General features: G+C 39.9%; 1 protein-coding gene across 1 annotated transcript; it reads left to right on the top strand.

Moving 5' to 3' along the window:
- The first annotated feature begins 67800 nt into the window (after window positions 1-67800).
- Window positions 67801-139040, top strand: LOC126483986 (cellular tumor antigen p53-like). Its single transcript, XM_050107287.1, has 9 exons — window positions 67801-67820; window positions 68541-68599; window positions 71473-71506; window positions 76603-76851; window positions 112373-112571; window positions 112651-112882; window positions 112982-113216; window positions 114801-115033; window positions 138610-139040. Exons 2-8 carry the CDS (start codon window positions 68550-68552, stop codon window positions 115017-115019), a joined length of 1218 nt encoding a protein of 405 aa, XP_049963244.1. The 5' UTR covers window positions 67801-67820; window positions 68541-68549; the 3' UTR covers window positions 115020-115033; window positions 138610-139040.
- Window positions 139041-144179: the final 5139 nt, after the last annotated feature.

Below are 144179 nucleotides of genomic sequence, written 5' to 3'. Positions count from 1 at the left end.
TACCATACTGGTGTTTCACCCAATTTACCAGCTAACTTTTCTGTTTAGTTGTTGAATATTCCTATGTCCTGTAACTCAGTTCAGTTTTCTTCCTCAGTCTGAAAGCCATTGTTTCTGAAAACATTTGCTCATGAGTATTAGTCTGCTGCCACTCAGTAAGTAGCATATTTTTTAAATCTGTTAGTGAAATTTCACAGAAAAAATGGTAGTACTATTTCAAAATCTACAAAAGCTATCAATAAATGAGAGGAAAATGATCCAAAAATTTGACCTGAAAGGCATTATTGTTTAATTATGTGTTAGCTTATGGAAATGTGTACTGAAAGATAAGTGATAAGTTTGTAATATATGCCTGCAGAATACAGGCAAGCAAATATTGCAAGAATAGTTTTCAGGGTTGCCACAGGTTCGGGAAATCAGGGAATTTCAAACATGTCAGGGAAATTTGAAAAAAAAAGGAAAAATCTCTTTTTTGTATCAGTAAATGAGATGATTTGTTTACTGAGGTTTCTTGCATTGTTACTGGGAGGGTGCAGCTGAGTACATGCGCTGCTTCCCTACTGCCTCACTCCTACAGCTTCTCCCCTTCCTACCACTCCTCTCAGCTTGCAGTCACTGCTGTCACCACTTCTTGCTGCTAGCCTAACAACTGCCGACAAGAGGCAAGGAGAGATGAAGAGTGGTTTGTTTGGATCTGATTCTCAGAGACTGTAGAAGTAGTGTTTCAAAAGCTCCATATCATACCAAGTTTGAGAATTAAAAAAGAAAGACTTCTTCCACTTAGACTGCTGCCATACCATCGAGATCTAAATCCTACTGAAAGTGTCTAGAATCTTGCAAAGAATAAGGTCTGTAATTGTAATCAATCGAGCATCTTGATCTTGGAGTTGCAGAAAATAATAGCTAATGCTTTTGTTATTGTGACTTGGAAGAAGTGTCATCTCACATGAAAAAGTGTGTGATGACTATTGGGGATGATATTTCTTGATGGACGAGGAAACTGAGACTATAACAACATCAGTTGGTGTGGATTGAAGCAAAAACTCGTACTGACGTAGCAGCTGGAGGCGGCGCTCGTGTGTGCACGGGCTGTGTGTGAGTGAGTGTGTGAATGTATGTGTGCGCTCCCATTTTCTAATAAAAGCTATGGCTGAAAATTTAGCTGTGAGTGTGATTGTCTTTTCTACTTGCCTGTCTGCAGCTCAGCAATCACCTTTATAGTGAGTTGCTACCTATCCTCATTATTGTTGATTCTCAGAGTATTTGAACAAGTTATTTGTTGCATGGATTGATCACTGTGGTCTCATTTCATTAACATGCTGCCTGGGGCTCTTGAATACGTGGCCACGCAAGTGGATTTCCACGACGGCAGGTCGTTTCTGTGGGTATCTGTAATGGATCAGGCCTGTTGATCTGAAGGCATTCAGTTCCTGCTAATGTGGAGGCTCTGCCCATCGGATCTAGTCTCACCGATGTGCCCACAGACCAGGGCTGTTTGTGTGTGGCATAATACAGCAGAGTTTCATGGTTTATCCATGAACCCTCGGACTGCAGTGCTCCTCAGCAGGCTAGAGACCATGGGCGATGGATTTCAGGAATTGCAACTATCTCACCGCAAGCATGTTGTGCAGTGTGGCATTTTATAGACAGTTTATTTGTTTTAGTACATTTTGTCACTTCAAAAGTAGTTTGTGTTAGAAAGGATAGAAAGACAGGAAGAAGAAAATTGTCAGTCGCTGGCAGTTTGTACGCTATGTACTCGTATATTTCTCAAAAGAAAAATTTGCACAATACCTGTAAAATAATAGATACAACACAGTAGGTAATAACCGACAATAACAAACATAGTAAAACCAACGTTTTATTAGCGGTCACCTACTGTGTTGGTTTACACAATTCTTCCCCATCTTATACACTTCTTTCATGAGGCCTACTTTTTTCTGAGGTTATTTCTGAAATCAGTGAAGGTATTTTAAATCCATCTTGTAACTCCAAGGAAATATGTATTTTTGTCATCAAATGTGTTTCGTTTTATTGAAATAAAATAATTTCATTGGTCTTAATGGAACACACATGCCATTTGGCTTGCTTTCTCCATCTAAAAACAGTTCATTACAAAAGATGCTGATGTTAGTACTTAAGATTTTTGCCAAAATCAGAAAAACGCCCTCTACTTGCAACTTTATTTTAGATTCTTATTTGCACTATTGTTTCTTGTACCTTAGCTGGAAAAACAGGTTGGCAGCTTACGTCTTAACTGACCTGATATCTCAAAATTCAGGGGAAAATATTAAAATTTTCTGGAAAGCAGGGAAATAGGGAATTTCACCTGGGGGAACTTGTGGCAACCCTGGTTTTGGAATTAAAGCCCCACCAAACAACTTATGTGCTTTTTAGAGCATCAGTGTACTTTGTAATTACTTGGTGCACAGTATCTCAGTAATTGTTCCTTCCTCATCTGCATTCTTTCCTAGAAAAGTAGAGTAATAAATATTGCAAAATCTTACCCTGGTGCAGTTGCATCTGTCCTGTATACACAAATCTCTCTCTACATTACCTACAGATGTAACTTTTTTTGTGATATTATGCATTGACAAATACAAAACCAAAATACATTTTTTAAATGTTTCGTAAACTGCTAAGGAATGTTATGAAAGCATGATTATTTTGTTTCATTTACTCTGTGTCATATATGTTATCAGATTAAGAGACATCATAAAATTTAAGCAGCTCTCATAAGAGGAAACTGTTAAATATCCTGTATGGCGGATTTATGAAATAGACGTAAAGTTTTTTCATACCACAGATTGTAATACTTTATTACATTTGAGATGTACATTTCATTATTTTGTAATAAAATTTAAACATATCATATGACTTATTTAATTAGCGAACATATCCATCTGCTTGGTTTGAAATTCTGTTTGCGAGTGATGCTAATTTTTGAGTGAGCGTACCTGTTCCTTCTGTATTATGAGGAAAGTAAAACTCCTTCCTTTATTTATCGCTTGCGGGTGAAATAGACATTCTGAGGAAAAGCATAGAATTCAGTCCCCTTCCTCACCCCTCTTGTTCCTCGTGTCTTCCTCCCTTGATGTAAAATGTATAGAACCATTTGTTGAATGTGACTTCTGAATGTTGAATGTATATACATATTAGAGTTGTGCAAAATGTATATCATCCTCAATTGATTGTGTGCACTAATATCTATTATTTTAGTGTGTAAAATGTGGTGGGTACTAACATCTGTACTTTTTTATAATTTTTTTATTTTTTTGTAGGTAAACTATGGCCATGTGGCCATATTTACAAATGAATTTGTGATGTGAATATAAAATGGCTCATTCTACATCACGATTTATTGTGTAAAATAACAGCATGAAACTAAGGGAACTGTACAAGTTACTGCAAGCTTGAAAAACATATATGTGCAAGCATTTTGCAGAAATCGTTGTCACCCATATACAATTCAAACATGTTTGTACAATTTGTATAATGATTGTGTAGATCACAGAATATTTCACAATCACTTTGGCAACATTTGCATCTGAAAAAGAAAAGAAAATGTGAGATGTTATCTAAAGAGCAGTAAATGAAATGAAAAAATTATTTCCTCATTAACTTGCTCAGTTAACTGAAGATATATATGTATGATAATTGCCTATATGAATGAAGAGGAATTTGTTAGTTTTATCCCAGGTTTTTTTTCTCATTATTTACACAAATCATTTATTTGTGTGATACAACTTCAGATCTCAGAGAAAACTTGTAAATTTTGTAGGGTAACATATCCTAAACTTATAATAATATCAATGAGGCAAATATAAAATTATTTGTTTAATGTTCAGATGAAAATTGCTCCAGTCGGTATGTAGACCCACTCTGAATGTTGTTTTTGCACATGAGAGGAGTTCCTGTTGTTTTGTACTGCAATTCATCCTGACTGCTTCAAGTGATTGGAAACTACTCCAAATGGGTGTGCTGTGAAGGCTACTGAGATACCTATACGAGGGATATCGACGGTATCTCAAGTAGTGTCTTCGCCCACAGATAATGATTCTGCTACAATAAGTTCAGGATCTGTCAGCACTCATTCATTTGACTGTAAGTGGCATGTCAGTGGCGGGTGTACGGCCCCTGTAAAAGAGAGGCTGGGGCCGGGGAGGACCCACGGTATGACACCCATCCTGCTAATGCTCAATAGCAATTTTATCATTTTGATAATATTGCTGGTACAGAGAGTATAGAAGAGGAGCAGAGGTGAATAGGAAATCATTCTAGTGACAATATGAACCTCAAATGGGGAAACCCACTGATGTGAGTGACTTCGACAAAGAACAGATTGGCATGACCCATCACCTGGGAATGAGCATCTAAAAACAGTGAAGCTGGTCATCTGTTTGTGTATTACTGTTGCAAGCATCTATGGAAAGTGGTTGAAAGACAGTGAATCTGTGAGTATGTGACATAATGTTGAATAATTTTAGATAACATGCATGGAGATAAAACAGTAGTTGATAAAAAAATTGCAATGCCCGCATTTGATACGGAGTCTTGCTCAGATAACCTCACATGCAGCTTAAATTTTTATTTTAATGGATTTTATTTTATTGCATAATGCGACAAATACACCAACTCCATTTCCCAGCGGCCTATTATTTCTTGCACCAAAAATCAGGTTTTAGTCAGCTTTCTGTAGCTATTGTGGTATGATGTCTGCTGCTTATATGGACTGCTTCAAACTTTATAATAAATACTTAGACAGTTGATCACTAGCATTTTAATCATGCATATGTGGAGACCATTTCTTTGAATCTTTCACTAATACCTTGGGGTATCGTACAACTACTTCATTTGGAATGGATGGAGAGTTGCCCAAGCTAAAAACCATGCCTTTCAGCTCTCAGCACAATACAACAGATTGTGAACTTTGTTGAAACTCGGTGAGTAAGGCTGGTATTCCCAGTCACCTGCCAGTCACTGTAATGATCACAGTATGACCTCAGAGCCCGGACAACAGGTATCATTCACTCCAATGTGCACCACAAGCTTCAGTTGACTGCTCCTTATTCCTTCAGTGGCTGCCATAACAGCCTCTTCACCATGTTGAATGAAGCCTGCAGGCATACACACTCAGTGCACAACATGAGCCTTCCCATCTGTTGCTGCCATTTTCTTGAGGGATATCATCATTCACTGTGCATTTGAATTGCTAGCAATTAACAGACCCTTATCCTTTTGTGCTAGCCTTCATCTGACACTGGTCACAGCAGGTAAAATGTGTTTCACTGACTCGATGGCATTTTCAGTTGAAAACAGCACATTGAACTTGGTTTGGAGGATGGGTGTAGTACTTTGTTTTTCCTGGTCACTGCCCACTCTGTAATGGCACCTAGAGTACACGGACTTGCCCATTACAGAAGTGGACAAGCAGTGATGGCCTCTGTACTTCCCGCAGACAGTGTCCATTGGAGAGGACAGTGCTTCAGATACCTTTGATATTCTGGTCCACGAATCTTAGGATTTCACCCAGAACACCTGTTCAAAGCAGCTTCCAGTTGTGTGACAGTAATGGGAGCTATTTCTGTCTGCTTACAAGCAGCAAGTAATTCAACCCGTACCCAAGTACAGCATTTTCATTGGGGCTGCATTCCGATTAGTGCTATGTTTATCTGCACTATAAACAAATAACTTTAAATTAGCCTTGCTAACAATGCTTTAATTTCAGGAACTATTATGCTACAAAGATATCATGTTCCCTTTAAGATCTGAAGCTACAACATCCAAGAAGGTGGTTTGGGTAAGTAATTATAAAATTTGATGAATTCCTAAAAAAAACTTAATATCATCAATTTTTATCCTCACAGATAGACTCGTGTAACAGCGTCTGAAACAGTGTAATGTACGACAAAATGTCAGTGGTATCCACTGATGTAGCAGGAAAGTAAATGAAACTCAATGTGACAACTGTAATATTCATATAACAGAATATTACAATACTGCAGTTGAATTCAAAAGTGGTACATTTACATCACAGTTGTAAAATTTAAAACACTGACTTCAATGAAACTAGTCAGAGAGAGGAAGAAAGGTGGAACTACTTCACTGAACACACAGTACTTACATTGCAATAAGGGAGTGATGTTAAGATGCTGTTGCAGCAACTAATGGGGAAAAGGTGCAACCACCTGCAGATTGTGGCCCACTTTGTAACGAGTGATGTGAGAAGACCAATCTTGTTCATGGGGTTTCAACAAAGTGCTCAATCTTGCAACATTGTCCGTAGAACTAATCAGGTATCTCTGGGTCTTAACCGAGTAAAAGTTTGGAACTAGGGACGTGAAGGTTCAGTGACAAGCTGGGCTGTAACTTCCTGGAGTTACACCATAAGGCTGAGAATTGTGGGATACTCCTAAATGGGACAGGGATGCATTACACATCAGTTTACTTCCCAGGTGGCTGACTCTGTGTGAATTGCACACAAGAGAAATTCTCCACTTAGGTAGTGATACCTATAAGAGACCCCAAAGAATCAAAAATGTTCCTCGCAGGCGAGAGTATTAAATTCCTAGCGATCAATTGTCAAAAAATTTGCAACAAAATCCCAGTGTTTGAAACAGTCCTAAAAAGCAGTGGTGTTCATATAATATTAGTTACAGAAAGTTAGCTAGCTAAAACCCAAAACTGATAGCAGTGAGATTTTGAAAATATATATAATTTTGAAAGGATAGGCTAATGGGAAATGGAGGTGATGTATTTGTTGCAATGAACAAGAAACTCAAATCCACTGGGATATGAATTGAGACTGCACCCTTACTTTCATTTGATAAATTTTTGTGCCGGTAAGTAATTGTTTGGTTTAGAAGGATCAGAATCCATTAAGCACCTTTGTTTGGCATAGGAGTAAAATATTATAGTGCAGCATTTACTTTGACCTATGTGCTACAGAATTGGTTGTTTGAGACAAGGTCTAAAGAAAATATTAGGAAGTTGTTACTTGATGTGCTTCCATAACATAGCATGCCATCAGCAGCAAAAGCACTTTTCATTACTGTAAAATGTGCTATTGGTAGTAATGAACTTGAGCATTATTTTAAATCTGAATTTACCTACTTTATCAGTAGACAACATTTGGAGGTACTGTAGTTGTATTGTAAGATGAATATTAAAACAGCTACCTTCCAGTAAATTGATGACGTAATGTTTTGAGTAGATCACCACTTGCACATGAACACTCTTATGCTAACCCCTTAAAATACTGATTTTGTTTTACAAATTATATTCCCAAAAGTAATATTTTTTATTAATGAAAAATGCCCTTTAATGGCCAACATTACATATAGGTATATAAAGATAGCTTTTAAAGCTCAAAATGAATTAAAAGTTTTGAAGATCACCAATAATAAAATCGTGACTATACATGTGCACTGTACTTTGACTGAAGTATCCTGAAACTTAGTCATTTATAGTATCTATGTAAACGTGAAGTTGAACCATGTGTTTCTGTGAATGGAATCTTCAAGGAGCTGGCTGGAGCACAGTAGACATATTTATCTTGCACAACGGGCAAACTGTATTCACTGTCAGTCTCCAATGAAATAACATCACATTCCTCATCACTTTCTGAGCCACTAAATTCAAGTTCACTGTAGCCATCCATTTTTCGAAGCACTCCTTGAATAACAGTACAGTATGGAGGCTAAAAGCCCGTGTTTTGCTGTAGAGCATCCAAAGCTGCACACAGTAAAGGCGATATCTAGTGGCAATCATTTCAGCCAAAACTCGACAGCTAGGCTACAAATGTAGGACCAGATGCCCTCTAAGGGCTGAATACTCAACAGTCAGCACTGAAGAAAATAAAACCTACCTCTCTCTCTCTCTCTCTCTCTCTCTCTCTCTCTCTCTCTTTTTTTAAGAGTTGTTAATAAGTTACTTGAGTATACTCAGGATTTTAAGCTTCTGCCAAAATAATAAAAATGAGAACTCTGGATTTTATGTTAAGGGGTTAAACATGTGAAGATAAGTGATGTCGTCAGGTTGCCCAAATACAAATTGTGATCCACTTCTAAACTCAAGATATTTTTAATTTTGGTGGGAGAGGTACGCAATACTGTGGTATGTTTATCAAGTCCATATTCTGTGCAACACATAAAAGTAAAAACGTTGGTTGGAATTGGGACACTTTCATAAACACCATGGCACTCTTAAGAGTCAACAACTGATTAAGAGTTCACTATGTAAAGGTAAGGCGTCCATGTAATGATGAATAAAATGCTAGAAACTGATAGTAGTAAGAAACAATAAAATGAAAAGCTCTTTCACTCTGCAGTGAAATGTCACCTGTTTTGAATTTTCTGCAAGGTTAAAATTTTTTCAGATCAGAACTTGAACTCACGGAGTCTTGGTTTTCACAGCTAAAATTATCATCATTAACCGAGCTATCCAGGCACAACTCAAGACCCACCTTGACAGCTTCAGTTCTAAAAGTACATCTGTCCTAACTCACAACAACTGTCTCACATATTTGCCAGGAAGTTTCCACAGTACAATGTTTCAAAAATATGCCATTTAGTGAATGGCAGTTGTTTTAAAACACCAGTTGAGATGGTAGGGTGGCAAGACACTGGATTCGCATTTGAGAGGACAGTAATTTAAATCCATGTTGCACCATCACTATTCAAAGTTTGTGCTCATTAATCTGATTTAAGAAATACAATAGCACCAAATACAAAACTTTGATCCATATCTGTAGACTATGGCCATGTGAGCATGAAAATGAGAGGGGGAGGTGGGGCATGGGGGTGTCTTCCTGTAATTTCATCTTCTGTTTGGGAAGCCAGTCTTCGGATAAAAAAGTTCTCAGTAACTTGGCACAACAAATTCAGATAAAATCCCAGGCGCTCAAAGATTAATTCCATCATTACTATCAGGTGCAAAGTCTGGCATGAAACTGATGATGCTCCTACTTTTGTGCCCAGAGGATGGCATCTGACTGGTGAAATTGTGTCACAGAAATTATGCGTTGTAAGGTGGCACCCACTGCATCCACAGATTACATTCTAGCTACCTGTACAGCATTGTCTGCAGCACCATCACTTACATCAAATGATAAACTGTGAGGAGTCTTCCTATGTGCTCTTTCTTTATGAAGTGCATAGTTAGTGTCTCTGTGAAAGTTGTCACATAGTCTAATTTCAATTTCATCCATAAACAGAGTCCCAATAGTTCAATGCCTCAGCCATAATTCTTGTAAGCTGGAATGTAATCATGTGTTTATGTAACAGGCATTATGTGGACACCACAGAATTATTTCAAAATTCTTGTATTTAAGGTGACACTGATATTCAACACAACAATTGGCAATAGCCTGTGCAAACTGCTGCCACACTCGCAAGGAGTGTGATGTGTACCTGGCAGACTCAAGCTGATATCATCTGTGATTTTCCTGGGTGGCTGAAGACGTGTCTGGTTCCTTCATGATTAATACTCTGTCTATCTCACTGGTTGTTAAAGTTTGGTATGCCAGTGGAGTTGCAGTGGAAATGATGCCCAGGTAAACACTGTGGAATAGTTTTATTAGAATTTAAAGAACATAAACAAATGCTCCTTCTTAGAGTAAGTTATTTGCAAGAGAAACCAATATGAATTAATGACCGAGGGCCAAGATGAGTGTCAAAAGACTAAACTATAAATTCACTAAGTTGTTTTTTATTTTTTTTAATTCGGTGCAGATTATCACTTGGAAATGTTCAGAAGTTAGGCACACAACTGATGCGTAGTTGGCCTAAGGCTAAAGTCTAACAATTAGAGTCACTGCCCTATGCTCAGAAGGGATTTGAAGATAAGCACAGCTTGGCAACTGTCCAATGATGATTCCTCATTGAGCTTTTGATTGACGGACTGTGGATCAGCTGACACCTGGACCAGAGAGCTCAATGAAATAACTGGCTCAGAAGCTGAACTCAAGCTGTCGATCTGCAGATTATAGGAAAATAGTGCCCACAATTGCAGTGCTGTGGTCTTAAAGCACATTCTGCTGGCAGCAGACTAGGTGGCTGCCAGAAACTCCGAGGACAACAAATGAGCATGTTGTTGTTGTCTGGTATCTCTACAAACATGCAATATGAGCGTGGCTCATTGTTTGGCTTGCAGGTGCGTGTACCTGTCACACAGATGATGCCTGAAGCGTGACCACCTGCAAGTTACTCACTTGTAGCATCCCTTTCCCCAGAGAAGAGATGACTGTCATCTGTGACTACTGGGCTGCCATCTCCCCTCCGGAAAAATGATGGCAACACCGTCAGGAGACATAGGGTGAGAAGCCATTGCAGCATTGGCACTGAGGAAGTGGAGTAAGATGTGTCCTGCAGCTTGTGTAGAGATTAGGATCCTAGATCCACCGCAAAGCTGGAATAGGCAGAACTTAAGTGGGTCTGCAAGGAGACCAAATGTAGTAACAGACACTCTGTATGTAGAAGGCTCATAGAGGTCAGAGAGCACTATGGAATGGATATGTTTGTGTTTGTAGAGCATAGATGTGGGCAGAAGCACACGAGAAGTAATTTTGTTGTACTCAGAGTGCATAAATGGGTGCCGATGCACATGAGAGGGAGGGAGTGCATAAATGGGTGCCGATGCACATGAGAGGGAGGGAGAAGCATGCGTGTATTAGGCACAAAAAAGATAGTCGTGTCACTTATGCATGGATTAGGCACAAGAAAACTGAACACAATGTGTAAGTGGATTTGGCATAGAAAGAAACATAATTTGCATGTGTGGATTAGGCACAGGTGGGACATGTGGAATATGTGTGCATGAAATTGGGCACAAAAAGGTTATTGGATATTGCGTTTGTGGATTAGGCAAATGCTAGATATTCAAAACATGTGACTGCAGTAGACACACGAAAATAGAAGGAAATTTGCATGCATGGACTATGCCAGGTGGGAGGGAATAGGTACGACTAAGGAGGTGTGCATTTGGGGGTTGCTGTGACATCCATCTGAGGAGGAGATCTGCCCAAAGCATCTGGAGTATGCAAGAAGGGAAGCAGGCTGTGGTGGTGCTGTCTAGAGGCAGTTGACCCTGGAGGTGCATTGTGGATGGCAGTTGGTTATCTCCAGTGTCACGTTGAAATCAGCCAGCTTCTCTAATATGAGGCACTGCATCTGCTACAAGTGATTCATGAGTATTAAGACTTCAGGAGTTATGTGTCAATGGTGAATGTACTCGTCAGCAGTGGAGAGGATGAGTGTTACAGGAGGCACCGGAGCCCCTGGTGGTGCTGGGGGTGACTGGTGGCACTGGAGCCAAATGGAAAAAAATCTTGGCCCCTATTACCAAATGGTGGGACAAAGCGGAGAAGCTGATGCCAGTGACGGGATGAAAATGTTGATGCTATCACCAGTTGTGGGACGAAAATGGTGAAGTGTTCACCAGTAATGGGATGAAAATGGTAAAGCCATCAACAGTGGTGGTAAGAAAATTTTAAGTGCTGGACTCAAGAAGACACTGTTTGCCTGGGATGAATGAGAAACTGGGGTCAGAAGAAAATAGTGCATTGCCAAATGGTGGAGCGAAATATAGAAGCTGTCCCCAGTGATTGGACAAAAGTTAGAAGCAGCACTGGAGCCAATGGAAAATGTTTACTCACCACCAAATGATGTTGGGAAAAAAACTGGGAGAGACAGCACTGGAATTCAAAAAGATATTTATTCAATGCCAAATAGTGGGACTAAAACTGAGTGGGGGAGGGGGGGGGCGTCGGCGGCGGTGGCGCTAGAGTCGAAAAATCCTTGTCGTCAATGTTAAGTAGAGGAGATATGAATACATTGCACTGTGGGATGAAAGAATCAGCAACATTAAGATACTGTGGTATGCCACTGAAGACACAATGAAAATGATGTCCAGGTAAACAATGTAGAATAGTTTTAGTTAGAATATTAAAGAACATAAACAAAGCTGCTTCATGGAGTAGTTATTTACAAGGAAAGCCAGTACTGAATAGTGACTTTGCAGATTTTGACCTGGAATTTAAGCACACAATTGTTACATAGTAGGGATTTGAAGATAAACACAGCACAGCAATTGTCTGATGATGAGTCCTTAGCGAGCTACTGATTGATGGGCTGTGGAGGAGCCAACGCCTGGCCCAGAGAGTTCAAAGGAGTTATTTGAATGTCAGCTGCCAATTCATGATTTAGTGCTGGCCTAAATACTTTGACTGCACATGGATATGGTGTGAGCTGCTGGTGAGAATGTGACGTCGTAAGAAAATAGTGTGTGCGATCACAGCACCTGACAGAAATGCCAAGGCCAACAAATTGGTGCATTCCTGTTTGTTGTTGTCAGGAACATTTACAAACATGAAGAATGAGCATGGCTCATTTGTCTTGCAGGCATGTGTACCTGTCATGGTGTATAATGCCTGAAACAAGACCACCCATGGGACATGAGTGTGTTACAGGTTGCTGTCTTGTAAGAGGTACTGGAGTATAAAGGGTTGGGGTTTGATTGTGAAGTGTTTCACTCCGTACATGATCTCTCAACCTGCTGATATTATGCCAACTTTTATACCTTACAAATATCTTGCAGTTGCCATTGTTGAAGTTATTTTATTGTTGTGAACCTGCTATGCAGAGCCACTAGTGCATGACATGTGACTTCTTCACCTTTTGTAGTGGGTGGGTGCTGAAAGAGAGCTACTAAATTAATGTACTCAGTTCTGCGATAACCCTTCTGTATTGTATTCACAATGTTTCCTCTGTACAATTTCATTTACAACTGTGGGCGATAAAGACCTCGTATAACTTGTAGCTCACAATAGATCATAATATGTACTGCTGTACTCATTTGAGATTTCAGAATGAGTGTTCTTATGTATGTCTTCAATTTTTTTGGTTTTGGCATTATTGTCCACTCCCTTTGCTCCATGGGTTTGAAGGCACCACTAAGCCATGACACCAAAGCATAATTGGGCCTACACAGCGTGTGAAGATGCACACTCCCCATCGCGCCTTGTTCATGTTCTGAGCTGACACCTATGACACCGTATCTGCATATATGGCAAACCAGAGCATGCACACTAGGCTGTTAACAACTACCTAAACAATATTTACAGTTTCCACAAACATCTTTCGCCAGCCTATGTGGTTAGAAATGGAATCTGTTATTCGGCAGAGTCGACATATGCCACAGATATCCTCCACTAAGACAAATGGTGTTGTATAAACCAACTTACTTGACTAATTACAAACATTACATAACAAAAAATTGTTCATCAAATAACAACAGTTGTAATTTTCATTCAGTTATTATTATTTATTTGTGCTTAAGGTCCCTTAAAACTCCTTATTTCCTCAAACAACAAAGACGTGGGTAAACATCTTTCATTTATTTAAGTCCTTTTTAATTAATGTATATTTGGTTTCCCAGGGTAAACATGACAGTTATCGTCCACAGTATCTCTACTTACTTATCTGTACATATTACAAAAATTACCATCACATTAACCATTCCTTTTATTTGTAACCTATGCCCTGAGACATCATTTCATGTACACGATTCTTTTTAATTCATGAGAGCTTAGCTCATCCCTTTGCATTTCCACTCTTGAAAAGTATGTCGCATATTTCAGCTTGTGTAGTTAAAAGGTACAATGTTCTTTAATAGCCTCATTTTATGCTTAACTCGCTTCCTTCAAAATACAGATGTATGTCTATTCAACCATACAGTTGTGCTTTGCATTCAGTAATCTAGTAAATGTATTTCTCATTTTGCAGTTTATTGCCCTATTCGTATTTGATTCCCTTTGCACTATCATGCAATTATTTTATACATACTTTGTTTCCTTTTCGTAGGTAAGAATATGAGAGATATTTGTGCTGTTTGATCAAGCTATACCATTATTACAGTACTCTTACTCAAAGGCAACTGCATTTACTTGCTTTTATTTGTTGATCACAACAGCATAAGTGTGTGAAATTTTTTTAAGACAAAAAATGTTTAGGTTCATCTTTACTATAAGGTGTTACATGCTGACATTTTAATGTACACTACTCTCTACAGCTCTCTGGTAAGTCAAATGTGCGGAAATGTATTTGTGAAATTGTGAAGAATCATCAGTGCCCAGGTAAGTGTATTTTGGAGAACACTTCAATTGTGTGATTAGCAGTCACTGTACTGCTTCCTACCTCTGTAAGAGCTGCACTTACACCTCCTTATATGAGGAGATCATGTGTAAATATCTATTCATCTTTTCAACGGAAATGTCCCTTTAGTAACCTCTCCAAAAAAAGGAAAAAGGCAGTTCAGGTCATTCCATCTATGAATTTACCTGACCGAGGAGTAGACCATCCCTTCTGTGGGTTCACCTATGTTTCTCTCCAGTACCTACTAATACACTCATCTTACGTCTTTACCTATATGCACAGCCTGTGACCTTTATCTTTATACATCCTAATGATGAAGTGTTTCCTGATTCCTTCTTTTTGTATGTCTTTACCTACGCTATTTGCAATGCCATAAATATATTCTATTAAATCATCTGATAATAAACTTTGTCTCATGGTACTCTCCCTATTTTCATTGTACCACTTGTTACTGATAACATTAATGCACGCTTCTCCAGGTAGTCTTCACCTTCCAACAAATACTTGCTGACCATGACGGTCTGCCAGGGACCTATTCATTGCAACTAGATTATAAAGTTTATCTTTAATCTTCATTATCAAAGTGCTCACATTCCACCCACATCAAAAACCACGCAAAAGTACTGTTCAAAGTATTTACCTATGTGAAACATAGTCTTAGCCACAACGGAAAAACAATTGACTCAGCAAGTTATCGCTTTCTTGCTTGCACGTTAGAACACCATGCTCCACTTAGGAAATGGTTCCTTTCCCGTCCTCTTCGCCATTTACTTGAAGTGCCTCACATGTATTTTGACATGCTAAGGTCATAAGTAACATACTTTTATAATTACCTAACACCTTCTAGGGCTGTATAGAACTGTCGTGACTCTTATTTATCTCTAGGACAGGACAGTAAGAGATGGATTTATGTTAAGGTAACAGAGTAAAGCTGATCCAGGGAAAACAAAATGTGGAACACTGAAGCAGGTAACTCGGACACCCGACAGCCATCAACCTGCCGAACCTGAAAAGATCACAGTTTCTCCTGGGTATATGAATTTCATTAATATATAAATATTGTATAATCCCTTTTCTTGACCAGTATCTGGTCTAATTAGAATACCACTTTTGGATAAGGTATGGTTAGCACCTTGAAGGGTGCCATATAGTGTGGAAAAAATTTGTATGTTTCCTTATTCAAATTAGAACTAAGCTTGAAATCCTGAACTAATACAAAGTCACTAATCTAGAATGCAGATGTAATTGCTTTTTTAATTCATTTTCATAATCTACTTTCCGTTTGTTTTTGTAAAATTTCTTTCACAGTATTCAAAGTTGTTCTACTTTAATTTTTACTGAAGGTGGCCACATAAACAACATTATTAGTGGTTCACCAATGAAAGTTTTAATCTTAACTTCTACCAGTGATAAACCTGTAGACATATGAGGTAATTCATTCAAAATAGTTCAGAACTCAGTAATCAACTTAGTCCGTGTGCTATGCTTGTTAGAACAGTATATTCGACACAGACATCCCATGTCCTTCATTACTCATTCACAGGGGTTAGATATTTTGAAATAGCTGCATGTTTTATTCCTGCCCACATCAGAAATTCTTTGAAGTTGTTGCTTGTAATTGTGATCCATTATCCAAAAAGAATAAGCAAGGCTTACTTCTATTTTTTAAACAGTCTCTCAAAAATATGTTATTACTGTATCTGTGTTAGTTTGCTTTATAGGATAAAGTTTTACGTACTTTGACCAACATTCTATCAATACAAAGATGTGACTACTTCTCCATCTGTGCTTAACTGTCCAAAAAATTCAAAGCGATTAAATCATGTTACTCTTGCAGTATTACTTGATATACTGTAGGTGGCTATTAACATCTTTAACTTTCTGGTATACTTTCCAAGATCACAGTAGTTTTACTATTTTCTGGCTTAAATCTTTAAAATAATAATATTCATTCAAATGCATTATGCAGGAGTGAATACCGAAATGTCCATATCCTTTATGGATAAACTGTATTATATCTTCTTCAGCACATCGTCGTATGCATAATTTCCAACTGGATACGTTATTATTTAATCTTTAGGCCAAAGTACCATCACTTACTGTTCATAATGTTGGCTCAGCTGCTAACAACAATGCTTGTTCCCACTGCTGAAATTCAATGCTAAAATATTCATCTGTTTTTATTCCCTGCTGTATTCTTAAGGCTAGGGTTCTAACTTCGTTATTGATATAATCTGAGATTAGAACACTTGACTGCAAAAATGACACCAGGTCCGTATGTCAGTCTGAATTCATTCATACCAGAAGGTAATCAAACAATGGAAGCTCCAGATAGGAATATCAACAATGTGAGGAAAATACAGATTCCTACTTACTATAAAAAAGACACATCAAATTGCAGACAGCCACAATTAAAAGTATATGTAAGTGCCTTTTAATTATAACTGTAGCTAATCTTCACAACACATCAGGAACTGGAACCCTTTAAGTAATTAATTTCTATTTGGAATTCCTCTGAAACCAAGATCCACCTCATTAAATACTTGTGTAATGATCTACTCTCCATCAAGAATGCTAACTCCTGATGGTCGTTGTAAATGATTATTCTCAATCCCCAAATCGGAGTTAGGAATTTTCAAATACTCCACATGGTATCCAGTAGCTCCTTTTCCGTAGCTGGGTAATTTTATTAAGGCTTCTACTTATGAAAACAACAGTTTTATGCACCCAAACTTCAGGATTACATTCCCCTTGAAATAATTCTGAAATGCTGCCACATTCTGACACATTCATTGCTAATTTAAATTGCTCATACATCACAGGGTGGTTCAGTTTATGTGCATTCACTAATGCTTCTGTAATATTCTTAAGAGCTTCCAATGGTCCTTTGTCCCACATCCATTTAGCTCTTTGTTTCAATAATGTTAACAGTCTAGGATCATTCATTACCTGACCATGCACACATATATGATAAAATCCTGCTAGTCCAAGGAAAGAGCATAATTGTTTTATGTTCTAGGAATCTGGACAATTTTTATAGCCCTTATTCTCTCAGGGTCTGGTATGATTCCATATATCCATAAAACATGTCCTAAGGACTTTAATTCCTCTCTGCCGAAATGAGATTTGGACAGTTTATTGGTAGTACCTTTCTTATAAGACTTTGGCAGAGTTTTTGTTAATAGAGTACCATGCTCTTCCCATATCTTGGACACTATTAAAATATCATCTGCATAGGTAATCAGTTCTTGTAGCAACTATTTCCCGAAAGTGTTATCTAGAGCACGAATAAATAACGAAACAAATCTGGAACCTAAAAGACACTACTTTCACCTGATATGAATTACTCTCAAAGAAGAAAGCTGTATAGTGTTTCAAATTTTTGTGTAACCTTGCTCTCTAATATCCATCTGTCAAATCCACTGGACTGAAACATCTGGCTTGTTAAAACATAGCTAGCAATTCATCAATTCACATAAGTCTCTCTCTTTCAGTCTCTATATACTTGTTGAGAGTATGTATGTCCAAGACCAGGTGCACTCCATCTGTAGCTTTCTTAATGACCAACAATGCACCCTTGTAAACACTTACATTGTATTCAGTGATTTGATTGTCTATCGTCTTATTTATTTCCTTGTGTACTGCCGATATTGAAGGTATAGAATAAGAATTACAAAAGAACAGGTTTTCATATTTTATTTTAAACTGGCAAATGTAATCTCGTAATATTTTCACTTTGTCTGAAAATACTGATCTACACTTAACCATGAAATATTGTTTAATTCTTTTTTCTGCTTATCCTGTAAGAGGTTAGATTGATAAACTATACTATATACTTGATTGTAACCAATCTGAATAGCTACGCCAGATTCATTGTTGCTTAGCGATTGTGCATTAGCAACTAAGCATATGCTGTTTACCAATGTACTTTTATCAAATTATGGACTCATTTTAATAGGTGCTACTTCCCAAAGAAAGTTAGTTTTCCTGAACAGTAATTCTGCGTCACTTTATATTTTGATAACCAATCTACACCAAATAATACTCGTAGATCAACGTTAGGTACTATTAATGAAGTTTACATAAAATGGAAATTTCCTATCCTTACAGATATATGCAATTCTTGTTTGATTAACTTACTTTTACCTCCCTTAATCCCTACAGTATATACACTGGTAACAGGTCGTATGGGACATCTGTCTTTATTTTTCATTGTTTGTAATAAATCATGTGAGATCTGGGCTTTTTTACTACCAGAATCTACATAAATATCCACTTTCCTGCTATGTATACCAACTACTGGCTTTCTTTTTTTTTCCTCATCCCAACAATCACTCTGGTGTAGGTATCTTGCATGTAAAAGCAATAAACTTTTCTATGTATGGGTCTATGATTGTATTATCACATACTGTATCATGGCCCCTGAGACAGGACATTCCACATTTTCTGCTGTAATTACAGGTAATTCTCTTTAATAACCCTGTTATTTCATAAAGCTGTATTTTTAGTTTTTGTGTTATCCAGACCATTGCTGACTGTGTTTGGCACAAACTTTTTTGACTGCATATTATTTTTTTCTCTGGGCTTTTTATTAGTGGATTGACACCTCGGTTATGAACATGACATAAACTAGTTTATCTTTTTTTCCAAAGTTTTTGTGAAAATGCTTTCCTCCAGCTTATTGCTGCCCCTGTTTTCTCCATTGACATTTTCACTGTGTTCTTTATTGAAAGTGACTAGCCCTTCAATGAAGGTCAGCAAATGACTTACAGTTGTCCACCCTCTATACTAAATTTCCTTTCTTGGCTAGTGCGGCAATCTGCATATTGATACATGCACAAGTATGATTCTTCTATTGGGTTACACAAATATTTGGATTAAGTTAGATGCCACTCAATGTTTTTTTTTTTTTTTTTTTTTTTTAGAATTGTCCCATGATCCAAAGTCTTCCAAATGAGCAGTTCCCCATTCTGCCACTTCTCCTACCAATCAACTAAGTGCAAAATCTATTTTCTTATGATGTTCCCTTCTCTTGGGTAAGGAGATAGTTGCAGTCCTCTTATTGAATGACTTGCTACCCCACTATTATTCATAGTCATTTTCCTACTAAGTTCTTGTGGATATTTCTAAAGACTTCCATAACTTCTGAAATCCCTTCTGGTTTCCACAGTATCATCCAAAGTATTAGTGATAGCGCCAGTAGACTCAACTTTCCCTTGTACTTTTTGGTCAACTATCTCCTGTAGATACTCCTCCAAACTATGCAAAGTGTTTGAAGCACAAATTACTCACCAAATTCTCTGATTTGTTCTAACACCTATACTTGGCCTCGGGCATCTGAGATTTAACTATGTATACTTTTGAATTCATGATGTGACAATTCCTCTATTTGTTTTATCTTATCATTTGCATCTTTAAACTGTTGTTTAACTTCATTTCTGACTGTTTAGTTATCTCCATTTATAACTCCTTAGGTAACTTTAATAAGGTCTCTTCTGTGGTTTCCCTTGAGTTTCAGTACTACTTGACAGTATTTCCTGTTGGGTTTTAATACTATTAAACAACTCTTCTTTCGTGGATTTAACACTATTAGATAATACTTCTAATTTATTTAAATATGTCTGGTAAACCATCTTCCATACCACTTGTAAAGACTGTCATACAGTATAGAGGACAATATACTCACTTAACAGCACTTAAATAATATTACTGCAATTTAGTTGTGGAATGCACACTATTGGATTCCATTAGAGGATGTACTTTAATTAAATATTTTTGAATGACCATCATATCACTTGCTATGCTGCGATGTCATAAGGATTTGAAGGAAGTACATTATGGTCCTGAGCACAACACCCGTAAAAGACCTATAAAATGTTTTAGTTTTACTATTGTCAGGGTCTTTCCCGTATGTGTCTAAAAAACTGTAACAATAGTTGCAACACATAAGCATCCAACCCTCCTTACTCTGACAGCTTCCACATCTCCAGAAGTTTTCTGTAACTGATCTCAGACTGTCTATTGAAATTAATCTCCCTATCCACATTCATCCAGAACCTCAACAATTTCTCCCCCATTTGATTCACCTGGTCCTACGCAACCCAACCCACCATCCTAGATGTTGGTCTCCACTTCAAAGATGGCTACATCAGTACCTCCGTCCATATCGAACCTACTAACCACCAGCATTAACTCCAGTTCGACAGCTGCCACCCGTTCCACACCAAGAAGTCCCTTCCATATAGCCTAGCCACCCATGGCCATTGCATCTACAGTGATGAGCGGTCCCTCTTGAAATATACCAAGGGTCTCACTGAAGCCTTCACAGACCATAATTATCCTCCCACCCTTGAACAAAAACAAATCTCCCATGCCTTATCTTTCCAGTCTGCCACCACCTCCCAAAGTCCCACTGTCCAACCACAGAGGAGTATTCCCCTCATAACTTAGTACCACCCCGGACTAGAGCAACTGAATTAATTCTCCGCTAGGGTTTCAATTACCTCTCATCATGCCCTGAAATAAGAAATGTCCTGCCCACTATCTTTCCCACCCCTCTCACAGCGATATTGCACTCTCCACTGAACCTACACAATTTACTCGTCCATCCCTACCTCACCTATCCCTTCAATGGCAGAGACACTTGTGAAACCAGTCATGTGATCTACAAGCTAAGCTGCAACCACTGTGCTTCACTCTATATGGGCACGACAACCAACGAGCTGTCTGTCCGCATGTATGGCAACCGATAAACTGTGGCCAAGAAACAATTGGATTACCCTGTTGCTGAGCACGCTGCCAAACATGACATGCTTTATTTCAATGACTGCTTCACAGCCTGTGCCATATGGATCCTTCCCACCAACACCAGATTTTCTGAACTGCGCAAGTAGGAACTTTCCCTGCAATAAAGCCTACGTTCCTGTAACTCTCCTGGCCACAATCTTCATTAGTCATTGTCCTCACCCATCCAGCCCCTTCCCTGTTTCAACTACCCACCCCACCCCACCCTACCATCCCTCCACCTCCCCACTCTAGCCTCCTCCTTACCCCCACCTAGGCACCATCCTGTCATGCACTGGTGCTCTGCTCGCATTGTGGCATCAGCTGCCTGAGATTGTGTGTGTGTGTGTGTGTGTGTGTGTGTGTGTGTGTGTGTGTGTGTGTTCCCAAACTTTTGCTATCCTCCATTAATTATACTTTGGTAATGAAATTTTTTCCCATCAGTGTAGATCAAAAATTTTTGATATTTATGGTTACAATCATCATGTACTCTACTGTTCTTGCTAGGATACAGATATTCTTTTTGGTTTCTTGCCACTTCATTCATGGAAGTAGGTGTAGCACTAGTAGACTCAACCTTCTCTTGTAGTTTCTATTCAACTAGTTCCTGCAGACATTCCTCCAAACTAGTCAAAGTGTTTGGATCACTAATTACTTCACCAAATTCTCTACTTCATTTTAATGCCCCTATTCAGCCTTGTGTGTCTGCTATTTGACAGTTCCTCTATTTTTTGTATCTTTTTGTTTACTTCTTTAAACTGTTCTTGAACCTGATTCCTAAGTCACATTGCTTAATTATCTCCATTTGTAAATCCCTGGGTAACTTATTTCCTATATTAGAAATTTTATCTACTTTTGTAGCTGCTTCCTCCCCCTTTCTTTTTAAATTTGAGAAGTGCATATTTAAGTTTTTTAATTCATCCCCTTGGGTTGTGATAGACAATTCTTCTTTGGTGGCTTTAACACTATTTGTTAAATCTTCTAATTTTTTTCAGTATTTCTGGTAAAATGCCTTCTGTCTTGTGGGTAGTAACTGGCATACAGTATACACAACAAAAGTTCACTTAATAGCGCTTAAAAATAATGTTACTACATTTTGACACCATCACTCAGTCAGTGAAATGTGTTTTTGCAGTTCTTCACAGAATGAATTACTAATAAAAATAAATCTCAGGCTGGGGCTATTTACAGCTCACCTTATCAGCTGGCTCCACTGCACTGCTGATGTGCCATGCATGGACTAAGTGATACAGTGATGAGCTGCTGCATAGTCATTGTGTGTCCAGCTGACTGACTGCTGCACTGCAAAGCGAAGTGGAGCTGCAATGTTTTTGTGCTGGTCAGCTGCTGCAGGGATGTTGTCAGAGATTGCTGCTGCAGTTTTAGTCTCATATCACCATGTGGAATTCTTCCATGCTGTTGATGAAATTCTTTTCTACTCATGACCTCGTTGCTGTGGTCAACACACATCCTTTGTCCTACTCTTTATAATAACTAACTCTTCTTCAGTCTTAGTCCAACTCAAATTATTTCTTCTCAAATATTCAAATTAATTCAGACAACACCATTGTGTGTGCTTGATTATTTTCTAAGCTGTTGGCTTGATGGTCTCGACAATATTGTATCTTGTTCCAATATTTTTGTCAAAATTCTTAAAAAACCTTTTTATTGTTATTAAAGCTTTCTTCTTTTAGCATCTCTAATTTGTTCCATGCACAAGGATGCCAAATGAAGTGTGATAGATGTCCTTTTGTGGTACGATGTGTTCCATTTCTTGCACGATCTGTCATCCGGTTATGTGTGCAACAGTCACATATATGAACAAAAATAAGGCCCAACTACAGGGAAGTGCATATCAAGAATACTCACGATTATATTTTTAGATCATATCAAGAATAATTTTTTTGAAAAGCCCAATGACCTGACTAAAAAGTAGTATACAGTCACCATTATGTAGATGGTACACTAATCTTATTTGATGGCACTCTAGCCAAAGGTAATAGATATTGCCAAAGATTTAATCAGTTACATAAGAACATCACCTTCACTGTAGAACTTGAAGACAATTGGAGTATTAGCTTCCTAGACCTAACTGCTAAAATAGAAGGAGATACTCACCTTTTCAAAATATTTCAGAAACCCAGTACATCTGACTGTATAATTCACAGCAGTTCTCACCCTCCATGATATCATATTTCCACTCAGTGATTGACAGGTTAATCAAATACCCTTTAAATGAGGTGAATATTAATGCTGAATTCACACACTGGAGAAGGCAGCATCTAACAATGGCTATGACCTAGAACTAGTTACGAAATTATACAAAAAAATTTGAGATGTATATAAATATGATTTTAGAAATGACAAAAGACAGATAATGTAACACTTTGGCCTGTTGGTTCCATATTTACACTATATGACAGTTATGCCATAAATGATCAAGAATTGTCACTGCCTAAGATTTGACTGCAGTAACATATTCAATTAACTGTTTACTATGTGATAGGATGGACTTCATATTGTCTGACATAAACTGACATGTATGTCATTGCTATAGAGATACATAATGTGCGTGGACTTATATTTCTGCTGTTATATAGACAGTTATCATGTTGTAGAAATCGATGTACATACAATTGTTTGTTCTTCTGTATCAGATGCTCCTGACAATGGGGTGTACTCTCAAATACTGATTTGGCAAATAAACCTTTAAAGTGCGGCTCATGGCATTTGGATGACATCCTATAATAAACACGCTTACCATTTACATGATTATCTTCACCACACATTCAGAAATTCTTCTATCAAGTAGGAGTTGTCAAGCATATATGATTTTGTTCATTTGCCAAAAGACAATGGTGAATGAAAACAGGAAAACTATGTAAACTTTTTCACATATTTATCTCCAAAATCTGTATTATCTATAAAACAAAAGTTGCACAGATTAGATGTTTAAGATTATAATATAATAACATGTGACTTCAATTTCAGGTTCTTACTGATACAAACTGCTATGAACTAACAACATTCCATTTAATTTATTGATTTAAGGCTTGCATTATTTTTACTGGAATGGTCAGGCCTTGTGCAGTACAGAATTTATACTTAATGCTTGATCTGAGTTCAAAGGAGGGAAACAATGATCAATTTTCAGGAAAATGTTTTGTAAATTTTCAAGTGTCAAAGGTTCCGTATCAGGCTTGATTATAATTCTTACATCATCAGCAAAGAGAACTATTTTATGCTTGTTTGGTATATGCTAGTAGATTGTTTATGTGTAATAATAACAAGAGAAAACGTAATGCCGATCCCTTTGGTACACTGTAGCAATTATTACCCATTCTAAAAATGTAGTTTTATTATATACATTTCCCAAGTTTCTTAATGCACACACCACATCATTTTAGTTGAATAGAATGAAAACCAATTACCAATAAGGTTTTCGATACCAAATAAAAATGCCTTTTACAAGTTACAGAAAAAAGCGTTTAGCAACATTTTGGCATTTAAATTTTTCATAATCTGATTTGTCAATTAAAAACTGTATTCTGTGGAGAAGCCTTTTGAAATTCAAACTGAGACTGTTTCTTGTTCTAAGAGTGGTGTGTTACAATTGCTTCAAACATTCTTTTCCAGTGCCTTCAAGGAGGAGGTAAGTCATGAGACTGGGTTGTAATTGATATTGTGTGTTTTATTACTTTTCTTGTAAAGGATTCTGTTGGAAGATATCCCCTTTGATAGTGATCTAGTGTGTTGTTGTTGTTGTTGTGGTCTTCAGTCCTGAGACTGGTTTGATGCAGCTCTCCATGCTACTCTATCCTGTGCAAGCTTTTTCATCTCCCAGTACCTACTGCAACCTACATCCTTCTGAATCTGCTTAGTGTATTCATCTCTTGGTCTCCCTCTACGATTTTTACCCTCCACGCTGCCCTCCAATACTAAATTGGTGTGTGTGTATGTGACTCAATACATTGCATATATGTGAAGAATGCGTTTTTAGTATTTTACTTGAGATAGCATCAACTATGTGAGAATTTTTCGTGTTTGAGGGATTTCATTACATGCTTAACTTCTTTGGGAGAGCACAGAGTAATTCTTGTGATTTATCTATATGTACGTGGCACTGATTCTAGCATTTATTTTGCTGATTTATACGTTGAACTGTCCATACTGATATACTTCTGGTAAGTGAGAAATGACTGACTATTTGACTGCTTTGATTTATTTGGCTGCATTCTGTAATAACAAAATCCTGACATTTGAAAACTTATTCCTCGGTATCTCCTTTGGTTATTGCTCACAGCGGCTTTATTTTTATTAACTGAACTATTAATTTCAGATGTTGTACATATTTTAATCAATTTCCTTAATACATACTTAATGCAGCACATTATTTCTTTTAATAGAAATCGGTCCAACTTCTCTGCTTGTCCCAAACATTTCATACAGTTTCCTTTTTCTGTAAAAGGTCCTTTTTCTGTAAAAGGTCCTTTTTCTGTAAAAGGTCCTTTTTCGGTAAATGTCCTTTTTCTGTAAATGTCCTTTTGCTGTAAATGAAACCTTGATTCCTTTTTTGATCCCTAGTCTGTTTTGACTTCTTATAAGTGTTATTTTTTCCCTTAGAAAAACAGCTGTTAAGGATTGGTAGAAATTCATTTATAAATATAATATATTTGTGATTGACATGTCACATTATACACATCCCAACTGGTTCTATTACAGTATATTTTAAGAAGGTAGTACTCAACAGCTCATAAATATTTGAAGAACATTATTGTTACTACCAACTGTTGCTGATAAAATTTCTTTATTTGACAAACCAGTTTCGGCCCACAAACCTTCATCAGGTTCATAAAACATTTACATCGTGATACCAGACGACACAAAATCAGTGGGGTCAAATAAAAAAATCCGTGAATTCATCACTGTTGTCAAATTTTAATATAAATTACATTGTTAATCATAAATTTTTTGTGGTTGACAATACAATTTGGATTTTATTACTTGATCCCTTCAAATTTATACGATGATGTAAATGTTTATGATGGCCCACGGACTGAAACTAATGGTTCAATAAAGAAATTTTATCAGCAGCTTTTGGGAGTAATCAAGACATTCTTCAGATGGTTCTGCTACTTCACAGCACCTCTAAAAGTTAATCAAAATACTCAGTTCTGCCTGCTTTGCACTTAGAAATATCTCTCACTGTGTTGACCTGCATACAGGATTGCTAGCACACTGTCCTGTGGTGTAATCTTCTGGAGCAATGCAGCTAAGATAAGAAAGGTATTTACCTGACAGAATGTGCAGTAGAAGTACTGCGTAAAACTGATAACTGAGCATCTTCCAGAAACTTCTTCAGAGGATCTTGTGATTCTTACAGTCACACACCAGTATGTTTTAATTTAACTATTGAAAGGCAAATACCAATATGGTTCCATAGGAAAGTATGTGGTCAATCTGCTTCCCCTTTATCGATCAATTCAGGCTTGTGTTCCATTCCTAACGAGCGTGTAGTCCATGAGGACATTAACCCTTCTTTTTTCCAAGATTTCTTTACTTTGTTCATATGCTTCGAATAATTGCCTTTGATATTGTTGTGTTTGAAAGCTACAGTCTAATTTTTAGCAAAGATTTTATTTCATCAGTTTTTACCAATATGACTGTGCCTTCTTTCTTCTCACAGTCATCTACATCTGCATGTATATATATAATCTGCAAACCTCTGCAAGGAGCATGGCAGAAGGCATATCCCACTCTACCAGTTATTAGGGTTTCTTCCTGTTCCATTCACATATGGAGCATGGGAAGAATGATTGTGTGAAATTTCTCTTATCCTCAAGATCTCTTTGCGGGCTACACATAGGAGACTGGAGTATATTCCTAGAGTCGTCATTTAAAGCCAGTTCTTGAAACTTTGTAAGTAGACTTTCTCTGGATAGTTAACATATATCTTCAAGAGTCTTCCACTTCAGTTCCTTCAGTACCTCTGCGACACCATACCGTGGATCAAACAAATCTCTGACTGTTCGTGCTGATCTTCACTGTATACATTCACTATCCCCTGATAGTCCTGTTTAGCATAGGTTTCACACACTTGAGCAATATTCTAGAATCGTTCATGTGAGTGATTTGTAAGCAATTTTCTTTGTGGACTGATTGCACTTTCCCAGTGTTCTACCAATAAACTGATATCTACCACCTTCTTAATCCACAACTGGGCCTTTGTTATCATTCCATTTCATATCCCTACAAAGTGTTACATCCAGGTATTTTTATGAGTTGGCAAATTCCAACAGTGCCTCATTGATATTATAGTCATAGGATACTACATTTTTTCGTTTTGTGAAGTGCACAATTTTATACTTCTGAAATTTTAAAGCAAGTTGCCGATCTTTGCACCACTTTGAAATCTTATTGAGAACTGACTGAATATTTATGCAGCTTCTTTCAGATGTTGTTGTTGTTGTGGTCTTCAGTCCTGAGACTGGTTTGATGCAGCTCTCCATGCTACTCTATCCTGTGCAAGCTTTTTCATCTCCCAGTACCTATTGCAACCTACATCCTTCTGAATCTGCTTAGTGTATTCATCTCTTGGTCTCCCTCTACGATTTTTACCCTCCACGCTGCCCTCCAACACTAAATTGGTGATCCCTTGATGCCTCAGAACATGTCCTACCAACCGATCCCTTCTTCTGGTCAAGTTGTGCCACAATCTTCTCTTCTCCCCAATCCTATTCAATACTTCCTCATTACTTATGTGATCTACCCATCTAATCTTCAGCATTCTTCTGTAGCACCACACTTCGAAAGCTTCTATTCTCTTCTTGTCCAAACTATTTATCGTCCATGTTTCACTTCCATACATGGCTACACTCCATACGAATACTTTCAGAAATGACTTCCTGACACTTTAAATCAATACTGGATGTTAACAAATTTCTCTTCTTCAGAAACGCTTTCCTTGCCATTGCCAGCCTACATTTTATATCCTCTCTACTTCGACCATCATCAGTTATTTTGCTCCCCAAATAGCAAAACTCCTTTACTACTTTAAGTGCCTCATTTCCTAATCTAATTCCCTCAGCATCACCCGACTTAATTAGACTACATTCCATTATCCTTGTTTTGCTTTTGTTGATGTTCATCTTATATCCTCCTTTCAAGACACTGTCCATTCCATTCAACTGCTCTTCCAAGTCCTTTGCTGTCTCTGACAGAATTACAATGTCATCGGCGAACCTCAAAGTTTTTATTTCTTCTCCATGAATTTTAATACCTACCCCGAATTTTTCTTTTGTTTCCTTTACTGCTTGCTCAATATACAGATTGAACAACATCGGGGAGAGGCTACAACCCTGTCTTACTCCCTTCCCAACCACTGCTTCCCTTTCATGTCCCTCGACTCTTATAACTGCCATCTGGTTTCTGTACAAATTGTAAATAGCCTTTCGCTCCCTGTATTTTACCCCTGCCACCTTCAGAATTTGAAAGAGAGTATTCCAGTCAACATTGTCAAAAGCTTTCTCTAAGTCTACAAATGCTAGAAACGTAGGTTTGCCTTTCCTTAATCTTTCTTCTAAGATAAGTCGTAAGGTCAGTATTGCCTCACGTGTTCCAGTGTTTCTACGGAATCCAAACTGATCTTCCCCGAGGTTGGCTTCTACTAGTTTTTCCATTCGTCTGTAAAGAATTCGTGTTAGTATTTTGCAGCTGTGGCTTATTAAACTGATTGTTCGGTAATTTTCACATCTGTCAACACCTGCTTTCTTTGGGATTGGAATTATTATATTCTTCTTGAAGTCTGAGGGTATTTCGCCTGTTTCATACATCTTGCTCACCAGATGGTAGAGTTTTGTCAGGACTGGCTCTCCCACGGCCGTCAGTAGTTCCAATGGAATATTGTCTACTCCGGGGGCCTTGTTTCGACTCAGGTCTTTCAGTGCTCTGTCAAACTCTTCACGCAGTATCGTATCTCCCATTTCATCTTCATCTACATCCTCTTCCATTTCCATAATATTGTCCTCAAGTACATCGCCCTTGTATAGACCCTCTATATACTCCTTCCACCTTTCTGCTTTCCCTTCTTTGCTTAGAACTGGGTTTCCATCTGAGCTCTTGATATTCATACAAGTCGTTCTCTTATCTCCAAAGGTCTCTTTAATTTTCCTGTAGGCGGTATCTATCTTACCCCTAGTGAGATAGGCCTCTACATCCTTACATTTGTCCTCTAGCCATCCCTGTTTAGCCATTTTGCACTTCCTGTCGATCTCGTTTTTGAGACGTTTGTATTCCTTTTTGCCTGTTTCACTTACCGCATTTTTATATTTTCTCCTTTCATCAATTAAATTCAATATTTCTTCTGTTACCCAAGGATTTCTACTAGCCCTCGTCTTTTTACCTACTTGATCCTCTGCTGCCTTCACTACTTCATCCCTCAAAGCTACCCATTCTTCTTCTACTGTATTTATTTCCCCTATTCCTGTCAATTGCTCCCTTATGCTCTCCCTGAATCTCTGTACAACCTCTGGTTCTTTCAGTTTATCCAGGTCCCATCTCCTTAAATTCCCACCTTTTTGCAGTTCTTTCAGATAGTACTTCATTATAGATAACTGTGTCATCTGAAAAAAGTCTGAGACAGATATTACTATTGTCTGCAAGGCCATTAATATACAACATGAACAGCAAGGGTCCCAGCACACTCCCCTGGGACACACCGGAAGTCACTTCTACATCTGACGGAGACTCTCCATCTGGGATAACATGCTGCATCTCCCTACCAAAAATTCCACAATTAAGTCACAAATTTCAGCTGACACCCTATATGATCGTACTTTTGGCAATAAACATTATACTGAGTCAAATGCTTTTCGGAAATCAAGAAATACTGCATCTACCTGAATGCATTCATCCAAAGCTTTCAGTACGTCGTGCAAGAAAAGTGAGAGTTGTGTTTCACATGACCAATGTTTTCGGAATCCATGCTGGTTGTCAGTGAGGAGGTCATTCTGTTCAAGATACTCCATTACATTTGAGCTCAGACTATGTTCTTAGATTCTACAACAAATTGATGTCAGGGACATTGTATGGTACTTTTGTGGGTCACTTCTAGTGCACTCCTCGTAGACAGGTATGACCTGTGACTTTTTCCAAGAACTGGGCACGGATTTTTGTTCAAGGGATCTATGACAGACTATAATTAAAAGAGTGGCTAAGTCTGCCACATATCCGGTATGGAATCACAGTGATTTCATTGGGCCATGGAGCTTCGTTCAATTTTAATGATTTCAGCTGTTTCTCAACACCGCTGACTCTAATACTTATTTCATTCATCTTTTCAGTGGTATTAGTGTTAAACTGTGGCAATCATGATAATCTTTGCAGTTATTTTTCTACAGGCAATGCTCATCCAAAAGAACATTATTCTCAAAATGCCAAGTTTTGGGCATACTGTTACAGAAGCAATAGTTGGTTTAAAACAAATACAGTTGAAACTCACATAGTGAACGTAATTCATTCCAGAATCTTAATCGTAGTGCAAAACAGTCGCTAATTGAAACAATTTATCCTGTGTAAATTAATGTAAAATACTACAATACGTACCATACAGAAAAAGTACTAAAAGTTTTATCTTATTCATGCCATTTATTCAAAGAAAACTATACATACAGTATTATGTACTTTATTATTCATAATATATAACTAAATCTTTGTTACTAGGAAGCTATGTTTCTTGTTTCTGCTGATACTTCAACAGGTGGCAATAATGCGACACAGAATTATCATCAAAAAAATTTGTAGTGCACATACACATAGCCACTGCATTATTGGAGTGATGATTTTCAATGTACAATGCAACTGATTCTCATGATTTCAGCATTTCTCTTATTATTCCAAAAGATTGCTACTTTGCTGTTACTGCCTCCTCCTCCTCCTCCTCTGCAGAACTCCTTTCCACAGCTTCCCACTGTGAAACACACTGCAACTTCATAATCTCTTCAATGGTCATTTCTTGACTGTGATCTTTCACAAGCTCACCCATATCACTGTTACCCACTTTTAGTCCCATGCTTTTGGCCAAAGACACAATCTCGTTGACTACAGGCTCCACAGGTACTGACTCAAATGCCTCAGAGTCACATTTGACAATGCGCTCCAGCCAAAACTTCTTACAAGTAGAAGTGAGAGTTCTCTTGGTAACCCCTTCCCTTGTAGCCAATGATATTGAAGTGATATTTCCAAAACTCTCTGATGATGAAATTGGTAGCTTCCGTCAACTCAAAGCAACGCTCAAAGAGTGCTGTAGTGTAGAGCTTCTTAAAGTTAGAAATAAATTGCTGGTCCATAGGCCGGAATAATGGAGTGGTGTTGGGAGGCAAAAATTGGATCTCGATGAATTTAAATTCTTCATAGAGGTTGTCTTGTTGGCCTGGAAAATGGGCAGGAGCATTTTCCACAACATGCAAGATATGGAGTGGCAGATTCGTCTCAAGGAAATATTTCTTCACCAAGGGACCAAACACTTCATTGATCCAATCACTAGCCTTGTTGTTGGACCTCCACATCACATTTAACACTTCATTGATCCAATCACAAAAAGATCATGCACCCAAACCTTGTTGTTGGACCTCAACATCTTATTTAATCTGCTCCTCTGGACTTAACACGTCTTGAAGGTTTGTGGGGTTTGTGAATGGTAAACAAGCAGCGGTTTAATTTTCAAATCTCCTCTTGCATTGGCACAGAACAGCAGTGTGAGACGATTTTTCATTGGCTCGTGACTGGGCGATGCATTCTCCTGTGCTGTTAAAAAGCTATGCTTTGGCATCCTTTTCCAGACTAGACCTGCCTCGTCACAATTAAGAACCTGTTGTAGCAGTAACCTCAGAATATATGAGTATCTTGAAGTTGCTGATGAAGTTCTCTGCTGCCTTTGTGTCAGAGCTGGCTGCTTCGCCGTGCCTCACAACACTGTGGATGCTGATTCTTCTCTTAAACTTCTCGAACCATGACGGCTTCCCTTAAACACTTCTTTGACCGCTGATTACCTTGGCATCTTCTTAACGACGTTGGCAAAATTCTCACCTTCTCACACATTATGTTCTCGTTAATATTGTCGCCTTGCAATTGCTTTTCATTTATCCATGCACTGAGCAACCTTTTGACGTCATCCAGAATACGAAACAGTTGTTTGGCTACTCTTTCACTCCCTTTGAAGGATCTATCTCCTCCACCTTGTCCTTTTTCTTGAGGATAGTGCAAATAGTTGATGTAGACCGATTGTTTGTGGGTGCTAAACCAGCAATACTCACACCACATTCGCGTTTTTGAATGAATTTACATTTGGCTTTTAAGGTCATTTTCTTTCTGTTATGTTCATCTTGCGGCTTTGTCTTCGGGGACATTTCTATGAAGGTTATTAAAATGTGCACACACAAAAGTGCAACGTAAGTTTACAAAAACGTGTAATCACAAGTTGCATGAAGAGACTAGCAGAAAGAGCTCAAAGCCCCAGACTGCAGTAAGTTCTGAAGACATTGTTGATATGCCGCTGCCAACAGTGAAAGGTGTTCATATTGTTGAACGTTTCCCACACCGCGCGTGAATGGCTGGTGACGTCTCACTAAATCGTCACTCGTTATACGAAACATCTCTCGCTAAGTGAGTCATTCTTGTACAATTTTTATGATCCTTATGCGAGTTGCGCGTTATGGGAGGTGCTCATTAAGTGAGGTTCTACTGTATACATATAGAACGAATGTATCAAACAATGACATTTATATGGAAAAATGTGAAACTTATCGACAAAGCCATCCAGCCATTAATAAGTTTCACCTGCCGCTGTGGCCGAGTGGTTCTAGGCACTTCAGTCCAGAAACGCGCTGCTGCTACGGTTGCAGGTTTGAATCCTGCCTCGGGCATGGGTGTGTGTGATGTCGTTAGGTTCAGTTAGGTTTAAGTAGTTCTAAGTCTAGGGGACTGATGATCTCAGATGTAAAGTCCCATAGTGCTTAGAGCCATTTGAACCATGAATAAGTTTCAGCCAGCCGTGAATAAGTTTCAGCAGAGACAACTTATTTGACAGGCTCATTTTCTAACAAAGGGGAAAATGATAAGTTACACTGAAGAGCCAAAGAAAGTGGTACACCTGCCTAATATCGTGTAGGGCTCTCGCGAGCACGCAGAAGTGCCGTAACAAGACGTGGCATGGACTCGACTAATATCTGAAGTAGTGCTGTAGGGAATTGACACCATGAATCCTGCAGGGCTGTCCATAAATCCATAAAAGTACGAGGGGATGGAGATCTCTTCTGAGCAGCACGTTGCAAGGCATCCCGGATATGCTCAATAATGTTCATGTCTGGGGATTTCGGTGGCCAGCGGAAGTGTTCAAACTCGGAAGAGTGTACTTGGAGGCACACTGTAGCAATACTAGACGTGTGGGGAGTCGCATTGTTCTGTTAGAACTGCCCAAGTCCGTCGGAATGCACAATGGGCATGAATGGATGCAGGTAATCAGACAGGATGCTTATGTACATGTCACATATCAGAGTCGTATCTAGACGTATGAAGAGTCCCATATCACTCAACTGCACATGCCCCACGCCATTAAGAGCCTCCACAAGCTTGTACAGTCCCCTGCTCACATGCGGGGTCCATGGATTCATGAGACTGTCACCATACCCATACATGTCCATCCGCTAGATACAATTTGAAAAGAGAGTCGTCCGAGCAGGCAACAGGTTTCCAGTCAACAGTCCAATGTCGCTGTTGATGGGCCGCGCGAGGCTTTGTGTGGTGCAGTCATAAAGGGTACAGGAATGGGCCTTCGGTTCCGGAAGTCCATATCGATTATGTTTCGTTGAATGGTTCGCACGCTGACACTTGTTGATTGCCCAGCATTGAAATTCGCAGCAATTTGCGGAAGGGTTGCACTTCTGTCATGTCGAACAATTCTCTTCAGTCGTCGTCGGTCCCATTCTTGCACGATCTTTTTCCGGTCGCAGCGATATCGGAGATCTGTTTTACCGGGATTCCTGCTATTCACGGTGCATTCGCGAAATGGTCATACGGGAAAATTCCCACTTCAAGATCCTATCGCTATTTCGGATATGCTGTATCCCTTCGCTGGTGATATGCTTTATCCCTTCGCTGGTGCGCCAACTATAACACCACGTTTAAATTCACTTAAATCTTGATAACCTGCCCTTATGGCAGCAGTAATAGATCTAACAACTGCGCCAGACACTTATTGTATTATGTAGACGTTGCAGACGGCAGTGTCGTCTTCTGCCTGTTTGCATCTCTCTATATTTGAATACGCATGCCTATATCAGTTTCTTTGGCGCTTAGTGTATATACCAGGATATTTACAGGAAGCATGTAAGCGCCTATTACACGAAGCGCCTCACAGAACACCAATATAGTAGAAGTGCAAAGACCACGTTATTATACGGAAACACAGAACGACACCAGCGCTACTTGTGGCCTGGCTGTGAACTTCAATACGAAAAAATATGGCGCGAAAATCTCTTATGTTTATTTCTAAATACGCGAATTAGATGACAATATTTTTCATTTAATCTTTGAATGTGGGCCGCATAGTGCAGTAATAAAGGTTTTTGAGATCTTGCAAAGTAATATATAAAAGAAATCTCAATCAAAGACAAACATTAACTACTCGTAGCTGCAGTTTACATTGTGAAAATTTTCGTGAATTACGACGTCACCTTTTGACTGCGAAATTTTTTTGTAAAACTCAATATTGCGATTTTGGCCGTGTGGTCATTATCATGTGGAAATAAACGAGCCTTAGCACATGTCAGACTAAAAAATCATCTGACATTGCATGCATATATAAATGATTTTTATGTTTCCACATATCCTAAAGCACATTATGTCCACTCGCATGATCGAAAGTGGAATATTAGGTTACACAAATAAATAACTACACAGCTAATGGATAACCAAGAGGTCATTTACAAAAAAATCTGTGCTACAAACCAAGGATGTACTGTAAAGTCTACAAAATCCGATTTATTATTTTTTCTGTTGATTGTTATTTATGGATATTCAGTCATCTGAAATTGAACTTCTACACAGTTTGAAACACACAAAATACTACTTTACATCAACTGAAAAACAAATTGGGAGCAGAGCAGGTAGACACTCCATGAATGTAGCCAAAATGTTTTTGCCAATGAGACATACAAAAAAAATGAACTGCAACACATAACTTTTTTTTTCCCCCCAACTTGGCTGTTATTTTGGCAACACCCATCATGTTTAAATAATGAAAGAAGACGCTGGTACAACATTTATTTTTAACAATTTTATTTACTTACTTCCTCTTTGAAAACTTTGTTTGGTACACTACTGAAAATTAACACAAATTCCCCTTGACAGCACTTTATTCATTATACTTTTAGAATCCAATCATCACATCTAGAAAGTGTTAAGTTATATTCCTGCTGAATTACCAGATTTTGTCATAACAAATCAAAGGCATGATTTTGATACAAGAACATGTAATTCTCTGCTTTTAACACAACATTTTTATATGTATAGGGAGCTTACACTCATTGTACACATAATAAACAAAATATAAAGTCTTTTAACATGATTTGAACTTCTTTTTAAGTTGTTGCATACACAATTTCCTCTTGTCTTTAAATTTCTTTTCTTTCACATACTTGTATATTATAAATGGAATACTTGTCTTCAGAAGTCTCTCTTCAATGTCATGTTTATTACAAATTGTTGTATGAGACAGAACAAAAGGTTTTTTTTTTTTTTTTAATTATCATGTACTCTTGTTGTGTGACCATGACTATTTAGATACTCATACAGCTGATCATGGAGTGCCCTTAGGAAAATCATGACTCTCACTTGCATATTTCAAATGAGAATGCTCCTCACTATTCTCTTTAAATGAGGTAAACAAATGATTTTCAGTCACAACAGAGGAGTAGAGACTGGTATTACATGTTTCACAATCATCTGGTACATCTATGGCTTTTAGTACATAGCCTGCTACATAGGCTAAGGATTGTTGATCTTCTACAGACTCGATGATACCATCTGAGTAAGAATAAATTTGCTCAGGTGTATCAGTGTCATTCATCTTACATTCACTTAAATGTTCACTCCTACCGCTAGCTGCCAAAAAGTGACACAAACTGCTCAAGGGAGTGTAATCATCATTTTCACAGTTACTTACACTCATGGCTTTGAAAGGCAAAGTCATATGATTGACAACACAAGTCTTCAGAGCTTGTACAAACTGAAAACAAGTTGGGTTTGTATTAGCAATACCATGTTGTCTTATACAACAAAAGAAATATTCTAAAGCATCTTGATTGAATGCCTTTAAATTTAAGTACTTAAAGCCAACCACTTTCAAGGTCTTACACAAGAAAATAATAGACTGTAATGTAATCTGCCAACCTTTTATGAAGCTAAACATATTAGTCTTGTTTCTTCCCATTTTTAAATCTATTATTTGCCAGCTGCCTATTTCCCTCAATATGCTATACCACATTTCTAAATGTGGCGAATTTTCTGATAAAGCACACCTAAATTGTTTTCCATCCTTGGGATATTGCTCATTACTGTTGAGTGAATCAAAGAGATTATCTACATTTTCCACAAACTCAGCTGTGTGTATAGCTTCAGATGGTAATGTGTGAGTAGAAACATATGTTTCAATTGCAGCTGCAACAGTATGGCTCATTTGTGCAGCAGCAACTTTTACCTTCATTTAGACATGGGAATCAGAAAAGTTAAAGTGGTGTGCTTTTAATTTGGGTAGAGTTTTGAACCGGTTCTCCCCCCCCCCCCCCCCCCCCCAAGAAGAACACTGTACTGATGCACTCAAACTTTGCTGCTTTGTGAGGTTCAAATTGAATTTTATTATCTATCAAAGCAGTGTTTTTGAGCAGATGCGATACATCATAAATGGTAACAATTGGTTGATTGTTGACGACAAAATGAAATATACTGGGCTTCAACAAATTTGCTTCACACAGTTGCTTAAGGGCCTTTTGATTTGTTACATTCTGGTCACATACAGTACAAACCACTTTGAACCCAATATTCTGTAGTTCACTTGTGATGTGAACAATGAGTGATTTCAAATGGGTGTAGTGGAAAGTGGGTGCGGTAAAGTAATATGCTAGAACTTGTTTCCAAGTTCTGTGAATGCCTTTCAGCATAAAAACCAATGCTTGACTAGCAGCTACAGGTGAACGTCCTAAATGACCCAAGTCCTGATACCCATAATTAGCTGTCTGTGTGCATCATAGTACATACCATATTACAGAGACATTTCATCAAAAAGTAGAGCACAATACTTGTCATTTTCATGCATATTGCTTACTTCCGTTGCTAAAAAGTTTAATAAAGCTGGATTAAGTCCTGTATCAAATGGTATGTGGGAAAGCACTCCCTTGAGCAGCCTGACAGATGGAAGGGAGAAGTTTGTGGCCAAATATCTGTACAACTGGGGACTACGCTTATAAATAGATAAAGCAAATGCCTTATCTTGTATAAACCACCGTACTGCTGTGGGCTGCATATTGGCATTTCTTAACTGACTATTAATAAAAGTTTTCGTCACATCATTCAACTCTTCTTCAATTAACTGAAATTTCCTGTCATCATACAACTCTTTTAGAATTTTCAATTTATTCCTCTCATTCTGTAGCTGTTTTTTCAATTTACACACTCTGGAAACTGTAATTCTATGCAGTTTATACATTTTGTGTTTTCTTGGAGTTAAATCACGTTTAAAAACGTCAGATCCCATTACACCTGGACTACTTTCAACATCATAAATAGGTGAGGATAAAAAGCTGTACTCACCATCATCTGTGCTCTGTAAAGGGGGACTGCTTCGTTGTATTACTGTAGATTTCGCATTGTGACCTGTCTCATGCACACTTATATTTGCACCCGATGTGGTGAAACCACCACCAACACCACCACCACCACCTGGTGTAACACAGATGGGTGGGGGGAGGATGATACAACACCAATTCCATGTGTTTTGGTATAACACCAGGATTTAGCCTGTGTCTGGTAAAGTTCACAAAATCTGCTTCATAAAAATGATCCTCACATACATAATAATTACAGTTTGACACCTTCATCTATATTACAGATCAATTTCCACTTCTTTAAAATCTCACTTTTTGATGCAGCTGGAAATTTATAGAAATGTTTATTCTTGTGTTTGGAATTTGTTTTTACATAATAACTACTCCTGCATCTGGGAAACTTGCACGAGTATTTCAATTTGAATCTCAAACGGGATTCTTCTCTTCCTGTATGATCCATCCTCATGTGTCTGAAATGTCATTCAAACCAAAAATTAGGAACGAGAAAAAAGATCAGGTATGGTTTACATTGATTAATGTTAAGGAAAACTCAATGTGAAAGTAATTTCACTATCAAAAATCATATTAGCTTATGTCTAAATGCAGCTATCCTGTACTGAAGTATTGATAACTGTTGTCATGGCTTGTAATCTGATGTGATATTGCTACAGAAGAGTGAAAAAACGAAACAAATTCTCATTTTTACTACGGATATGCACATCAATCTATATATAACTGCGTGAGCGTAGTTGCACTACATTCTATATTCAACACTACTTCGTTAAACAGTGCTATCAGGCAGTAGAAACACTGCTTATTGTACCATTTCTGTATATTTCGGCGTCTAGATACCATGGTAGATACCAAATTCAACTGTACATTATCAGTAACAGTTACAGCTGTAAATCTGTATTACATTGTGTTGGGCATTAAAGTGCGAGAAGATTTCTACTGCATTGGATATTGCCACAATAATACGTGTAAATGTCCAACTGCTTGAAGGACCTGCTTTGTGTGACTTCCAAACAAATGTCTTATTATGTGAGAACACAACTTTTGTCGATACAACAGCAACAAACACTTTTTACCTGGATAGAGTGTTATGTACTGCACAGAATATTTACTGTCGAAAACGGGAAATAGAACACACTCGAGGCATTACGAATCAATTGTAACACGTCCAATATTTGGTACTTATTACGTCACTAAGAGTACTTCGTGGCAAAAAGGAAGATGAATCAAAGCCAGAATTATACTCCATTACAGAATTCGGAAAGTTGAATACCAACTATGTCAAAAGCTGCTAGCATGGGATTCTCTATGAAATACAAGGAAATATGAACAGAAATAAGAAATATACTTACCCTTTAAGTAAACTGAGCAACGGAAACTGTATTTCTTTGCAGGAACAAATATACAAGAGTCCACAGAACGTAATGTGATGATACAACCTCGTGTTCTATATGAAACAAAAGTAAAAAAGTAAATACTGAATCATCACACCATCAAATATTACGAATGCATCCAAAAATTAAGCAGAATAATAGCAACATACTTACACTGCAATTTAAACGAATAATCACGATCACGTTGCCACGGTACCAAAACAATTATGGAAGACTGCGTCATCCAATAGGAACACGAGACTATAAATTTCCAAACTTGCAGCGCTCCAAGTGGCCTGGGACCAAACCAACGTCGTGTTACCGGAAGTCCCTATATGAGTTTCACCCCCCTGGAAGCGCCTAATGCGTACACCTACCTGGAGAGCCTGTACAGCAGGCTGTTCCAGCTCGTGGGCTCCGCTGTGAGCCGCGGAGCGCTCCCTGTTCCAGGGAGCCGCGTCGCTCGCTGTGACCAGTCAAGTGGCACGGCTGGCTGAGGCAGGCGGCAAGGCAAGGGTTTTGATGTGCCAGCTGCGTCTTACAAGATCGAAAACCTCACACTCTTAGCTGCTAAGACGTGGTGACGTGCTACGCCAGGAAATACGATCTTCAGGAAATAAATAAGAAACAAATGTTTTTCAAGAAATTGCATACTAAATTTATTGGGCCTCTGTAGTTTGAAATTTTCTTTTCATTGCAAGATCGGAAATATCAGGCGTCAAAGTGTTCGCAGCGTTAATGCGGAGGATGGCTTTCATTGTTGGATCCTGAAGAAGCGATCGTTCCTTACTTTATAACTGTTTTCATTGCTCAGAAAAGCTGCTCACATCAGAACGTAAATCCAAACTTGCCCATGATCTGAGCGGCATTGTTGTGAAGTTTGGGAAATGTTTTTTCTGTAATGAACACTACCATCGTGACAAATACAACGTGATGTAGTACCTCTCTTTCAACAAAGTTGAATTTTGCAAATCAATAACCTCCAATTGAAGCGACGATGACAAGTCATCGGTGGACACTGAAAAAGGAGTGCTGAATACCTTAAGTTCCATTTCCAAACTAGTGAGGTCTCGGAATCGTGTTTCAAACGACGTGATGAGCTGTTTTAACTTTGCTTGGTAATCGCCGAAAGTAGTACCATCAGGTAGTTTTAAAGAAGCAAGACGATTGAAGAACGTTAGATGTCCATTACTCATCTGCCTCTCAAATAAACGTGACTTTTCCATGAACGCTTGATCTGGTTGTGCATGTCAACGATTAGCTGCCCTTTGCCCTGCAATGACAGATTTAAATTATTCAGATGCATAGTTATGTCAGTTAGGAACGCCAGGTCTGATATCCATTTTATATCTTTCAGACAACGCATTTCTTCCCCTTTCATTTCGAGAAAATGGGTATTTCCTCACTAATGGCAAAGAAAACATCAAGAACTTTTCCCCAGCTCAGCCAACGAACTGTACTGTGGTAAGATATATCCCCATACTCCGCTTCCACATCTTTCAGGAATCCTTTGACGACGCACAAAATTCACACAGTTCACGACATCTTTCATTACGCCACCTAGCTCTACTGTTTCAGCACACAGTGCCTCTTGGTGCATTACAGAACACGAACTATGTTGATACCCTCCGTATTACGAATCCGTTTTTAAACATACGTCTACTGGTATGTCGTTCTTAAGCCTGGCTACCAGTTCTCTGCGTGCAACGCCTTCTACATGACTGTATTTAATTCTGTATATTGTACCTCTTCGCAGAATTAAATACTTTATGACATACAAAACACTGCGGTCGACCATCCCTCTAAATGAATAGAAAGGTAACAAATTATCCTGGTCTGGTTGTTCCAGACTAAAGACTTCCTAGCAATACAAATCCGTCTCTGAGGGAGACGAAGAAGGATCGCCATACAATCACTGACGGTGCAGTGATTGATTTTAACAAGCGAAGTCCCACAGTAACTCCGATACAGTCAACTTTAGCCAAAACTGCTCAAGACAGACAACATAGGCCACTTGTACGAAAGGACGCTCAATTGCCAACTGTACTCGGAAAGTTACGTTGAAGTCGAAACTTCAACAGCTTCGTCAAACAGTTACAATTAAATAAAAGTATATTAGACAGCCAACAGAAGGCAGGCTGTCCAGAGCAGCGAGAGCTCAGTCTTGTAACCTACTCCGACCGAAAGGCGAGAGCTGACTCTGTTCAAGAGGACCCGTATAAGCCGAACACAGAACTTTCCCGCCCCCACCACAGTGGCCGTGGTTAAACGTTTCAATCAGCAACTCGAAAACCGGCGGAAAATTCCACTCTATTGCCGAAGCACTACCATTCCACCAATGGAGATTCTTGGCGCCAATTTCTGTGCAGATTTTGCTACGTCACGGAGCTATGCCCTGAGCAAGCCAATCACAGTTACGATTTTGTAGAAAACGCGGGAATTTGCCCGCCAAGACTGCCTGGGAACACAAGTCATTCCCACGCCTCGCTGGTAGCCCGCCAGAAACGGTTTTCACTAAGTTTCTGCGAAGTAACGGAATCTCTAGCCCAGCCGCCCCTTCTGGCCCATCTGAGCGTGTCACCGCCGCTCTTAATGACAATGTCGGCGTCTGGAAAGCATTCACTCGACTCCCTCACACCCGTCGCCTTAACCCTTTCAAAATCAGCAGAACCCGCCTGTCACCGGACCACCCGGGTGACTAGAGACGCTTCGTGGGAAGTCCGCATGTGAAGGTTCAAAAATGGCTCTGAGCACTATGGGACTCAACTGCTGAGGTCATTAGTCCCCTAGAACTTAGAACTAGTTAAACCTAACTAACCTAAGGACATCACAAACATCCATGCCCGAGGCAGGATTCGAACCTGCGACCGTAGCGGTCTTGCGGTTCCAGACTGCAGCGCCTTTAACCGCACGGCCACTTCGGCCGGCTGCATGTGAAGGAATAGCAACTTTTCACTGCATGCAATTGGAGAGGAAAATCGAATTACTCAGTGTAAGATAGAAATATGAGAGAGGGCTCATGCCATCTCTCAAGCTTGTATAGATATTACGCCAGTGAGCGTATATATGAGCTTCTATCTGACCAGGGATCTTGTGGACTGGCCCTGTTCCTCTTTATTGTTGTTGTTGTTGTTGTGGTCTTCAGTCCTCAGACTGGTTTGATGCAGCTCCCCATGCTACTCTATCCTGTGCAAGCTGCTTCATCTCCCAGTTCCTACTGCAACCTACATCCTTCTGAATCTGTTTAGTGTATTCATCTCTTGGTCTCCCGCTACGCTTTTTACCCTCCACACTGCCCTCCAATACTAAATTGGTGATCCCTCGATGTCTCAGAACATGTCCTACCAACCGATCCCTTCTTCTTGTCAAGTTGTGCCACAAACTCCTCTCCTCCCCAGTTCTATTCAATACCTCCTCATTAGTTACGTGATCTACCTATCTAATCTTCAGCATTCTTCTGTAGCACCACATTTCGAAAGCTTCTATTCTCTTCTTGTTCACACTATTTATCGTCCATGTTTCACTTCCATACATGGCTACACTCCATACAAATGCTTTCAGAAACGACTTCCTGACACTTAAATCTATACTCGATGTTAACAAATTTCTCTTCTTCAGAAACGCTTTCCTTGCCATTGCCAGTTACATTTTATATCCTCTCTACTTCGACCATCATCTGTTATTCTGCTCCCCAAATAGCAAAACTCCTTCACTACTTTAAGTGTCTCATTTCCTAATCTAATTCCCTCAGCATCACCCGACTTAATTCGACTACATTCCATTATCCTCGTTTTGCTTTTGTTGGTGTTCATCTTATATCCTCCTTTCAACACACTGTTCATTCCGTTCAACTGCTCTTCCACGTCCTTCGCTGTCTCTGACAGAATTACAATGTCATCGGTGAACCTCAAAGTTTTTATTTCTTCTCCATGGATTTTAAAACCTACTCCGAATTTTTCTTTTGTTTCCTTTACTGCTTGCTCAATATACAGATTGAATAACATCGGGGAGAGGCTGCAACCCTGCCTCACTCCCTTCCCAATCACTGCTTCCCTTTCATGTCCCTCGACTCTTATAACTGCCGTCGGGTTTCTGTACAAATTGTAAATAGCCTTTCGCTCCCTGTATTTTACCCCTGCCACCTTCAGAATTTGAAAGAGAATATTCCAGTCAACATTGTCAAAAGCTTTCTCTAAGTCTACAAATGCTAGAAACGTAGGTTTGCCTTTCCTTAATCTATTTTCTAATATAAATAGTAAGGGTGGGGGGGGGGGGGGGCAACGGGGGCCGAACCGCACAATAACCTTGGGTTCGGTGTGGAGTGGCGGAAGGGTGAAGTGGACTGCGGTAGTCGTCGTGGGGTTGTCGACAGCGGCTGCAGCTGGGATGGAGCCTCTCCGACGTTTCTGGATCACCGATTACCATACAACACAATACAATACAATGGTTATGATTCATAACTATATTTTTCAAAATTTTGTTAGTTTCGTAAATGTTTAGTATCTTTTATCTAGCCATAATAAATGTAAAAATCTTGTTTGTTTTAGAAAATACTTTTCCGAATTTATAATATGTCTGAAAGCTACAATATGTCATAACTTCTTCTCTGTCTTCATAAATTCAATAGCTAATTTTAAGGTTTTCGTTTCTTAGTTAATTTTAAGTTCATAAGTATGTAAAGCTGCACTATCATTAATCCTTTTTAAAAATAAGAAATAATTAAGTATCATAGTCTGTACATGTACGATTTCGTATTGTGAAAGTACAACCTGTCTTAGTAACAAGGCGGCAAGTCATTTGTAAATGGCAGCAAATAAATAAATAGTGTGTATATTCGTGGCTGCGAATACATTTCATGAAATTTAAATTTGTGGTAAGATCTTATGGAATCAAATCGCTGAGGTCATCGGTCCCTAAGCTTACACACTACTTAATCTAACTTACGCTAAGGAGACCACACACACCCATGCCCGAGGGAGGGCTCGAACCTCCGATGGGGGGAGCCGCCCGATCCATGCAGGACGGCCTAGACCACGCGGCTACACAGCACGGCTACATTTTAGGTATGAATAAGAAATTAGTGGATATTAGCCATAAATAGAGGTGATATGGAATACCCAAGGTAAATGCATTTACAGTTGACCAGCGGATGTTTCTGTAATACAGTCCAGCCTTCTGAATTTTTACGTACTAGAATCTACTAGCTGACTAGTGATGGGGATGCCGTTCATGATATTTAAAAGTATGCTTCTTCGCCTTACTCACAGAGGCTTTCAAAGTTTTGACTGTACTAGTTCGTTTTTTGTAAACATAATTCATTCTACCAAGTATGGAAAAGTATTAATATTTTGATGGACTATATTTCTTTAAATTCCGTGAATACGACCATCAGACATCTCCCAGTACTTGATAACGTGAAGTTTCGACTCAGTTTTATCACGATCCAGAACACTAGAATCGGTTTTGCTTTCGGTATTGCCGTTGACAATCGGTGCAGGTACAACTGTGGGGACACTCATTGTTTTTTAACATTTGTAGTTCGTTGTTGTAGAATAAGCGTCCGTTTGAAGACATTTTGCTGAACAATACTTGTGAAATGTACCATAACACAAGTGCAGATTCACTATGTAAATTAAGACAATATTTATTGTGGGGTTTCATCTCCTTGGCCTAATGTGTACTTCATTTATTTATTTATGTAGTTAGTTAGTTATTCTTTGCCCATTGACTCTAGCTGATAATGTTCACCCGAGAGTATAAGGTGCGTCGTACAATTTTATATGTACAAGAAATGTACAGTAAAGAAAACAGGATTACCTTTTAAAGGGGCATGTGAGATTACTACTTATCTGCTATTACAGTACAACAGCTAATATTTAATTTAAAATTTAATACTTATACTGTATATACATTTATCTGTAAGATACACTTTTAAACGTTTCTTAAATAAATTTAATGCCTTTACTTTTTTAATTGATTTTGGAAGTTTGTTGAAAAACCTTTTGCCTACTCCATAGGGAGCACTCGTTTTCAGTTTCACATTATCTTGTGTACTAACTTTCCTTTCCTCTTGTCGCGTGGTCATTTACGACTTTATGTAGGAGGTATTTATTATTTATTCTCTACATCTACCTCTACATGGATACTCTGTAAATCACATATAAGTGCCTGGCAGAGGGTTCATCGAAACATCTTCACAATTCTGTATTATTCCAATCACGCATAGCACGCGGAAAAAACGAACACATATATCTTTCCGTGCGAGCTCTGATTTCCCTTATTTTATCTTGGTGATCGTTTCTCTCTACGTAGATCTGTGTCAAAAAAATATTTTCGCATTCGGGGGAGAAAGTTGGTGATTGGAATTTCGTGAGAAGATTCCTCCGCAACGAAAAAAGCCGTTGTTTTAATGATGTCCACCTCAAATACTGTATCATTTCAGTGACACTCTCTCCCCTACTTCACAGTAATATGAAATGTGCTGCCTTTTTTGAACTTTTTCGATGTACTTTGTCAGTCCCATCTGGTAAGGATCCCAGGCCGCGCAGCAGTACTCCAAAAGAGGAAGGACAAGCGTAGTGTACGCAGTCTCTTTAGTAGGTCTGTTACATTTTCTAAGTGTCCTGCCAATAAAAAGTAGTGTTTGTTTTTCCTTCCCCACAACATTTTCTGTGTGTTCCTTCCAATTTAACTTGTTCATAATTGTAATCCCTAGGTATTTAGTTGAATTTACAGCTTTTAGATTTGACTGATTTATCGTGTATCCGAAGTTTAATGGATTCCTTTTAGCACTCATGTAGATGACCTCACACTTTTCGTTATTTTTTGTCAATTGCCAATTTTCGCAACATACAGATATCTTTTCTAAATCGTTTTGTAATTTGTTTTGATCTTCTGGTGACGTTACTAGTCAATAAACGACAGCGTCATCTGCAAACAACCTAAGACGGCTATAATATTCTGATTATATATGTACAGTGAGTAGACTGCTTTAATATTATAGTGATGAAAAGCTTGTCAACAAGTTTACCAGGGTGGTATTTTGGCTATGCATCTCACTGCTCTCTTTTGAATTTTAAATATTCTTTTTAAGCAGCTATCTTGTACACTTCCCCATTTACGAATTGAGCAGGACAGATGTGGGCATCCAAGTCAATAGTATTTGTCCTGAGTACTTTATCATCCACAACTTTCGTCGTTTTGAGCATGAAAAAAATCTCAGTGTTTAGCTTTTTACACAGAACTTCTTTGTGCTTCCCCCATTTCTAATGCTATAATAGTTCCTAAGAATCTTGCGCTGCTTACTTCTTTAATTGCCTCACTACTTACTTTAATATTTAAATTATACATTTTATGATTAACTTCTTTTACTTGACATGAAAAACAAATCTTAAAACACCTAACTTTATAGTCTACATTCTTGCTAATTCAGTGATTTGTCTCCTGAAGAAGATTCAGAGCAGAAATATGTAGCTGCATTAATATTTTTATCATTCACTGATCCCAATGAAAGCAGGTGTTCACAGATGTGAAAATTACCGAACTATCAGTTTAATAAGTCACAGCTGCAAAATACTAACGCGAATTCTTTACAGACGAATGGAAAAACTGATAGAAGCCGACCTCGGGGAAGATCAGTTTGGATTCCGTAGAAATGTTGGAACACGTGAGGCAATACTGACCCTATGACTTATCTTAGAAGAAATATTAAGAAAAGGCAAACCTGCATTTGTAGACTTAGAGAAAGTTTTTGGCAATGTTGACAAGAATACACTCTTTCAAATTCTGAAGGTGGCAGGGGTAAAATACAGGGAGCGAAAGGCTATTTACAATTTGTACAGAAACCTGACGGCAGTTATAAGAGTCGAGGGACATGAAAGGGAAGCAGTGGTTGGGAAGGGAGCCAGGCAGGCTTGTAGCCTCTCCCCGATGTTATTCAATCTGTATATTGAGCAAGCAGTAAAGGAAACAAAAGAAAAATTCGGAGTAGGTTTTAAAATCCATGGAGAAAAAATAAAAACTTTGAGGTTCACCGATGACATTGTAATTCTGTCAGAGACAGCGAAGGACGTGGAAGAGCAGTTGAACGGAATGGACAGTGTGTTGAAAGGAGGATATAAGATGAACATCAACAAAAGCAAAACGAGGATAATGGAATGTAGTCGAATTAAGTCGGGTGATGCTGAGGGAATTAGATTAGGAAATGAGACACTTAAAGTAGTAAAGGAGTTTTGCCATTTGGGGAGCAAAATAACTGATGATGGTCGAAGTAGAGAGGATATAAAATGTAACTGGCAATGGCAAGAAAAGCATTTCTGATGAAGAGAAATTTGTTAACATCGAGTGTAGATTTAAGTGTCAGGAAGCTGTTTCTGAAAGTATTTGTATGGAGTGTAGCCATCTATGGAAGTGAAACGTGGACGATAAATAGTTTGGACAAGAAGAGGATAGAAGCTTTCGAAATGTGGTGCTACAGAAGAATGCTGAAGATTAGATGGGTAGATCACATAACTAATGAGGAGGTATTGAATAGAATTGGGGAGGAGAGGAGTTTGTGGCACAACTTGACAAGAAGAAGGGATCGGTTGGTAGGACATGTTCTGAGACATCGAGGGATCACCAATTTAGTATTGGAGGGCAGTGTGGAGGGTAAAAAGCGTAGCGGGAGACCAAGAGATGAATACACTTAGCAGATTCAGAAGGATGTAGGCTGCAGTAAGTACTGGGAGATGAAGAAGCTTGCACAGGATAGAGTAGCATCGAGAGCTGCATCAAACCAGTCTCAGGACTGAAGACCAGAACAACAACATTTTGAATTGCACATAATGTTAGCGTAAATAGCGCTAGGGAGATGTGTTATTGGTCGAATGAGCATACTATAGTTCAAAAGACGTTTAGTAGCCTATTTTCCGCAATTTCATCTGATGCTTTTGCACCAGTGCCAAAGGTATGACAGCGGAGTTTGCACTCAGCTAACGTCTGTTCGTACGTGCCGCCGCCGAGATGTAGCTGCCTAGGCGTTGGCCACTCACTGAGTGTGACATCTAGTGGCAGCATGAGGTAGCCGTGGCGTGACGTCATGAGCCGTGACCTAAGGAAGCTCAGGGTCGAGCCGCGGGAGGAAACGTTTGGCGCTGGCGTCGTCTGCTGTAACACTAGAAAGTAAACACGTATTCCCGCCGCGCTCACTCACGTTGTTGCAGTGGATTCCGTCTTGTTTTGACTGTATTGTATTGCTTTCTTTGTTTTCGTGTTGCATTTTGAAGGCTCCATGAGGACTTGGATATTTTTTTGGGTATTTTCTTATACAATAGAGGCATAACGAAAAGTAATTCCGGTTTTGCAATACCTGGGCAAAGGAAAAACCTGTCCTTTGCCCAAATAAGAACATAAATTGATAAAACGATTTTCAAAGATAACCTATATTCAGTGAAGTCAGCTTTATCGAAGGAGAAAAATAGTTTTTCTGACGTTATTGGGTGCTTATAAAGGTAATAAGCAATGAGCGAGGTAAGAAAACTCTGTGTGTCATATTAGGGATGTTCTTAGCTGCGTTCGTATGTATGTTCTGAAATGTCTGGGCGGCACTGTTCCTGTATTTCACTTCTCAGTAGTTAACCGTACAAGCTCTGTAAACAAAATCTGTTGTTAATTTTGCTCTGGCCTTCAATAATCTTTAACATTGCTAGTCCCTTAATTCTAAGTTTCGACTGTTTTGTGTTGTGGTTGGCATCTCGTAAAATCTTATTTTCACTGTTTGGTACATGGCTAAACGAAGCGACGTTTTGACATTCCGTCTGATATGAAAACGCGACGATTAGGCTGAAAAATTCTTAGGCCCCGCCATAGCTCGGCCCTCTTTGTAGGCCTGGAACCGCTTTTTGGTCAAAAGGGCCTACACGCAAGTTTCAATGTACCTGTAAAATACAGAATCACTTCGAGAGGGAAATCGTAAGGCGCGTGGAAGTTGTTCAAATTTGTGTCAGGTCTGAGCAGTAGTAAGTCAGCGAGCGCGCTGTCGCCCTGTCGCGTTCACATGTGGTCTGCAGGTGCATGGTACCCCTCCCGTCCCCACCACCTGCACCAAGTTGCGCATTCGCTGAGAGATACAGTCGTCGGCACATCAGAGCCAGGGTAACGCAAGTACAACAAGCTCTTCATTATCCGGGCCCAGAGGTGTTTGCAAGGACGAGCAGGAGGAGGAGGAGGAGGGGGAAGAGAGGGGTACCCCCCCCCCCTTCCACGGAACCTGAAGTTTTCTCGCATCACCTGCTTTCAGCTCACTTTCGGGAATTAACCTATTAATATTATTATGTTTTTCATTCAGTGTTTTTTTTTCCTGACAACGGTTCTCTTTCTTTGTATAAGTAGTAATTTTTTAACGAATTTTGTCCTGCATCTCTAACGACAGATCAACTCGTTTCACTGCCTTAATGTGCATGATAACGGATTCCTCGATCACCTGGTCTTCTCTTTTTTTTCTACCAAACACACTTACTTCACTCTATCCGCGTCTCTTCGACGCTAACATTCCAAACCCCAGTTTATAGGGATCTTCTAAAAGGGCGACAAAATGCGTAGTTCAGTAAACGAACATCTCATTGAGCTTAAACCTTTTCTCCCCGAATGTGTAGGCGCAGAAGGAACAAACATAGAACGGAACCAGTCTTTGAAGATAGCATCGCCGAGCCCAGCTCATTTCTGATGCAAGTAGTACACTGGCAAGTTCGCTACTCCTTTGAACAAGCGCGGTTTTTCTTCGATTTGTCGCTAACTTTTCGCAGAAAAGAACAATTAAGTCTTTCTTTATTAGTAGCACGCTCTTCTATCCGAGATGCAAGTTCATCCGGGTATAACCTACTCAAAATGGTTCAAATGGCTCTGAGAAGTATGGGACTTAAGATCTGAGGTCATCAGTCCCCTAGAACTTACAACTACTTAAACCTAACTAACTTAAGGACATCACATACATCCATGCCCGAGGCAGGATTCGAACCTGTGATCGTAGCGTATGACCTACTCCGAACCAGTTTCACTGGCGTTGAAAATTTATTACGGGAGGAAATTATTCTGTTCATTGTGATAGAAAAATACGAAGCAAAAAGCATCAGCTTCGTCTTTGTTCTGTGTTAGCACCAATTTTCTCTCCCTGAAAAGCAATTTCTAGAATACCGTAGCGATGTTTAAATTCAGCCAGCCATTCTGATGAAGTGTTAAACATTCTTCCAGTTTTCATGGAACTCTGCTGCTTTCTATGTTAATACCCTTCTCGTGCTCTCTTCCGCTGGAACCGCAAGTTACAGTGGTTCATTCAGTTTCGGAAAAAAAGATGGTTTCATGCATTTAAGCCTTGACGGTTCGGCTTAGCTGTTAGCTATGTATACAATAATTCTGAGAATGTTTTGCTGCAGATTCTCGCTTTTCTAACTTACCAATGCTTCTAATCTACCGTTATTACAACATTGCGTTTACCTGTCAATTCTGATGTAAGCAATCCTCCTGACGATGTCCAACAGTATGCTTTCATTTCGTATAAACACTGCTTGTGAGTAAAAATCCTGGCTGAATCGCCCCAGAAGGAAACCTAAATCATTGTCTTTTACCATTGGCTGTAAGTGAGGAGGGAATTGTCGACTTTTAACTCATAAGAAAAGGACTTGGCAAACATTAGCCTCAGACACGTTACGAGAGTAAAATCCAATCATTTGCTTTAAGATGAAACAGGAAACAGAAACATATTTCAGGAATGTCCGACGTTGGGATATTGATTCGTGTTGTTTTATGGCAGAAAAACACGGGTCGGAACGAAAATATTCGTTCTAATTACAGCAGAATACTTCAGGCTTCGATTTCTATTGTTTCAAAAATCGTCGAACTGTGTATGAATAATCATCAATCCGAATAATACTCACCTGGATAATCAGAAAGCTAGTAATTAAGTGGAATTCGCTGCGGACGCAGCCTCTCTAATTATTGCATCATGTCGGCCACACGCGGGAGCGTCTGACGTGGCAAGTGGCAAATTGTCACTAACAGATTCACCGCCGCAACGGCGACTGCTGGCGCACTTCAAAGTGATCCGCTATTCAATTTTTCTTACGCGATTTTAGGGAAACTATTCGATTAAAAAGTAATATTTTGCATATCATAACCTCGTATTATACTGTATTTCGGAGGCTCAGTGATGAAGTGACATACGGCGCCAAAGACCTCGCGTTCGATTCGCGGTCAATCCTAAGATTTATGTCTGTTACTTTTCTTCCTTTCACCTCATCCAATGTTTTCTAATGTCAAAAATGTCGAACTGAACTATGGTTCGCACTGCACGTTAAACTGTAGGCCCCTTTGTAACTGGCTCGGTAAATTAATTCAAAGGTCGGAGGATAACAATGACATACGAATGCCATAGGATGGCTTCTAGTAAAGCAGTGATCGCCGAACCAACCTTCGGGCTGATGACAGCCTTATCTTTAATCTTATATTACGGCTTGATTAAAACCTTCGTTATTCACTGTAGTTATATGATGCTTCAAAATCAAGTTACTGTTGCACGTATTAAAAAAAAAAAAAAAAAAAAAAAAATTGCTGTGAATTTTGCTGTCACTGTCTACTTTGCGTCGAGCACACTTTAGATCATGCGTTACTGCCTATGCCATGTTAGTAATTATTCCAATGTTTTAACCTTTCTCACTCTTCTGTGTACTTCCGCGGAAAGCTATGGAAGAGGGATCAAGGCTCTGAAATTGCCATTTTTGATATAACTGATTTGGTAGGTCTGATGCTGTATCGTGCCTCAAGCAATAAAATTGACTGGAATTCCACCAAACTTATTGTGTCTCAGACGACAGATACGTATCCATTCCATGTTTTTAAGGTAAATTACTTTTGATACCTAAATGGTAACCATATTTGTTCAGTATACGTTATACTATTTTCATCTTTTTGTAATGTGAATGTCATCGCTTTGATCCAACGACCTGAAACTACATCCTTAAGTCCAGCCTATCGCATACCAACAATGTTAGGTCAGCATTGTAAATTAAAAATTCGAAACAGAAAAACATCATAATGATGGAGAAAATGGTGGTAAAGAGTAACAAAATAATCAGTAACAAATGCCAAACTGGAGTAACAGGATACAAAGTTTAGAAAAACACTTATTCGACGAAGATACGGTCTATGTCATTTTGTTTGCCTATAAAGGTCACATTTGACCATGTTAATCGGCTAATTGCATTAATTCCGTGCCTTCTGTTATCTAATGTTGACGCGGATCGTTAAAGTTGAACAAAATGTATAGCTGATTTTACGGGCTCTTTGAGTAAAGTGTAAGCCATGGCCAGAATCCGACAAGATCAATGTAGGGAAACTCCGAAAACCGCCTAAAATCAGACCGTAGAGTAGACTATAGTGTAGGATCGAACCAAGGCAGACCACGTCTTGCCAGTTTAATACATTATCGTGCAGCCATGTCAGGTGTACAGTGTTGCCAGTTTAGCTGCTAGATCAGATCACTGGCGTATTTGAGGGGAAAAAAATATAATTCTAGTTTATTAGTTTCTCATGACGGGCTAATTATCATAATATGAAGTGCGTCACAAATTTCTGGCCGCATCTGACGTGTGCGTAATCAATAAAGAGAAGAATAAAACTTGAAACTACCCGGCAGATTAAAACCAGCGCACACTCTGCTGTAGAGTGAAAATTCATTCTGGAAGAATTAAACCTACTACTAAGCGAAAATGATCACAATGCGCTCATTGTCATCTGCCCTTGTAGCTTCAAAACGCATTTGTACAGGCACCACAGCGAACTTCCCCAATCCAAGAAGTGATGCAACCAGATAGTACTGCCTGAACAGGGTATTCCCTACCGTGCCTCGCTGAAGGTCTCGTAGTATCATGTCCCCAGCAACGAGTTTCCTACTCGGTAGCCGTACCGATTCACATATCACAATCCCTGTGAATTTATTTAGTTTTCTTCGCAGTATTTATAAACAAGCAGAAAATACCTCTTTGTTAATTTAAGATGCCTCCACAACTCCAGTAGAGATTTTGCGATGTGTGGTTAAATGATGATTTGTTTAAGTACTAGTTAACTAAGGTTCCGAAAGAGAGTAGTAAGGCGAAGTGTAAATTTTGTAAATCCTATATTCACGCTAAACGCAGCGACCTTGTGCATTACACCAAAATATCATCCAACATAATTCCTCATGGAGCTGGTTGGACGAATTTGTTACATCATCTAAGGAAACCGAAGCAGTCTATCTGAAGCTTCCCTGGTCCTTTTTGTAACATGCCATCCATCAAAACATAATATTACGGAAGTATATTTAATGATAGTCCAGCTGCAGTAGGACTTAACAACAACAGAACGAAGCACAGTGCAGTGGTGACTTTTTTTTTACCTCATTTTGAGAAACTTTCGTTGCACGATATACGGGCCTTTTAGTATTCTTGTTGACGAGTCTAATCACCAGTGTTAACAAAACGTTGAGAATTGCATATGTCTATTTTAGTCGTAATAAAAAGATTTGACTTACACTTTTCTGTCAGTTTCCTAGTTATGAAACTGAGACACCGAAAATATCACTGCATATGTTCCGCAAATGTTACGTGACGAGAGTGAAAATAAATAACATGAAATGACTTGGTGTTGATAATTCCAGAATAACGGTAGGTATTAACACAGGAGTTCGTGTAAGGTCACGAAATAAATGTCCCAATCTCATCATTATTCGATGTGCATGTCATTCATTATAGTTAGCGGTTTTTTTTTGTTTTTTTTCAACGTCGTAGAATTTCTCTCACGAGATACTAGCATCCGATTTGCTCTTTCTGCTGAACGACAGTGCTTGTACAAAGCTGTGTTTGCCGCAATGGAAAGTAAGCTGTCACAGGCGAAAGAGCGGATGCTCGAATTGTAGAACAATGGCTGGAACTATCTTCTGTGTTTGGAATCACGATGTCAAAGGGAAGGAATTATACAGCCTACATTCCATGTATCTAGCTGAAAAAAATGTTGCACTCTCATTTTTTTCGTCCTCTTTTGGCTGAAGGGCAAAGGGGAGATAGGTCATTTGAAACCCAGGCTGCAGATCCTTCTACAGAGTTTTAGTGGCGGGCAATGCAGTGACATTAGTCTTCCTAACTCGCAGGAAGAATTTCTTGGTAGTGTGTCCTGTCTACTGGAGAAGAAATGGCATTTCGTAAAATGTACGTTACTCTGCTTTTTAAGTCATTTAGTGAATTTCAAGCAACACTTTCTGATAAAGTTTTGAGAAATATGTCAGGTACAGTAAATTTCAAATTCTTTGTGAGTAGTCAAGAAATTTACTTACACCGATAATAAAAAATCAGGAAGGCCATAGCGAAACGATTAGTGGTAAAATTTAACGTAGATTTATTAAACGGGAAGAAACTTCTGAGCGTCTGTGTTTCTGAGTGGCGAATATGCTTCAGGCGTTAATCCGTTTGAATGTTTAACGGATAGCAAATTCTTTAAAAGTTTGTCCGTGCTCAGATATAGAGCCGGAAAGAATTTTCGGTATCATGAGTATTGTGACACAAAAACTACGCAATATAATTTCGTCAGAAGTGTTAAACGTAATAATTAGCCTACAGTAAAACTAGAGCTTACTCGCATGGGAAAGTGTTGTAAAAAGTTCAATCGGAAATATTAAGCAAAGCAGTTTACATTTTGAACTCCCATCGCACGTTTCAATATGGCGCGGACGTAAACATCAGCCTTCGCTGTTGGTCAGTGTATTGCCACAACCAGATTTTCTGCTTTTACGTTCGCTGGCTTCGCCAACTCAAACAAAACTGTCACCCTCCAACCTAACCTAGACCTCAGCCTGCGCTAAGCCGGCCGCTGTGGCCGAACGGTTCTAGGCTCTCCAGTCCGGAACCGCGCTGCGGCTACTGTCACAGGTTCGAATCCTGCCTCAGGCGTGGATGTTTGTGATGTCCTTAGGTTAGTTAGGTTTAAGTAGTTCTAAGTTCTAGGTGACTGATGACAGATGTTTAAGTCCCATAGTGCTTACTTAGAGCCATTTGAACCATTTCAGCCTGCGCTAGTGATCAGCCTGACGCCACAGCCGAGATTTCAGGGAGAGATCCAATACCACACTTTAAGTGGAACGATGGCTACATATAAGAGTGACACAGCTGATAATCTGACGATCTGAACTGAATCTTCTAGAGCTACAGACATTTCGAGTAGGACTGCACGCCTTAATTTCTGTCGATTACCGAACTGTAATTTGAAGCTGGTGATCGAACTGCAATCGTTATTTACAGAGGTAGTTAACTATTTTGTTATCTTGTACGGTATTAAAAATGTATGGTAGATAAATGTCATTACAAATAGCGTTTTGGCTGAAATGGCTCTGAGCACTATGGGACTTAACAGCTGAGGTCATCAGCCCCCTAGAACTTAGAACTACTTAAACCTAACTAACCTCAGGACATCACACACATCCATGCCCGAGGCAGGATTCGAACCTGCGACAGTAGCAGTCGCGCGATTCCGGACTGAAGTGCCTCGAGCCGCTCGGCCACCACGGCCGGCCAAATAGCGTTTTATTGCATGCTTTTTAACACTTAGAAATATAATACAATATTCGCACAGTCTAGTTTATTTCTGAACGCCTTTTAGCGGGACTGTTGCTACGCATTTGGCAATACGGAGCAGGAGCGCAGGATTTGTTAAGTTCTGTAAGATGGAATGTTGGGTTGCGAGCATCCCACAGGTTCGGATTCAAGGGGAAGTTGAATAAAAAATACAGACCTAACCACTGACGTAGATATATTATTAAGATTACATTCAGATATAAAATTATTTTTTCGTTATTTTATTGTAGCACGTTAAATGTACGCGTGCCCTCCCCACAACCTAACCCTGGATCTGCAGCTGTCAACTTCATAGTGTTTAAGAAGGCCCCAATTTCATGAGGGGACATATTTTCGATCTTAAAATGTCACTTTTTTTCTTCTCTTCTCGAGTGATGCATTTGGATCCATAGACAAACATATTTCCAGTACAGCACAGCCATGCTCTGCAGTCTACAAGAGCTCTGCGGTGCAGAACTTAATTTAAATTCAACAAGTGGATCTTCTTCTCCCACAGGGAAATGGTGAACTGCTGTTGTGATTACGTTGTGCTGCTAGGGGAGTGGCCGTCCATGTGGAAATTCTGGACGGGTGTCGGGAAAATGTGCTGCAGCGACAGCGGTGTAAGCCGGCCGAAGTGGTCGAGAGGTTCTAGGCGCTTCAGTCCGGAACCGCGCTGTTGCTACGGTCGCAGGTTCGAATCCTGCCTCGGGCGTGGATGTGTGTGATGTCCTTAGGTTAGTTCGGTTTAAGTAGTTCTAAGTCTAGGGGACTGATGACCTGAGATGTCAAGTCCCATATTGCTCAGAGCCATTTGAACCATTTGATAGCGGTGTAACATCCCGTGAACCACACGCGGATCCAGAAGGATATTACAGTGTGTTCCCGATTTAGGATGATTTTCTAAATGTGGTTGACCTTCGACGTTTGTTTGGTGTGGAGGAGGAATGAGAATGTTTTTGTTGTTGCTCGGTATGTAGGCTACTTTCACTGTGAGTTATTAATGTCGATACTAATTCTGTCTTCCTCTCGCCCTCCTCCCCCCTACCCCCCCCCCCCCTTCCATATTTTAGCACGACATATACATGGGCTTTAATATAAAAAACAATAAATATATAAATATTTTAATACATTAATAATAATAATAATAATAATAATAATAAACATAAAAGTCTTTAAATCAGCGTTTATTAAATCACTATGACATAACTTCAAGAAGATTGCAAGTCGCGAGAATATATCACTAGAAAATCTGAGTAATTTGTATCTCATACAGCGTCATAATTCACACAGTATAAAATCGTGCGCACTCACCATTGAAGTGATGCCGTATGGTACACTTCTTTTTACTGTTCTCATGTTATATTCTGTTTCTGTTACCACAATACGGCTCATTTTACACAACCTCACCTAACAAACGATCTACTTCTGCTGTGATCCCGACAAATTCCAGCAACTCATTTCATTATTATCAAACAAACAAATAACGACACAGTTACGAAAAACTGATAAAAAATCTCATTGCTGTTACAAAAACGCACACTCGATTTTCTTCATTTATAGAATTGTAAATATGTAGAACAAATGCGATGAATTATCGTCTATAATGAAGCAAGAATGGTGTGATGTTAAAGCTTTCTTGCAAGACCCGATAGTGTATTTGTATTTTCTGTTTTTTGCAAAAAGTTTGAGATTAGTCACTGACATGTACTTTAGTTCCGTACTTCGCCTTTTAAGGGTTGTCGAATACCGTTAAAGAAAGCACTTGGTTGTATTGCAATAGCTAAGATTCGACGGTCTTCATCCTTATTTTCGGTCAAATACGGCAATGCACTTCGACGACAACACAAAATTATTACACGAGTAGCTTCGAGCTCACGACCAACAGCGCGTAAATACGCCGCTATACGGCACTATCTGACTTTTTTCAATGCGGCTACTGTTGTAATGGATGCTAGGTAAACTGACCTCGGGCGGTTATCGAGGATGGGGCTCTTGCACGACGGCCTTTCGCGAGTATTGTGAGAGGCTGTACTGCGAGATATATCACCATTTAGTCCGCTCTCCGACCCCCTTCCCAACCCGCATCCGTCTCTTGCGAGAAAAATCGTTCTCTGTATGAAATTTGTTTTTAAATTGTGTCTCAATAAACGAGTATCATGTACGAACGAGAGGGCATCATATTATTAAGCGACGATCCCGGAACCTGGTACCTATTGCACGCCTTCTAGGAGTAACAAAAATTTGGTTTTCAATATTTTGCGTAGTCATTGACCGAATTAAAAAAAAATGGCTCTGAGCACTATGGGACTTAACTTCTAAGGTCATCAGTCCCCTAGAACTTAGAACTACTTAAACCTAACTAACCTAAGGACACCACACACATCCATGCCCGAGGCAGGATTTGAACCCGCGACCGTAGCGGTCGCGCGGTTCCAGACTGTAGCGCCTAGAACCGCTCGGCCACCCGGCCAGCCAAATTTAAAAAAAAAAATTGAATGCTGCCGTAGGCTACGCATTAAGAAGTACAATCTTATAACAAAAATTTAATACAGGGAGAAAAGTGTAGCTAAAATTCAACAGTCTTCATCCTTATTTTCGGTCAAATACAGCAATGCACTTCGACAACACAAAATTATTACACGAGTAGCTTCTACCTCATGCCCAACAATACGCGTCCTCAGGCGGCGTAGCTGACAGCGCGGAAATACCCGTCTTCATTCATCCAAAATTTGAGAATGAAAGCACTTAGCGGCTTCCAACCAACTTTACACGTAATTTCAAACCTTTACGAAACTATTCCCCACCCATAATAATCACAAAATGACGAAAAGAAAAAAAGGTTGTCCGTTTACTGCATTTCGTGCAGTAAAACCTTAACATCAGACATGACGTTTTAATCTGTTACTTCTTTACCACTGAATCTATTCACAGCGCAATTTACACACTGTATCCACATATATCAATAAATGTACTTGCAAAATTATCATTGTTCAGGAGATATGACATCACAAACATTGACACGCGTTAAAAATTAGCTTTTGTTCAAAACGGAGCGCAAATTACTCAGACTGTATCCATCCAGTGTTTCATAATGAGAACACTTAGAGACTTCCCACAAACTTTAAGCATAATTTCAAAGCTTTTCCCGCTTACATGCTTAACGTCAAATATTTAACACATTAACCCATTTGTAAAGTAATCAGACGTTTGAAACTGTTGTATACGTGGGAGTTCGATTCTTTAAAGGATCGAGGATTTACTGATAGTTTGAAGAATTTTTACATTTCTGATCATTTAAACCAAGTCGCCAGTATGTTCAGCTTCGTTCAGATGTACTCACTTTAGATATGTTCGAAGAATTTGCGGTTAGTGTTAGTATTGTCCGCAAGGTCATTTATATACAACGTGGACAGCCAGACACCCAGTACACTTTCCTGCAGTACACTTAAGCTACTTCTACATCAGTCAGTGACTCATCTATTCAAAATAAGATGCTGCATCCGCCCTACCAAGAAATTCTCTGTCCAGTCACAAATTTCTCCTGATATCCCATAAGGACGTACTTTTTAACAAAAGCGTAGGCGTTTTACTGAGTCAAATACATTTCGGAAATGGAGAAGTACTACAATTATATGACTGTCTTGATCTATGGGTTTCAGGATGTCATGTGAGAAACGTGCTAGTTAGGTTTGTGTGATATATGTTTTCGCTATTCGTGCTGGTTGTCATGGACGAAGTCGTGCTCTTCGAGATACCTCATTATGTTTGAGCTCATAATACCCTATTAAGATTTTGTGGATCATTTCTGCTGCCCTTCTTGTAGATGGGTATGACATGTGTTTTCTTCCAACTACTGGGCACGGTTTTTTGTTCGACAGGTCTACGGAAGATTATAGTTAACAGAGAACCTAACTCAAGCCGCAAATTGGGTGTAGAATCTAATAGGGATTCCATCGGACCTTGGAAATTTGTTCAATTTTAAACGTTTCAACTATTTCTCAACGCAACTGACACTAATATCTATTTCATTCATATTTTCAGTGGCACGAGGATTAAACTGGGGCCGGCCGGAGTGGCCGTGCGGTTCTAGGCGCTACAGTCTGGAACCGAGCGACCGCTACGGACGCAGCTTCGAATCCTGCCTCGGGCATGGATGTGTGTGATGTCCTTAGGTTAGTTAGGTTTAATTAATTCTAAGTTCTAGGCGACTGATGACCTCAGAATTTAAGTCGCATAGTGCTCAGAGCCATTTGAACCATTAAACTGGGGCAATACTCCTGGGTTTTCGTTTATAAAGGGACATTTGTAAACAGAGTTAAGTATTTCTGCTTTAGCGTTGCTACTCTCAATTGCAGTTTCTGCTTTGTCTGTGAGTGACAGTATTCTAACTTTGGTGCCATTACTGCCTTTAAATGCGACCAAATTTTTTTTCGGTTTTGTGTAATTTTTATGACAGTGTTCTACTACGGCAGTCGCTGAAGCTTCACGCATAGTTGTCTTGATGCCACACGCGTTTTATTCAGCATCTCTCTACCTGTAGCTCTACGCATTATTATACCTCTTATGCAGTAGTCTCTGTTTCTTTAGAATTTTGTTAATAGTGACTGTAAACCATTTTATATTTTCTAACACTAATAAGGGACAGAGTTGGACCTTGTTCAAGCTACTCATTGCTGCACATAATTTGTAACTTACAACAGAAGTGTAATACATCACAGATATCACGTTCTACACGACGTTCTCAAGTTATCCACCGATACTACAGTAACGCTACAAATGCAAACAGTTATTAAAGGCTGATCACGTCAGACCAATAATTTGAATCCTGTGGGTTGTGATTTTGTAAATACTAGTGTTAAGGTAATATTGTTGTGGGGAGTGGTTCAGTAGAACATGATAGACTTGATGCAGTAAAATCGATAGTAGATGGTCACGTAACTCCTGGACAAAAGATCTTTTGTAGTGCGGACGCGAACTGGTGAGCTGCTAAGGAAACTGTATCGATGATGGTTCTCCGGTAACAAAAGAAAATTGTTGCAGCCAACGTTCTCGGGAGTGTTGTCTAGTTCGCAATGCAAATGCGGTAACTGAAAAAGTCCCGCCTCAGTTGGGAATCCCATTCGTCACTGTCGTACTTGGTTCACATTCGACTTGGAAGAACCGAACGATCTGTAACAGGTAGTATCTCAAAACAGTCCGCCCTGCCAGACAGGACGGGGAAATAATATGAACAGCGGCGGGAGAAACTGCAAGGAGCAGGCGTGGAGGTGAGGCGTGGATCCGCGGCACCCCCTCCTTCCCCCACCACCTGCGGCCAAGCTGTTGCCAGATAAACCACACGCAGAGTGATTCAGTCAGCGCTCGGCTGTAGACAAGCGGCAACGTAAGGGTAAGTACGTCTTTGAGAGCTTCGCGGTCACGTAACAAATATTCATCTGAGAACTTGACGTAACGCACCCTAGCTGTTAGGGACGCCGTATGCTTCGGCCAAGCACCCGGCTGTGCTCGTGTACTGTCTGGAATGTGGGATATCAAGCAATCTGCTGCGTCTAAAGAAAACAGTTTTATGTAAATGAAGCAAGCTATATCCGTGTCTGTACTTAGTTTACTAGCAACATTTTAATTTTGAGCGAAAAAATTTAAAAAAAAATCTATTTCGCATTAACGTGTTTTCTTTGCAATGCAATGTTTCTCGCGCGATTTTAAGAAAACTATTCGCAAAAGAAATTGATTCTTGCGCTTATTAATTTCGTATCGCCGCTTGATTATGAACTTGCTATCTTTTCTTTACTCGACGTAGTTTTTATGATGGAATTAATGAAGCAGTTCTTGGATAAATCATATGACCTTATGTTGATCAAATATAAAGTACATCTGCAACTACACTCCGCAAGGCACCTGGCGGTGTGTAGCGGAGGGTACTTCTGGTACCACTGCCTGATCCCTCCCCCTTTCCCTGTTTCGTTTGCAAATGGCGCATGGAAAGAATAATTTCGGTAAGCCTCCATATTAGCTCAAATTTCTAGAATCTTCTAGTTTTGGTCGTTTTGCGAGACGTGCATAGAAGAAAGTGATACCTTGTCCAACTCTTCCCAGAAAGTACTTTCTCGGTATTTCAGTAGTAAACTTCTCCGTGATCCGTAACGCCTCTCTTGTTTCGTCTGCCACTGGACTTCGTAGGGCATATCCGTAACTCTTTTCCGCCGACGAAACGATCCCTTGGCAAAAACGCGCCGCTGTTCGCTGTGGTATCTTGCCTCCCTCTTATCAATCCAAGCTGGTAAGGATCCCAGACTGATGAGCAATACTCAAATGTCGGTCGAACGATAATTTTGCAAGCCACTTCCTTCGTGGATGAATTACATTTCGTTTAATATTTTCCCTACGAATCTTATTGGCATCTGCTTTTCCCACTGTTTGTTTCATGTGGTCATTCCACATCAGACCGACCCTGATCGTTACTCCCAGACATTTTTTACGGTAGATAATGTTGGCCGCAGTTTGTCACCAATACCGCAGCTTTACAGTAGAAGCTTTCTTCTCGTAAGTTCAAATGGTTGAAATGGCTCTGAGCACTATGGGACTTAACTTCTGAGGTCATCAGTCCCCGCCGGCCGGTGTGGCCGTGCGGTTCTAAGCGCGTCAGTTTGGAACCGCGTGACCGCTACGGTCGCAGGTTCGAATCCTGCCTCGGGCATGGATGTGTGTGATGTCCTTAGGTTAGTTAGGTTTAAGTAGTTCTAAGTTCTAGGGGACTGATGACCTCAGTAGTTAAGTCCCATAGTGCTCAGAGCCATTTCATCAGTCCCCTAGAACTTAGAACTACTTAAACCTAACTAACCTAAGACATCACACACATACATGCCCGAGGCACGATTCGAACCTGCGGCCGTAGCGGTTCCAGACTGTAGCGCCTAGAACCGCTTGGCCATCTCGGCCGGCTTCTCATAAGTAACCACTTTTTTTTTTTTACAAGGACATGATCAATTTTCACTCCTAGTGCGATTCATCAATCCTCTGCAGGATTCTGACATTGCTATCTCCTTGTAGAAACCGCATCATATGCAGATAGCCTCATGAAACTTTGAACGTTATCCACTAGATCAATTACACAGGGTAATTCACGAAGATATACAAATATTTTAATATATTATTCTACAAGTAAAGCTAAAGAAAAAAGTTCATATAAACATGTTTGGTTACGGAGTTACGGTAATAAAAGATTTTGCATTAAATTTAGCAACTTCGCTAATATGAGGCCATCGCAAAACTGTAGCAGGTTAAAGTAAAGCACCATTTCCATTTATATATTTATTTATAATATGAGACCATCGCAAGACTGTACCAGGTTAAAGTAAAGCACGATTTCCATTTATTTTGTTGTTATTGATCGGTGAGTCTAATAAAACATGTTCCAGGCGTGTATCTGCAGTAGTTTCTCAGAACAACCAGAGAAGCAAAGACGAAATTTCGTGAAATTTTTAATTTAGCAACTACTTGGCGCATACTGACCCTACGAATTAGCAGATGGGTTGAGGAAAGGCAAACTTACGTCCATAGCATTTGTAGACTTAGAGAAAGCTTTTGACAGTGTCGGCTGCAATACATCCTTAGAAATTCTGAATGTAGCTGGGATAAAATACAGGGAGCGAAAGACTATATACAGTGGGTAGAAAAACCAGACGGCAGTTATAAGATCCGAAAGGCAATAAAGAGAAATAGGAAGTGATACACGGTTGTAGCCTATTCCCAGTGTTATTCTAATGGAATGTAGTTGAAATAAATCAGGCAGTGCTGAGGAAATAGATTAAGAAATGAGACACAAAAAGTAGTAGAGGACTTTTGCTATTTGGGTCAAATGGCTCTGAGCACTATGGGACTTAACATCTGAGGTCGTCAGTCCCCTAGAACTGAGAACTACTTAAACCTAACTAACCTAAGGACATCACGCACATCCATGCCCGAAGCAGGATTCGAAGCTGCGACCGTAGCAGTCTCACGGTTCCGGACTGAAGCGCCTAGAACCGCACGGCCACCGCGGCTGGCTTTGCTATTTGTGCAGAAAAATAATGGCCAAAGTAGAGAAGATATAAAATGCAGGCTAGTAATAGCAGGAAAAGTGTTTCTGAAAAAGAGGATTTTGCTAACACCTAATATAAATTTGAAGTGATGGAAATGTTCCTGAAGGTGTGTGTGTCTATCACGTGTAGCCTTGTATGGAAGTGAAACGTGACCGATTAGCAATTCAGACAAGAAGACAGAAGCTTTTGAAATGTAGTGCAACAGAAGATCGCTGAATATTAGACAGATAGATCGAATAACACATGAGGTGGTATTTGCACAAACTGGGGAAAAAGAAACATATGGCACAATTTGACTAAAAGAAGAGATCAGTTGATAGGACACGTTCTGAGGCATCAAGGCACTGTCAGTTTTGGTAATGGGATGAGGTGTGTAGCTGAGACGGAGGGGTGGGGGGATGGAGGGGTAAAAATTGTAGAGGGTGGGAGAAGTCACGTGCGGTAGATATGCCGAGATGAAGAGGCTTGCACAGGGTAGACTAGCATGGAGAGCTGCATCAAACTCTTCTTTCGAGTGAAGACCAGCACAAACGACATAATATATGGAAACCACGAAAAATGGCCGGGCGGAAATATCGGAAATGTGAAATGTCGGCCTCCCGAGGGTGACTTAACTATTGCGCCAACTCTCTCTCTCTCTCTCTCTCTCTCTCTCTCTCTCTCTCTCCGTCTGACTTCATTAGCAGAGGCTTCTCATTCCACTATCTTTTATGGTTGTGACAAGACGAAATTGTTACTTCCCTAGATGCAAGTGTTCTGTCTAGGTAAGAAAATATCCAGTAGCAAGACGATATTGCCTCCATTTTTAGTTTTTTGAAGATGTGACTTCCTTTGGGTGAACATCGTTATTTTGATTTCAAGTCAGTACTTTTTCTTACAGAGGATAGCATTTAATTCCCTAAGCATAATGGTTACAGGTACGTGCGGGATATACACACTCGTGACGATCCTGGCTTGGTGTTTCCGAAATTCTTGGATGCCTTCTGTCAGGTCGACTTGATAACAACTTCAGACATTTGGGGAGTGCTCAAAAATGTTTCATTTGCGTCACGTAATTTTTTTTGTTAACAAATCTACTGCAATTTCCGAGAATCGTGTGAACAAATATAAATCTTCCTCCGCCTTCCTTACTAAAGATTTCGTTTGTTCTTTCCATTTTATATCGCTTTGTAGTACTGCCTTTAGGTATTTATTCCGTGTGACTAACATTTCTCTTGTTTATATCACTATTTTATATTTCGGTACATCTAAGGAAAGCTAGCGTTAAATATGTTTGTGGAAATACGAAGTCGTTCTGTATTTCCTTACAGTCATCCAGAGATAGTATTTTCCTGCAGATACGCGCATTGTCAGCGAACAATCTGTGTGCTGCATGCACTATATGATAAATCGTTTATATGTACAGTCTGGCAGAGTGAACAGTAGGGTATAAAAAAAGACAGAACTTCGAAACATATTTATTGAAACCCACGTTGAAAACAAAGAAAATTATGTGCTATTACATATCATATACGCCCTCTACTTGGTTTTAAATATAAGAGTAAACAGATTATGCCAAACTAAGCCACACTGCACCCCACAGTCACACGTTCACAGTGCGTGGGTTTGTCATGCAACCGAAGAGGGATTCCCTTGGTTAGACAGCGCTCAGTAATTCTGTTTATTTACACCCCTGTCTAGTTGAAAATGGGTCTCATTCCGACACCAGCAAGTTGTTTGGCATCTGCGGGTCAGCTGCTAAAAGTTCCAGGAAGTGCAAAGCGAATGTTCATCGGTCAACATTATTTATTCGCTTAGTTTCTGTACGACCTGAAGTTTGTATTTATCACGGATAGTGTGCTGCGAGTAACGATGTGACATTGTTATTCAGCGCCAATGCATGTCTGCCTGCAGAATGGTGACTTCGGATGACAGTTCGACGCGCCTCCTCCACTCGTCCCGCTGTGTCCTTCGTCACCCTGGACTTCTCTTACTTGCACAGGGTACAGCAGCCCTGAATTCTTGCACCGCCGTACAATCGTCCGATGATCTGGGATTTTATCATGTCGTTTCGACTCGAAGACAAAAAGAGTCTCTGAACTGTGATGGGAGACTCGTTATTTTTTAAATACGCCTCGACGGGGAGTGCTTGATACCCTGAACTTCACAAGGTCATAATTAAAGCGTGATTGTGCCCTTCACGAGGGTTCATCTATAAATCTGAACTAGGATAGGGGCTAATTGCGCAGTATATTCTTTGTAAAATTTAATAAGAATCATGCAAGCCCTTTTTTATTCTCTATTTTGCCAAGCTCAGTCTGTGCAGTTGGTTAAGTTTAGTGAAGTGTTCACCGATGGAAAAGTTAGTGTCGTTTAAGCGTGTGCAGCCCATGGCAAAGTGCACTGCTCAGTGCTCATTGCACGCAGCGTTGAGGGCACTACAAGGCCTCCCTCACATTACGAAAACAGCCGACGCACGACGAACGTATACGAACACTCCCCCTTCTCTCTAGCGCAGCCCAAGTTCAAAGAACTTAGAGAAGGACGCCGAAGTCAGCCGAGAGAGATTCTGTTCAGCGTTTGCGACGCATTTGACAGGGTTGTGAGTGCAGTCTTTAAACTATGGTTGGCAGTCTAGCGGGCACCCTATTCACAAATATTGCGAATGGCGCATGGGAAGAATGACCGTAGGTAAACCTGCGCATTAGCTCTAATTTTTCGGATTTTCTCATTGTGGCCATTTTGCGAGATATATGTGGGAGGAAGGAGTGTATCACAGTCTAACATTAGACTGTGGAATATACTGTCCGACTCTTTCCAGAATCAATTATGCGTCTTGGCGAAATTGCTTCCCAATTAGCGTAAGGTCGCTCGTGATACGAGCCTGTGACCCGGAAACGTAATAAGACAAAATATGCACATGAGGAAAAAAATTAATCACATGGTCGCCTGACAGTGACATCTTAATTCCTGATCGTAAAGTACTAAGGATTTAAAATTTTCGACTGCAGTTTCCAAGAAGACACTGAGCGAAATAACATCTAACAAACACAAAGCTATATACACAGTTCTGGTGACAAGTAAAGTACCGATATTTCAATTACGGAATTATTGTGACAGGCTACAGATAATGTTTTTTTCCATTTTTAGACATGTTTGGAATTCTATATAGCGTTCGAAATGGTAGGAGTGGTCAATGAGGTATGTTTAACTTTGCTATCGGGTATCTAGAGATTGTTTCTAATTCCCTGCCCGAAGTCTACCACCAAGCTTCAGAATTACAATTAAAATTAGCTGTCTTCTTACTACAATCGCTTGCTTTCCACGAGCATTTGGTATTCATATATATTCTGATAAACGCGGCAATGAATTGTCTGGAGCTTCGACGCGTATCAAACATTTCATAATAAAGTTTGCACGCAAATACGGGGATCTGTAGACACATGACCGGAACTAATTTCGTGTGCCATTTTTGTGGCGCCCTCCTTTCCATCCGCTGCGATTTGTCAGTGGGTGTGATTTGCGCTCACAGATGTGAACAATTCTGCCCAAATTTTCAAATCCAACTGCCAAGCTAGCGCACGTCTTGATCTGTACAAATGTCTGTTTCACAGCTACGATAAGCCTGCGAAACGCGGAGATGTAACCTCGCGCGGATAGGGGGTTGCGTCGTGACCGGCGTTTACGGGCGAAGTGTGATCACTGCTGTTACTCCGCTGAATTGCTTTGGTTGGTGTTTGGTGGTAAAAATTTCTTTGTTAGTTTTTTTGCATGTAGCCGGCTTAGAGACGCGTCGCCGAAGGAGGAAATAGTCTTGCTGGACTGGTAAGAAACTGATAGCCTATTATGATACTTAAATTTTGAAGGAGTAATGTTTACGTTATTATTTGTATAGTGGCTAATGACAGTTTAAATTTCGGCGGTAAATGAGCGACAACTTGTTGATTTCGTAAGTGAAATCATTTATAGTGAAGAAATGTTTGAAGTATGTACAGTTCGTAATGTTCATGGAAATTTGTTGTAATAGTGCATTTTTAAATATATTGTGTGGCTAAGTGATATTTATGAGTTTTGTGTCAACCTTCTACTTTCAAAGTAAACACAAATCGTGCTGTTTTTGTGATGTGTGCTTGTAAAGTGAGATGGAGCTGGTGGATTGGCGAAATTTTAAGGATCTGTGGTACTTGTTTGCAGTTGCATAGTCGCGTGCCCAAGCATTTTTGAGGGGTTACTGTGAACCATACCGACGCTATGCGAAATTGAATTCGCGGTGTTATGAATCCGCTCGAGTGACTTCCCGCAAAAACGAATGTTTCTGGTGGCAGATTCATTAGTACGAAAGGCTGTCAACTTTTCTGCACATGCGAGAGAAGTTAAAACCGAATTATATGTGAGGAGTAACCGATTATTTACAGACGTGACATTTCGATATGTATGGGAAAAAGTAGTTCTCATTAAGCCGAAGGAAAACTCACTGATTTATCGTAGTTTTCTTGTGCTTTTCAGAGCCCAAGAGAGAGCACACTGGTGGATGGATATACTTATGGTGTCATAGCAAAGGCTTCGTTGCTATTTATTGTTGGTTAGCAATGTGTGGACGAGTGTTCGTTTATGTAGTAATAGTAGTGTTTTGTAAATATAGATATCAAGTGTGTTTCCTTCTTTCCAGGCGCCAGTAATGGAGCTCGGTGAAAACCTTTATGAAGGTTGTGATCAGCTGAGTGTTTCGTAAGTACAAATACAATCAAGCTTCAGTAAATCTAATGTCTGGCATTATTATCCATTTGCCAACTGGACGTCACTCATTCATTGCCCTGTATAAAAAAGACACTGTTTTCTATCTCCATTGTGTATCATTGAAATTAAGTAATTCTTATAATTGTGATGTGTAGAAACTTTTCCATTGGATGATCATGTCATGTGCACTGACACCTGGATGAAATTTAGGAGTGAAAAAGTTCTATGGTATTTATGCAATTTGACTGTAACTACCACAGCACAGTACATCAGTTAGCTTGGGAAAATAATTGTAGAATTCGTAAAAGAGCTGTTATCTATCCTTCTAGTTAATAGTTTAAAATAGAAAATGTTTCCTCACAAACAGTGATGTTCATTTCACTTGAATTACTATATTTTCTTCAGAAAGAAGTTGTTTGCAACTCAACTATTTTCCGTTTTAACAAAATTTTTGCAGTAAGTACCTAAGGGACCTGAGTGAACTGAAGCTAAGTTTTACGTCTACATGCATACTCTGCAAACCACTGAGAAGTGCATTGCACAAGGTACTTAGCAGTATACCACATGCTGTTCTTCCCATTATAATTCTGTACGGAGTGCGGGAAGAACGCGTGCTGCAATTAGGCTAGTCTAATGTTGTCTCTATGGGAGTGATACATAGGGGACTGAAGAGTATCTCTAGATTTTTCATTGAATATTGCTTCTTGAGATTTTGTAAGCAGGCTTTCACAGAATAATTTGCGCCTCTGTTCAAGAGTGTTAATTCAGGATTTTCAGCATTTCTGTGACACTCTCCCATGTGTCAGACAAATCTGTGACCACTTGTGCCATCCTCCTTTGTATGCATCCATTCCATTTTAGTCCCATCCACATGAACATTATTCTGAGATGAAACCCACTGTTTATTTGTGAACAGTCCTTTGTAAACTGACAGCATTTTCCCAGTGTTTTGGTAATGAACTGAAGTCTGCCATGTGCTTTACCTACAGCTGAACCCAACTGATCATTCAATTTCATATCCATACAAATTGTTAAACTTAAGTATTTGAATAACTATCTTAGGATACTATGTCTTCTTTGTTAGTGAAGTTCATAAGTTTACATTTCTGAACAACTAAAGCAAGTTGCTAACCTCTGCATCTTTTCAATATCTTATCAAGATCTGACTGAATATTTGGGCAGCTTTTATCAGATGGTACTTCATTATAGAAAATTGCACTATCTGTGAAAAGTCTGCAGTTACTATCAGTATTGTTTGCAAGGCCATTAGTATACAGCAATGGCCTCAGCCTACTTCCCCCTGTCACACCTAATATTCATGCAAACAAAGTTGACACAACTCGGTGGCTGATGGGAGTGACTGTATATGGGAAGTGTCGTTATTATCGCTCCTGTCTGCCACCGCGCAGAATGTCAACTTTGTTTGTGCATGTAGTAGAGGTACTTCTACGTCTGCCAATGACTCACTACGCAAGACAACATGATGTGTCCTTCCTACCACAAAATTCTCAATCCAGTCACAAATTTGGTTAGATGCCTCATTTATTCATACTCCTGTTAATAAACATTTGTTTGGTACAAAGTCAGATGCATTTTGTATATAATAAACTGCATCCATCAGTTTGAGTTGATACATGGCTGTCAGCATCTTGTGTGAAGAAAACGCAAATTGTACATCAGAACCCATCCTGGTTGGAATAGAGATGGTCATTCTGTTTGAATGCATCATTATGTTTACACTCTGAATATATGTTCTAGGACTACAAGACAGACATCGGTGAGATTGGACAGTGATTTGGGGACCACTTCTGTCACCATTTCTTGTATCGTGTGACCTGTGCTTTTCCCATTTTCTGGGCAGCAGTTCTTTGGGCTAAAGTTATGTATTGGACACCCCTCCCCCAATCTTGGTTGTGGGGACAGAAAACAGTCAACAGGGCAGCCCAAGGTGTAGATTAGGTTGGAAGGTGACAATCTGGTTGTGAGTTGGCAAAGCAGTGAAAGCAGAAAACGTGGTTGTGGTAACAGATTGACGAGGAGCAAAGGCTAATGTTTACATCTGCACCATATTGAAAATTGCAAGGGGGTCCAATATGTAACATTTTACTGTGTTTTTTTTAAGGGTACCTACAGTATATTATTAATAAAATGGAGCTTTCGTAGCTGCAAATTCTGTATAGAATCTGACAGGCCTCCCATTGGGTACAGGAGCCATTTTTAATTTTAGCTGTTTCTGTACGTCACTTGACATCAGTATCTATATCATTCAATTTTGAAGTGGTGCAAGGATTAAAATGGCAGTACATCTGTACCTTCCTCCATAAACATACATTTGAAGACAGTGTTCGGTAGTACTGCTTTTGCAGTTTCACCATCAGTTTCTGTTCCTCTGTTTTCCTTGAGAATGTGGGCACTTAAGTTTTGTAATGTGGTGTTGGTACTGTAGCCAATTTGCCCAAGGACCAGTTTGTAAGACCCTGGGGGGGGGGGGGGGGGAATCTCGAATTTAGTAAATCATTGTATCTAACCTGTAACTAGCCATCCTGACAAAAGTTCTTTTAAAGAAATCTTTGAATGTAAAACTTAAATTTCTCTATTTATTTAATGTTATGCATGTTTTGTATGTACTGCAAAAATGGTGATGAGCATCAATAGATTTCATTCATTTAACACGTGGAAAGTTTACAAATATATCTGAACGTTACCACCCTCTACCCTTAAGTATCATGGTTGTATTCTTGTTTTGTGTGGCTAAAGGTTTGAAGTTACAGTACGGAATATTATTAACATCAGTTATTATTTGATTGTAAATGTCATTTATATTCAACATTATTCGTTTTAAATACTTATTGTTATTCTTTCAGGGAGCAAGAAGTGAGCAGCAGCCAGTCATTGTCGGTAAGTTTACACTAAACTTTCTCATATTTTGTGTTACTTTATTTAATCAATGAAAAGAAACAATCAGAATCTTCAAGTCTAAAAACTGAACGTGCAATGAGTTACAATGACTGTGTGTACCCCATTTGATTATCAAAGAACACTAGGAATGTAATGAATGCCTGCAGAGAACTCCTCAAACAAGCTGTCAGTGATGACACATTACAGGCGAGGGTTATGACATTAAGACAAAAGTCTACTCATTATTGTGGACTGGCAGTTGATCTCCAAGATCAAAATAAACTCAAGAAGCTGTGTCAGAGTGACGCTTGCTGTTTTTTTATTTTTTTTTTTGACATAATTGGAATTGCATATTTTGAATTTTTGTCTCAATGTTGCGTCAGTCAGTTGCCATTCCTCTTACAGTTTTGAAAAGATAGCATGAAAAAAAAAGTTACGAAAAGTTAACACTTGTGGCAAGAAGTATATTCCTTCACCACTGTTGTGGCCCCACCTGATCACGCAGCTTTCACAATTGGCAAAGGTTGTGAAACTGTTTGTTTAGTGTATCACCTTGCAAAGCACGAATGTACCCAAAGTAGTTACTCCATATAAGTTTGTATAGGAATAAAAGTATGTGAATCGCAAATCTCAAAACAATTGGTCAGATTTTTTTACGTATTTGGTTGCTTCTCGGAGTCACAGTAAAGATGTTTGATCACTGACCAGATTATGGCTGTGAAGGGTAGATAGTTTTTGGTTCCACAGTGTCATTCTGATTTTTGAAGAAGCTGGCATTTCCAGTCAGTATAAAGAGTCCACATGTGATACGGTTTGCTATCCTGTTGCGGTGAGTCCATTGTAGACTCACATTGCTGAGGACTCATGTTTTGTGATAAAAATCAGATTACAGTCCACTCTGTCTCCCTGCTGCCCAGATTCATCCTAATGATGTTTTTGTATTTAAAAAAAAAGTGTTAAAGAAAATTGATTTGACGCCTTTATGACATTAAGAAGTGTTTGTACAGGCATTGAAGAACATTTCTAAAGGAAGTTTTCTGAGGTTGCTTGGTGAAGTTGAAATGGCACCAAGGGAAGTGTGTGATTAGAGGAGCGGAGTGGAGTACTTTGAAGACAAGGACTGAGGAACTGTAAGTTGAATGAAACAGTTTGCTTAACTTATTTGTGAGACCTTGTACAAAACTTATGATTTCTGAAACAAATTGATCAGGAGAGCAAAACTGTTTCCCATCTTCTCCAGGCTGCAGCCAACATCTCCTTAGGAACCTCTTAATTTATTTTGGGTGCCGTTTGAGGAAAATTCTTTTGACGAAGTGTTGAAAAGGCATAGTGACACAGAGACTTAAAACACTTGTCAGTGAAATTTGTGTGTTAATCCCAGCACTATTTAAGGATATTAGATGTTTAGCTCAGTGCTTGAAGAACATATTCTTGTTCATTTAAATTGGAGTATACTTTTCTTTCTGGATGTAAGACTGAGCGAGGTGGCACAGTGTTAAGGCACTGGGCTCCCATTCAGGAGGATGGTGGTATAAATATTCTTCTGGCCATCCAGATGTGGATTTTCTAGAGTTTTCTGTAATTGCTTATGCTAAATGCTGGGATGGTTCTCTTGAAAACAACAGGGCTAATTTCCTTCCTGAGGTAGAGTTTTTACTCCACTCAGTAATCATGTTGCTGTCAACAGTGCTGAAATGCTAATCTTCCTTCCTTAAAGGTTTAAGGTAGTTATGCTTGAGGAAGAGTTCTCACATATTTAGAGTTACTATTTAGAATTTTTGTGACATTAATATTAGCTTTCTTTTTTCTGCACTTAAGCTATTTGTGTGTTAAAATTTTTATTTCTAGAGGCAATCATTTTATACAAAAGCATGGTTTTATGGCGATATATACTGATAAAATTCTGTTGGGCTTGTTGCTACCATCATATAGTGACACTACCACGTGTGACATCAGGTGATGCCCAGTCCAGCACATTATAAGGTAATGTTCTAGCTGCAAGAGCACTGTACCTGCTTTAACCTTCTGGTGGCCAGGACCCAATCTGTGCTTAGCTGCAGACTGCTGTCTTATTGAGCGTGTTTTTAGAAATGTGTTGTTTGCTTCTTTTATGAAGCTACCCCAGAATTTTTTTGTCTTTTTAGTAATACATGTGTCATTGAGTGTAATTCAGTGCCTGATTTCCAGAGCATACTCTCCTACCGCAGATTACTCTGAGTTGTGAGGTCTACATCACCTTTCACATAGCTTGCTGTGGAAAACAGACACAGAGTTCCATTTGACAAAAGATCTATTATCAGGTGGACAAACGGTTTCTGTGAGAGTCGTAAAAGAAGTGATTCAGTTAAAAATTTCTGAAAACCTTTCAATAAATATTCTGTCTGCAGTTAAGTAAAGCTTGGGACCCAAGCTTCAGAAGGCTGAAGCAGTCATAGTGGTCTTGCAACCGAAGCATTACCATATATGGTGCCAGACTGGGCACCAGTGACATCACAGGCAATAGTGCCACCATATAAGAATGACTTCAGCAACCACATGTCGCACATCACCTGACAATGGCTGTAGAATACTTGGGCAAAAGCTTGTGGATTTTAAACCTGTTGACATCATTGTAAACCTGAACAAATTTCATCAATCATATTTCTGGTTTTACATTAGTATCTTTGATCATCCTGACCATTCATCCCCAGTTAAATAAGCTGCTTGGGATGACCAAGGTCACAAACTTTGTGTATATGCTTTTATCTCATAGATAAGAATAACTATTACTCATCTTTTGCAGCTGAATTTTTAATGAAACCTGTTTTGCCAAGTTTATTTAGACCCTTTTTTGGTGGTTTATATGCCAGTAACAATATAATGAAACGGATAGTCCCTAGTCACCATATAGCGGAGATGCTAAGTCGCAAACAGGCGCAACAGAAAGACTGTTGGAAAGTGAACTTTCGGCCAACAAGCCCTTTGTCGAAAATAGACAACACACATACACACACTCATGCCAATGCAACGCACACACATGTGATCACAATCTTTGGCAGCCGAAGCCTGACTGTGTTTCATGTATGTCCATTGGCTCCCATGTAAGTACTTCTTGAGTCAAGCTTCTGTGGTAATTTATCACGCAACTGAATGTGACAACCGGATCCAGAAGTACTTACACAAGGCCCAATGTAAATGAGACACACACACACACACACACACACACACACACACACACAAACTGAAGGAGCTGTCTAAAACAGTGTTGAACGAAACCATTATGACCACTACCTCCAGTGAGATTGAATGCCAGTTGATAGCATTGCAGACATGTGATGGTGTAAGAAAAGTATGTATGGTTGACTGTTTGTATGCATCTATGGAAAGTGATTGAAGAATGATGAAATAACAAGTAGGTGACAAGGTGTTGAGCATCCACACGCCTTCACAGAATGCGGAGTTTAGAGGCTAGGACATCCTGTAAAACAGGATGGGTGCCAATCTGTAGTAGATGTGACAGATAAGTACAATGTTGGTGCAGACACAAATGTTTTGGAGTACACTGTTCAGTGAAAGTTGTTTAATATCAGGCTCTGCATCAGACAGCATCTACATGTTCTTATGTTTACACAGTGACATTGTTAATTACAATTTCTGTCATGTCAGGTTTGCTATCATCCAGAGGCACAGGTGCACCAAACATACACCACGCCTCGGACACAGACCATTCTGGGTAGTGCTATGTGGGTAGAGGGCTTTCACCTCGGCTTCTGTGGGACAACTGGTAGTAATTGAAGGCACCGTGGCAGCTATGGGCCTACATGAATATTGTTGCAGACCACTTCCATCCCTATGTGCTTGATTTGATGCCTTCCTTGACAGTGGTGGCTGCTTCCAGCACAATAACTGCCCATGTCACAAGGCCAGAATTGTGCTACAGTGGTTTGAGGAACATGACTGTGAACTCATATTGACTTCTTGGCCACCATATTCGCCTCATCTGAACCTGATGGCATACTACTGGGATGCTATCGAGCAGTAGCTCTATGTCGACAAATAATCTATCGCTAATTTATGGGGATTGCATGACCTTTGCATAGACATTTGGCGCCACATACCTCTGCTAACCTACAAAGGACCTGTGCAACATGGAATCTCTGCTGTATTATGTTCCAAATTGGGACCGACCAACTAATAAGCAGGAGGTGATAATGTTGTGGCTCACCAACATAAGTGTTAAATGTTTGGTATAAGTGTTAAATGTTTGGTATAAGTGTTAAATGTTTGGTATAAGTGTTAAATGTTTGGTATAAGTGTTAAGTGTTTGGTTAAAAACAAAAATAAAAATCCAGTTGAAAAATAGAGATAATAGCTATTCCTACCTACAGTATAATCAAAGAGAAAAAGTGACTGTAAACATTAGTGATGTTCATCAAATGTACGCATGTACCAAAATTTACATACAATAAACCAGCCATCGTAATATTTTGTAATTTTGCAAGTGGCCAGGGCACCACAACAAAAATAATTTCTTAAATATGCTGCTTCTGCAAGCATTTATTCTGAAAAAAAGGTTATATCACTCTCATTTTAAAATTATGTAATGACTGTAGCACAAATTTATATTGTGAGCTCAGAGAAATGTTTCATACACTCCTGAGCAAGATCACACTGTCCTTGTAGTAGTTGATGGTCTGGATCCCTCAGAAACTTCATCTCTTTATCTCATATGTCTTCAGTGTTGACAGTCTTGGACAGCCTAAAGGCTAGACATGAGCTTGTTAACGTCTAACAAATACATCGAAGGACACAAGTCACTACAAGTGTAATATGGTTTCTGGCCCTAAGCCGAGAATGTATTCAAACAAAATGTCTGAATATGGTTTAGTTTTATGAAACCAAATTTCAGAATTATAACAAGTGAAAATCCTTTATCCATGACTTGGGGGGGGGGGGGGGGCAGGCAAACAACCATATAGACATTTTCAATATGCTTGGATGTAACAGAATGTCTGTGTCAGTTCCTACAAGATATTAAAATATAGTGTAATGTTTCTCTTTGATTACCTAGTTTGCAATAATACTTCAGAAGATCATACTAGTTTTTCTGTTTTCAGGAAATGCTTGTATCATCGCGGACAGAGTACTGTCTTGAAGACGCATATACAACAGAAGAAAGTTTAACATGGTCAGCAGCGATGGGGTTAGGGCCACTTTGTGTAACATCAACTACAACAACAGCAACCACAAATGCAGCATCAGCTTCCTTCCCAGCTACTGTTAAGCGACCTCATACTGATGCTTTTCCTGGACAATATGAATTTGATATCCAACCCTCTAGACACCAAGAGGATGCTCATTGGGTGGTATGTTTCATAATGAACAATGAAAACTCTCAAAAGTGAATTTTCAAGGTTACTTCAAACTTTCGCAGTACATTTGTACTATCTTGGTATCATTTAGATCTCATCCTTTGTTGTGATATGCATATTTTTGGACAATGTGGAAATTTTAAGCTTTATAGTATCTTTTTGGGGCTATTTTGTTAAGCAACTGATTCTTGTTGATAAAATTATTGATATAGCCATCCAAAACAAATATCTCTCATTTTGAAAGTGATATTAATGGGTGCTGTATTAATTTCACCCAACTGTTAGCTTGAGATGTGGTGCAGGGATGTTATCAACAGAAATGGGAAAATTGTCCATCTATGAACCCAGTCATACAAAATATTTGCAACACACACTTTGAGGACAACAGCATTTACTGAACACCAGTGAACTTGTGTAACAACAGAGTAAAATTTGCTATTAGTCCCTAAAAACAAACAATTATAGCTCTTGGTGGAAAGTGTTTAAGCCATAGCTCCACATAGAAATTAACATTCTAATTCACTATGCATGCACATTGTATGACACTAAGAAAAGCTGCGTCTTGGCTGGTGGTGGTGGAAAACATACACTTAGACATATGAGGTCGATGCACCATGTGACACAAGTCTAAATCAGCTGATGTAAACAGCAGCAACAATTGTAGTTCACTTGGGGAGGCTTTTGGATTATAGTGATTGAAAGGGTGTTTGCCACTGGTCATCCTTAAATTGCCAGCTACAGAAGTTCACGACTGGTCTTTTATATCAGCCGTGTCTCCATCGCATGCACCTTTGTCGTGCGTGTGTGACATTGCATCGATGGATTCTTATCTTCCATTTTTCACATCCAGCAGGGTTACTAAATCCCTCCCCAATGAACTGATATTTTGGGCCATTACCTGCTGACCAGTGTGGAGGATGAAACTGGTAGCTGGGCAGTATCATGGTGAAAGATTCCTGTGTGACATCCGGGAGTGCTGGCGATTCTAGTGTGGCTGGATGTTTGTGGAGAGTGCACTCTTATCTCGTAGTAGGGGGGATCAGGCAGCCCTCTAGGACTAGAGAGAGCTACAATGTGGTAGTGATACTGAACTCCCCAATGAGAGGAGGTCAAAACCTGGATGCTGTTTCAAGAATTTATTGTGGTGCCAGTGCAGCATCCCACAAGTTGTAGCCACCAAGACTATCTGGATCCACCCCAAATTCAGCTCAGATGTGTGTACCCACAATGGTGCATTTCACACGGAACAGTGTGGCTGCGTCTCCTTCGCATTGTATGTTTGGGAACAAGATCCCAAAGTGTCCTGTTAGGATGACCATGAAGGTGCTGTGACGGGTTACAACCATTGAAAAGAGTGAACCAGTAAGAAACTAAGGATTTTAGTGCTGAAGCAGATGCACCATACCCTGGAGCTCTTAATGTAATTGTGAATTCTTTTTGTTAACACATCTGAGGCTGGTTGAAACATGGGAGTAGCAACATGTTTAATCCTATTGCAGGTGCAAAACCTTTTGAAAAAAAATCATTTTGAATTGGGGACCACTGCCAGTTACCAGCATGTGAGGTTCACTGTCTGTTGCAAAGATCCTCTAAAAAGATCTCACTGTGGACATCGTTGGCTGCTAGAGGCATACAACATATGGGAAATGGGAGGAATGGCACACAACAATTAATCACCTGGACCCGAAGGAAGTACCCATGTCGGCATGAATTCAGTGCCACAGCTGTGGCACAGGCCACAAGAGAGAACGATTTGGGTGGGGCTGACAGGTGTGCCTGTTGAACCACCTGTGCAACGTCATCATCCAGATAAGATCAATAGATATTACAACATATCAGTTGCTTAGTGCTTGAAATTCCCGAATGGGACTGATGCAAGAGATGGAAGCCCCAGTATTGCTGGGAGGATGGCTGCTCTTCCCAACGCGATTCGTCAGCTTCTGTAAAGATCACAAAACCTTGCAAAACCAGATGTTGGTGCTGTTGATGGAAAACGAAAGGTGAATGACAAGTGGTCTGCATCTGAGAGCTCAATAGGCCAACCCAAGGGACATATGTAGGACCTGTTGAAGAACCAGGTCACACTTAGATGCAGGAACTGTTCAAGCAGTAGTTCCAGTTGGCTGTCTAACCGAAAATACTGCCCCCCCCCCCCCCCCCCCCCCGAGGGCTCACAGCTCTTTCATGGGTACGTGTGTGGCACACATTCGGCCCCGAGCTGTATGCATTCCCTTCCCCATATCCATTCCTTCCCATCCTAGCTCCTCCTCATGCTGTTTCTGTCCCTTTTTTCAGCTTTTTCTGGTCTCTTCACCCCCCACCCCCGCCCCCCTTTCCTTCCCTTACGTTTTCTGTTTCCATAAAGTGAACCATTTGGGGAAGAACTCCCTCTCTAGGGCTCCATGGTTGTTTCCTCTTCCCTCTTCTCTTTCCACCCTTCCTTCCTCTCCTAGCCCCCACACCTTCACCTGCTAGGTCACCAGCATGTGTAACCAGTTTGCGTGATGGGGCTGTTATGTACCCATCTGACAGCATCCCCTGACAACACAGGAATCATTGTCACTGCCTTGTTTATGCCTGGGAGTGGTTGTTCTTGGGACATTGGAATTCCTGACAGTGACTGCTGGACCAGGTGGCTCTAGCTGCAACTGGATGGTGCCTGCGGGGTGAGTCCCTGATTGGAGTGGGTGGTACCAGGGAGGATACTCTGTGCATGAAGTATGCTAAGCTCCTTAATTCTGGCCACTCTTCCATAGCTGTTTCTTCAGACAGAAACAGTTCTCTCTCTGCTTCTACTTTTGCGTCGAAAAGGAGGGCCAGGCCTGCCAGCTTGAGGCATTGAGGCAAAATCCTTTCCCTGTGACTTGGCTCACTCCAGTACAGATGCAATGGGGGTACTTTCGCCATCAGCAAACCTACCTACTAACCCCCCCCCCCCCTCTTTTTTTTTTTTTAAGAATATTTCGATGTTGATCCGCTTAGTAGGATGTGATCTCATTCTCTGCTGAGTAAAACTTCTTTTACCAGTCAGTTGACTTCCCTTTGTGCTTGCGAGCACTTAGGGGATATCCCAGTAAGTATTACCTCTCACCAGTCTTTAAATATGACCCAGGGCATTATTTTTCACAGTTCCTTCTCCTTCAGTCTGATGAGGAACTCAGGACTAACCTGGCACGACGTGGCATTTATTTCGTACAGCAAGCCCGCAGAGGTTCTAAGAACTATCACTTTGATGCTGGCACTTTCATCCTGTCTTTTGAGGGGGTATCCTTCTGGAAAATGTCTTAAGTTATGGTTTGCCATTGTGACATGAAGCCCTAAATGTTGTCTCCCACTCACTGTTTCTAGTGTCTCCGTTTTGGTCACATGTGATGTGAGGTGAATCCTATTTACAGTGGCAGTTGTCCTCTCAATGTGAGGAATTCTTCCACCCACTGCCCAAGTGAGTTAACTGTTGCAGTCCACATTCTCCTTGCTTGCTGTATTGCCTGACCTATAAAAAGGAAAGGAAGATTCAGGAGTTCAAAACTCTCAGACCATCTGTCCTACTCTGAGGTCTGACAGAAATTCAACTTTCTCCACCCTGTATCTTTACTGCCCATTTTTGCTTCTGTTGCATCCTTTCCTCCTCCTCCTCCTCCTCCTCCTACTCGTACTCCTTCTGCTCCTTCCGCCTTAACTCCATCCTCTCCCCCTTTCCTCCTCTCTGGCAATTCCCATTCCCACCCCTCGCTGGACTGCACCTTCTCTTCGGCCGGAGAAGAAACCCTCTCCTCTGGCACCCACTGGGGATGGGGCTGCCTCTGTGAACCTCCCTTCATGATGTCTGCAGCACAGAAACTCTGTTATTTCAAGTTGGATGCGGAACCCATGCACAGTGGGCCTCAAGGCCGCTACTTGTCTTTGGGATCCTGATATTGCTTGGGGACTTTCTGTCTTTTCAATCACATCTCCTCTTGCCCTCTGAAGGAGAGGAAGAAGATGCGTAATTCTTGGGACGAAACCTTGCTGACATCCCAGGGTCTGTCACTCCCTCCTTTGTAATCATGTTCTGATCTTACACTAGAGAATGTCACTCTGTGCTTACCGGTGACAGACGCTGACTCTACAAATAACTGTTTCTGGCCTGTTTGACGTCCATATGGGCTCATCTAGTACTCTCCTCCAATGGGACTGTAATGATTCCTATTGTCACCTTCTGGAATTGCAGTCTCTTCTTTCTCTGTACTCTGTAGCTTTTGTTGTATTGCAGGGACCTCGTTTGTGGATACTCACTTACCAACTCTTCATGGCTCCGAAACCTTCTGCCAGAACTGGGTCAGCTCTTTGTGAGCCTCTGGTGGTGTCAGTATGTTGGTCCACATGGACATAGTTAGTTTCTGGGTTCGTCTACATAATGTGCTGGAAGCACTGGCCGTTTGGATCCATTTAGATTCTGTGGTAACAATATGCAATCTTTATCCCTTTTCAGATTGTATGCTTCCTGATCTCCTCCTTCGACAGATCCCTCCCCCCTTCTTTCTCCTTTGGGTTTTAACACCCATAATCCTTTTGTCGGGTGCTACTGCAACCACTGACTGGATCAGGATTGTTGATGACCTTCTACTAGTAGGGCTTGATCTCAGACCCCTCACCACTTGAGCCCCCACTCACTTTAATATTACGCATAGCTCTTTCTTGGCCAGTGATATTTCTGTATGTAGCATTGGATTCCTTCCCCTTCATTCAGTGGGGAGCTCATGACAATTGCGACAGCAATCATTTTCTGATTGTTTCATCTTTTCTCTAGTATTACTCGTTTGGAAGTTCTCTCAGGTGGGCCTTTACTAATATGAATTGGGATGCCTTTTCGTCAACTACCATGACACTGCTTCACCACACAGTGGCATTGATGAGTCCATATATAGTTTGACTGATGCCATTCTTTTAGCAGCTGCTTTGACAATTCCACCTTCATCAGGCTCTCCTCAACAGAAGACTGTCCCTTGGTGGACCCCCAAAATTGCTGCAGCTATTAAAGATTGTTTCCGTGCCTCCCGGCCTTTAGAAGGCTTTGTGCCCAGACCATTATGTTCCTAAATGCCAGAAACTGATTCGTTGTGAATGATATGTCACTGTCACTGGGCTGCATACTTCCTCTTTGCATGTCTGGGCAGTGATCAGGTGCATTTTTGACTGCTGTCCTGTGTTCCAAGAATTTCTTTGAATGGTTTTATCCTCAGCAGCCTGGGTTCTGTCACTGAGCATATTGCTCAGCATTTCGTCCAGGCCTCAGAGTAGGTTCAACGTCCACCAGTCAGATACGGCTGGAACAACATCCTTTATCTTTTATTCCCCGCTGCCTCGAACCTTATAACACCCCACTTAGCGAATGGAAATTCGCCATGCATTTTCTTCCCCTTTTTAACTGTCTCTCTATCAAGGGGAATTCCCTTCCCAGTGGTGAGAAAGTGTCGCTATTCCAGTTTTGAAATTTGGTAAACCACATTTTCAGATGGACTCTTTCGTCCGGTCAGTTTAAACAATGTTTTCCACAAGTTATATCTAAAAACAAAGATGATGTGACTTACCAAACAAAAGCGCTGGCAGGTCGATAGACACACAAACATACACACAAAATTCTAGCTTTCGCAACCACCGGTTGCTTCGTCAGGAAAGAGGGAAGGAGAGGGAAAGATGAAAGGATGTGGGTTTTAAGGGAGAGGGTAAGGAGTCATTCCAATCCCGGGAGTGGAAAGACTTACCTTAGGGGGAAAAAAGGACGGGTATACACTCGCGCACACACACACAAATCCATCCATACATATACAGACACAAGCAGACATATCCACAAGTTATATGAACATATGATGAGTTGAAGGCTCTATTGGATCCTCGAATCCTGGGACCTTTTGGCTTCGACCCAGTATGGTTTTTTTCACTGAGGCTGCTGTACTACAGATAATTTAGTTTGCCTAGAGCTTGTTATCCGAATGGCTTTTTCTGATACCGTGCCGAATTTGAATCCCCGCGAGATGTCATGGACGTCAAAGACCCCTAGAGGTCTCTGCACCTTCGCGCTGTAAGGTGTGGTGGTGCGTGCCTCTGGGCCCGCATTTAGTGTGAGGGCACCACAGTGGAACACCTGGTTCCAGCTGCCAATAGTGGTGCCCCCGATAGAGTACTGAAGCGCCTGCCTCTCGCTCAGCCATCCAGTCTAACCATGCATATGTCTCGGGACACATCGCCTCGCCTTAGACAGCTTATTTATTTTCTTGTTCTGTGTACAAGTGGACGTGGTTGTTAGGTTTTTGTGTGGCTACGTTGTTTCGATTTTGTCGTTATTCGCTCTGTCCTTCATTGGTCGTGTCCGTCCTCCAGTTGTGTGGTTGTTCGCGGGCCACGCCGCGGGTCCTGCTGCGCTTTCCGTCTCTTCAATCCCGCGACCGTGCCAGTCGCCGTTACATTTTTGGCAACGAGGTCAACAGTGGACATTGTTGGTATGGAGACAGAAGTTAGTCTGTCTGCTGGAGCAACTGCTGCAGCAGCAGCAGCTCCAGTTAGACATCTTACAAAAGTCGCTGCAGTTGCTAACGGACAAAGTCAGTGCCCGGGACGCGTTACCACAACAGCTTCAGAGTCCTCGGATGTCCGATGCTTTCCCATGTCCGCCGTCATTTCCACCCTTTAATGACGCTAAAGGGGACTGGGAAACCTATTTACATCGGCTGAAACAACATTTCATGACTTTTCAAGTCGCGGATGACTCCTTGCAGCGGTCGTTGTTTTTGTCTTGGGCCTCCCCAGACACGTTCTTTCTTCGCAAGTTGGCACCATTGTCCGACCCTGTGGCTCTCTCTTTCCAGGAGATCTGCCTTTTGCTGACAAACTATTATTCCCAACGCTACCATGTGGTCACCTCTCGGCTGGAGTTCCACCAGTACCATAAACAGCCTGGTCAATCGTATCGTTCCTGGGTCATGGACTTGCAGGGTCTCAGCCGTCAATGCGATTTTACGTCCGCCAATCAGCAGTATAAGGCTCCATATGCGGCCTCCCTGATTTGGGATGTGGTGGTTCAGGTGGCTGCCGATCCTGAGGTCTGTACTGCGGCTTTGAAACTCGACAACACGTCCTTAGAAGAGATTCTGCGCATTGCCCACTCCTTTGAAATTGCTCAAGCGGCTAATGAGTGTCGTATGGTGCGACCACAGGTGGTGGCGATAGCGGCGTCACTGCGGGTTCCGCCCTCGCGACGTCGACGTGGCCCGGGCAACAGAGGCCAGCGCCGTCGGGACTCCTCATTGTCCAACGTCTCTATGGCATTGGCGCCTTCGGTCGTGCCTCGTCGCCGGTCGCACGGCCCACTTCCATCTTGCCCACAGTGCTTTACTGCCCATTCACGGGCTGATTGTCCCCACCGCTGGAAAACGTGCACGCTATGTAACAAGGAGGGCCACATCCGATCGGTTTGTCGTAGTCACTTGACTTGCTCCAGTCCTGCCCCTCCTGGGCGTCAAGATACTGTCCATGCTCTGCAATCGGTTGTCCCACAGGATGACCCATCAGCGTGGAAGCTTTTCCTCACGCTCCGCATTTTCACTGAGGATGTCAGTTTTCAGGTCGACTCTGGGGCCATTGTCTCCCCGATTAATATGGCGACATATACCCGGCTGGGGTCTCCTGCATTGTCCCCTCCCTCTCGCCGTTTGGTCGCCAATGGAGACGGTTCCGTTTCCCTTTGTCGACAGTTCGTCGTCCAGGTGACGTACAGGCGTGTTCCCCAGCTCCTTACCCTCTTTGTTGTCGACCATCCGTTGGCTTCGAATATTTTTGGCCTGGATGCATTTCAACTGTTTGGCTTTTCATTTTCTGACGAAGTTAAGGTCGTTTCCACGGCTGTTCCCTTTCAGGACTTGGACGATCTGTGCTCCGCTTTTGCATTGTTGTTTGCACCGGATCTCGGATGTGCTCCTGGTTTTCAGGCGCACATCACCCTACGGCCGGATGCACAGCCTCGCTTTTCCGGGCCCGGCCCCTTACGGCCAGCAGTCAACCAGGAACTTGATTGGCTCCAGGCCGCTGGCATGCTGGAGCCTGTAACTTACAGTGCATGGGTGACACCACTGGTGGTCATACAGAAACCCAACGGGTCCCTTCAGCTGTGTGGGGACTTTGGTGCTACAGTCAATGCTCAGTCCCTCGTTGACAAGTACCCCATTCCCCAACAGGAAGACCTTCTTGCCAAGCTTGCGGGGGGAGAGTATGTTTCCAAGATATACCTGGCTGAGGCATACCACCAGTTGCCTGTGGATGCCGAATCTCAGAACATCGTGGTTATCAACATGCCTTTCGGATTGTATAAGTACAAGCGCCTTCCCTTTGGTGTCTCTTCGGCAGCGGCAATTTTCCAGCGATTCCTGGAGCTGCTTACACAGCCTATCCCTGCCTGTGTGAATTATCTGGATGATATCTTGGTCACCGGGCGTTCATCTGGATGATATCTTGGTCACCGGGCGTTCCCGCCAGGAACATTTGCAAAACCTCAGCGCCTTATTTCATGCTCTGCAGTCTGCTGGTTTACACTGTCGGCTGGACAAGTGTTGTTGTTTTTCAACCGGAAGTGGAATACTTAGGCCACTGGCTTAGCAAAGATGGCATTCGCCCTTTGCGTCATAATGTTGCGGCCATTGAGGCCCTTTCTCGTCCCAAGGACTCCAGGTGTTTTTGGGCAAGGTTACTTATTACTTAAAGTTCTTGCCCCAGGCTGACTCCGTTGCTCAACGCCTCAATCACTTACGTCACAAAGGGGTACCTTTTGATTGGTCTCCTGCCTGTGACCAGGCTTTTCTCCGTTTAAAGGCGATGCTGAAGTATGCCGCTTGCCTTACTGCCTTTTCCCCGGGCTACCCCTCCCTTGGTTGTGGCGGCTGATGCGTAGGCATACGGCATTGGGGCCGTCCTCGCACATCGGGATGCCGATGGCTCTGAACAGCCCATCGCTTATGCCTCTTAAGGCGTTGACCCCAGCACAACAGAACTACTCTGGCGATTGTGTGTGCCGTCCAAAAATTTCACACCTATCTCTTTGGGGCAAAATTCACTATCCTGACATACCATAAACCCTTGGTTACACTTTTTGGACCCCACTCTCACCTTCCAGAGTGGACGGCTCACCGTCTCCAGCGCTGGGCATTGTTTTTACGTAATTACACTTACACCATCCGGTATAAGCCCCCCCCCCCCCCCCCCATGCTAACGTGGACACTTTGTCGCGTCACCCAGCAGGCCCTAATCCTGCCTTTGACCAACAGGAGTTCCTCTGCTTTCACATTGATTCTGCCTGCACTAGACGGTCTGCCTCTTACAGCTGCTCACACTGCTGCGGCTACCCCGCCGCGACCCTGTCTTGCAGCAGGTTCTCAACTATGTGGTCCATGGGTGGCCATCCTATGTTACTCGTTGGATGCAGTCTGATTTCAGCCCCTGGCGCCACTTGTCCCACAGGCTCTCTGTGGTCGATGGTTTCCCTCTTGGCCACGGAGTCGGATGCCCATCGGGTGGTCATCCCTCCAGAATTGCGGCTTCGGGTGCTCGGTTTGTTAAACCGCTGGCACTAGGGTATGTCCCCGTATGAAAGTTTTGGCCTGCTGGCATGTGTATTGGCCCGGCATCGATGGTGATATTGAGCACCTGGTCCGTGGGTGCACTGTCTGTCCGCGTCACCAGGCAAGCCCCCCTCAGTCTTTTGCACTCTGGCCTGTGCCTCACTGGCCCTGGGATCGCATCCATATCGATTTTGTGTTCCTGTTTTTGGGGTCCATGTGGTTACTTTATCGTTGATACCTACTCCAAATACCCATATGTTGTCCGCATGGCATCCACCACTATGGAGGCTACACTCACGACGCTGGTCCAGGTTCTCACCATTGAAGGCATGCCACACACATTGGTCTCCGATAATGGTCCCCAATTCACGGCGTCCGCCTTCCACGACTTCTGTCAGGCCAGTGGTATCAAACATATCCATAGCCCCCCTTTCCACCCTTCATCCAATGGTGCGGCGGAGAGGCTCGTCCGCAGTTTTAAACACCAGTTGACTAAGGCGGTCGACACACTGCAACTGCGTCGGCCCTCATCCTGTTTTTGAGCACCTGTCGCACTACGCCAATTGACGGATGCAGTCCAGCAGAGCTCCTTCATGGGCGACAGCTGCTCCATTTGCTGATGCCGTCCTCCTCCTGGCCCTCACAGCGGGTTTGCCCCTGGCACGGCTGTGTGGGCCCCCGAGTATGGGCGCAAGGCAGGTGGACACCCGCCATGGTCGTTGCGGCCCATGGGAGGCGTGTGACGTCGGTGCAGACATCAAAAGGGTTGGAGCGTTGCCATCATAATCGGCTCCGCCCGTGTGCCGCCACGGGACTCGCCCCACTGCCTCTTTCCCTACCTCCTTCAAGTACGGACGTGGTCCTCGAGTCACCGTCCCTGCCCCCGGTTGCCGCCTCCCCGTGGGCCTGCCGCCGGCCCTCTCCGCCTCCGGGTGGATCGGTGACTCCCTCCCCTGCCCTGGACTCTGGATCGGCTGTCGTGGATACCAATAGCGGTTGATGAGCGCGTCTCCTCTTCCCACTGCCGCCCACCTCGGCACCGTCCAGGGCTTTTCCGCCCCTACGCGCAAGTTTCAGGAGGGGAGGGATCTGGTACTGCATGCCGCGGAATTTGAATCCCCGCCAGACGTCATGGATGTCGAAGACGCCTAGAGATCTCTGCACCATCGCGTCGTAAGCTGTGGCAGCGCACGCCTCCGGGCCCGCATTTAGTGTGAGGGGGCCACAATGGAACACCTGGTTCCAGCTGCCAATAGTGGTGCCCCCGATAGAGTACTGAAGCGCCTGCCTCTCGCTCAGCCATCCAGTCTAACCATGCGTACGTCTCCGGACACATCGCCTCGCCTTAGACCGCTTATTTACTTTCTTGTTCTGTGTATGAGTGGATGTGGTTGTTAGGTTTTCGTGTGACTCCGTTGTTTCGATTTTGTCATTGTTCGTTCTGCCTGTTGTTGGTCGTGTCCGTCCTCTCCCGTTGTGTGGTAGTTTGCGGTTCGCTCCGCGGGTTCGCCATGCTTTCTTTCTCTTCGATCTTGCGACCATTCCGGTCGCCGTTACAACACTTTTGCTCCCTTTAACCATTTGAGAAAGTGCATCCACTTTGGAATGATGGCAGAGGTATCACAGTGAAATTAGTATCGGAAATTTGTCAAACAGTGAGGCCATTGATGAAAGCAGGTGCCATTCTTTTTAGCAGTTTCACCTTGGGTCCAGAGAGGAATGAATGGTTTTTGACTTGCAGGTATTAATACTTTACATAGAATAAAATCCTTGTGACAAGATCGAGCACTAGAATTTAACCCTTTATAGATTTGCAGTCGATTTTTCAACCACATCACATAGGGCACATTTTCTCATTGATTTACGGTGTGATTTAGTCTTTATGGCTCCAGCACATCAGTGAGAATGTTTTCCAGTTGGAAAAGTAGCCACAATGTAGCTCGCTAAATTCTCAACAGACGGCAGGGGTACATACTTTACCTTTGTGGTTGAAAAATCAACCACAGAATGTTGCTGACCACGTCAGAGGTATTTATCGCCTTTGTTACTTTGCAGGCAAGTGTATTTTTGTTGTTAAATAAATTTTACCCATTGTAGTCGTTCTCTGAAGTTTTATCTTTGGAAAATTGGCAGTAATGTCTTGAAATAGAAAGTTAGTAGTCTTGAAATAAACGAATTGCAATTACACTGTTGAGCAAGCTCTTCATTACTGCTATTCTGCTGAAATAGCCTGTAACTTTTCCGCTGAGATGTTATTTTCAAGTTGTATGCACATTTTGCATGCTGCAGTACAGAATTTGACATCCTACATTTTCTTCTGCTTGGCATCAAGACGATTTGCTTTGAAGTAATTGTTATTTACGAAATATCTATCATAGCTGCTTGTACTGTGTACTATATGAGTGTTCAATGTTTTTTGTGTTTATTATTTTCCTTTGTGGTCAATAATGGGTACATTAGCGTAATTTCTTTTGTAGTGAAGTGGCTAGACAAAGACTGAACGAAGCAGAGATACTGCAGATTCTTGAAGATTCATGTTCTGATGTTTCTTCGGATGATTCTGAGTAGGGGGGTGATACAGATGCAGAAGATTCCGTGAACCCAGGGCCAGTCAGTGCCTCCCTGATACAGTTCATCCTGTGCAGAATGGCAGAGGAATTAGACTTCAATGGCAGTACCTGTGATGAATGTGAAGATCCTGCAGTTGTTACTCAGCCTCCGCATTCCTTGACAAATTCTGCTACTTATTCAGATAGTGACTTAGAGACTGGTGGAACAGCAATAATACAGAGGCAATACCAGTTCACTAAATGTGGAGTTGAACCAAGAAAATTCAGTGACGGTGTTTATAGTGAATATTTTAGGCCAAATGTTCCAGTAAATTTAAGTTCCCCATCTGAGATATGTTCACAGTTCTTTTTCTGACATTTTCCTCAATTTCATAGTAGTACAACATGTATGTTATTCAGAGAAGAGCAGCTCTCAATCTGAACTTACAGGAGCTGAAAGCTTTTATTGGTACACTAATTATATGGGATTCCATTCTCTTCCGAGTATTAGCCAGTATTGGTCAACTGACCCCAACTTTCATGTACCAAGAATTGCAAATATAATGTCACACAAACAATTTCTAAATTTGTTTGTTATCTGCATCAGAATGACAATAAAAGATGCCCAGTAAAGGCGCTTCAGGCTAAGACAAACTTCATCAAGTACGACCACTTTTGAATCAAGTGAATGAACTTTTCAGAGCAACATTCAGTCCAGATACATTCCTTTCAGTAGATGAAAGTATGATAGCATTCAAAGGCAGGACCCCTCTCAAGCAGTACATGCCACTCAAACCAATAAAGCGTGGCCACAAAGTTTTTGCTATATGCTGCTCTGTAACAGGATACATGTTGAACTTTCAGATTTATGAAGGAAGGACTGATGAATGTAATACACCCTTGGGAGAGAAAGTTGTATTTGTCACTTTCATTATCTTTCCAACATCAGGGATACTGTTTGTTTTACAGTCGTTTTTTCTCCAGCTTTCCTCTCCTATCTAAATTTTTTGCAGAAAGATATTTTCAGGTGTGGGATGATTTTATCTTCGAGGAGGTATTTCCCAAACCCTTTCAACCGATAAAGAACAGACTTCGCTGTCTGTAACAAAATGGAAAGGCAGGGGTACTAAGTCAGTCATTGTGCAAGCAGTATGCACAGTCCGACGGAGAACATTTTTTACATGTTGTGACAAGAAGGGGAAGGAAGCAAATGATCCCTTGTCCTCAAGCCATTGCTAATTACAACCGCTTTATGGGTGGTGTGGATAGATTTGACCAGTATCATGCACCCTATAACGTAGCATGGAAGTCTAGGTGCTGCTGGATGAAAATTTTTTATTACTTTATAGATGCAGCAATAGTGAAAGCCTATGTTCTGTACAAAGAAACTAGCAAACTAACCATACACAGTAAACAGCAGTCACATTTAACATTCCGGATCATACTGGCAAATTATCTAATAGGTAGTTTTTGTTCCAAGTCAAGGATGGCAACTATACCACACCCAAAAGTCGCTTCCAAGGTCAGCGTGTCTCCTACTACTGCAGCACACATGCATGTGAAAGGTACTTCAAGGAGGTGTGCAATGTGCAGTACCGGAGCAAAACCGAAAAGAAGTTCTCTTAATTGTGGTTCCTGCAAGGTAGCACTTTGCAAGCAATGCTTTGCACCATTTCACGATATGAAATGATTGAGTGTTATTGGATGCACTTTGCTTGGTTATCAAAATAATTTTTAAAAATGGATATGCTTACACAATTTAGTTAGAAAGGTAAAATTTTTATTTTCAATAGAAAAATTGTTTTGAAAATGTGAATTTTGTTCAGAGTATTTGTTTTAATGTCAAACCCAGGAATAAAATTGTTTATCTTCTTCAAGAGATGGTCGAAAAATCAACAACAAAACATTCAGGTAATGAATGTGACCTTAAATGGATTGTGGTTGATTTTTTGCCTAGTAAAAAAATTCAATTTTTGTTTGTCATGTAAAAATCCATATTTTCCTGTTTCCATGTGTAAATAGAAACTTAGTAATTTTCGTGTCTGCTGCTTTGAAGGAAAAAATTTCTGTGCCCTATAAAGGGTTAAAGTATGAACAAATATTAAAGTATTTGTGCAGCTGCTTGCGACACAAAATATATCACTTTTGCAAGCCTGAGAGTGGAGTGTCAGCTTCCTAACACATTACCTCAAGAGTGACAACTACACCCAGACTCCACCAGAATGATCGCTCGACTCGGAATGACCTGGAGGAACAGCTCAATTGCACTTTTAAGCCTTCAGTACCCCCCCCCCCCCCCCCCCCCCCCCAGCAAAAAAATAAGTAAATAAATAAATTCATAGCATACTCAAAATACACAAAGTGGACCACCATTCACAGTATACATAAGTAACAAGTATATGGTTATAATAGAGGGAAACATTCCACATAGGAAAAATATATCTAAAAACAAAGATGATGTGACTTACCAAATGAAAGTGCTGGCAGGTCGACAGACACACATATACAGACACAAGCAGACATATTTAAATATGTCTGCTTGTGTCTGTATATGTGTGGATGGATATGTGTGTGTGTGCGCGCGAGTGTATACACGTCCTTTTTTCCCCCTAAGGTAAGTCTTTCCGCTCCCGGAATTGGAATGACTCCTTACCCTCTCCCTTAAAACCCACATCCTTTTGTCTTTCCCTCTCCTTCCCTCTTTCCTGATGAGGCAACAGTTTGTTGTGAAAGCTTGAATTTTGTGTGTTTGTTTGTGTGTCTGTCGACCTGCCAGCACTTTCATTTGGTAAGTCACATCATCTTTGTTTTTAGATATAAGTAACAAGTATGTCATATATGTTAAAGGTCTTTCTCTCGCAGTCCACCTCAGTCCATTACACATTATCCCATGTTGAAAAGTTTAAGCATAATCAATTAAAACATGACTTGTGTCCACGTGCACTTACGACAAATGACAAAAGAAAAAGTTTTTGGAACATAAAAAATACATGCTCGATAGGTACATAGTTTAATCTTCTTTAGTGCTGCTATCAAATCTTAAATGGAAATTAGCAGTTTCAAATGACAAGTCTCTTTAATATAGGCCATATTAACATTTAATTAAATAATAAATAAATAATAGAAATCAAGTAGTGAAACAGTGGCAAGTCCTGGACGGAATAACAATAATATGAGAAGGATAGATTGTTACTTGTATATAGAGGGTGTTGAGGCTGATGAAACTGACCTGGATTTCCTTGTCTCATCCTCTGTAGCACCAATCTTGATCACCTCGAAGATGAAAGTTTGAGTGAGTGGAGGGATGGTGTTTTGCTCAGATTTACACGTCACAATATTTTAGATGACATTAACACACACATTCTGTTCCTTTCAAAGTTTAGTTATCAAATAAGGTGGCCAGTTTATATATTACAAACAAATTACTAGCACAACAATCCAGGCTAGAAAAATAATGTTTTACAGTCACTGTCCATTGGTGTTCTACAGTGTCACAAACCCAGTGTTCACATTTATGTAAAAAGACACATTTAGCTCTGTCCTTTAGTAATTTATTAAAGACAGTTGCACTTCAGTGGATCGTTTAAATCAGTTTATAACACAAATCAGTATGTCCAACAATAGTTCACTCCGATGACAGTTATGTTACACTCTCTTGTTAATTACTACATAGTTTATTTCAAATGTTTATTAATTTAGTTTACAGAGATCACTTGTAAGTAATTAAACATTAAAGCTCTTTAGTCTTGCGTTTGCTGGTGCATTTAGCCTCACTTACTGAATGTACATAATTTTGGCAGTAGTCAACAACAAGAGTTCATTTGAGATAGGTGTTATTTGTTTGCTTTTAAACTGTAGACTGACTTCAGGGGGCAAACTCTTATTTTAAAAAAGCTACACAGTGCTTTAAAATATTGCTAGGTTAGAATTTACTGTTTTTGATGAATTATTAGATGTGTTGTGATTGTGGCTTAAGGAAAATGTTGCTAGACGGAAATTGGAAAAATTCATAGAATTATTAACCTTGCACAATGTGAATCCTCTTGTTTACATGTATAAGTTCTATATTGCACATTAAATTGAATTAAATAAAATTATTAATTACCGAGTTAAACAACTAATGTTGCATGTCAACATATACGAAAAATTGAGGTAACAAAAGTAGTCAAAGTTCAGAATCAGACAGAGGTGTTGATGAAATCTGCAATGGAAAGTGATACTGGCTATGTACTTTGATGTTAATTATAGCTTTCAGCCACAGACTTCATCAGTAACACACACACACACACACACACACACACACATACACACACGAGCAAGCACACACAATCACCAACTCCAGCATCTCGGTCCTGAAGGCAGTATCACATAGGATGCAAGTAGCAATCTGGAGGGGCCACAGAAGGGGAAGGGATGGTGCGTCAGGATGTGGGGAAAGAAGGAGCAGAAAAGGAGAGGAGTGGGGAAAGACAGGCTGATGCGTTGGCAAAGGGCTACAAATAAAGAGGGTGGAAGATGAGCATGCAGATAGAGAGGGTGGAAACTGTTGAGTGGAGGGTGTGGGGACAGTATGTTACTGTAGATTGAGGCCGGTATATTGCGGGACTGGAGAATGTTTTGTAAGGATAACTCCTGTCTACACAGTTCAGAAAAACTGGTGGTGGAGGGAAGGATTCAGATGTTTCGGGTAGTGAAGCAGCCATTGAAATGAAGTGTGTTGTGTTCAGCTGCATGCTGTGCCGCGTGGTGGTCTGCTTTGTCTTGGCTACAGTTTGACGGTGGCTGTTCATCCTCTTGGACAGCTGGTTGGTTGTTATACCAATATAAGAAGCTCTGCAATGATTGCAGCAAAGCTGGTAAATGACATGGGCTGCTTTCGCAGGTGGCCCGGCCCTTGATAGGTTATGATAAACTTGTGACAGGACTGGAATGGGAAGTGCTGGGTGGGTAGATTGGGCAGGTTTTGCCCTTGGGTCTTCCACAAGGATATGATCCTTGTGACAAGGGATTGGGATTGGGAGTGGGATAGGAAGGGACTAGGATGTTGTGGAGGTTGGGTGGGCTGTGGAACACCACTTTAGGAGGAGTGGGACGTATCTTGGGTAGGATGTCCCTCATTTCAGATTGTGATGAGAGGTAATCAAAGCCCTGGTGATGGATGTGATTCAGTTGTTCCAGTCCGGGGTGGCCAGGCTGTGTGGGAGGGATTTTTTGGTGTGAGGGGATGACAGCTGTTAAAATGCAGGTACTGTTGGTGGTTGGTGGGTTTAATCTGGATATAAGTGAAAATTGAGCCATCGGAGAGGAGAACCGTGTGAAGTGGATGGGAGAGAATGTCCTGAGGTTGTGAAGGAATGAAGACCCTGAATCCAGATCATGAAGATCATCACCAATGTACCTGGATCAGGCTAGGGGTTTTCTGCTCCTTTCCCCACCTCCCTGCCCAACATCCTTTTGACACATGCCTGTTGACATTCTAGTCTCTACACACTCCACCAGACAGCATTCGTTTCTCTCCTCAGCCGTACACCATCCCTTCCCCACCCCTCCAAATTGCTGCTTGCATCCCACGTTGATGTTTCATTCCGGCCCGATGCTGGAGTTAGTGGTCGTGCTTGCCTGAAGTGTGCTTGCTTGTGTGTGTGAGAATGGTGTGTATCTCTCTCTTTTACTGATGAAGGCTGTGGCTGAAAGCTACATGTAAATGTCTTTTAAATGTACCTGTCTGCAACTTGATGTGTCTTCTTTACAGTAAGTAGCAATCTGCCTTTTCCTACAGTGTTGATATTCCTACTGGAATTTCCATTGTTCAATGTTAATTATCGTGGAAGATAACAAGTTTATGGTAGTTTAAAGTGCTTTACATGAAAATTCGAATGCTTAACTTTTGGATGGTGTGGGTCACTTTTCCCAACAATCTCAATTAGTACACTTTTTTTTGCATGTAGCAAACTGTAGTACTAGCTTCAATAGGCTTTAACTTTTAATTAATAGTGCCCAAATGAAAACTAACTGCACCAATATAATCAAAATGGCCTAAATAATAATCTGAATGAAAAACCCAATGAAATTTGATCTAAATAAAAACTTGAGGTTTTTATGTAAGTTTTACATACCAAAAGATAAATGTATGGAAAATAATATAAAAATTTGTGAAATAAATTTGGTTATTTATGGAGAAGAAAAAACATAACAGATGGGAAGAAGTCATCTGCTGTGTTGCAATACATAGACAGACACAATGAATGACTGTTAAAATATTAAGCTTTCGACCCCCCCCCCCCCCCCCCCCACACACACACACACAGACACACACATTTACTACTATCTCTGTGCGCTGGAGCCCAATTGCGACCACAACTGATGTGAGCAGCAGTCCGCGTGACTTGGTATGGGGAGAGGTATGGATAGCAGGGTGGAGGGTAGGGGAAGATTCTGTGCTGCTATCCCTCCCCGTCCCATGCCTCCTCCTTTACTGCCCCACCCTTCACCCAACCAGCAGTTTGCAGCTCATGTCACATTCGGTCTCCAGCGCTTGTGTGTGTGTGTGTGTGTGTGTGTGTGTGTGTGTGTGTGTGTGTGTGTGTGCTATTTCGGCAGGTGGACTTTGTCCAGAAGGTTAAAATTTTAACAGTCTTTTTCCTTGTGCCTGTATGCAACTTAATGCTTCCTCTACGTGGCAAGTAGCAATCTGTTGTTTCCATATTGTTGTTAGATCAGTAATCTACATATATGTTACCTAATCTGGACATATGTTACGTCCTTAAGTAGGTACGTATAATGAATGTCGTGTTACATTCATTTGCTATATAACTGTGGAGAATGCAATGATTTGACACATTTACCTAATTAAAAACAAATAACAGGGGGTATATACCATGGGCAATGGGAAATCTGGGAAAAACCTGGGAATTTTTTCAGCTGGAAGAAAACTGGGAAAAACCCGGGAATTTTTTAGAATTCCGGGAATTTTTCATTGCTTTAGTTTTCTGTCAGTTTTGTAATTTTGGCTGGTAAGAACTGATAAAACACAAAAGAGTGGGGAAAAAAACTTAAGTTGTAAAGGAAATGTGCCATTTACTACAACAAAACCATTGCACACAAAAGCGTGTGCCAACAGCAACATTTTTCGAATGCTTTAGGATGAAGACTACTCAATACTTCATAACAACCAACTGCTTTTGCTGAGGTGACTTCACAACAGTTTACATTTGGCTCATTTGAGCAATTGCCAGTGGGCTCATGCACAAGTGCAGTTGAGTCCTATGAGCAGTACCTTTTCCCGCTTATGGCTGCTTGAAGTGCGGCTGTTAGCTGTATCAGCAGTGGCAACAAGCAGCCAGATGCTACCCCAAAAAAATTTTCTGGTACGCCCAAGCTGCCAGATTCGCACATGCACAGAGTAGTGGGAAGGGAGGTAGTCTCCATGTAACTCGTGTTAACGTTTAGTGATTTTGCTGTTATTCGTTTACAGCTCCCATGTCAAATCAAGTGAATACATTCACATAATTATTGGAGGCTAAAATATGTTATTAGTTTCAGTTTCCTGATTTTATTTTATTTCCAGGTTTTCTTAGCAGTCAACCATTAATTGCCGTGCAGAACAGTGAAGTTATTTTTGTCGATTTGCTGAAGAAATTTTGCTTTCATTAATTTTTTTCTGCAGAGGCAGTCAATTTATTTGAAACGGAGTATTCAATTTTACACTGCTGGCTAATGTCAACAGTTTTTGCTGAATCACAAGTGCTTGTTTTTATTTCTTGTGCATATGGCATTATGCCATAATAAAGATCTAAACCAGGGTTGCCAAAAGTTCTGGAAATCAGGGAATATCAGAGAATTTCAAACGTGTCAGGAGAATCAGGGTAATTTGGGGGGAAAAAAAGAAAAAAAAAACACTGGAAAAATCTCGTTTTTGGCTGAGTAGATGAAGTGGTTTGTTTACTGAGATGTCATGTGTTTATCACTGGCTGGGCGCAGCTGAGTACATGCACCGCTTCCCTACTCCCTCATTCTTATTGCTTCTCCCTTTTCATCCACTCCCCTCAGCTTGCGGTTAGTGCTGCCAGTACTTTTTGTCACTAGCCTAGCAGCTGCCGACGAGAGGCAAGGTGGTGTGAGGAGTGGTTTGTTTGGATCTGATTCTCAGAGACTGTTTGCACAGCGGCTGGAGACTGCGTTCATATGTGCATGAGTTGTGTCTGAGTGATTGGGTGAATGTATGTGCTCTCGTTTTCTGACAAAGGCTATGACAAAAAATTTGTCTTTTCTATGTGCCTGTTTGCAGCTCAGCGATCATCTTCAGGATGAGTTGCTACCTATGCTCATTAGTATTCATTCTCAGAGTATTCGCAAAAGTTATCTGTTGCATGGATTGATCACCTCAGTCTCATGTCATCGGCAGGTGTCTGTGACACATGACTAGCTGGCCACATGAGTGGACTTCCATGACAGGCAAAGCCCATCGTTTCCCACTAATGTGCAGGCCCTGCACGTCAGATCTGTTCTCATCAATCTGCCCACAGGCAAGGTATGTTTGTGTGTGGCATAATGCAGCGGATTATTATGGTTTATCCATGGAGCCAGGACTGCAGCATTCCTCGGCAGAGCAGAGGCCAAGGGCAATGGATTTCAGGAATTGTGACTGTCACACTACAAGAACATTGTAAAGTACAGCATTTTATAGACATTTTATTTATTCTAGTACATTTTGGGACTTTGAAAGTAGCTTGTATATTAGAAAGTGTTTGAAAGTAGCTTATATATTAGAAAGTGTGGACAATAAGAAGAAGAAAATTGTGCAGTCCCTGGCAATTTGTACAGTATGTACTCATGTATTTCACAACTCTTCCCTGCTTTATACATTTCTTTCAAGGGGCCTACTTTTTGCTAAGGTTATTTCTGAAATCAGTGAAGGTATTTTAAATTTGTTTTCCAACTCCAACAAAATGCGTATTTTTGGCACCCAGTGTGTTTTGTTTTATTGAAATAAAATAAGATCTGTGGTATTAATGAAACATATATAGACCATTTGGCTTGCTTTCTCCATCTAAAAACAGTTCATTACAAAAGATGTTGATATTAGTAGATTTTTACTCACACATTTAGAAATACAGAAGTCCTTACAATTTTTGGTTAACTTGTGTATGCACTTACCCTTGAAATCTCAAAATTTGTCAGGGAAAAATGCTAAAACTTGTCTGGAAATCAGGGAATTTCACTTAGGGAAACTTGTGGCAACCCTACAAACATGAAATAATACAGTATTGGTACTCCAAGAAAATTTGCGTCCCGAAAACTACACCTAAAACCTTGATATCAGGTTGGAGCCTACTTCTTTGTGAGTCTGGACATACGAATGTGCACTTTAAGCAGAGTTATGCATTTTAGTATGGTTTATGAAATTCTGATGCTCTGGAAGTATCCTCTGATGATCTGTTTTGTTTACGACGTAATGTAAGAGCTCTTAATTATGTAGTAACATAAGGGCTTCCTACGTCATCGTAGGTGCGTATGCGCGGTAATGCCATTTTCTGATGTGCTCTGACAACTGCTGAAACAAATGCTAATATTGCAAATGGTGGTTTGAAAAGTGTTACTTTCAAACTATGTTTCATTTTACGCAAGATGAATTGTTAAATGTGCAAAAGTGCCTTGAATTTCTTAAATCACAGATTGTTTGATTCTCATTTAAAGCTTAACACTTTGAGGGCCAACCATTTAGAAGCATTTCAAGCCCAGAAGACCAGTCTTTTATGTCATTATTTAAAATTTTAGTGGTACATTTGTGTGATGTACCTTAAAGTGAAACACATGCAAATAAGACCAGAATTACATGTGGAAGCTTAGCTTTTCTTGTATCTACACTACGTATATTAATTTAAACCATCAACCTTTCCTATTTGCGTGTCTGCGCTACCTGAGAGTGATGTTACTAAATGGCAGACTACATCATGGGTTCTATGCTCTGAACATCTGCTGTTATCTATTAGAGAAATCGCATGATGTGAGCTATTAGTGCCTTATTACAACACATCACAGTCTCGATTTCAGTGCTTTGGAAGCTAACATGTAGTGTTTGGTGGAATTCAAATACAGTAGGGTCTCGATTATCTGATCTTCAGTTATCCGACCTTCTTTGTTATCCGACCCTTTCACAGCGCCAGCCATATGCCAGCCGACGACAGATCAGTGATTAACGTGTTGTTTGTTGATACTCAGTTCATTGTCGCCGTCTGCTACTCCTCACTCCTCAGTGCTAACTTAGACCTGTAGTGGAGTGGACGTGTTGCACTTTGTTTATTGTAAAAATTTGTGGTGATGGTTTCAAAACGGAAAAAGGTGGTCGTTTAAATGGGAGAAAAACTTAAATCTTTAAAAAGAATAGACAATGGTGAAACTTTATTAAAAGTGGCGCAAGATTATAATGTCGGGAAAACAACAGTTGGAGACTGGTAAAGGAACCGTAATGAAATTGAGAAGTGGTGTTCTCAGCGAGCAACCTCGGCTGTTTTGGAAGATCGGAAAACCGTGAAAAAATGTGGCTCGATAGATGGAAGAAAAGATACGGACTTCAGCAACGTAATGTCTGTAGTGAAAAGCTTTCAGCAAATTTTGAAGCTGTTCAATTGTTTCGGAATAAACTTCACAAGGTATTGGACAAGGAAAACTTACCAGGCAATCAAATTTTTAACTGCGACAAGACTGATCTCAATTACAAAATGTTACCAGAAAATTTTTAAAGGATGTTTTTTTTAACGAGTTTGTGCCACAAACTGAAAAGTTTTTGAAAGCCAACAACTTGCCCCGCAAAGCACTGTTGCTTCTAGACAATGCCACTTGTCATCCTAATGAAGATGAACTTCAACATCAAGATATAAAGGCCATGTTTTTGCCTCCAAATGTCACATCCTTATGTCAGCCTATGGTCCAAGGGACCTTAGAGACACTGAAGAGAAACTACCTCAGAAACTTACTTTCCTCTTTAATTAATGCTATCTACAAGGGAGAAGACATGCTAGAGCAGTTGTGTTGCGCCATATTAATTTGAAAGATGTAGCTTATGACGTGGCCCAATCTTGGGAGAGTGTTGGAGCAAGTACAATTGCAAAATCCTGGAAAATTTTGCATCGGGAAAATCAAGAAAATTCTCCAGATGATGAAAATCTACAGCAGCAGACCGAACCAGAAAATACTACCCTGCTTTCATTGTTACGAAAAGTTCTGGGACTTGCTGATGCCACAGAAGATGACATAAATAAATGGATTGTTCAAGATGAAGAATTTGAAGTGACAGATGAAGAAATAGTGAACATGGTAAACGAAAAAGAAGACGAAGAAGTGGATGTAGTGGAGGAAAATGCACCCAAGATTTCTCACAATGAAGGACACAAGGCCTTAGAAACTACTTTAAAATATGTAGCGCAACTGGAGGAAACATCGTCTACCGAGGTTTTGCTACTTAAGAGACTACATGATTTAGCGGCAAACAGCAGGAAAACAAAAGACAATTACTAACTTCTTCACACAGTAAATATCTATTCAGTGTAATTTGATTTGTATTGTATTAAATGTTGAACTCATTTGGCCTACTTTATTTTAATATTTGTGTTTTTCTTTTTTTGTATTATTTTCCGTGTTATGCGACCTTGCCGCGGCTGGTTTAGGTCGGATAATCAAGACTCTACTGTATATACTTTCATAATACGAAAATATGCAGTGTACATGCTGGTGCAAGATCTTTCCAAAATGTGTATTTTTTCCCCTAAAGTGCCAGAAGTTCTATGCTGGTGTATAAAACCTTAACCATTCAAAGGATTGATAAGTTTTACTGTTCCGAGGGAAAGTATACTGTCATTTAAATTGGAAAAAAGTGTATTTTCACCTGGAAAAAGTGTATTTTTAACTGGGAAATCAGGGAAGAACCCAGGATTTTTTTTTTTTTTCGTTGTCCACTTGTACACCCTGAATAAAAATGTAATAACTCGACGAATAAAGTATGTATAAGTGTATGTCTTTCAGTGACGATAGCTAGTGTCCTAAGCTATCATCCAGTACCTTGTTTGTCAAGATTTCATGAAGCCTTCAGCAGTTATTAATTTTTAATGGTTTTTTTTTGAAAGATTATTCACTTATTGGGAGTGCCTAACTATTGTAGTTTTTGTGATACTCGTAACATAAATGTCTCAACACATGCATTTCAGTGTTGTGAATATGCTGATGTGATTGGTTTTGTGATATAACAAAATTGTGAATTACTTCCAAATTCCAAAGTAATACAAATTAGCCATATTGTCTCATTGTGAATGCTGCCATCGTTGGAGCCACCTACACTCGGACCATGTTGCCCAGATGACAAACTGCAGTCCTCCAACCCCTGTGCCTTGACATTTTTTTGAATTTGTAGTTCACTGTTGCTGTTTGAGTTAACACGTGCCATTTTGTCATTTGGAGATAGTGAGTGGAGCTATGGACACGAGAAAATGAAGTGCTCAGTGGAGAAATTGAAACATATCTGGTATTCTTCTGTTTGAGTTTAGTAGAGGGTTGACAGCCGTGGAGGCAACCAGAAACATTTACACTGTGTATGGGGACAATGCCATTGGACAGAGCACAGCAGGAAAATAGTTCTCTTGTTTTAAGGAGGATAGTTTTGACATTTGTGACGCTCCACATCTTGCCTGGGGTTTGATGAAGACAGTTTAAATGCTTTAATCCGTAATGATCCACGTCAGTGTACTCGAGAACTGACATATATGATGAACTGTAATCACTCCACCATTGTGCGACATTTGCATGCAGTGGGGAAGGTTCAGAAACAGGTGTATGGGTACCAAGTGCTCTAAGCCATGGCTCGTGAACAACACCGACCATTCCTGTCCTTTATCATTGCTGGTGATGAGGAATAATGTCTTTATGCTAACATAAGGAAAAGAAAGGAATGATTGAACACACAAAAAATATCATTTCCCTGTACAAAGATCTATGCGCATCTCTAAAAGGTAATCTTACATGTTACGCATCTGGTGGTGATGCTGTGGAGTACTACTAAGATGTGACTATCACTGCTGACATTTATTGTCAACAACTGACATGTCTTGCAGGCTCAGTCCAAGAGAAACGGCCATGAAGGCTGCGTGAAGTGATGCTACGCCACAATAACACATGCCCACATTCTGCTAGACTGACAAACATTATACGGAAGATGGATTGGGAAGTCGTTCCACAACCATCTTATTCACCGGATCTTGAGCCCTCAGATTCACTGTTTCTGCTCTCTATCAAACATCCTTTAAGGAACTTCCTTTCCAGATGAAAATATGCTGCAAACATAGCTTGATAGTGTCATTGCCTCAATACCATGTTGTTTCTACAGTTGCAGAATCAAAAAGTTAGATCAACGTTAACAGACTGTAGTAAATAGTGTAGGAGACTGTTATTGATGACTAAAGTCTCTGTTATGTGTACCTGTTGTGTGTATTAAACTTACCGAAAAACACTACGAACTTGCCCACCATCCAATGCATATTGTTCTTCTAACCTTGATGATCATCATAGACCACGTATGTCAGTATGGTGATTGAGCCAAGGGATGATGTGTGATGTCTGGAACAGCTTCAGCCAGGCAGTTGGCTCCGTAGGGTACCATCCAGCGGCAATGGTGGAGTGCATGGAAATATTTGTACATTGGGATGAGTAAACAATAATCAGTATGTGACTGCCTGTAAAGAATATATTAGGACAGTTGAATGCCCATTAATGGTGTCATTCACTTGGCTTAACTGTCAAATTAGAAGTTGCTTACTTCTAAGCAGGTTATTTTCAGTTCAGACTGCATGGATGCTGTCACTGATGGTGTGGATTAATGTTGCCTCTATGGTGCAGTCACGGAGTGTCTGATTAGTTCCTTGGTCGAATAATGCCTACAAGAAGTAGCAGTCGCTAAAGTCCAAAATCACATCATTTCTTTATCATTGTGCAATATAATCACATGCAACGATAACTTAAACGCAGTTCACATGTAGCTAAGTGGTGTGATCACATAACACTCATATGTAGCATTCAGAACTGCACATCATTACTCATGTTGACACACAACAGATGGTTTTATTCACAGATAGTCTTGAGTATGTGGATCACCTAACCATCACACAAGATCACTGTTTGTGAAGCATAGATTTATCAGTCGCACAAGAGGGAGTGCATTGAAATGCTCACCCACAAATTCAGTATCTCAATGATTTTCTTTGATCACTGTCTCACTGCTTGACTGCTCGAGTTCCACTAGAGTTCAGTTAGCCAACATAATACAACTTCAAATGCCAATTTGTAATGAAACTGTTATGTGAGGAGACAGTGAAATTTTTCTGGGGCGAAAATTTTCTACATCGAAGAGAGATTATTTGATTTAAACAAAAAAGACTCAAAAATTTGTTATTATTCTTGTGTTCCATAGACATCAAGAAGCGTGTGATCAAGGGGCGTTTCTTACTGATCACATTGGCCTCCACCACTCAAAGAATTACTTTGAGACAAATGCAAATGTTTACTGCTAGAACAGTTTCCAAAACATTACAGTTTAGTAATTAGTTCTGCAGTGACATGTATATAGTTCAGTTGACTTCTTATACATATCTTAGTTTTGTGTAACTCAGAGTAATCTGCTTCCCGCTGTTGCCGGTGCTGAAGTAGGTTAAACAGCTCAGTCTACTGTGCTTGTGACAATGCATTGGATTCCATGACCTGTGATTGAATTTGCTCATTTAGAGCTGGAATTTTCAGTGTTACAGGATTCTGAATGCTTCCACTTTATTGTTATTCCATAACACATAACAGTGTTTGCCATGGACTTAGTTTGCTCAATCAATTTACTGAAACCGGAACACTGTCACTCGTAAGGTGGAACTTTCAAGAAGAAGTTGACTATGGCATCCTTATTCCTCAGAAGGTCAGGCCCTACAGTACAATCTACATCCAGATGTGGGACGACTGGGGAGATGCCTCCAATTGCTATAAATTTCGTAGCTTGCCTTTGAGCCATGTCTGCAGTCTTTCATTGTGCGATTGTCATCATTATGCAGTTACAATAATACTACAAGGTGTATACGCCCTGGGAAATCCAGGAAAAATGCAGGGATCTTTTCATCTGGAGAAAAAAGCATGGAAATTTTTTAGAATCTCAGGAACTTCTCGTTTTTCTTGTTTTCAGTTAAATTTTTCTAATTTTGACTGGTATGAACTGATACTGTAGCAAAGAATTTTACTTTAGCGTGCTAAAGCAGAATAATACTGTGGTAATAAAACATAAACAAGAGGATAACACCAAAATAAAACTTTAGTTGTAGAGAAAATGTGCCATTTACAACAAAACACAATGTCCACACAGGTATCTGCCGACAGCAAATTTTGTCAAAGGTTTTAGGATGAAGACTATGCAATACTGAACTTAGTAAGAACCAACTGCTTTCAAAGAGTGTCATGTCACAACAAAAGAGCTTGTTTACAAGTCACTCATGCAACCCATCCTAGAATATTGTTAAAGTGTACGAGACCCGTACCAGATACTACTAACAGGGGATATTGTAAGTATACAGATAAAGACAGCATGAATGGTTACAGGTTTGTTTAATCCATGGGAGAATGTCACAGAGATACTGAAGGAATTGTAATGGGAGACTCTTGAAGGCAGACATAAACTATCCCAAGAAAGTCTATTAACAAAGTTTTAAGAACTGGCTTGGAATGATTACTCTGGGGATATACTACAACCCCTACATATTGCTCACACAGAGATCATGAGGCTAAGATTTATTAGAGTCATTCATTCAATCAATCATTCTTCCCATGCTTTGTATGTGAGTGGAACAGGAAGAAGCCCTAATAATGGGCACGATGAGCTGTACCCTTTGCCATGGTGGTTTGTAGAGTATAGATGGAAATGTAGAACTTTTTATATTTGTAACAGGTCATGAGAAAATATTTCGAACGCTGGTTTGAAAAGCATTACTTTCACAGTAAATTTCCTTGTACGCAAGTTGAATTATGTTACAAGCGAGAAAGCATAATGGATTTCTTAAATTGAGGAGCATTTGACTCTCAGGCAAAACTTAATACTTTGAGGACCAACTACTTCGAAAAATTACGTGCCCAGAAGACCAGCCATTAATACCATTATTTAAAATTTTACTGGCACATTTGTGTTTAATATATCTTAAAGTGCCACAATCCCTAAAGACCAAGCTTCAAGGTTAGTTTCTTATATTTATTTTAGTTCTTTATAGATTACAAATTATGTAATACGGATGGGGAAAAAGTATAACTATCCTTAAAATTGTGCGAGGTGAGTTCTTGTGCAATTGCACGTGTAATTGGCGTTTCTCTGGAAAAATCAAAGTGTTCGACTGAACTTGTATTCCATCAGGTAACCCACAAAATGTTTGGCGTACAGCAGTAAATCTTATAATAGAGGTTGTCAGATATATTCAGCTGCTGCAGTTTACACTGTGCTCTTAGGATGCTGCTTAACCACATCCTCAGAAAAACCAGCAAAAACTTTTTGACAACCGTTGTTATATGTGAAAGTTTAACTTGTCCAGTTTGTGTGTTCGCACTACTTAAAAGTGATATTGCTATTGGCTGGCAACATTGCATGCCCTATACTCTGAATATCTGCTGTCATTGGTTGGCGAAATCAAGTGACACGAGCTATGATGGCTGACAAAAATGCATCATTCAGCACAGTCTTGATTTCAGTGCTTCACAAGCTGCAATGCTGTATCTAGTGGAATTTGTATTTATGCATTTTTTATGAAAATACGCTGTGTACATGTTGCCGTGCATTGAAGATCTGTTCGTATATTGTCACTCGACTTGGAAAAAATGTACGTTCAAACTGGTTATATTGTATTTTCACCCAGACAAAATCCAAGAGTTGATCATCTTGTCCACATACGCACCCGGTACTAGAGTTTGTTACAGGGAAGGTTGACATGTGGACCCTGTCCAATATTGTTTTGAAGAATGCCACTGAAATAATATTAACCAATACACCTGTGTCTAAAATTGTGGTAAGGTGTATTCCTTCGATTTCATCATGTGCTGCAGATTGTGGAACCACTATTAAATTTTCAGAGGTTAGTGTCTTGCCCCAGCTCTTCTTTTATAGCTGTTCCATCAGTGACTGTAATTCTGATTTCATGACCACAGTCCCTTGCTCTGTCTGCTATCAACCCTCTGGGGCAATAGATGTTCGCATTTAGCTTATCAAACAATTATTATTGTCTACCACCTCTGTAATTATTGGCTACTCACCTGCTGATTATTGGTGCTTCGAATTTGATAGCCTGGGTGCTATCAGATTCGAAGCACTAATAATCAGCAGGAGAGTAGCCAACCACAAACCCCAGGACCGTTGCTTGTGTGTCTGCTTTTTGTATCAATTCCTGTTACTACTATTGTCTCCTTGCTGGTTGTTATTTCCAGTGGGTTTTTTCATTCAAGGTTACATGATGTGCTCAGTTGGTTATCATTTCTGTTTCCCCTGCAATTTTCAGTTCCGTGTGGTTATTGCTTTTGGCTCTTCATTCAAGAGATTGTGTCTAGCAGTGATGGAGACTTTCAATATTATATTCAGGCACATGAACCAACTTCTCCCTGATTTCAATTGGCAACTTGGTTTTTAATATTCACAAGGTATCTCAGTGTGAGACAGATTCATCCCAGAATCTGGTCTTGTTAATGTATTTTACAATCTAATAATATTTGTGTGGGTTTAGTTCTTTTGGTTGTATAGTCCCCCTGAATGAATTCTTCGGAATAGTTTGTAAAGGCAAAGTCGTGGCTGGTAAAAGGCTGTGCTGTGCGCAAGGCTTGCAGTTTATGATTGGCATAATTTGTTGAAACTAGTATGGAAGGAAATTGTTACCGAAGACAAGTTTGTAGCCTCACACAGCCTACTAACATCCAATGTCAAGACTTTATAACCAGATTGGAAATCCAAGTTTTTCTCAGCTGTCAATTAGAAGCCATAAATTCAGTGTGAATTTACCTTTTACTTGGCTGATAGTATGCCAGCACAGGCATTTTGTTACGGGTTTATCGTCTGTGATATGGTGCATTTTGCGATCATACCTAAAATGCTAAATATATTGTCACCAAAGATGATGGTCGGTACTCCCTTTTCATTCTATAAATAATGCTTTTGAGTGGGAGTGTTTTGGCATAAACGAGAATGACCTCTTCATACCATCCACTAACTTTTGAGAGAGAACAGCTGTGATGCCGAGTGGGAATGCATGTGTCGCCAACACCAATGGCATGTTTTTAATAGCCTGTACATATTCTTTGATGGGTTGAAGGCCTTCCTCATTGAGGATGTAGCCTAAATAAGTGGCTGCCTATTGAAAGAAGGTGCGTTTGAAAGTGTTATACCCAAGTCCTTTTGGTACAAAGTCCGCAAAAACCAAAGGTAGATTGTACAGTTGATGATACAGAAATAATTCACACAATATAGAATCTCTGGAATCATATGCTAGCCATACTAAAAGGCAGTCCGATCTATTGATACAGTTTGTGAAAATATGCCTCCATCAGATCGATTTTAGCGAAGAGTTTTCCTCTTTAAAGTCCAGAAAAAAAATGCATCTCTGTGAGGGTAAGGGACTGAAATCAGTGTCCGCTTGAACATTAATGGTTTACCTAAAATCTTGTCACAAGTGATGGGAGCCCTCCGGGTTGTCTTTCCACCAATTGCGGCAAAGCCCCACCGACTCTAGGAAACCAAAAACAAAACTCGTTTTTTTTCTAGCCTGTCTGGTTCAGTATTAATGGCCAACAGAATCGGACAAACTTTGTAAAATTTCGGACATGGTGTTGGCTGTACAAAAATGTGGTACTGCAAGTCTACTGCTTTCACTGAACCAGGTTCAAACAGTTATGCAAATTGCATCTGAAGTATATCAAAGGCAGCACAGGGCACCAACAAACAAGGGGCACTTAAACCAAAAATGTTCTCTACCAAAGGAGACGTCACTACTAAGAATGACGATATTCAGGACACCCGAGTAAAACTGAGCGCCAGTTGCACACTACCTAAGAGTGACACTTTATGGTGGCCATACACCTTCAGATTTGTTTGCACTTCACTTAGTGAGGGAATGCCAACACTAAGCTGCTTTGGTTAATGACAGACCAGTGCAAAATGTCAAAAATAAGTCACTGGAATGTTTTGACAGTGTTGCATGTAGCAAAATTTTGCACAGCTGCAGCATACGATTGTAGAATTCGCTTCTTGGTGATTGGTGCTCAGCGTGGTACAGTATACTTCTGCTGCGTGACATCTACGTAACCAATTATAACACTTGTCCTCATAATGTGGACATTGTCATCTGCCATGAAAAACAGCCTTGGCAACAGGGTACAAAGTGTATCACTATAAATGATGCACAGTTCTATAGTTGAGTAGGCATAAGTTGCAGTGGGCATTACGCGACTAACTCAACCAGTAACATAATGCGATTTTGTAAATGTCTCTATGGCAATGCCTCATTGTTGTCATAGTTCTGTAGATGGCTGCTGATTTCGCTTGCAGCCTTTAGCGCTCCCAGTTGAAAACTGTTAACGGCACTTTGAGCTGACACCATGTCATCTATAGCCCAGGGTTGCTGAGTATGCGACCATGTGGTCACTAGTGAATGGAACTTGCAATTGAAACTTATTGCACTACATTGCTACTGTTCTGGACCAGATATCAAAGTCTGAAAAAGTTTCAGGCCATTTGAAATATTTCAGATGTGCACACAGCCAAGGAGGAGGCAAACTGTTTTCAAAGCTTGAATGCGAACCTCTGTGGCTATTATTAAATTTTTCGCATATAGTTTCCCATTTACATACTTATGAATTAGCCTTGTCGCTAACAAACACATCTTGTTCAGAAATGATTGGGTAATAAAGAGAATATGCCAGAGCACAGTAGCACAGACAGATCAGACAACAGTGCTAACTTCTGAACCAAGTAATGCAACTGTGAGTTTGTAAACAGCAAAAAGGCACGTTAGCAATCCAAACATTTGATATCACATTCTGAAAGTGCATCACAAGGCAGGTTTGACATACTTTCCTTTCTTAAGCAGCTGGGACGTCCCCATTTCCAATATTGTGATCCTCAGTTTGAGGGCAGTGGATTTATTGAACGCAAATAAATTTCCATAACAATAAATTAAAAGTGTCTATTGGGCCATGAAAACAAACAGTTATAGCTCTTGATGGATATAAGTGATAGTTCCAAATATAAATTAATATGCGATAGTTTCTGATTGAAATTGACAAAAGTCCAAGGATTACTAATTCAATATGCAGGTGTACTGAAAGACTGATATCAAGCAAAGGTCCATTAAATCTAGTGGTGTTGGAAACCGCCTGCTCGTAGGTCGAAGCACTATGCAATCCCAGTGTAAATTGGTCCAGGTAAACTGTAGCAATGGTTACAGTTCACTTCTAGAGGCAAAGTTGCAGCTGCAGAAGTCAGCTGATTGCATGGTCTAGTGGTTAGAAGTTTTGGCTTTGCTCGGTGAGCACATCAAATTTTTCTGTGGAGGAATGGTAGGGAAGGTGGTCTACTCAGCCTTATGAGACCGACCGAAACACTGCTTGAATATAAAAGCTGCAAAATTGACATGTAAGTTGCCAAAGTGGCATTACATCACAATGCTTATACCAGGAGAAAGTGAGATGCTTGACATATGATGAATATGGATCATGTTCTTTCAAAATGCCGTACCAGTTTTGTAAGTTTTAGGTTTAGATGGTGTGGCAGTAGGAAGGGAACCATGTTCTTCCAAAATTTGGTCAATATAATAAAGAGGAGAAGATTGGTGATCCTTAATGAATGCCTAAAGTTTGTCTTTTTTGTTTCTATGCATTTTTAATTTTTCCTGACCATTTCTACATGGTAGTCTGAAGTTGTTTTTCATTTATAGTTAAAGAGGAGAAGCGAACATGAAACAGAACTGCATGCATTTGCAACAATGAAACATTCAATGACAATAGTGTTTGATAGTACGCACACACTTTCTCTTTGCAAGCATTTCTTCACAGTGTAATGTATATGAATCCACGGTTTGTCTAAATAAACTATGGGCCACTTCAATCTTGATTCTTCACTTTTGTGTAAAAATTCTAGTGTATGTTTTTTTAAGTACATTCTCCCAGGCGCACATGACGACTCATTCATTCTGGAAACTTTTAAAATCATCCTATGGATAGAACAGATTTTGTTAGTTTCTTTACCAGACTGAAAATCCAGTTGTGTGTGACACAAGCAATGAAGTTTTTGCAGAGATGATATTCCCTTGTATTGTTCATAATATTACAGAAATCACTGTCTAATAACACATTTAGTTATGTCAGCAATGAAATAATTATTATATGCGTTTCAGTTACTCCACTTTGGGACAGATACTTGAATACTACTCCATTTAGTATCATGTCCATCCTTCAATGATTTATGCACCAGTAACTTCTGGCACCTTCTCTGTGGGCACTATTATACATTACTCGTTTTTGTTGTTAGTAAAGATGTTGGCAGAAAGTTGTCGCAGTTTCCCACGTAGGTCTTTTCTGGCGATCACTTTTCACATTCACTCTGGGAGGTAGCAATGTGTGCTACTTTGAATTGGAACATGACTGTACCTAGTCACGTGATCAAGTTAGTTCCCATCCTGACTGGTTAACCAGCTCACCTTGCCCAGTAATAAAATGACTTTTATGCATAACAAGTCGTGGGAATACATGCTGCAGTACCAGAGGATCTAGATTAAACTACTTAAACTGTAACCACTTGAAAGTGACTTACGGTCATAATTGCAGTAGTGGATATTGTAATGTCCCACACTTTTCCATTCCCAGTTATCTGTTTGCTGATCTAAAGCTTTTTCCCATCCAAAATCAATGCCATTCTTCATTAGCTACCTCATCGACCAATCTAATCTTCAGCATTCTTTTGGAACATCACATTTCACAAGTTTCTACTCTCCTGTTGCCTTCACTTTTAATTGTCCATGTTTCACTCCATCTAAGGCTCCATTACAGACAAATCTATTAACCACTGATCGAGGTGGTGCAGTAATTAGCAGACTGGACTCGCATTCGGGAGGGTGATGGTTCAAACATGCATCCGGCCATCCTGATTTAGGTTTTCCATGATTTCCCTAAATTGCTTCAAGTAAATGCCAGGATGGTTCCTTTAAAAAGGCATAGCCGACTTCCTTCCCCATCCTTTTAATCTGATGGGACTGACGATCTCACTGTTTGGTCCTCTCCCCCAAATCAACCAACCTATCCAAACTGCTAACCGAGGGTACAGCCACCTGGTTCCATTTGCAGAATGCCTATCTAACGATTTCCAGGTGCACAAATGTTAGTTCAAGAGATAATTATGTCATAAACATTGAGATGTGTGAAAAACTAGCTTTTGCTTGAAACAGAATGCAAATTATGCATACTATACTTATCAATTGTTTGATAATAAGAGCACTTAGTGACTAACAGCAAACTTTAAACGTAATTTAAAACCACTTCTGAACTTTTTTCTCGCATACATGCTTAATGGCAAATAATTTATACATTAATTCATTTTGAAAGTAATCAGATGTTTGAAGCTTTTTTCTGCATACAAGTTTGATTCTTTAAAGAATTGGGTGTTTGGTGATATTTTTAGAAAAGACTTAACATTTAAATTTATACTAATTGATGACAACATATATCAGGAAACCTTTAATCACTATAGTCAGTCTGCATATCCTCTTTACTCTTGCCATAATTTTATTTTGCTTCCTGTCTTGTAAAACTGCTCTACTACTTTGTCTCATTTGCAAATTAAATACTATACAGTAATGAATAGCATAGGTCACAACCTTGTTTCACTGACTTCTGTGTCACTGCCTCCATTTATTCTTAGAACTACAATGTGGTTTCTGTACATGTTGTGGGTAATGTTTTGCTCCTTGAATTGCATCTCAGATAACATCAAAATTCCAAAAATTGTTTTCCGGTTGACACCATGAAAAAGATTTTCTAAACATACAAGTGCTATGAATGTATCTTTATTTTTCTTTAACCTTTGTTATAAAGTGTTGATTCATGTGTTTCGACATTTCTCCAGAATCCAAACTGATCTTCCTCCAGACTGTCATAATTTGTTCCATCCTTCTGCAGACAGTTCGCCTTAGTATTTTATAACTTTGACATGTGGAACTTATGGTTTATGAGTAAAAAGATAATATGCTGAATCTAGTCTTTGTCTGTTACAAGATTAATAAGTAGGGTCTTTTACAGCACAACTTATAAATGAAATCTAAGAAGTGTTAATTTTCTCTTCCTCAGTATTCACAGATTCTGGACAAAGTATTCACAGATATAGGCAAAAGTGTTCGTTTCAGTGTGACACTGAACACAGATTGGACACCGTCAACTGCTCTCTTCATTCGTGCACTTCCATTGTTCGTACCAGAATCTGAGTCATTTGAAGAAGTTGTTAAGACATGCCCCACTCATGAGGACTTAGCTCATACACTGAATGCAGGTGTGTACCATGAATTTGTGTCTTGACTCACATGTAATATTTTTGACAGTAAATTACTTACAGTTTCAATACACTGAAGCTTCTGTTTTAGGCTGTCCATCTGTGAAGCACGTTGTCCGCTGCAGTGACCCTTTAACGCAATATCAGACAGATCCAGTGTCGGGACGCTACAGTGTTGTTACACCGCTCTGTGCTCCACAGCCTGGTGCTACTAGCGTTCCTTTGCTGTACACTTTTGTTTGTAAGAACAGCTGTAGAGGTGGTATTGGCCGAAGGGCTCTTGCACTGGTGTTTACTCTAGAGGACGTCAGGTTTGTACTGTTAGATCATATATTGCAGACAATATTAACATAAGTAGAACAGATTGTTTATGTACACGTCACTCTGAGAAAAAAATTGCTTGTTACCAGTGGAGAGATCCTAGGGCGTCGTGTGTTGGAAGTGAGGGTATGCAGCTGCCCTCGCCGAGACAAGGAAAAGCAGGAGAAACAGTACCTGCGTAATCATGCAAGAGACCCGTCTGAAGAAGTTCAGTCAGAGACTAAAACTGCCATCCAACAGCTGATGCACGTATCGAGAATTCAAGCACTGCAAGAAGTACCCCAGACCCAAGTTGCTGCTGAGCAGCAGAGAGATTCACCACAGGTACAGATATGTTGTGTGACATTTAAAAATGTCCTGCACTGTCTGTTATTTACAATAGGACATTTTATATACCATAAACTTGCAAATTACAGTTCCTGTTGTTACCTATTAAATTACCTAGCATCTTGCATATAGCGAGCATTTTCATTAGTTTGGGCTACATAACATGCTTCAGTGCTGCGTGGTGCTAATCTTACTTCCTCGTTGTTGTGTTTCAAGGTATCATTATCATGGAAGAAAGACCTAGACTGTTGTTTCATGTGAAGCTAATTTCATATGCTGCTTTATAATAACATGTAAATACAAATAATGGGGCTACTAGAGGTCGCTATAGTTTGTGTTAACGAGTTCAGCAACTGGATATTGCACCAAAGTTTTCATTACTGCAATTTGTGTGAGAAGTGTGGAAGAGCATGATTTTTCAATGCACACCTTGCTTCCTGACAAGCCAACTCCAAAAATTATACTTCGGAATATGCCTTTCTGAAGCATCTGCAAATTTATAGACACACTTAAATCACACACCAAAATGCAAGACAGCAAAATGTATGGAATACGACGACTTCAGTTTAATCCAATAAGTTGGATGTGAGAGCTATCAGGAACAGAAATACTCAGTCACCTCAAAACACCACAAAGCCTGACATGTAATGTAATGCCCACTCTAACACCAGCAAGACTATGTCACTATAATCTAGCCAGTTAACCACATGTGACAGTGTTAGCACTGTGATCCGTTTACAGTTGATAGAAATATAAAATGAAGTAATACTCAAGAGACATAATTTCTTCTCGAGCTCTATCCTCATAAAAATTTATGTACAAATCAAAATTTTTTACGCTTGCTCATGAAATACCACTATTGGTAATGTATGACAGTTGATAGAAATATAAAATGAAGTAATACTCAAGAGACATAATTTCTTCTCGAGCTCTATCCTCATAAAAATTTATGTACAAATCAAAATTTTTTACGCTTGCTCATGAAATACCACTATTGGTAATGTATGTGAATGGTCAGGCATAATCTATTGGCATGGAAAGAAATTGCCATTTGAAAGGTGAGAAAGCAGGTATGAAATGACCTCCACATGGTGGTGCAATCTTTGGGGACATTTGAAACTATTTCCTCATAGGGGGCTTGCTGATGTGCCGCAAAATCCAAAGACAGGTACAGGCGAACATTCTACCTGCTGCTGCATACAGCTGCAGGCGTTGCCTCCTGGAAGTATACTGTGACACACTGCCTGCTGGGGAGTTGCAGTAGGAAAGCCACTCCTGCAGAGTTTGATCCAAAGCCAGCAGCATACACACAGGGCTTTAGGACATTGAACAAGCAAAGATCCTTGATTTTGACCTATTTTAGAGGATATGTTAGGTTTATTATACTTAAAGGTTAGAAGAAAAGGCAGCACATTTTCCAACTTTCTACATTGCCCTTGCCATGAGACTGTGTGTGTGTGTGTGTGTGTGTGTGTGTGTGTGTGTGTGTGTGTGTGTGTGTGTTTTTTCTGTTTTATTATTTACTAGAGATGTTAGCACATCATGACTTACAAATAAATTAATTGGCATCTTCAATTGCAGGAGTGTGATAATACTGCCTTAAGAGCCAGTAGCCATATTATTGGCATGCAAAGGCAGCAAGCTGAGCAACCTTGCATTTACCTTCCAGTATATCTATCCCATCAGAGAGAAATCAAGCGACAAGCCATAGCAATGCTGTGGAGAGATGCTGGTGAAAATCAGGTGCCCTTCTCAGAGTGTGACTCTATCTTGCGACAGGTGTACAAAGAGGATTACTGACAGTCTTCCTTTAGGTAAGAATGTAGCTGCATAAGTAGAAAACTCTTTCAGTTGATGTATTTCACAGATGTAAAAATTGTCAGTCCAGACTTTCAATTATTCTTGCAGTCCCACTTTCTATTACTAAAAGCGGTTGATATGGTTTAGCAAAGTAGGTAACCCAACAATTTCAACCACATCTGTCTCTTTGGTGTTTTGTTTCCATGCAGAATTCCCCAAAGTGCTTTTTATGTGCACTGCAGTATATCCACGTATTTTTTCGATCATACCCATGAATGAAACAAGTTTACTATTACTAGTCAATGTTTATTTATCAGGGTGTATACAATCCGGGAAAAACCCGGGAATTTTTTCATCCGGGAGAAAACTGGGATAAAACCCGGGAATTTTTCGGAATTCCAGGAATTTTTCATTGTTTTAGCTTTCAGTTAAATTTTTGTAATTTTGACTGCAGAATTAATTCTCTAGCAAAGAATGTTATTGTATCCTGCTATTAGAGAATGATACTGCAGCAATAAAATATAAACGAGAGGGAAAAAATAAAACTTTAGTGGCAAAGGAAATCTGCAATTTATGACAACAAAACACTGTGCACGCACAAGTTTCTGCAGATAGCAAAAGTATGTCGAAGGCCGTAGGGCCCAGACTGTAATTCTTCGTAACAATGAACTGCTTGCTATGAGCATGACGTTACAACTGTTCACATTGCGTTCGTTTGACCAATTGCCAGCGGTCTGTTGCGCATGCGCATTTGACTCACGTATAAGCAGTACCTTCTCCCCCTTCCTGCTACTTGAAGTTTGGCTGTTAGCTGTGCCGGTAGTAGCAGCAAGCAGACAGATGCAAATGAGAAAAATTTTTCTCGCTCGCCCTAGCTGCCAGATTCGCACTTGCACAGGGTTGTCTGAGTTGTAGTGGGGAGGGGGTTAGTCTCCACGTGACCCGTGTTTACGTTAAGTGATTTTGTTGCTTCTCTTCGTGTACAGCTCCCATGTCAAATGAAAACAAAACGGATTTCTGTGACCGGGAGCTATCAAGTGAATTAAAATACATTCACATAATTACGGAGGGCAAAAATATATTATTAATTTCAGTTTCTGATTTCATTTTCTTTCCAAGTTAGTAGCAGCCAAGCATTAATCGCCTTGCAGAAGAATGAAGTTATTTTTGCAAGTTTGCTAAAGCAATTCCGCTGAGGCAATCATTTTATTTGAAACAAAGTGTTTCATTCTACAGTGTTGGCTAGTTCCAACTGTTCGATGAATTTCAAGTGCACGTTATCATCTTCTGCCATGTATGGCATTATGCCATACATGGCAGAGATCGTAGAGTACTGGTACTCCAAGAAGATTTACATCCCAAAAACCACACTGAAAAGCTTAATATCAGATGGAACCTACTTCATTGTGAATCTGGAAAAAGCCAATTTGCACTTCAAGCCAAATTATGCATTTTAGTATGGTTTACGAAATTTCGATGCTCTTTGGAGTATCCTCTGATGCCCTGTTTCTTTTATGGTGTAATGTAAGCTCTCGTAGTGCTTTATACACATGAATATGCGACCTTCGTACACCACTGCAGTCGCACACGCACAATAATGTGTTTTCTGGCGCTCTCTGGCAACTGGTAAATCAAACCTATTTCTAACAGTATTGCAAACGGTGGTTAGAAAAGTGTTACTTTCAAAGTAAATTTCTTTTTACACAAGATGAATTCTATTACGTGTGAGAAAGTGGGGTGGATATCTAAATCACAGAGCGCTCGAAACTGAACATTTGAGGACCAGCCACTTACAAGAATTTCGAGCCGAGGCATTTACGTCATAATTTTAAATTTACTGGCACATGTGTGTGATGTATCTTAAAGTATATTACACGCAAAAAAAGATCAATATTACATGTGAAAGCTTAGCTTCTATTGTAGCGTGTTAACCTTAGAGACCAATATTATATTTGAAAGCTTAGCTTTTCTTGTAGATATACGGTACTGTGTACATTAATGTAAACCGTTAACTTTTCCTCTTGTGTGTTCGCGCTATGTAACCAGTAATCTTGCTGTTGGCTGACTATAACATGTGTCCTATGCTCTGGATAGCTGCTGTCATCAGCTGGCGAGATCTCGTGGCTTGAGATATGACTCGCTTACAAAAGGACATCGCAACCTCGGTTGCAACGCTCCGGAAACTAACGCGCTGTGTTTGGTGCAATTCAAATTTATACTTTCGTAATACAAAATTATGCAGCGTATATGTTGCTGCAAATCAAAGGTTCAAAGGTCTTTCCAAAACTTCTTTCATTTTTTTTATTAAAAGTCTCTCCAAAACTTCTCTGCTCCGTCTTTTTTTTCCCCCCTGGGCTATGCGATTATATAAAACGTTAACCATTCAAAGGATTGATAAGTTTTACAGTTCCAAGGGAAAATCTACAGAAAACCTACTGTCACTTAGCATAGAAAAAGTGTATTTTTGCCTGGGAAAAAGCATATTTTTTTAAACGGAATATCCGGGACAAATCCGGGAATTTTTTTTCCTTGTCCCCGTATACACCCTGTTTATGTGCGCAGTGTGTTTCAGGGGTTTAAACCTTCATTATCAGGTGCATTTATATGTCTTAAGACAAAGTGTGTGTTATGTTAAGACTGTGGGGTAACCTGTGGCACTGTCTTCAAAGGTCACAGGCTCCATTCTCTGTTGTAATACATCACATATAAACAGTTACACTTTGTAGACAAAGATGGTGTCTGGAAACTACTAGGTACTAAACTACTAGGTGCTGTATGTTCTTTGCCCCAAATTGTAACACAGAACACCAGTGATGATGGAGATTTAAACCTTTGAAACTCGTTGCGTATGTAAATAAACAATGACTGCTAACAGTAAACTTATTGTTTTATTTGATAATCAGTAACGCTCGTGGTAAAGCCTACTAAACTAAAATCGTTGACCATTCCTCCATCAAAAATCAAAAGGGAGGAGTCTTTAAGTTCGATTTCACAGTTCTGGCTGCAGGTTTCACACCTGGTGCATGAATAATAGTATTGTTAGGTCTTTTCCTTACATTTCTTCGTGGACGGTTCTTTGTCCATTTTGTTGATTTGTCTTTTCCCAAGTAGAAATTGTTATTTACAAAACTCATTTGCCTATCATTAGCATCTGTCTCTGTATCACTTCAGTGTTCTAGTTCTTCACACTCCTCATATGACTCTGAATCTGCTTCTTCTGCTTCAACTTCTTCCAGCAATCTCTGTTTTCGTCTTTCGTTTTCGTTTTGCATACACATCCTGTAGATTGAGTTGTTACAGTACAATGGCAGAAAGGAGACTGACTCCAAGACTTCTGTTTCACTTGTAAAGCATAATAGCAGGGTGTCTACGACCCGGGACAACCAGGAAATCCAGGAAAAACCCGGGAATTTTTTCATCCGGGAGAATACCGGGAAAAACCCGGGAATTTTTCGGAATTCCGGGAATTTTTCATTGTTTTAGCCTTCAGTAAAATTTTTGTAATTTTGACTGCAGAATTGATTCTCTAGCAAAGAATGTTATTGTATCCTGCTACTGGAGAATAATACTGCAGCAAGAAAATATAAACGAGAGGGAAAAAATAAAACTTTAGTGGCAAAGGAAATGTGCAATTTACAACAACAAAACACCGTGCACGCACAAGCGTGTGAAAATAGCAAAAATATGTCAAAGGCCGTAGGGCACAGATTGTAATTCTTCGTAACAATAAACTGTTTGCTATGAGCATGACGTCACAACTGTTCACGTTAGGTTCGTTTGACCAATTGCCAGCGGTCTGTTGTGCCTGCGCATTTGACTTTGCGCCTGCGCATTTGACTCGCGTATAAGCAGTACGTTCTCCCGCTACTTGAAGTATGGCTGTTAGCTGTATCGGTAGTAGCAGCAAGCAGCCAGATGCAAACGAGAAAAATTTTTCTCCCGCGCCTTAGCTGCCAGATTCACACTTGCACAGAGTTGTCTGAGTTGTAGTGGGGAGAACCTCCACGTGACCCGTGTTTACGTTAAGTGATTTCGCTGCTTCTCTTCGTGTACAACACCCACGTCAAATGAAAACAAAACGGATTTCTGTGGCCGGAAGCTATCAAGTGAATTAAAATACATTCACATAATTACGGAGGGCAAAAATATATTATTAATTTCAGTTTTCTGATTTTATTTTATTTCCAAGTTTGTAGCAGTGAAGCATTAATCGCCTTGGAGAACAGTGAAGTTAATTTTGCAAGTTTGCTAAAGAAATTTGGCTTTATTAATCTTTCCGCTGAGGCAGTCATTTTATTTGAAATGAAGTGTTTCATTCTACAGTATCGCCTAGTTCCAACTGTTCACTGAATTTCAAGTGCACGTTATCATCTTCTGTCATACATGGCATTATGCCATAATAAAGAACCAAAAATGAGATCGCAGAGTACTGGTACTCCAAGAAAATTTACATCCCAAAAACCACACTGAAAAGCTTAATATCAGATGGGACCTACTTCATTGTGAATCTGGAAAAAGCCAATTTGCACTGAAGCCGAATTATGCATTTTAGTATAGTTTACAAAATTCCGATGCTCTTTGGAGTACCCTCTGATGCCCTGTTTCTTTTATGGTGTAATGTAAGCTCTGTTAGTGCTTTATACGCATGAACATGTGGGCTTCCTACACCAATACAGTTGCACACGCACAATAATGCCTGTTTTTTCTGGCGCTCTCTGGTAACTGGTAAATCGAACCTATTTCTAACAGTCTCCGGATAGTATTGCGAACGGTGGTTAGAAAAGCGTTACTTTCAAAGTAAATTTATTTTTACGCAAGATGAATTATGTTATGTGTGAGAAAGTGGGATGGATTTATCACAGAGCGTTCGAAACTGAACAGTTTGAGGACCAGCCACTTACAAGAATTTCGAGCCGAGACATTTACGTCAGAATTTTAAATTTATTGGCACATTTGTGTGATGTATCTTAAAGTATAATACACGCAAATATACAGGGTGTCCCAGCTATCTTGTCCACCCAAAATATCTCTGGAACAATAACAGCTATTGGAAAACGACTTTCACCGGTGTCAATGTAGGGCTGGGGCCCATGAATGTACATATTTGGAAACATTCTAAAACAAAAGCATATGTGTTTTTTAACCCCCAACTTAAGTTTTTTTTAAATGGACCTCCTATATTTTTTCTTCAGCAATCCATAGCATGACAAAGCACACACACAATGGCGTCGATTGCATCGCAATATTCCCATTACATCCCGAGATATTAAGATGCGAAGTTGACGCTTCAAACACCCGACATGAGCTGCTAGTGCAAATCCTGAGGCTCAGGCGTGAACCCCATGCTGCCCGTAATTGCGATGTGATTGACATGCGTAATCACACTTCCATACTTATCAAGAGGTCCGAAACGAATAATACGGTCTGCTGCGCGATTACGGCAGTGAGCCTTCTCTTCCTGTCTTAATGAAAAAGAAACTCCAGAGAAGTAAAATAACCTGTACTCATATATTTTTTTAATCAGTTTCCTGTCAAAACTTATTCCTGACTACAAGTAGAAGTGCAGTTTGTCTTTATGAACATTCATCCTTTCACTCTCATACGGCACCATTGATGCGCACCTTCACTAGTCACATTTAGTCTGTACACAGAACAAATTTCATGATAAGTATTGACAGCACTGAGATTTTTTTCACTAAACAGTGTGTTACGGAACTGATTTCACGTTTAGTGGAATTTTCTGTGGCAACAATCGTTTTGAATTGTTACTGTAGACGAACAAGAAGCAAGAGTCTTTCACACTATCGCAGCTCCACGCATCCTGATCTACTTTATCCTTTATATTATATATATAAATGTACATTAGTGCAACTGGTGTGCCAGGAGGGTGCTATAAACATTCTGGCTTGAGATGGCTAATTTGTAAATGTTGGTTGTGATCCTCTCTTCATGTGATTTTATGAAGTTATGCAAAGTGTCAGCAAGTATTAGTAGAGGACTCTTTATGACATACAGGGGCAATTCAGGAGGTAATGACAATTAGACTTCAGCAAATTCAAGAAATCTATGTGACAACAAAAAAATACCTCTTAACGATATTGAAGCTACTTCACCAACATAATCGCCTGCATTACAAATGGTTCAAATGGCTCTGAGCACTATGGGACTCAACTGCTGAGGTCATTAGTCCCCTAGAACTTAGAACTAGTTAAACCTAACTAACCTAAGGACATCACAAACATCCATGCCCGAGGCAGGATTCGAACCTGCGACCGTAGCGGTCTTGCGGTTCCAGACTGCAGCGCCTTTAACCGCACGGCCACTTCGGCCGGCGCCTGCATTACACAAGCATTGGTTATATTTTTTCTCGAACTTTAGAATTCCCCATGTGCCAGCTCCTTATTCCAGTTGTTCATTGCATTCTTTACCACGCCATCACTTCCAAAATATTTTCCATCCAGGATCACTCTAAACTCTGTGTAAAGGTGCCTTGTACAATTTAGTTTCTTACTTGATTCTTCAAACCATGTAAGTCAGGTAGCTGACGTTCAAATCAAGTTTCGTCAGACAGATTAATTCGTCGCTTGCTGAACAATTCACACCAATTCGTCAGATATGTTTCATTCAGACTGTATCACCATAGGTGACAGACAGCCATACCCTCTACTATCTGTCAGCAGCCAATGAAATTAGTCTTCTTCCAAACAATTAGCCATTAGTAATACTGGACAGTGATAATCAAAACAAGAGGCTAATAGGCTAACGGAAAGTGCAGAGGATGTATTTGTTATAGTAGATAAGAAACTCAAATCAACAGGGACAAAAATTGAAGCTTCATGTGAGACTGTTTTTGACAAGTCAGTTTAATAGGATTCTTCCATCAAACACCAGACTCGCCCCTGAATACATTGGAAAAATGAGAAAATCTCAATTTATTAATATACAATGTATTTCGTAATATGCTGTCATTGGAGGGGAATTTAATCATCCAACAATGTAATCTGAAATTCAAAAGCCTCAACATAAGAACTTGGGAGAAATGAGATCTGAATAGAGTTAAGCATGGTATCGTTAGATCGAGATGCGTGGAATAAAAAAACATGGCAACAGTTAATGAACAACACCAGAAATGTGGAAGAATGAGGGGGGTGGGGGTGTTGAAGAAAGAAGAGAGTCCTTGAAATGCAACATCCTATGAGCAGCAAACGAAGTAGTTGGGAGACAGAAGACAAAGCATAAAAAAGAATGGCTTACAGAAAGCATAATAACAAAAATAAATTTAAGATGTCGCTGAGTAAGGTCAAAGACAATATAGAGCATTGAGGAATGAAATAAACTGAGTCAAAAAAGACTAAACAACAATTCTTGGAGGACCAATGCAAAGAGGTGAATGAAATGATCAAGGTAGAAAAGCTGGAATCTGCTTAGAAATCAATTAAACAGTTTTTTGGAAACAGACAAATAAAATGCAGCGGAATACAGAATGAAGATGGAATAATATTATATGAGCAGAAAGACATACTAGAAGGGTGGAAACTATACGTTGAAAAACTGTATGCAGGAAATAATGAAGACTTGGAACATCGGAAGTTCACTGAGGCTTTTTGGGGATGATGCTGTGGTATATCGAGAGGTTGTAACAATGGAAAATTGTACTGAAATGCAGGAGGATCTGCAGCGAATTGACCCATGGTGCAGGGAATGGCAATTGAATCTCAGTGTAGACAAGTGTAATGTGCTGTGAATACATAGAAAGAAAGATCCCTTATCATTTAGCTACAATATAGCAGGTCAGCAACTGGAAGCAGTTAATTCCATAAATTATCTGGGAGTAGGCATTAAGAGTGATTTAAAATGGACTGATCATATAAAGTTGGTAGTCGGGAAAGCAGATGCCAGAGTGAGATTCGTTGGAAGAATCCTAAGGAAATGCAATCCGAAAACAAAGGAAGTAGGTTACAGTACACTTGTTCGCCCTCTGCTTGAATATTGCTCACCAGTGTGGGATCTGTACCAGATAGGGTTGATAGATGAGATCGAGAAGATCCAATGGATTGCAGCGCGCTTCATTACAGGATCATTTAGTAATCGCGAAAGCGTTACGGAGATGATAGATAAACTCCAGTGGAAGACTCTGCAGGAGACACACTCAGTAGCTCGGTACGGGCTTTTGTTGAAGTTTCGAGAACATACCTTCACCGAGGAGTCAAGCAGTAGATTGCTCCCTCCTACGTATATCTCGCGAAGAGACCATGAGGATAAAATCAGAGAGATTAGAGCCCACACAGAGGCATACCGACAATCTTTCTTTCCATGAACAATGTTGTTGTGGTCTTCGGTCCTGAGACTGGTTTGATGCAGCTCTCCATGCTACTCTACCCTGTGCAAGCTTCTTCATCTCCCAGTACCTACTGCAACCTACATCCTTCTGAATCTGATTAGTGTATTCATCTCTTGGTCTCCCTCTACGATTTTTACCCTCCACGCTGCCCTCCAGTACTAAATTGGTGATCCCTTGATGCCTCAGAACATGTCCTACCAACCGATCCCGTCTTCTGGTCAAGTTGTGCCACAAACTTCTCTTCTCCCCAATCCTATTCAATACTTCCTCATTAGTTATGTGATCTACCCATCTAATCTTCAGCATTCTTCTGATAAAATCAGAGAGATTAGAGCCCACACAGAGGCATACCAACAATCTTTCTTTCCACGAACAATACGAGACTGGAATAGAAGGGAGAACCAATAGAGGTACTCAAGGTACCCTCTGCCACACACTGTCAGGTGGCTTGCGGAGTATGGATGTAGATGTAGATAATGCTGAGGAGATCAATGTGTGTGTTGTGCATTGAGTTCAACCTTGCAGTCAGGAAGCGTTCCATCTCATACAAGTTATATATGAAACAGGGGAGCTCCCGACAGACTTTAAAAAATGTATGTCTATACCAAAGAAAGCATCTGCAAACTGATGTGAATAGTGTGGGACCCTCAGTTTGGTAACACATGTTTGAAAGATTTTTGACCTGTATTATTCTAAGGTGGATAGAAGGCAGGATAGATGCAATGATCACCGATGACCAGTTTGGCTTTAGAAGAGGTATAGGCACATGAGAAGCAATGCTCGGCTTAGAGACCAAAGATGGGTCTAGACACACATATTGCCTTCATCAACTTATAAAAGCATTCAATGTGGTAGACTGGTGAGAGCTTTTTAAGGTGTTGAGAGAGACTGGCAAAGCATGACAGAAGAGTAATGCAGAGACTATATAGAGAAGATGTGACTGTGATAAGATGTAAGAACATCAAGCTGCCACTATCAGACAGGGTGTACGACAGGGCTGCTCGCTCTCTCCTGTCTTGTTCAGTAGATACATCCAGAGAGCAATAGGTGAAGACTAGGAGACATACGAGGAATTAAAGTTCTTGGAAGGAAAATTGACAAGCCGAGATTTGCTGATGATACTACTGTGTTAGGTGAAGATACAGAATAGTTAGAAGTGATGCTGGTGCAGATGGAAACCACCCTCAGATCTTCCCATAATATGAAAATTAATAAAGGTAAAACAAAAATCTTAGTGGTGAGCAGACAAAACACTGTTACCCCATGCTTACCTAACAATGAGCAACTGTGACCTTCCAATCTTGTGTGTACCAAGGGAGTAAAATTACATCAGATGGGAGGTCAAGGAAGGATATCGTAAGCCAGATCCACTAGGCAAAAGCTGCTTTTAACAAGAGAAGGCTTTTCATGTCCATCAGCATAGACAAACATCTCAGGAAAAACCTCATGAAGATGTTTCTTTGTGGTGTGCTGCTGTACAGAAGTGAAACATGGACAGTCTGAGGAGCAGAAAAACATAAAACAACAGTGTTTGAGATGTGGTGCTGCAGCAGAATACTCGAGATTTCCTGGGTAGACAAGACATCAAACAAAGAGGTGTTCCACAGAGTCAAGGAAGAGAAGCCTTGTCTCCTGAAGCTAATTTCATATGGAAGGTGGGTCAACCATCTGCTAAGACATTATAGTATCACTAAAAGTATCATTGAAGGGACAGCGGAAGGAAAAAATAAGACAAGAATACATCAACCAGATCAAGGAGGATACCAGCACAACCACCTATACTGCCCTCAAGAGGAAGGCTGAAGACAGAAATGAATGGCAAATTGCTGTTGACAAACCTGGTGGTTGAACGCCTATGCAGAAGAAGGAGAAGAAGAGGTGAGCGTGAGAAAACATGCAATGAAGCAGTACTAAGTGCTTTCTCTGTGAACTTAAAGCAGTTGGTTCAACAAAAAGGAGATCTGGTCTCTCTGAAGAAGCCCACATTGAAACTGATATCAGTGACCATGAGACAGTTGCATTACGTTTCTCGGCGAACTGGCCCAAAAAAGTATAAAATGCAGGAAAGCATAGGAAACACATCAAGCGAAAATGAATAAACTAATCTTAATACCATTCTCTTTATACTGTTCAAAAAATGAAATTAAAACAATTAAAATTTGCTTATGTAAAAAATCTGAAAATTGTTTTTGTTTCTTTCTGACAGCAGTTAGCTCTACTTGTCTCTCCACAGCACACAAAGCATCAAATGCGTTAATATCACCTGATGCACTACCAGTGTACTGCCTCAAAATGTTAATAGGTTACTTAGCTTCTGTACTGCTTGGCATAACTGGTTCTTGGTCATCATAATCATCCTCTCCCTCACCAACCACTTCTCTCACCACTTCTTCAAAATGTTTGGTAATGGTACTATCTAATGTTGGCACCTCAGAAATGGTGATTGAAGCATCAACACTGATGTACTCTTGAAACATAGACAATATGCCTGTCACAGAAGAATCTGTTGGCTCAGACAAATCTTCTTTCAGTGATTTCTGTGTGTGTGTGTGTGTGTGTGTGTGTGTGTGTGTGTGTGTGTGTGTGTTTTTGTGATATTAAATGCTGCTTTCATGAAACAGTTTGAAATATTTAAAGGATTCACATCCATTCATGCTTTGGCTACGTAATGCATAGCATTCAAAAGTGATACGGTCATAGGTTTGGGTCCATGTCATTATTTTGCATAAATACAGCCTTCTGGACAATCATTTTTCTGTGTTTACATGTAAATGAATGGATGATTCCCAGATCTAATTGTTGAAGCTCACTCGTACAATTAGGAGGAGGGAACACAAAGTTTATATGTCTGAGCTGAGGATTGTCAGTGTATGCTGGGCATTGGTCTAGTAGCATCATTATTGTCCTGTTTTTTACCCCCATGCATGATGGATGTCAAGATGGAACTGGCAATCGATTCATTGCTGTTGGATTCATCATTAGTGGACAGAATTCTCAAATTTTTTAAATGCCTCAGATTTTTAAATTTACGAAGAAGGTAATGTTTTCGACCTATCAGTGGTGACCATAAGTAAAATGGTTATCCTATTCTTACTCACTTAACTACTGTGGCATTTCTCACCTTTAAAACATAAGGTCTTATTTGATAATATGTTATAAAAAGAAGGCCAGTTTCATCAACATTAAAAATATTTTTTGGGTCATAATCCTTAAAGACATTTTGCAGTTCTTTTTTCCATTGGCTCACAGTTCCACTATCAGCAGTTAAGACTTTCACCACACAGTTGGTTGTAAATAACATTATGACGAGTTTTAAATCGATTGATCCAGCCATTCAACGCTGTGAAGTTGGTGATCCGCATTCTTGAAGCAAACTGTAGTGCCTTTTCTCTCATTATATTGCTATCAAGTGGAATTTCCAGTGCTCTCATGCTAACGAGCCAATGTACAACGAGTTTACCGAAATGATCATATGCTGATGGCTGAATGTATTTACACTTTTTTGCCATGGAACCAGATTGTGTATCATTGGCTTCGATCTTAGACCGATTTCTCACAGTCGTGTTCGAGGTGGAAGTGGAAAGTCGTAGGTTCTTCACTAATTGAACGCATGATCCAACATGCGAATCTACATGTTCTAGAATCATCATTTTTTTCTTCCACAGAGGACATTTGCTGTCTTTTCTGGTCATTTCACTCGTAGGTACTGATTAAGCTATTTCAGAAAGTGATTTTTACACTAGTGTTTGTTTGCTTATTATTACCAGTACTGTACTACTTTTTTCAGGATAATTGTTAGAATTAAATCTCCCTTGTTGCGTTCAAAGAAGCAGTCCAATGGCGCATTTTGTTTCAGAATTCATAATTAAATATGCAGTAATCATTTTTAGTTTTTAAGGAGTGGAAGACTTTTTGCCCAGTTCTTTTTGTGACATTGTCGTGATTTGGAACATCTGTTGACTGTCTTCTGTTTTCACTTGTGGCATCTAAAATGATGTGACCGAATGACTCTAGTAGCATTCTTCATTCTGTTCATTGCATTGTGTTAAAACAACTTTATTTTAATTTCACAGTCATTTATACAAGTAAACACTGCTTTCGGAGTTGACTGTCTCTCTAATGGGCTTTCATGAAGTGGTTCCACTTGAAACACGCTGATCTGTTGTAAATGTGCAGTTTTAGGTTGGTATGATCTGATGTCAGATGTAAACATTTCTCCTCAAGATGCTCGGTAACATGACAATTTCTTCCCTCTTTCTCACAGAGGACATCCTTGTTGGCAACAATCCTTAGATTTCGTGGTTCTCTGTTTATGAAGACTGCCAACTTTAGTGTTTTAACCAATGCAGTATTATGTTACAGGTTTTATTTAGCAGAATTTTATAATGATTATCAATAATAAGTCTCACATTAGAACATGACTATCTTTTTAACGTGGTTTCAGGAAAGACTTTTGCTTCCTTTACATCGTTGAACATTATCGGAACGAAAAAGGAAACCCATACATGTGTTTGGTCTCGGCCACTTGCCTTCGTGTTTATCATGACGGCAGTGGCTGAGTGCTAACATACCAAACGCAAGTTTCCTTCTTTATTTCGATCGTGTCCAATCGTGTAAATAAAACAAGGAAACAAAAGTCTTTTGTAAAATCATATTAAAAAGATAGTTGTGTTCTAATGTGACACTTATTATTGATAATCATTATAAAATTACAACAAATGGAACATTTAATGCAATACTATATTGGCTTCAACACTGAAGTTGGCAGTCTTCGTAAAAAGAGAACAATAGGTGCGAAATCTACAGCTTAATGCCGAGAAAGTCACTCTGTTCAGGGACGTCCTAAGTGAGAAAGATTGTGGAAATTCTCGTCATGTTATGGAGCATCTAGAGGAGGAATGTGTATATCTGACATAAAGTGGTACCAATCTAAGACTGCACGCCTAGTACGGATTAGCACATTTCACATGGAAGGAACAACAGTTCATGAAAGCCCATTATGGAAATAGCTGTATTCAAAAAATGGTGTTTATTTGCATAAATGGCTGTGAAAATAAATTAAAGCTGTTGTAGTACAACACAATGAGCAGAAGGAAGGTTGCTACTAGGATCATTATCATTATATTGTGATCATCATTAAGGCAGTGACCCAGCGTACTTTCTCCCCCCTTCTGAACACCGTGAACCTATAATATAGACGGCCGTGACCCCAACATGCTAACAATGAAAATCTTGGTTACCACGCTAATGCTACTTTAGATGATCAATAACTTATGCATATAGTCTGTGTTTCCTGCTTTGGGTTGGGTTGTTTGGGGGAAGAGACCAAACTGCGAGGTTATCGGTCTCATCGAATTAGGGAAGGACGAGGAAGGAAGTCGGCTGTGCCTTTTCAAAGAAACCATCCCGGCGGAGTGATTTAGGGAAATCACGGTAAACCTAAATCAGGATGGCCGGACGCGGGATTGAACCGTTGTCCTCCCGAATGAGAGTCCAGTGTGCTAACCACTGCACCACCTCGCTCGGTTTCCTGCTTTGTTCCCAGGCTGACTTTGAGCAGGAGCATGATGCACTTCTTGCAGAAATCATTTGAAAATCAATGTTAAAGGTTGTGATAACACCAAGGAAAATGTAAAATGTGGGAAATATTGTAACATGGAATCATTAATGACAGAAAAGCATTCTGTTGGGACCGACAAAAATGAATGTAAAATGCGGTAACGTGAAAGCAGTGTTTGACTGTAAACAGGTAGTAGCAGTTCCATACCCTAAGGAAGAATCCAAAACATTTACTCTGGGGAGAACTTAAAGGAACTGTGGCTCAGGTTAAAAAGAATAGGTGTCCAAGCACTGGCTAGGCATATACGAGGGCCATTCAGAAAGTAACCTCCGGTTGATTTAAAAAAATACACCAAGTTAAATAAAAATATTTTAATATATACATCTTACAACTACATCTTTGCACTATTTTTCTACATAGTCTCCATAGCGATTGAGGCACTTATCGTATCTCTTCACAATCTTTGAAATTCCTTCTGCATAAAAATCACCCGCTTGTGCCTGGAGCCAGCCTGTGACCGCATCTTTGAGCTCTTCGTCGTCATCAAACCGCTGTGACCCGAATCATTTCTTCAAATGCATGAAGAGGTGATAATCACTTGGCGCCAGGTCTGGGCTGTAAGGTGGATGGTCGATAACGTCCCACTTGAAGGACTGAAGAAGGGCCGTTGTTCTGCGAGCAGAGTGAGGACGGGCGTTATCGTGCAAAAAAACGATACCGGAAGTCAGCATACCACGGCGTTTGTTCTGTATAGCCCGTCGTAACTTTTTTATTGTTTCACAGTACACGTCTTGATTAATGGTCGTACCACGTTCCATGAATTCAACCAACAACACCCCTTTGGCATCCCAAAACACCGTTGCCATCAGTTTTCTGGCAGAAAAATCTTGCGAGGCTTTTCTTGGTTTGGTAGGCGAATTTGAATGTGCCCACATCTTTGATTGTTCTTTTGTCTCAGGGTTCACGTACTTAATCCAGGTTTCGTCACCGGTCACGATTCTGTTTAACAATGGTTCTCCTTCGTCCTCATAACGTGACAGAAAGTCTAATGCAGAGGCCATTCTTTGAGTTTTGTGGTGGTCGGTAAGAATTTTGGGCACCCATCGTGCACAGAACTTACGGTAACCCAATCTTGCTGTCACTATCTCGTACAAGAGAGTCTTAGAAATCTGTGGAAAACCAGTAGACAACTCCGACATTGAGAAACGTCGATTTTCACGAACTTTTGCATCAACTGTCTGAACGAGTTCGTCAGTCACCAATGATGGTCTACCACTCCTCTCTTCATCATGAACGTTTTCTCGTCCACTTTTAAATAAACGTACCCATTCACGGACAACTCCTTCACTCATAACTCATTTCAGTATCTTGAACCATTTATGAAGTATGATGATTGTTATGACCACATGATTCCCGATACGCAGGTGCGGAACTTGGCATGTCCTGTGTGACCATCCACTGGATATAAAGATCAATATTTTCGAAATAAAATTTCAGTACCTTATCTACATTTCATATACAGCAATGCGTAGCTAAAATCAACTGTACGCAAGATCTACGCAATGTGTTTTTATCTGTACAAACTCTTTAATGTTCTGTGCAATGTTTTACTTATGTTCTGTGCAATGTTTTACTTAATTTGATGTGCCACAGTAACTATGTTGAATAATGAAAAGCAATTTAGTCCTTGAGTGAATATATCAGGCTGGAGATGTGCAAAAATAATTTTTTATCACCAAATAGTTCTTTTTTTAAATCAGATGATAAATATTTCATAGTGGCCAGAATGTCATCCCTCAGCATAGGTAGCAGTATTAGACAAGCGAAATAGTGATGACAAAGCCACACTCAGCACAGAATGCAGAGAGCACATCTGTAGCAGTCAAACGGATTAATGAAACACTTGTCCTGGAATAATGCTCAGTTGTGTGGGATTCATACCAAATAGGACTAACAGGGCATACTGAACGTATACGAGGAAGGGCAACATAAATGATCCAAAGTTTGACTTGCAGATGTGTGTCTCGGAAATGTTCAAAAATGGTGAAAGCTGCCAGTAACTAACCTCTGAAAGCCTACACACATAGTCCCAAGAACAATTGTTGAGGAAGCAATCTGGGAACACACTATGACCCTGTGCATATAACTCTATAGGGACATCTAAAGACAAGTTTAAGTTATTACAGAGTGCACTGAGGCATTTAAGCAGTTATTTCCCTCACATCCTGTATATGAATGGAATAGGTTGAAACCCTAATGTGTAGTGCATTATGTAGTACCTTCTCCTATGCACTTCACAGTTGTTTTCAAAGTGTGGATTGTAGATGTAACTGCTGCTCTACAGACTGCAACATAGCCATATTTAGGTGGTGATCAATTTTTATTCATTGTTGTTAACAGCAATGCTGTGTGAAGTTTGAGGTTTTCTGATGCTGTTGCCTATAGGAAGTTTGAAATACCAGTAATCCATTAGCAAAATGCATCTATAGACCTGCAGAGCATTGACACTACATGCAGGGACTGGTATTTGATCCTCAACAAAGTAAATGCAACATTTCACAAATAAATAGACAGAAAGGTCCATTAGTGTTTGATTACTGTGTTGGCAATAAATCAGTGTAAACAATTGTAAGATACCTAAGAGTAACTGTCGACACAAACTAGACTGGAATGGCTCCTTATCACTAGTTTTATGAAAAGCAGATACCAGCCTGAGATTGATGGGAAGAAGGAAATGTAATTCATCCTTCAGAAGTGGCATCCAAAACACATATTCGAGTGATTGTTGAGTATTACTTATTAGTAATGGATTCTTAGCAGGTAGGATTAATAGAAGAGGGAAAGAAGGTCCAAAAAGGAGCAGCACATTTCATCGTGTTGAGAGGATTATTGGAATGCTTATCAAACTGCATTGGTAGACACAAGGTAGGCATTATGCATCAAGGAAAAGTTTACATTTAAAATTCAGAAGAGTGACGCAACACATTGCTTCCTCTGTCATATATCTCGTGAAATGACCTCTACAGGAAAAACAAGAAATTAGAGGTCTTACAGAGTTTTACCTGTAGTTGTTATTCTCACACACCTTTCACAAATGGAACAAGATAGGGGAAATCATAGTGATACAAAAAGCACTCTCCACTGCACGTCATAAGGTGGCTTGCAGAGCATAGATGTAGATGTTCTCTGATGTCAAGCCAACAATTTGGGTGAAACTGTATGCTCTGTTAACAACCATGTAGCTGTAATCAAATGATACTTGCCTCTGCATATTTCACTTGCCTGTCCACTGTTGCCATTCATGAACATAATAGCTGAAGTGTCACAGGCTAACACACCCACTTCCTGAGGATCGATCTTTATTCCCATTTCAATTACCTGGTACTGATATTCCACCTTCTAATGTCAATCCCTCTGTGGGCACATACAGGCACTTACTTTCACATTAGCCCTTTGTTTAGCCGCCCTTCATGTACTGGCTTAATACTGAACTTTCAGGCCACATACAAGAGAGTGCTGCTTGGTCTGGGTATAAGTTGATACTCAGCAGTCTTAATCACTTGATTGCTGATACACTGTTTTACGTATTGTTAGAGTTTAGCTTTCAGATGATGTCCTCCTTCAGAGATCGCAAATACAGGACACACACACACACACACACACACAAACACACACACACACACACACACCAGGGTGCGCAGTTGTATGGATTATATTGTACTAGCATTGTAGTCTAACTGGAGGCCACAATTGAACTGCCCTGCTGGTACAGTATGATAAGCTGGTACATTGTAGCCATACGAGTGTGTGTGTGTGTGTGTGTGTGTGTGTGTGTGTGTGTGTGTGTGTGTAGGAGTTTTTATAAAAGTGGTGTGGTATGGAAAGGGGGGAGGGGGCAGGAGCAACTGAACATCAAGGTGTGCATGTATTTTTGTAGCAGGATATCCAGGGAAAAAAATTTAAAAAACTGCAGTCCTGAAGAGCAATAAAACAGCTGGTAAAGATATTGTATGTGTCTTCACCATAAAGAGTAAGTTCCTGGGGAAGAGGTGCTAATTGTACTACAGTAAAAATGTATCTGGAATAAAAGAAAAGGATATGTGTGAATAATAACATGGAAGACTAATGTTTTGTTATCAAGTGATAAAAGGAAGAGGAAGTAATTTTTGTGGGTATGTGTGTGAGTGAATGGAAGTATTATTATATGAGAGCTGATGAAAAAAGACAAAGAATGATTTTTTTTTTCACGGATGTTTATTACTCTACTTGAATTCACTTTTTATAGCGTGTCTGCCAGTGCTGAACACATGGTGGAGACCATTCTTTGTCAGGTTCTTAAGAGTCTCCTCACTTTTCTTGAGGACTGCAGAGTTCTCAAATTGAGTGCCGCAAAACTTTGCCTTTATTGACCGGGTGCATGATCAGGGTTATGAAGCAGATACAGTACTTGTATGCAGACTATTAACTCACTTAAAACATGCACACGGCACCAGATAGGGCCAAAGTCTAATAAGTTCTGTAAACCAGGTGTGCACAGGATCAATTGCAACGACTGTGACCGTTACTATGTTGGTGAGACAGGCCGATCTCTTCATGTATGTTTCAGGAAGCATTACTACTCTCAAAATAAAACAGCATGTGGCTCGCATATTCCTATTGAAAGACATATTGTGCAGGAAATTAACCTTCATGCGTTCGTGCTAGACTGAGTCATGTACACACCCCCACGGGCGGTCGTTTGACCGCCTAATGTTTTCCAACACTCTCTTAGGATTTTCTTTTTTTAAAGTCCAAATTTCCAAAAAATATTGACATAGGAATTCTCACAGAATATTTCAAACACATTTTTGATCAAAAACTTTTATTCATCAATAAACTATACAAAGGTATACGAAAAGGACGTTTTTGTAATTTGATGTTTTTAAAATGTATACTATAAAACTTAGGAGTAGAATTGTCGGCTATCTTAGCATGTCACAAAATACTTTAATTTTGGTGTACAAAAGGTATTTTTAGTTGAAAATTACAAACTAAATATCACAAACATTTCTGTGAGATCAATATCTCTAATCATCCAATATCCATTTCATCTTCATTGTGGGGCTGGCGACAGCTATTGGATTGGACTGTGATAGTTGAATGTTGTAGGCATACATTTTTTCCACAATCATCACATTCTCGCTTGGTTTTTATGTTTTTTTGAGCCACACAAATAACATACGCCTCTCTTAGTTGGAACTGGTACCACTCTATTAATTATATCCTTCTCTATGTACTTTCCTAAAAACACAAACAAATCTTTTTCGGTAGATGCTTCAATTTAGCTCTTTCCATCAGGTTTTCGCTCATCAACTCCAAATCTAACTCGTGTAAGAATAGCCTGCTCATTATGTCTTCTTCAGTAACTGTGTTGAATTGAAAAATCCATAATGAATTTATTCCTGCTAAGTGCAGTAAGCGGAAAAATATAAATGCAGGCCACCTTTGCATCTTTCTTGATGTGGAAATTCGAGAGCATTTAAGGTTGACAGTATCAACCCCACCCTTGGTTGAATTATAGTTGGTGATTTGTACAGGCTGTATGATAACGTCATCAATGGCGTGCGTATCATGCGTGGTTGGGAGGACTACTAGAGCTTTCCTTTTTTTGTAATCATAGAAATTACAGTTTTATCATCTTTACATCTGAACATGTAGTCTCCTAGCACTGCATTTCTGTTTACTGTCATAAATTTGGGGGGAATTTCTTTTTTATTTTTTCTCATTGTATGTAAAAAAAATTAACCCTTTCCTAACAAGGTATTCAGCCAAAGGGTAACTTGAAAAATAATTATCGGTTGTTATGTTTCTATTTGTCCCTTCTATACATTCAACCAATGTAGCCACCAAGTCATGCGGTTTGATGGACAGTATGTTAGGGCCTGGAATTTGTTTTCCGCAGTACACTTCTCAATTACGTGTATAAAAAATTCGTGTATCACACAATGCATATATTTTTAACCCAAATTTGGCTGGTTTTTAGACTATACTGGATAAATGAACAACGTCCTCTACATGTGACCAACATCTCATCAACAGTAACAAATTCCCCTAAACTGAATGATCTTTGACTGTTTGCTACAAAAGAAGATAACACTTCTCAGATACGAGCAAGTTTGTCCATTGCTTGACGAAACAACCTCTTGCTGAGGTCATCAAATCTCAGAGCCCATAGCAAAAATATAAATCGATTTAAGCTGAAATTGCCTCGCAAAATCGTCAGACCTGTGCCATTAGTACTGAATTATTCAGCAAAATTGGCACGTTTTCCCCCTTTCACTGCAGTCACAAACAAAGCACCAAATAATGCTCTATTTCAGCCATTGTTGTTGGCCTATAATCCCTATTGCGTACCTCCAAGTTATTGCTTCCTTCGGCCAGGGTTTGACGTGCCAGTTTTGTCCTTTCAATATAAATATTTGTGTATCTTACAATCCATTCTACCATTTCGGGAGTTATTATACACTGAAAATATTTCAACCTAGTTTTACATTGTCTAGCTTGTTCTCTAGGGCCTGGTAATGTGTTGATTCTATACACACACTCTGCTTTGCTTTGCTTCCTCCGTATCCAGTTCATCCAAAATATGATGAATGTCATCAGACGTAAGGCATCCTCATTCCCTTTAAAAAATAATAATAATTGTTACTTTTCACAGCAGAAAGTTCTGTGCAAAATCAGGAAGAAAAATAGTACTTGTGAAATGAAAAATTTATGTAAAGCAATGCACAGACATTAGGGTATGGAAAGAGTCCATGAAAGTGAGAAATTGTAGAGGAATGACAAAAATAAATACTTACATTCTGAACTAGCCGAGTAGGAAAAAAATCACGTAAACGCTCGCAAAGCGGTGAACTGACTGTACTTCCTGTGTTGTATGTGCTCGTAAGGTGGTCAAATGGCCGGCCGACCTTTTGAGACTTGTACTACTGAGAGGCAGAGAGGAGTGATTTCAGTTAACGTCGATCAGGATCAATCACAGCTAGAGAATACATGGCTGTCCCCTTTTTACCTTTGTGGAGTTAGTGTGGCGAGAAATTGTGAGGAGGTGGTCACCTCACCACCCGCGAGAGTGTGTGAAGGTTGTCAAGGGTTAGAAATATTACATTATCCGCCAAAGGGAAGAAAATTTATTTTTCTCGAAGAATTAGAGATTTATTTCAGTATTAAGAAGGCCCCAGGTAAGGTTTTGAATGAAGAGAAAGAATTCAACCAGAATTATTTCTTCAGTTTCTTCGATGCCATGTTATAGAGGAAGGGGTCATCGCTAATCTGTGACAGCACGTCTTCCAGCCTGGGCTGCCATCTGCCATATAGCTGTGCATGCCTCCAGCGCTGCTAGCAGGACTCCTGTTTCATATGAGGCGATGCCCATCACCATCAGCTGTTGCATCATCTCGACCAATTGTTAAATTCTATGAGGAACAACACTGCAGTCCCTGCTGTTTATAGCCTCTAGACCATTTGGGTACTCTGCATTTTATTTATGTTTTTTCACTTGATTAATGACGATATGACCTACATTTTATACGTATATTTTCATTTTATTGATGATGATGATGATGATTCAATCTTGCATCATTTTTATTACCATGCACTACTACATTAGGCATATGGTAGACATAATTTTTAGTCGTCTTTACTATCTTCCTTTGCAGTACACATACAGTACAGTTGTGTCAATCTTTGTAAATACAAGCACTCCCACGCCTTCCTGTCACCCGTGTTAGCTACCCTGGTTGTCCATTAGGAGCCCTTGCATAATCCAGTTCTTTTTGACATTTCTTGTCAGAATGGTGGGCGTTCAGCATTTTCATATTATCCTTCAATTAATACATATTTCATAAAAAATGGCTATGTTTCAAGGATTGGTATTTCCCTTTCATTTTAAGAATGTTGATTACATAGCTTTATTACAAAATTACTAAGAACTGTATGGTTTATATCTTTACAGCTATGGATCACCTAACAGTTGTTGGAACTGTTGCATATACTGTTCTGACAATAACTGTTATACTACTGCAAATAATGATCTTTTGATCCAGCTTCTACTCATGCAACTGGACAATTTCGTATATGACTGTCAACCTGCGAATTCATCAATTGACTCTCACCTATGATCTATCTTTAACATAAGGCATATTGCCCGTTAGCTATATAAGGCAGCTTCCCTCTCTTGTAGTTTGTAACTTCATTACAGTGTTATTTTTATGGTTTTAAAATTAGTTTGGCTTCAGCACAAGCTTCTGGGATTTCATTCACAAATTAATGCCAATTACATATGACTTCTTCCTACAAATGGCTTGTTGCCAGTTCAGGGCATAATACAGATCTCTGCTGTGTAATTTTAACTTTGTTATTATTATCTTTATATTTAAAATCCATTTGGATATGGAGAAAGCTTTTTGAGATTTCCGGTCTCCGGTTCTTTCGACAGGTCTACAACTTGGCTTGCTTGCGGTGATGTTTTCAGCTACATATTGTTATTATTTTGGTACTTACGAGTGCATGTTGCATGACTACAGCTAATGATGCTTTCCAATGTTTATTGACTGCCTTTTCATATTTTGAATGGTATGTTACATGATAAGTATTAACATAGTTTGTACTACACAGTTAAATGGCTTTGTCAAATGTTCACTTTTACACTTTTACTTGTAGAATTGGTTCCTCATTATTTTTGCTCGGGTGTTAGTGTTTTTCTATTCTACTTGATTGAACATAATTTTCTTAGGCTATGTTTCCTACATGTGTTACAGACCTGAAGACGGTTCCAGATAAGCAACCGAAACTAGTTATTGAACTTTGTGATAGGAAAATTGCGAGCTAGGCATTAAAAGTGTTTACTTTAAAAATATCGTTTATTTAAGAAAGTGTGTTAAGACTGTCATCTCCCCCCTGGCCATGTCAGGCTTCACCAAGAAATAAGTCATATAGAGGCAGTGGACAGACAAGCTGGATTTAATGGTTTTGTGTGTGGGTGTGTGTTTTATACTGAATAAAGGGGGACCAGCATGCACCGTTGAAAACTAATTATGAAAAAGAAATACAGAAGAACTGTGAGTGGGACACAGAGGAGAAAGATTAATGGAGGCCTCTACAACCATACTCATAATCAATGTTAATAAAGAGACCAGAGATACCCATGTAAGAATGGAGCGCATAGACTGAAATGGTATCATGGATTTTGAAATGATATTAACTAGTAATGTGTGAAAAGTAATAATTTCAGAGGAATGGGGGAGGAAAGTAGTAAAAGAACTGGTATGCGAAAAAGCCTGCAGTCTCTGTTCAGTTGAATTTTCTCCAAATGGGGTGGAAGGAGTTGCTGGATCTGACTGGAATTAATGGGACTGACTGGTTCTTAATGTTATGTTGGTTCAAGAGAAGGTTTTGCACATTGTTGTCATCAAATATGCCTTACCCAGCTGTTGTGTGGTATGTGATTCAGAGTATTGTAGTGAAGAACAATTTTAAGTCACACTTGAAAAATTGTGATAGAAAAAATTGCTTAGATTGACATTACTGTTTGTTCCTTTCTCTTGCAACACCTTCTGTTTTATCTCTGGTAATACGAATCCTATTAGTAAAAGAATGTTACATATAAACTACAAAATCCTTGCCTTAATGGAAAATGTCTTTTTTTCCAGAACTATGAGGTGCCATTATTTTGTCCAATTAAAGAGACAACTACTGTAAGGCTGTTTCAAGTTGGAATGTTTGTACAATCAGTCTGCCAGTTACCATTACCAGTGGTGCTCAGGATTCATTGAATGTGATGTGTGTATGTATTCATACAGCCATTATAATTCGGTTGTTTTAAGCGTATTGAGGGATTTTATTGTGCCCTTGATTGTTGTGATATTTGGTTCCTCAATGAGGAACGGATTGTGTGGCCATAATTTGATAGCCTGTGTGTTTTTACATATTTTCATGTTTTGCATTGTTGGAAGTGTTATGTTGCAAGATACTTGCATAGTATTTTTACAAATCTTTGAGCAAGACTGTTTTTTCGAGTAATCTATCATTCTGTTGTGTAAACATAATTGCGTGTTGCAATCACATAATGTTTAAAGTGATTGTTTGTCAATTGTATATAGTTTTTGTATGTTCATATTTTTTTCTATATGATGTATTTCTAATAAAAAAAAAAAAAAGAAACACAAATTTTCTTTGTATTTTTTTCTCTGGCTCTCTCATACTAGTGTCCATTACCTGACAAAGAGAAGTTAAGCACCCAGAAGATGTGGTTAGATGTCATGAACTCTGTACAAGTTTAAGTTCACACTATTGGTATGTAAGTAAATCATTAGAGTTGCAGTTTTCTTTAGCAAGTAGAACAGCCACCAGAGAGCATTAGTATTCATCTTGTTACCAGGTCTGGTAGGATATACAGGGAGTCACTAGAGGAATGGTGTACATTCAGTGATATGACAGGAACACTCATTTGAAGCAAACTACTTCATATGGACATAATGCTATATTCCGAATGATTTCCAAGATGCAAAACCCGTAATGCCACATTTGTAAGTTTTTCTTGAAACTACATTAATTTTCCTACAAAAATATCCTATTCATTTTTTCTCTAGGACTAGTAGCTTGCATGGACAGAGCAAAAAAAAATTGAAAATCTTGCACAACGTGCTGGCACTGTAGTGTAGGTAGTTTTTGTATGCCAGTTTGCATTTTCCTGACTTGATAGACCACAGTTGTCCTGCATCAAATTGCTTGTCTTGACATCCTCTACACTACTGGGGTATCCTGTAAACAATGTCAATGTACTGAATAATACCAAAAAATAAATAACAGTGTATATTAAATGTGTTCTATCTCAGAAGCCATTCAGAATAGGGCAATATGTCAGTACTAAGCTTTTTGCTTCAGATGATCTTTCCTCCTGGGACACCATATATGAGGAACATGTACAGCAACATATGTTTAGTGATCACTTTGAAGGACACGGAGATGCTGCATACTCATGAGAGAAAGTATTATCACCACCTGTCAGAGAGTTTGAAAGGTGTCTCAAATGGTTGTTCAATTGGCCAACTAGTGGAACTGCGCAATGTCCAGATTTGTGGACGATTTGGATGTGACAGTGCCCCGATGTTGGACAGCATGGGAACTTAGGCAGGCATAAACATCGTCAAATTTCCAGTCGATCGTGTCTGACCACCACAACAGAGGACCACACACATCCAAACACATTGTAACCTCTTCACATCTGCACCTGCTGCCTGAGAACAAATAACGGATTCCCTGCAACATACTGTGTCATCCTGCATCATTCGGTGGAGACTTAACAGCAGCATTACTAGGATATTGCTGTCCTACGCATAGGCTACCATTAACACCACAACACTGACAACTTCATTTGCTGTCGTACCGTGAGCAGAAGTGTGGACTACTGATGAATAGTGTTACATTGTATTTAGTAGTGAATCACAGTTCTGCACTACCCAGATGACCATCATCAGCGAATATGGTTGTGACCTGGGGTAAGGTCCCATCCTTCAGATTTTTTTGAAGAGTCACTGTGGTATTACTCCTGGCTTCATGGTGGGGAGGGGGAGCCATTGGTATATTAAAGGTTGTGGCTGATAGTGATTGAAGGGTCACTGACAGCATAACAGTACATCATGGACATCCTGTGTCCTTGTGTTACTCTCGTGCGGCAGTATCAAAGTGCTATTTTTTCAACTGGACAGTGCTCATCCCACACGTGGCACGTGTCTTCATGACCTGTCTGCCCGATGTTGAGGTACTCCCATTGCGAGCAAGATCCCCAGACCTGTCTCCAATAGAACATGTGGGACCAGCTCAGACAGTACCAGTATCAAATATATCAAGGAGCAGTTACAACAGTTGTGGGCCAACTGACCTCAGGGGACGATACAAAAGGTTTTTGACATCCTTCCGAACCAATGGGTTCATATGCGCAGGTCAGATGCTGTGCAACATCATACTAATAAATGAGCTCATACTGCCAAGTTCTTTATAAATTTCATTTGTGTGTGTTTTTTGTGAGGGGAGAAGGGACTTCTGTTGATTATGGGTCTTGTTAGCTAGAGTGGGAAGTACTAGGAAAATAATATACAAAATACTGTTTCTCTGTAATGTGATAGAAAATACATACAGAACAGTTTCTTAAAAAAATGTAGTAATAATAGCTCCAGGGTTGTGTTTTTCAGATTCACTTTTACAGATGTGCTGCTATAAAAATAGTATCATGTGATTCATAACTATCATCACTGTTAACTGTCGTAAGTGGGCTATCAGATCATAATGTTAGTTACAGGCAGTAGACAACATGACAAATCAGTCATTTGTGACCAGGGAAGCAGAATATTTAATAATTTCAGATGACATAATGTTACAAAGAGTTTGTGGAACATCAGTGTGAGTGATGAATCTATTGCATAGCACATAATTTATCATTATGAGATTCCAGAGGATCAGTGTGCAACTTTCACACTTTTATAGTTTTAAATGAGGACAGTATTTCAAATAAGTGTTGTCATCAGGATAAGTGTAGAGTGGGAATGAAGAGAAACTATGTTTAAAAATGAATTCAACAACATGAAATAATAATCATGAATTTTCAATATGTACTTGTATATGTATTCCATGCACATAATTTTGGACAAAATTCTTTGCAGATCATTACATTACCTCAGGGAAAACGAAATTTGAAGTAAGAATGTAATCTTCATGCACTTTTTGTTTTTAATTTTCTAAAAGTATACAGATATGTTAGTTGGTTTAGTTACCCTGTAAAAGCCTACATACTGTTCTCTGTGAATAAAGACTGGATTTAGTAAATACAATCCTGCTGTTTGAAGTGTTTGCCCCTGTCACTTGTTTTTAGTGATTGCAAATGCAATTTTAACAGACAACTGTCTTCTTGTCAGTTGAAAAGGCAAGCTTGGATCAGATGATGAGAAGTTCATTTATGGTGTTACAACAGTTTACTCGTTGTCAATCAGATGAGCATTAATTGTAAACTTTCGCATTTTTATAGCTGTAAATTATGACATTATTTGGAAGAAGTGTAGTTGTGGAAACAAAGAGAAAATCTTCAAAAACGAACTGAACAATGTGAAATTATAATCATGAATTTATGAAACATCCTTGTATATACATTTCGATGCAAATAATTTTGAACAAAATTCACTTATGATAAGCATTTTAGACAGTAGTAGCAATATTAAATCACAACTGAAGGTGTTAATGTCAAATATGTTTGTTTCAGAAAGTATATTTGTTTAGAAAAGTTAGCTTGTACAACGAACAGAGATAATAGACTACCACAGTGGTCATGGTTATTATCTGTGACTACACTGTATACAAATTATCCAGCTAATAAGTACTTTAAAAAAAATGATATTTGTAATAAGGTAATACGAAAAAGGAGTTGGGTATTTGTGATTAAGTTTTTCCCTGCTACAGACATAATCTCTGCATTCCATGCTGAGGCAGCTTTTGTTATTGCTTTACTAATCACCAAATACTGATGCCTGTGCTGAGAGATGGATTTCTGGCCAATAGGAAATACATTTCCGATTTATCAAAAAATTTTATTGGAAAAAATTTGATTTTTGCTCATTTTGCAGTCTGATATATTCACTCAAAACTCTGAATTTCTTTCGTTATCCATCACACATACGGGCTCCATCAAATTGAGTGATTTTATTTAAAATTGAGAGCAGAACAATATCTCATTTTGTTCTAGAGTTGTTGGGAAGACCTGGAGAAAACGGGAGCTGTACTGATGAAAGGACATAAGAAAGTAGGTTAACTATAAATGAAAGTAAAACAAAGTTCATGGTAATAGGAAGAAGATCTCAGTGAGTACCAAACTGTCTAATTATTAGGAGCCTAACAATAAAGAAGACAGACACATTCAACATCAGCCAATGAGACTTTACAGAACAAGAGATCGTAACGAGAAATCAAGCTGGAGGAAGATGTCTAGGAGCTATTCATAACATAATAAGATCTAAGTTGTTATGCAGGCAGACAAAATAAGAATGTATCAGATCTCCATCAAACCAATAGTGTGCTATGCAAGCGAGACATGGACCTTGACAAAGAAAAAAAAGCTCATCACTTTTGAAAATTAAGTACTGAGAAAAATATATAGACCAATGAAAGAAACTTTACAGTGGAGAATAAGGAAAAACTCTGTCAGTTATACACAATACCTGATATCGTAACAAGTGTGGAAACTAAAAGACTCAGGTGATACGGATATGTGAGGAGGAGAGGGGAGAACACAGTAAGAAAGGCAGTAATTGGTGGAGAAGTCAATGGAAGGAGACCACTAAGACAGATAATACCATCAGAGACATGCAGATGCTGGGTCTGGCAGATGAAGATGCAGGTGACAGGAAGGTATGCGAGGCTGGACTAAGTGAGGCCGAGGACTGGCTGCAGTATAAGTAAGTAAGAAAGTTATTGGGTTTTATGTCTGAAAGACAGTTCTGTGTGAGACACTCATTAATGTCCTTGTGCATCGCGAACCGTGGTCATAACAATCATATCTGTAACTCATCCGCAGCAGTGAGAGGTCGGAGTTCAAGGTGTGTCAGATGTTCATAGCAGTGTAGAAAAACTCAAGTGGTGCACGTCCACAGCTCCCTGGAACAGTGTAGGACGACACCTGATACATACCCACTGCAGCAAAGATGTTAATAAATCAGTTTCATAAAATATGATGCCCTTTTTCACCTATGTTCATCAGTCTCTCTTTATGTAAAAAGTGTCCACTAGTACAAGCTTAGAGCACGAAATTGGTATGCAACGTCAGAAGCCAGTTAAAAAAACCTTTCTAACAGGACCACCTCACCGCTGTATGATTAGTATGTGTTGAGAAAAGGTATGTTGACTTGAAAAATAGTGTATATGATATTTATGTTCACTGTTAATGGTTTTTCCCCCAATTCAAACTGTAAAGTGAGTTACCAATGCAACATTGATTGAATCTCATAATAAAGGGAAAACGACAATATTGTGGTGCAGGAAAAGGAAACTATACGTAGTGGTGAGGACAAGCACAATTGTGAGGTATGAAATTTCTGTCATAGTAAAACAGTGTGCCGCATATATTAATAACTCTGAGTAATAATACTAAAATGTTTAATAATCACTTCTTAGACATAATAAAGAAAATTGATACATTAGTTCAAAAGGTGAATTGCAATATTTGTGAGAAATCGAA

Source organism: Schistocerca serialis, chromosome 6 (genome assembly GCF_023864345.2).
Source record: "Schistocerca serialis cubense isolate TAMUIC-IGC-003099 chromosome 6, iqSchSeri2.2, whole genome shotgun sequence".
Classification (NCBI taxonomy): domain Eukaryota; kingdom Metazoa; phylum Arthropoda; class Insecta; order Orthoptera; family Acrididae; genus Schistocerca; species Schistocerca serialis.
This window is presented reverse-complemented; position numbering and strand designations above follow the sequence as displayed.

Bases quoted from the DNA above. Each gene is read 5' to 3' on its own strand.
- LOC126483986 (XM_050107287.1), top strand. From the start codon at position 68,550: ATGGAGCTCGGTGAAAACCTTTATGAAGGTTGTGATCAGCTGAGTGTT. The intron at 112,572-112,650 runs GTGTGTACCATG...AATACACTGAAG, and splicing joins AGCTCATACACTGAATGCAG to CTTCTGTTTTAGGCTGTCCA. The intron at 112,883-112,981 runs GTTTGTACTGTT...GCTTGTTACCAG, and splicing joins TTTACTCTAGAGGACGTCAG to TGGAGAGATCCTAGGGCGTC.